This window comes from Theobroma cacao, chromosome 6 (genome assembly GCF_000208745.1).
Source record: "Theobroma cacao cultivar B97-61/B2 chromosome 6, Criollo_cocoa_genome_V2, whole genome shotgun sequence".
NCBI lineage: Eukaryota > Viridiplantae > Streptophyta > Magnoliopsida > Malvales > Malvaceae > Theobroma > Theobroma cacao.
This window is the reverse complement of record NC_030855.1, coordinates 23,378,244-23,503,749: the sequence shown is the minus strand read 5'-3', so window position 1 is coordinate 23,503,749 and position 125,506 is coordinate 23,378,244. Positions and strand designations below refer to the sequence as shown.

General features: G+C 36.4%; 23 protein-coding genes, 1 long non-coding RNA gene and 1 pseudogene across 32 annotated transcripts; 12 read left to right on the top strand and 13 right to left on the bottom strand.

Annotated features, from left to right (window-relative positions):
* Positions 10,532-14,544, top strand: LOC18596782 (receptor-like protein kinase HSL1). Its single transcript, XM_018123503.1, has 2 exons — positions 10,532-13,396; positions 13,833-14,544. The coding sequence occupies exons 1-2, from the start codon at positions 10,801-10,803 to the stop codon at positions 14,225-14,227; spliced, it is 2,991 nt and encodes a 996-aa protein (XP_017978992.1). The 5' UTR covers positions 10,532-10,800; the 3' UTR covers positions 14,228-14,544.
* Positions 17,097-18,984, top strand: LOC18596781 (serine/threonine-protein kinase-like protein ACR4). Its single transcript, XM_007025469.2, has one exon. It carries the CDS (start codon positions 17,667-17,669, stop codon positions 18,672-18,674), a length of 1,008 nt encoding a protein of 335 aa, XP_007025531.2. The 5' UTR covers positions 17,097-17,666; the 3' UTR covers positions 18,675-18,984.
* Positions 24,203-26,799, top strand: LOC18596780 (NAC domain-containing protein 73). Its single transcript, XM_007025468.2, has 4 exons — positions 24,203-24,383; positions 24,505-24,754; positions 24,850-25,039; positions 25,703-26,799. The coding sequence occupies exons 2-4, from the start codon at positions 24,596-24,598 to the stop codon at positions 26,293-26,295; spliced, it is 942 nt and encodes a 313-aa protein (XP_007025530.2). The 5' UTR covers positions 24,203-24,383; positions 24,505-24,595; the 3' UTR covers positions 26,296-26,799.
* Positions 28,191-34,555, bottom strand: LOC18596779 (guanylate-binding protein 7). The gene is made up of 14 exons (XM_007025466.2): positions 34,092-34,555; positions 33,206-33,367; positions 33,056-33,121; positions 32,797-32,940; positions 32,530-32,643; positions 32,176-32,277; positions 31,829-32,014; positions 31,588-31,677; positions 31,378-31,512; positions 31,154-31,276; positions 30,764-30,849; positions 30,040-30,652; positions 29,842-29,919; positions 28,191-29,613 (listed from the first exon to the last, which is right to left on the bottom strand). The coding sequence occupies exons 1-14, from the start codon at positions 34,353-34,355 to the stop codon at positions 28,570-28,572; spliced, it is 3,207 nt and encodes a 1,068-aa protein (XP_007025528.2). The 5' UTR covers positions 34,356-34,555; the 3' UTR covers positions 28,191-28,569.
* LOC18596778 (NAC transcription factor 56) lies at positions 35,368-36,756 on the bottom strand. The gene is made up of 3 exons (XM_018122853.1): positions 36,582-36,756; positions 36,187-36,473; positions 35,368-35,853 (listed from the first exon to the last, which is right to left on the bottom strand). The coding sequence occupies exons 1-3, from the start codon at positions 36,754-36,756 to the stop codon at positions 35,368-35,370; spliced, it is 948 nt and encodes a 315-aa protein (XP_017978342.1).
* LOC18596777 (glutaredoxin-C9) lies at positions 43,184-43,979 on the bottom strand. Its single transcript, XM_007025463.2, has one exon. The coding sequence runs from the start codon at positions 43,879-43,881 to the stop codon at positions 43,435-43,437; it is 447 nt and encodes a 148-aa protein (XP_007025525.2). The 5' UTR covers positions 43,882-43,979; the 3' UTR covers positions 43,184-43,434.
* Positions 48,263-53,514, bottom strand: LOC18596776 (MLO-like protein 6). Its single transcript, XM_018123401.1, has 14 exons — positions 53,288-53,514; positions 53,112-53,169; positions 52,871-53,022; positions 51,541-51,657; positions 51,153-51,213; positions 50,060-50,148; positions 49,884-49,958; positions 49,692-49,780; positions 49,543-49,592; positions 49,421-49,461; positions 49,154-49,327; positions 48,998-49,033; positions 48,796-48,924; positions 48,263-48,713 (listed from the first exon to the last, which is right to left on the bottom strand). The coding sequence occupies exons 1-14, from the start codon at positions 53,420-53,422 to the stop codon at positions 48,360-48,362; spliced, it is 1,560 nt and encodes a 519-aa protein (XP_017978890.1). The 5' UTR covers positions 53,423-53,514; the 3' UTR covers positions 48,263-48,359.
* Positions 54,246-56,196, top strand: LOC108662603. Its single transcript, XR_001928524.1, has 2 exons — positions 54,246-55,146; positions 55,289-56,196. It is a non-coding gene; the product is annotated as an uncharacterized LOC108662603 (long non-coding RNA).
* Positions 55,480-61,686, bottom strand: LOC18596775 (auxin response factor 3). Of its 4 annotated transcripts, XM_007025458.2 has the most exons (11): positions 61,046-61,363; positions 60,496-60,552; positions 59,994-60,176; positions 59,771-59,855; positions 59,539-59,629; positions 59,304-59,468; positions 58,452-58,574; positions 58,251-58,326; positions 57,392-57,551; positions 56,372-57,312; positions 55,480-55,813 (listed from the first exon to the last, which is right to left on the bottom strand). In XM_007025458.2, exons 1-11 carry the CDS (start codon positions 61,361-61,363, stop codon positions 55,775-55,777), a joined length of 2,238 nt encoding a protein of 745 aa, XP_007025520.2. In that variant the 3' UTR covers positions 55,480-55,774. The 4 variants fall into 4 exon arrangements, with proteins under 4 accessions (XP_007025520.2, XP_017978888.1, XP_007025521.2 ...); XM_018123399.1 differs by having other exon boundaries at positions 55,541-57,312; positions 61,046-61,685; XM_007025459.2 differs by having other exon boundaries at positions 55,541-57,312; positions 58,452-58,571.
* On the bottom strand, positions 68,604-69,816 carry LOC18596774. The gene is made up of 2 exons (XM_007025455.2): positions 69,383-69,816; positions 68,604-69,266 (listed from the first exon to the last, which is right to left on the bottom strand). The coding sequence occupies exons 1-2, from the start codon at positions 69,548-69,550 to the stop codon at positions 68,730-68,732; spliced, it is 705 nt and encodes a 234-aa protein (XP_007025517.2). The 5' UTR covers positions 69,551-69,816; the 3' UTR covers positions 68,604-68,729.
* LOC18596773 lies at positions 71,991-73,659 on the bottom strand (annotated as a pseudogene).
* On the bottom strand, positions 74,860-76,381 carry LOC18596772 (trans-resveratrol di-O-methyltransferase). Its single transcript, XM_018122993.1, has 2 exons — positions 75,500-76,381; positions 74,860-75,311 (listed from the first exon to the last, which is right to left on the bottom strand). Exons 1-2 carry the CDS (start codon positions 76,259-76,261, stop codon positions 75,009-75,011), a joined length of 1,065 nt encoding a protein of 354 aa, XP_017978482.1. The 5' UTR covers positions 76,262-76,381; the 3' UTR covers positions 74,860-75,008.
* LOC18596771 (trans-resveratrol di-O-methyltransferase) lies at positions 77,880-79,708 on the bottom strand. The gene is made up of 2 exons (XM_007025452.2): positions 78,756-79,708; positions 77,880-78,324 (listed from the first exon to the last, which is right to left on the bottom strand). Exons 1-2 carry the CDS (start codon positions 79,509-79,511, stop codon positions 78,022-78,024), a joined length of 1,059 nt encoding a protein of 352 aa, XP_007025514.2. The 5' UTR covers positions 79,512-79,708; the 3' UTR covers positions 77,880-78,021.
* Positions 80,419-82,933, top strand: LOC18596770 (syntaxin-61). The gene is given in 9 exon segments (XM_018122531.1): positions 80,419-80,646; positions 80,727-80,806; positions 80,953-81,000; positions 81,002-81,066; positions 81,216-81,333; positions 81,537-81,718; positions 81,850-81,940; positions 82,147-82,212; positions 82,387-82,933. Coding segments are annotated over 8 exon segments (735 nt in total). The 5' UTR covers positions 80,419-80,646; positions 80,727-80,752; the 3' UTR covers positions 82,498-82,933.
* LOC18596769 (OPA3-like protein) lies at positions 83,391-86,798 on the top strand. Its single transcript, XM_007025450.2, has 4 exons — positions 83,391-83,778; positions 84,667-84,801; positions 85,504-85,590; positions 86,402-86,798. The coding sequence occupies exons 1-4, from the start codon at positions 83,650-83,652 to the stop codon at positions 86,558-86,560; spliced, it is 510 nt and encodes a 169-aa protein (XP_007025512.1). The 5' UTR covers positions 83,391-83,649; the 3' UTR covers positions 86,561-86,798.
* LOC18596768 (transcription factor VOZ1) lies at positions 90,001-94,390 on the top strand. 3 transcript variants are annotated; one of them, XM_018123465.1, is made up of 6 exons: positions 90,001-90,060; positions 90,163-90,246; positions 90,681-90,945; positions 91,211-91,360; positions 92,754-93,264; positions 93,401-94,390. In XM_018123465.1, the coding sequence occupies exons 3-6, from the start codon at positions 90,718-90,720 to the stop codon at positions 93,952-93,954; spliced, it is 1,443 nt and encodes a 480-aa protein (XP_017978954.1). In that variant the 5' UTR covers positions 90,001-90,060; positions 90,163-90,246; positions 90,681-90,717; the 3' UTR covers positions 93,955-94,390. The 3 variants fall into 3 exon arrangements, with proteins under 3 accessions (XP_017978954.1, XP_007025509.1, XP_007025511.1); XM_007025447.2 differs by lacking the exon at positions 90,001-90,060 and having other exon boundaries at positions 90,068-90,246; XM_007025449.2 differs by lacking the exons at positions 90,001-90,060; positions 90,163-90,246 and adding an exon at positions 90,263-90,336.
* Positions 94,674-96,275, bottom strand: LOC18596767 (transcription elongation factor 1 homolog). 2 transcript variants are annotated; one of them, XM_018123466.1, is made up of 5 exons: positions 96,132-96,275; positions 95,616-95,738; positions 95,251-95,321; positions 95,105-95,126; positions 94,674-95,023 (listed from the first exon to the last, which is right to left on the bottom strand). In XM_018123466.1, exons 2-5 carry the CDS (start codon positions 95,726-95,728, stop codon positions 94,912-94,914), a joined length of 318 nt encoding a protein of 105 aa, XP_017978955.1. In that variant the 5' UTR covers positions 95,729-95,738; positions 96,132-96,275; the 3' UTR covers positions 94,674-94,911. The 2 variants fall into 2 exon arrangements, with proteins under 2 accessions (XP_017978955.1, XP_007025508.2); XM_007025446.2 differs by having other exon boundaries at positions 95,616-95,789; positions 96,132-96,270.
* Positions 96,439-100,102, top strand: LOC18596766. 3 transcript variants are annotated; one of them, XM_007025440.2, is made up of 8 exons: positions 96,439-96,915; positions 96,999-97,202; positions 97,358-97,849; positions 98,017-98,127; positions 98,670-98,858; positions 99,162-99,392; positions 99,489-99,609; positions 99,709-100,102. In XM_007025440.2, exons 1-8 carry the CDS (start codon positions 96,502-96,504, stop codon positions 99,819-99,821), a joined length of 1,875 nt encoding a protein of 624 aa, XP_007025502.2. In that variant the 5' UTR covers positions 96,439-96,501; the 3' UTR covers positions 99,822-100,102. The 3 variants fall into 3 exon arrangements, with proteins under 3 accessions (XP_007025502.2, XP_017978025.1, XP_017978026.1); XM_018122536.1 differs by having other exon boundaries at positions 97,355-97,849; XM_018122537.1 differs by lacking the exon at positions 96,999-97,202 and having other exon boundaries at positions 97,355-97,849.
* On the top strand, positions 100,392-101,762 carry LOC18596765 (UDP-glycosyltransferase 79B30). Its single transcript, XM_007025439.2, has one exon. It carries the CDS (start codon positions 100,392-100,394, stop codon positions 101,760-101,762), a length of 1,371 nt encoding a protein of 456 aa, XP_007025501.2.
* LOC18596764 (UDP-glycosyltransferase 79B30) lies at positions 102,159-103,635 on the top strand. The gene has a single exon (XM_007025438.2). The coding sequence runs from the start codon at positions 102,250-102,252 to the stop codon at positions 103,618-103,620; it is 1,371 nt and encodes a 456-aa protein (XP_007025500.2). The 5' UTR covers positions 102,159-102,249; the 3' UTR covers positions 103,621-103,635.
* Positions 103,912-106,461, top strand: LOC18596763 (28 kDa heat- and acid-stable phosphoprotein). The gene is made up of 8 exons (XM_007025437.2): positions 103,912-104,189; positions 104,658-104,695; positions 104,793-104,882; positions 105,004-105,090; positions 105,186-105,220; positions 105,388-105,473; positions 106,020-106,085; positions 106,179-106,461. The coding sequence occupies exons 1-8, from the start codon at positions 104,123-104,125 to the stop codon at positions 106,211-106,213; spliced, it is 504 nt and encodes a 167-aa protein (XP_007025499.2). The 5' UTR covers positions 103,912-104,122; the 3' UTR covers positions 106,214-106,461.
* LOC18596762 lies at positions 106,647-108,184 on the top strand. Its single transcript, XM_007025435.2, has 2 exons — positions 106,647-107,272; positions 107,782-108,184. The coding sequence occupies exon 1, from the start codon at positions 106,906-106,908 to the stop codon at positions 107,245-107,247; it is 342 nt and encodes a 113-aa protein (XP_007025497.2). The 5' UTR covers positions 106,647-106,905; the 3' UTR covers positions 107,248-107,272; positions 107,782-108,184.
* LOC18596761 (ras-related protein RABA1f) lies at positions 108,607-111,370 on the bottom strand. The gene is made up of 2 exons (XM_007025434.2): positions 110,915-111,370; positions 108,607-109,277 (listed from the first exon to the last, which is right to left on the bottom strand). The coding sequence occupies exons 1-2, from the start codon at positions 111,133-111,135 to the stop codon at positions 108,845-108,847; spliced, it is 654 nt and encodes a 217-aa protein (XP_007025496.1). The 5' UTR covers positions 111,136-111,370; the 3' UTR covers positions 108,607-108,844.
* LOC18596760 (WUSCHEL-related homeobox 9) lies at positions 115,062-117,546 on the bottom strand. Its single transcript, XM_018122721.1, has 4 exons — positions 117,259-117,546; positions 116,158-116,913; positions 115,585-115,834; positions 115,062-115,341 (listed from the first exon to the last, which is right to left on the bottom strand). The coding sequence occupies exons 1-3, from the start codon at positions 117,386-117,388 to the stop codon at positions 115,590-115,592; spliced, it is 1,131 nt and encodes a 376-aa protein (XP_017978210.1). The 5' UTR covers positions 117,389-117,546; the 3' UTR covers positions 115,062-115,341; positions 115,585-115,589.
* Positions 122,575-124,934, bottom strand: LOC18596759 (rac-like GTP-binding protein RAC13). Its single transcript, XM_018122571.1, has 7 exons — positions 124,486-124,934; positions 124,263-124,350; positions 124,044-124,153; positions 123,867-123,930; positions 123,547-123,611; positions 123,351-123,416; positions 122,575-123,048 (listed from the first exon to the last, which is right to left on the bottom strand). Exons 1-7 carry the CDS (start codon positions 124,582-124,584, stop codon positions 122,947-122,949), a joined length of 594 nt encoding a protein of 197 aa, XP_017978060.1. The 5' UTR covers positions 124,585-124,934; the 3' UTR covers positions 122,575-122,946.

The window sequence follows — 125,506 nt, the reverse complement described above, 5'->3', positions numbered from 1 at the left end:
ACTTGTTTAGTTAAAAAAATGTTGTCGAATTACTAGATGTTTTAATCTTGGATGTTGCACAATTAATCAATTCTTCTATTTTGTAGGTTTGAATGCTGTCGTAAATGGCAATTTTCTCGAATTTCGCTGCGCTCACACCATTCATTATTGGAGCTCATACTCCAAGGTCCACATCGCCATGCAACTAATTGTGCCATAAATGAGAGGATTGGCAAATAAAAGAGTTAGATCGAAACACATCAAGCCATGCTTCTTGCGTGCATTGGGTACCTTTCCATCAAATTTTGATGTTAATTAGTCTATGGTTTTCCTTCAATTATTACGCATATAAGCCCTATACATTAATTAAATTGCATGAACATGTAATAAGAAGAAAAGGGTTTGATCAACCAACTCAACCATATCACCGGACGTTACTTGCTTAGAATGAGAACATGCCAATAATTAAGTTTAATGTTTCAATTAATCAATTAATTTGTGACAGGAAAACTAGTATTAATCCATCTAGCTAGTAAAGCTCAAATTAGGTTAATTTGATTGTTCAATGCTTACAATATTTATATCGTTATGAGCTCAGCCCACAGGTGGCCCTTCCCATGAGGGATGATGAGAGCAGGATGCCAACTTGATCAGTTTTGTGACACCCCAAAAGTGTCATAACGCAAAAAATTTGGTAATGAAAGGGCAATTTGCGGCTTCAATATGAAGGGATCATACTAACCTCTCATCAGCAAAAGCAATTGGTTAGCTGGTGAAATTGGCAAATGAATTTTTTTTTTCCTTTGTTCTTAAAGAAATGTTGACCCAAAAGCTTAGTGACCACCATTTTGTTTTGCATTACATATATTTGTTTACTAATTGTTATAAATGTATCCATTTTTCTCAGAGTTCTTTTTAGCAGGAGAATCCTGGAGAGATTAGAATGCAGAATCTGGTCCAAAATGGTTAGGTAGCTGTCTACAAGATAGAGCTTGGAAATTGCCTATAATCTATTTTAATGGGGGGAATTCATGATTAATATACAAACCTATATCATAACGGCCATGATATCAAAGAAAAGCTTTTCTCATTTGGTGCGGGCCAGCAGGCAATCATTCTAAGGTTGAGTTCATTTTAAATTTGATCAAATATTTACCATTAAATTAGCCAAATTTCCACCCACCTCATTCAATCTTTGCTTATGATCATGTGAGAGGAAGCTGCCATGCATGCTACTTCCACATCCCAATGGCAAATTCCTTGATGTTTAACTTGGGTCAGAAGTATTAATAAGTATATATTTGCCAATCTACTATTCACATTTTGCTCTTGTATATATATTGCATTGACCAAAGTATTAGCTTCAAATTAAAGAGGGGGCAACATTAATCATCATGATTTCCAACCTTGGTTTTTACTTCTAATTATATTTTCAAGATGCACCAGTAATAACACTATCAAAATGGACCCTAAAATTAATTAAAACTTTGTTTCCTTCTAAACTTTAGGATTATGTGAGAAGTTGTCAGTGTCTAAGCACTGTTGTTTTGCTCTAATGTTTGATTATTGCTTTGGTACCAAAAATTAAAGGAAAAAAAAACACAAGACAAATTAGTGTTGATTAACTCATATATTCTGTCTAATTGTAACCCCTTAAATCTTTTTCTTGCTCAACCATGTTCTACAGCACCACAAGATTTTCCTTCTCAGTTACTCCAATCATGAGAGAGAGAGAGAGAGAGAGAGAGAGNCTTACTTACTACGTACTACGAACTAGACTAGAGAGAGAGAGAGAGAGAGAGAGAGAGAGAGGAGAAAGCTTAAAAGGTTGTAGGTTTGGTGATGATGGACTTTCTCAATTTGCAATAAGAATGAGCCACTCTTTTGCAAACAACTCATGAGGGGTAGCCCAGTTGCACAAACAAGTATGCTGATAGAGTGTGACCCTTCACAATTATGTGAAGGCATTTCTTTTTACATTGCACACCCCCTCCCTAATAATTGAAAGCAAGAACCTTTTCTTCAATGGGTTCCCATCCCCCTCCAGTTTCTGCTACCCAAGTGATTAGCTATCTGAACCTTTCCCCTCAAATTTAGGTGATTCTGCTTGGGAAAGTCTCAATGATGACCCAGCCATGACCTCACTTTTACAACAAAGGCTAAAAATACTCCTTATCAACCACAGAATTGCCTTTCTTTGATACTATGTTTCACTCCTTTACCTTTTTTTTTAAAAAAAATTTATCATAAAGATTTCAGAAATTGGTCACATGCTAATATATACTGATAAAAATATTTCCTCCTATAAGGAAATTTTGCAGTGATTGTTTTGCTGGTATTGCACTATGCACACACACCAGTACATCTATTGTCTTACATATTTTATTTTGTGTGCAATCTTAAACCAATTATTCCTATTTAATTCCTTCCTAGCTAGGTTAGGAATTTAGTCTATTTCCAACAGTGTGGTTAAATTCTTGCAACAACCTCAACCTGTTTCTAACCTATCATACGCAGGCAACACTCACATCAAAAACAATACAAAACTAGAAACAAAAAGAGGGGAAAAAAACTGTATATATTGATAATGTTCAGGAATGCTCGACATGAAATTTCGAAGTTCCACCTGTCTTCATATCCTTTTGTTGATGCGTCATCCCTTCTTTTCTGTCATGCTTTCTACTATAAAACGCCAAAACCTCGAGTTCGAGCGACCCAAATCTAGAACATGTCTTGTTTGTCAGCAGTATGATTCTGTCACAGGACATGGTTTGCCAGTTGTGTGTAGGAGAAGAGGCAGTCACAAGCAACAAAATTCATTCCATTGAGAGAGAGGAAAACAAAAAAATATATTTGCTATTGCGTCAGTCCATTTATAAAGCAAAGCTTTAGGCTCTTTTTTGACTCTTTTGCTTGTCATAAATTCTATCTTTTCGTATCAAAAGGAAGAAAAAAGAAGAACAAGAACAGGGATGGGGGCTCTTTTTCGTTGTTTTTATTAACTAGAAGGCCCTACCAGAACCCAAAATTAAGGTGAAATCGAATCAAACTCTTTCTGCGATTCAACTAAATTTCGGATTAACATCTGTTATTTAACTTGAATTGGGAAACATACTCTTGGGCGATAGTTGAGCATGTTTTTTAAATAATAAGCAAAACTACAGTGGTGATATGCATGTTCTTTCTGTTCATTTTCTTGGAGTTTTCTTCCAAATTCAATGACATTAGTTAAACAATGGGGTCCTCAGCCTCGAGTTCAGCAGTGTAAATTTCTTCCATTTTTCTAAAATCACGTGATAAACATGTGAGCTGCATTAGCATTTTTGAATGAAGCCTATAATTCATTACATTAGCCTTATATGTACTTTAAAATATATAGTTCCTCGAGATCAAGTCTCATCATTATACCATTCTTGAGATTGTATTGAAATGATGAACATCCCATATAGAGACTTGATCTATTAATGATTGTTGATTAGAAACCATGATCCTCTTTTAATTTATTCTTCTCGTGAATGACAGATTTTTGAACAAATTAATGTTAATCTTGCTTCAGCAATAAGCAATCCAAGCTGTAGTTTAGAAGTTTGCTCTTAGTCAACCTCTATATTTGATCACCAATTCCTTCAATTTTGCAAAAGAAATCATGTGTTTAGACGACTTTTTAATTTTATCTTATGACACATATGCAAGAGATTCATCATTAGCTTGAGAGAAACTGGTCATTTAATTACTTTTGGTTTCAGAGTAAACGTGTTTAGTGATGAATAAGAATTATAAGCAGTGGGAAAAAAGTGATATAGTCTTTTTCCATTGGAATCAAAAGTGGGTAGGCAGCAGTCTGCAGAAAAGTACTAGTGCTTATACTGTTTGATGCTTATTGCAATACAACATGTTCTTTCAAATCTTCTCTCTCTCCCCTACTGATCTGTAGAAATAGAAATAGAGCTTGCTTTTGAATAAACAGAATCAAGAAAAATCTTATACACTTGGTCCTCACTGATTAAACTAGTATGCCGCAACCACACCCTTATAATGAAATAAAAACCGAAAGAACAAAAAAAATCTTTTCTCTGATCTTTCCAAGTCGACCACCCACTAATCATTCACAAGATGCAAGAAAGGGGTTTGTACCAAAAGAAGAGAAAGTTACAATGAAGATGGCAAAAAATTTTGGCATAACAGGTGCAAAGCTTCTTTTTGGTGCAAAAAGGGGGTGAGGAAAAGTTGGGGCATGGTGGGAATGCAAGAAATGTAGAGTTGAAGAATATGAGGACAATTATGATTATGGTTAAGAACAGGCTCAAATGGGTTGGAGCCACCATTTCCCTTTTACCAAGTCTTTTGCATCTCTTTATCAACCTTATGATAATGAATCAAAGCATATACTTCCCTCAAAGTTTGTAAAAGGACTTGATTTTTGGTCCCACCCAAATCTTGGCCAAAGGGTCCACAGAAAATGGCTCCCAATCTTTTTAAAAAGAGTTGTGGGTTGTCATGGGGTTGGCTGGAACAGTTCTTGCACCATATGGGGTGTATTTTTTGTAATTTTTTTGTTAATAATTTTTAATTCCAAATACAGGTTCTTAGTTGGGGCTTTTGTGGTTGGACCACTAAGGTTTCCTTCTTTTAGACCAGGAATCTAGAAGCTCAAATTATCTCATTGACTTACAAGTATGCTTAATTTGTTTTTATTTGTTTCTAGTTACACCATTGCTTTTAAGATAGCTTCATGATCTTGCTGCTTTAGTTGTAAGGCATTCTAATTTGATAGGAAAATTGGGAAAAGTTCCTGCTTGTAATCTACATATATACACTAGTTTTGGTTCTTTTGAAATTGAGATCAGACACGCATTAGATTAGACATAACCTTGTTGAGAATTTACATTCTGGGGCATCTATATTTCCATTTGCTTTACTCAAGAAAATAATTGTATCCCATTAATCATTCAAAACCTTAGTTTTTTTCATTTGGGAAACATTGCCTGGTTTCTTATTCCTTTTCCCAATGGCTTCATTCATTTGCAGCACATCAACTTGACTAGAGAAACTGACTTTGTACTTTGGAAGTACTTTGCAAAGTGTAATCAGCCAAAGTCATTTCTCATTCGAGGGCTGCTGTCTCTCCTGTTTTTGGGTCTCCGTGACAACCATTCCTTTTCCTGAATCAAGGCAATCTGACATTGTTTTCCCAGCAATCCCATTCCACACATAATCAATGCAAAGCGCCTAATTTCCCCCCAACTTTATCAGGCTATATTGTCCACAGGAGTACCTGCTGATTATGTCTGATCTTACCTCTCTCTTATCTTCCAACACAGCATGAACAAGTTTTCTATTTTTCTACGAACCTGTCCAACTTTGCCACTTATCTAATTCTAGAAAGAAACATCTCAAACGTTCAACTCGTACTAATTACATTTGATTGTGAAATCTCACTGCTTTTGGTTAAACCAAACATAAAGGCCCTCTTCGTTCAATGGGCAAGGCGTACAGTGGTTGGTGAGTGGTGACAGCAAACGAAATTGGAGCTGCTCATTGTTAATTATCATGCACCCTCCCTGTGTAAGAAAGTAGGCACTTCATTATTGAATCAAAACCCACAAAAACTTAAATTTCCTTGACCAGTTCTGGTTGTAAGAGTATTTCAGATTTTATGAGCTTGAACTAGATTATCAGTGATCATTGAATGACATCGATGTTGTTCATAAATCTTCGAGCAAAACCAGACAAACAGTTTGGTCAAAGTTGCTTTTATTTCCATACTCACACCATTGACTCGTCTCATTAAAGTTCAGCAAACATTTCTCGTGCATATGTGTTTTGAATTCAATGTGCTCTTTACAAACAAAACCTGCAGCAAGCACGTATTCAAGTAAAATCATTACAACGAGAGCATCGAAATTAGTCCCTGTTTCAACTGATATGAAGACTTAATTGGGTGGAAATTTTGCATCAATCAAAAGTCAAAAACCTTTTCCTTTTTCTGTGTTTTATTCCCTTCCCCTCTTCACAAGCTACAAACCTACAATGATTCTGCAGGATCATCTTCAAACAACCAGAATGATCGCCTAGACTCAAAGGCAGACACATTTGATTTTACATTAAAGGGATAAAACTCATTGTAAAAAAATAAGAACATGCAAAGTTATCATGCTTTTCCCCAAAGGCTTTCCCCGCAACTCTCATGCCGCTTTTTCACGCGGGGTGACTTGTCATCATGGTTAATACCCCCACATAACCTGTTCTTTCCAATAGTTTCCAAGTTAATATCCTTCTCAATTTCTGAACCAATTTTTTGTATAGTGGCATTGCAAAATAATAATAAGGTGCATTATTATTGTAGAAATAATTCCAATGGGACCCAAAAGTGGAAGCGTTAGGCAAAAACATATACAGACTTGATATTATGATTGTGAATTACTGCTATATATCAATCATGGAACACAAGATAGATCTAAAATTATTTTGACTTTGATTGCATCAAAAAATCGGTGGGTGCATAGTGTGTTCATGTGTGGGCTAGCCCAGCGTCGGGACCCCTTGTTCTTGATGGGTGGTATAGCATCTTAACTATGGGACAACCACCCACATGGGACCCTGATCCCCTTGATGTTAATAGAAGATCCCATGCTTGACCCACTCTAAGGTGCCATGACTCAAAACATAGAGCAATCCTGCTCGTCCATGTGGTAGATCTCTTCTCTTTACTTTCTTAAAGAAAAGCTTGCTGCTTAGTAGTAAACTTGTTGTTGACACAGACATGTTTGTCATTTGTTGATATACGTAGTTTTCCATAATACAATGAATCAAAGTGTCTTTCGATGATTACATATAGATGTGATTTACAAGTGACAGGAAGTGGATCCCCACCCGAGACTTTCTAAATTAATCCTATATGATTATTCTAAAAATTGATTCAAACCCCCACAAAACCTAAAATATTTCTATTCGATAAAAATGTTTTATCGCTTAAATGTTAGCAAAAGTTTAAAACCTTAAGGCAACTGTCTTGGCCCACACTTTGATTGTCTAGAAGGTCATCAATGTATGTGTAGAAGGTTTTAATCTATTCTATTTTCTTTGACACTTTGATTTCCACAAGCATATGCACCCCATTGTTGCAGCATTTCTTAGCTTAGAATTCAACACGATTCTCCATTCCCAAAAATAAAAAAGAAGATATAAATTCGTATTTCATTATAAATTTGTTGAATTTTTTAGACACATATCTAATTTAAAATTAATTAACAATGAGTTTTCTTTCAACAAACTTATCACATAACATAAATTATAAAAAGATAAATAGAATGACTCTTATTATATTTAAAATTCCAATCAAAGGTCTTAATCTCATCTCAATGTCGTTAAGTTTGTTTATGTTAAGTTTTAGACTCTTTTTGGGAAAAAAGGTTCCAATTTTCCATATTGATTATCAAGAACAATTAGCATCCAAACAAGTAGGTCCAAAATGGTGGTGGGTAGACCCTAGGTACAGTGTGCTGAGTGCAGCTACATGGCCAAGATGAAACGAGCCGCCAACCTGGAAAAAAAATGCACCAAGTACTCCATCAGCAGTTTCTTTATTTTTTTGACGCTGTCTAACCCAATGTCTCGAAGCATGCGCTGTTGGGCCCTCCATGGGTTCCACTCCTCTTGCCAAGGCCAAAAATATCATTTTTGTAAGGCCATCCGATAACGCTCGCTCCAATTGCAGGCGAGTGAGGTGACTCAATTGGCCACTGTTGACTCAACATCCGCTTTTAAGTAAACGTTTCTTGATAACCATTTTAAAAGTAGAAAAGTTTGAAAATTCCTTTCAAACGAGTCAGTAACACACTTGATTTAGGAGAAATCATGCGTCATTTTCCTCTAGTAAACCTTTTTCTGGGTACAGTTATTCTAGCAGTAGTTGCTATGATATTTATGTTGTCTGCCCAAACTTTAATTTCCCTACCTTACATAATTCTAGCAATATATGCAACTCAGGAAGGGAGCTCGGAGATTAATTTCCACCCTTATTTTGCTTACCAAACTCTCCTTTACATCTTTACTTTGGTTCATAAATCCAGTTGTTGGAATTCATTTCAAATCCTAGCAACTAAACGAATTCACATTTAATATTTTACTGTAATGTCCTGCTGCTGCTGCTGCTGCTGCTGCATGGCTTTGATACAAGAACTGACACCAACCTCTTAACAACAAAATTAAGACACTGTATTGTGTAATTAGGAAGGAGGGGAAATGGAAGAAATACTGTTTCATGTGCAAAGGAAACTGTACAGAATGCAGATAGTTCACCATTGTCCATTTTTTTCCCTAAAGAATCTCAGACCAAAACAAGAACCTGATCCTGACCACATGGTTAAGGCAAGCGTCTTGACACAGGGCTTTGTGGTGTAAAACTCCCCTGTTTCGGGTAAAAAGTTATCCGAGAATCTGGAATCCTGTGGGAATTAGTGTACCCGAGAATTTTGTGAAGAAAAGGAAATTTTGTAACAAATCGGACAGCTTTCACTGTTGTCATTGACTTTTAGAGTGCGTTTGTTGATCTTTCCCTTCAATATCCAGCACTTTCTCCCAATTCCTCCGAATCCATTTTCCTTCTTTTGGGTTTTCCAGTTATTTTATATAAGATCATAACATCCATATTCTCAATGGACGATGAAACCTAATTTTTACCGTCAAATTTAATCTACCAAGATGGAAATTGGAACTGTTATGAATACTGCAAACCATTCAATGGAATCACGATTCTCATGTTGTATAACTCCTTTTTCTTTAATCTAAAAATAGAAGTCAAAGACTGGAAATAAAGTAAAACCAAATAAAGAGAGAAGAAATCACGTTGGGTCCACTACTGGTAAGCGTAGTAAATTTTTGAAGTTTCCTTCGGATCCAAGCCATGGTGTCTGGCTCTGAACTGTATTGACTGCGCTTGTTCCCATCTCCAAAGCCAAATGCTTCGACCAATTGCAGCCACTTGTTTCACGTCTTTCATGTTATCTATAGATCGCCATATCGCCTTTCCATTAATAAAATTGACGTATCTATGGGTAGCAGATGAGGGAAGATACTACCGACAAACACTGTTTCCTACTTTGCTTGCACCACTTGGAGGAATATTTATTTAACATTATACTTTTTTAAACTTCAAATTAATCCCCCATATGTTAAATGAATTATCAATGGGAGTTGATTCATTTCAATATAAGTGATTCTGGGTTTTTTATCGTATTTGTAATTTTTTATTTGTATTAATTTTGAACCTACGAGATACGAAATATTTTATTTTAATTTAAAAAACTGAACAATTCATTTATTTCAGATTTACTATTAGTATCAAGCTTCATTGACGGTTGTGTATTAAGATTGTATTACTCCCATTAGGTGGGAAAATGTGAAATATATTGCACATGCATGGAAATTGGTCAAGATTTCATTTACTTTTCTCATTCCTTAAGTACACTTCAAACTTGTAGTCAAATGTTTTTACTTGACGTTGGAGCAAAATTGATAGTTACTTGCTTAAATCAAAGCATTAAATGTTATTTGAGATTTATCCCATGAATCTCATTCTAGCAGGTCAAAGTTTCCATGAAAAGTACAAATACTTAAGAACTTTTTTCTCTCTTTTTTTTATTAATGAAACCCCCCCACTTTTCGTTCTTATGACCTCATCTTCCCAACTTAATACTATAAAGTTACACCCTACTATTAATATTGGAGGGCTATTTAGTAGTTACCTTCACCTCTTCAAAGAACACATTCCATTGTTTATTCTCATTGGTGGGTAGCTTTATTTCTTCTTAAATTTATCATTGAACTCATTCCTAGTTATTGAAACGACTAAATTAATTAATGAAGTTGTAGAAAAACGCTTGAAAACTTTGTGCCTCCATTGCTTATTTCATGCGAGCAAAGGACCAACCGTTGTTTCAAATCCGTCTCCATTTTGGCACAGTAAAAGGGCGTCAAAAGAGTCCAAGAAATGGTGCCAGTCTTGGTTCCTGAACCTTGGCTCTGCCTCTGATGCGACGTGGTATTTAGTTTGAGATTAGAAGAGCATTTACCTTTTTATTGCAAGACGAGAGGGAAGAGGTTTACTTTAGATCAGTCTGTTTCAGAGTTTAAAACCAGTCAGGGGCAACAGTATCCCAATTGCTCGTTAATACGGGGCTGCACGCGTGGCTCAAAAAGACTACTGCGAAACAATTGCTCTGTTTTTTTGTGTGTGTGTGCAATAAAACAGAGTTTAATTAGTCACTGTCCGATATTAAATTAGTACTAGTCTCTTTTCTCTCTCTCAAAATCTCCACCATCTGATTTTTATCATCCTCGAGATCATTGCCTCCCATCACCTTCCCGTGATGCGAGTGATGTGAAGCACTTCTTGGCTTCCTCTGCCCGTTTCTTGTCGCAAACCATTGATTCTCCGCTAAAGAAAAAAAAAAACAGGGACAAAAGAAACCCTTTTTACTTCAATTTCTTTGCTTTCAGTTATACAATTGAAAAAAAGAGAAAAAACTCTAACTTTTTGCATTATTCTTTTTTCTCTCCCTCCATTATTCTGTTTAAAACCCAGCATAGACAACAATGAAAATGCACACATCATAACATCCCCACTCTTCCTCTCTCTATCTCTCTCTCTTGCAGACATACACACACATTCATTCCTGTCTCTCCAATGGCAAAACACAATCCTGCTCATTCAAAAAGCTTACTCCAACTCTCTCTCTTTGGCTGACTTAAATAGATTCACGCACAAATCACTTCACTTCCTCATCCTTCCTCTTCTCCTCTCCCCTCGCCTTAGCAAAAATGCTTCTCCTTGTCCTCTCCTTTCTCTTCTTCACCTTACCCCCACCTTCACTCTCTCTCAACCAAGAAGGCCTCTACCTTCTCCAAGTGAAAGCCTCCCTCGCCGACCCTGACTCCGCCCTTTCCTCATGGAATCCTCGTGACCCAACCCCATGCAACTGGCGTGGCGTTTCGTGTGACTCAGCCACTGGCTCTGTCACTTCCCTCAACCTCTCCAGCACCAACCTCGCCGGCCCTTTCCCTTCCCTCCTTTGCCGTCTCCAAAACCTTACCTCCGTTTCCTTGTACTACAACAACATCAATTCCACCATCCCTTCCGACATCTCCACGTGTCAAAATCTCATTCACCTTGATCTCTCCCAGAACCTCCTCACTGGTGAACTCCCCCACACTTTGGCTGACCTCCCTAACCTTAAATACCTGGATTTAACTGGTAACAATCTATCGGGAGATATTCCGGAGTCTTTCGGTCGGTTCCAAAGGCTTGAAGTTTTGTCACTCGTTTACAACCTCCTAGACGGTACAATCCCCGCCTTTTTGGGAAACATTAGTACGCTAAAAATGCTTAATTTATCGTACAACCCGTTTAGTCTGGGTCGGATCCCACCGGAGCTTGGCAACTTAACTAACTTGGAGATTTTGTGGCTCACCGAGTGTAATTTAGTGGGCGAGATTCCTGACTCGGTGGGTCGACTCAAGAAACTCACCGATTTAGATCTCGCCATTAACCACTTAGTGGGCAAGATCCCGAGTTCTCTCACTGAGTTAACCAGCGTAGTCCAGATTGAACTCTACAACAACTCGTTGACCGGCGAACTACCTCGCAGGTTCTCGAATTTGACCAAGCTGAGACTCCTCGACGCGTCGATGAACGAGTTAACGGGAACGATTCCGGACGAGTTGACTCAGCTACCACTTGAAAGTCTCAACCTTTACCAGAACAACTTCGAAGGAGCATTACCACCGAGTATCGCCGACTCACCAGCTCTGTACGAACTCAGAATCTTTCAGAACCGACTCACCGGGGAGTTGCCCCAAAACCTCGGCAAAAACTCGCCGCTTAGATGGCTCGATGTCTCTAACAACCAATTTACCGGTCTCATACCGCCGAGTTTATGCGAGAAAGGGAACCTAGAAGAGATTCTAATGATATACAACTCGTTTTCGGGTCAACTACCGTCGAGTTTAGCCGAGTGTCGGAGCCTGAACCGGATCCGACTTGGTTACAACAAGTTATCCGGGGAAATACCCGCCGGGTTCTGGGGTCTCCCACACGTGTATTTGCTTGAGCTTGTTAATAACTCGTTCTCGGGGCAAATTGGGAAATCAATTGCAAATGCAGCGAACCTATCGCTTTTGGTTATCTCTAGGAACGAGTTTACGGGATCATTGCCCGAAGAAATTGGTTCAGTTGATAATTTAGTGCAAATTTCGGCCGGTGAAAATAAGTTTAGTGGGCCGTTGCCAAAAAGTATAGTGAACCTTGATGGATTAGGAATTCTTAATCTTCATGGGAATGAGTTGGAAGGGGAATTGCCTACTGGAATCGAGTCTTTGAAGAAGTTAAACGAGTTGAATTTAGCTAATAACAAGTTTTCAGGGAAAATTCCGAATGGAATAGGGAGTTTATCGGTGCTGAACTATCTTGATTTGTCGAATAATCAGTTAACGGGGAGAATTCCGCTCGGTTTGCAGAACTTGAAGCTTAATCAGCTTAATCTGTCCAATAATTTGTTATCTGGTGAGTTGCCGCCTTTGTTTGATAAGGAAATGTATAAGAATAGCTTTTTAGGGAATCCTGGTTTGTGTGGGAATTTTAGTGATTTGTGTGCTGGTAGGGATGGAGATAAGCACAAAGGTTATGTTTGGTTGCTTAGATCCATTTTTGTTTTAGCTGCTTTGGTGTTTGTTGTTGGTGTGGTTTGGTTTTACTTCAAGTATAGGAGTTATAAGAAAGCAAGGGCTATTGACAAGTCTAAGTGGACTTTGATGTCGTTTCATAAGTTGGGTTTTAGTGAATATGAGATTTTGGACTGTCTTGACGAGGATAATGTGATAGGGAGAGGATCTTCAGGGAAGGTTTACAAGGTCGTGCTTAGTAATGGGGAGGCTGTTGCCGTGAAGAAGCTTTGGGGAGGAGCGAAAAAGGGTTGTGAGAGTGTAGATCTTGAGAAAGGTCAGGCTCAGGTTCAGGATGATGGGTTCGAAGCTGAGGTTGAGACTTTGGGGAAGATTAGGCACAAGAATATTGTTAAGTTGTGGTGTTGTTGTACTACCAGGGATTGCAAGCTTTTGGTGTATGAGTACATGCAGAATGGTAGCTTGGGTGATTTATTGCATAGTAGTAAAGGTGGTTTGCTGGATTGGCCGACAAGGTACAAGATTATTGTGGATGCAGCTGAGGGGCTTTCTTATTTGCATCATGATTGTGTGCCTGCGATTGTGCATAGAGATGTTAAGTCCAATAATATCTTGTTGGATGGGGATTTTGGTGCTCGAGTGGCAGATTTCGGTGTTGCCAAGGTGGTTGATGCAGCTGGAAGGGGTGCTAAATCCATGTCTGTTATTGCAGGGTCCTGCGGTTACATTGCTCCAGGTTAGTTTTTGAAATCTTTACTGACAGTCTTCTGATTTACTGTTTTACTGTAATTCTTTTTCTCTGCCACTTTTAGTTTGTACCAAGATCTTTGAATGCCCATTCAGAAGTATCTAGATAATAACTATTTAAAGCAACCCTTAATGTGAAACTTTAACTGCAACGAACACCATAGATGTCCATTTATTAGTCGATATTCATCTCTAGGTTGTACTGAATAATAGAAGGATCCTTTATTAGAGTCCTTCCTTGATACTTCATTAATATGTCTTGCTGGTTTTGATTCTCGAATAAATTTGGATGTTAATGATCTTATAGACATTGCCTTATAAATCTCCTTCAATTGTCTCTGCAAATATTTTAACGTTTCTCATTCAGTGCATGTGTTATTTTTCCCTCAACAGTACTAATCTCTCTACAAAATATTTTGTTGCAGAGTATGCATATACACTTCGAGTGAATGAGAAGAGTGACATATACAGTTTTGGGGTTGTTATACTTGAGTTGGTCACAGGCAGACTCCCAATTGACCCGGAGTATGGGGAGAAGGACCTGGTAAAGTGGGTCTGCACCACTCTGGATCAGAAAGGAGTGGACCATGTTCTTGATTCCAAACTCGATCCTTGTTTCAAAGAAGAAATATGCAAGGTCCTCAACATCGGCCTCCTCTGTACCAGTCCGCTCCCAATCAACCGCCCGTCAATGAGAAGGGTGGTTAAGATGTTGCAAGAAGCAGGTGCTGAGAGCCATCCGAAGGCTGCTGCTAAAAAGGATGGGAAATTGACTCCTTATTATTATGAAGATGCCTCAGATCAAGGAAGTGTAGCTTGAGAAAAATTTATCCTCGTATAGCTTGTTGCAAAAACAAAGCCACAAGGGTGATACGCCCCTATTTTTTCTTGCTCTCGAGTTTTGCTTGTCAATCATTGTACCCACTTGATGTTTGCTTTACAGGTTGGTTTAAGTGGGGAGGAAAGTGAGTAGGAGTTGAAATTTACACAGTGAAAGAGAGAGAGAGAGAGAGAGAGAGGGAAAAAGAAAAGGAAGAGAGCCAGATTTATTAAGGAGTTAATGCACACTGTAAATTTATTAACAATGAAGGTTTTATTCCACGTCTACAAAATGGCTAGTTGCTGCCTGCATTATCATTTTAAGGCCTTGAAAATGTTGTGCACGCTGATGAAAGTGATGCTGCAGAGTTATGGCTAGCATCTAAGTCAGGTGACATTTGTTTCACCAACTACCTTAGTAAATACACCCTGTGAAACTTGAGAAGATCCCATTAAAGCGAAAACCATCCAACTTAAACCTGTGCCATTGCCAGTTAAAATTGGTTGGAGTTACTCTTCGCTGTGAGATTTTACAGTGACTTATCCCTTTGGTTTATAATCAAATCACCTACATACAATAATGGGGATAGCTATAAATCTGTCAATGAAGTGTTAGGTAAGGTTGGTCCTCCATGGACCCTAACCATTAATTCCAATGGCATTCTTGCCACTGCTGCTTATTATTGCTGTACTTATTGAGACTTGATCCATTCATCATTTTGGAAAGTGACTAAGGGCAAGACCCATGGTCCTGTATAGCGGCCTTAGGCTGTCTAACTTGTCATTTTGCGTTAGTTGGTTGTTTGTACCTCTATAAATTTACCAGCCTCTTAATATTTATTGCAACCATAAAGCATTTCCGAGGATTTGACAGTACAATTATGCACATTAAACCAACACCCAAATCTACTTTCACTGCTCTCATTTGCTCTGCCGTGATCCATAATGCTTCCGGGGAATTTCGAGTGCCTCGTGTACTTTTCTGCAAGAAACTTGAGATGCAAACAGGAGTCCCATATAAACCAAAATCCCAACATAATGGGCCATTGTTATACGCTGGTTTTTTTATTTCTTCCGAGAGTTAGGCGAGGCTTTGCTTTCAGTATATAATTCAGAAAGCTCTGCATGTTCCCCTATCTATTACAACTGCTTTAATACGATTGATTTTGGGGTCTTTTTCTTTGCATCTCATCCTCTTCTTCTCTTGCGTTACTTCCCTCTGATATTTTGTTACCAAAAGAAGGAACACCGATTGCTAAGGATAATTGATTTACTTAGTTTCACTGTCTCTTTCTAACAGAACATGATCTCAAGTGGAAACAAATCTTTACAACGTCAAAGTTTCCTGTACGTGGAATCCCGTTAGCAACGTTAGGATATAGGAATATCTCTGCAAATAATCCTTGTTGCGGGAAAGGCTATACATGGACCACGCTAAGCGAAAATAAAGAAATGGCGTAAAGTTTGGTTGCTACTCCTAAACTGCTGCTACTTCTGGTTGCAGTGTAGCTCACGTCTGTCGGTTCTCTCCTTTACTTTAATATTACCAAAAGACATATCTAAGTTCGAATTTTGACCCTTTGTGGATTGAGGATAAATCCGACCGAAACGTGGGTGGGCTTTACAAATCCTGAAAACCGTGAGCTGCTATCAGGGCACGAGTGGCTTCAAGGTCTGACAATGCCATCTCCCTAACACTTCTGAACGCATTGAATGCAGCTCCTTGGTAATTGGGGTAGGTCTATCCATCGTCGATGTGTCAAAATCCATGGAAAATTTGCTCCCACTTTTTCTTATGGTCCCATATCTAGTCTAGTAGTATGGAAAGATTCTTTTATTCAAATGATCTCTACATATTTGAACTCTTTTTTCTCAATCCGAATTTGAAGCTTCCTTCGGTCCAGGGAGAAAAGAAAAAAGTATTGGGAAAAATGAGTCAAAACACAAGGCAAGGCTCACTCATGAAGCCCATATGGGTGGACTAGGTCCTACAGAGAATAAAGCCCCAAATGCCTGAAAACAATCCCTGCCGAAGTTCGGCCACAGTGGGAAACTTAATTCTGGTCCAAAAGTATTTATGGGTCTCAACTAGGTCTGAGAGGGCCTGTTTCAGTAGACTTGCCCTTTAAGAGGGCCTTGAGTTGGGTGAAATCTGCTAAATCTACAAACCTTTTCCCTGATTTATTCCATTCATATTTGACATTACCTGTCCTTTTAATTCATGCTTAATCAGACCATTTAGCATATCCTTCTGAATAAAAGCATTTTTTAAGGTTCCATTATTTATTCTGACACCTGCTAATGTTAATTTCCTAAGTCCTGCAATAGCTGCTGCAAAATCCCAAGTACAGTGTTATACAAGGAAAAAGAATAATCTGAATTTAATAGTACTAAATTGTTGCCGGGTCTTGCATAAAAACCTTTGATCTAAGTCAGCAGAGAGAGTGCCAATATTTTACAAGTCTATAAATATTTGCTGACATGAAAGAGATGAAAAGCACTTAAATCCTGTGTTAGGTACATGCATTTGCTGGTTTAAAATTATATGCTTTCAAAATGCCCTAAAGCTACTTCCTTCTACCAAACTTCAGCCATACTTTATAAACTTTTAGGTACGAGCTTGACAGAATAGTACCTGCGTTTGTTGCAACTAAACTGTGATTCAAATGATTGGTAAATTATCGTTGTGTTTCGTTGAGATTATTGAGGCTGTAATTTTCAATTAATTAATGAAAGATGAAATGAAATTTGCGTTAGTACTGATGTTTATCCAATATGGATATGACAAATATAAACAAAAGAGGTGTGCCCTTGGATGGAAAGTTGAAGGTGCCAATCTTTCATTATCCATATCTCAATCGGCATGAGATATTTTTGACTTCACATTCTCAATTCTTGACAAGTTAGCAACTATTCTCTGCAGAATTAAAGAAAGCGCAAACCTATGAATTAAGAACTAGCTAGCCACCTAAGCAGGATGACAAAGCAAAGGACAGATAAGATTACTCATCAATTCTCTTCAGAATCTGTCCAAGAAACGTATGTTGTTTGTTGGGTCTCAGTAATTTTCTCCGAAGCTCGTCTGGTTACAATCTAATTTGCATTTGAAAAGGTACAACTGGAAGCGGCCAACCAGAAATCAATGTAAACAAGACTTGGGGGGCGGGGGGTTAGAACACCAACTCTTTTACCAAATGTAACCCAATTTTCAAAGTCTGTGCACTTACTCAAGGAGATACCCGTCCTTTTTCCCTTCACTTTTCTCTTTTAAAAACTCTTCAAAGTTCAAAGTCCATAGTCCAATCCGATATATAGGAGTGAGCCTTTTCAACACGTTAGTGTATGGACTATGGACTAGCCAGCCAAATTTCAAACCCCTTCTCTTCTTTTTTCATTGATCAAAAGTAGCCAAAGACCATAGTTTATTAGCACCAGAAAAGATGAGCCGAGGTGAGGAAATTGCTTATGATTTGGTTTTGGTTCTTCTTTCCATCTCTCTTTTCATTCTTGGTACCTTTCTCATCATCATCTGCAGAAAGAAACCAGTAAAATCTGATCAAAAACAAGAACTGCCTGTCAAGGTTTGTGCAAGCGCGTATCAATTAACAGATATAGATGCAGCTACAGATGGCTTTAACCATAGAAGAATCATCGGTAAAGGCCGTTTAGGTACGGTTTATGCAGCCATATCACCAAGAGCGGAGCTCGTTGCGGTAAAAAGGATACATCCGCGGCTGGTTTTGAGCAATGCTGGATTCGGGTTTGCTTCAATAATCAGAACACTTTCTTTAGCTCAACATCCTCACATAGTCCCCGTTATAGGGTTTTCACAAGCGCCAGGTGAGAGAATTATAGTAATGGAGTTTGTTGGTATGGTGAATTTGAATTTTTATTTGCATGAAAACTCCGACGGTGCATCATTATTAGATTGGAACAGGCGTTTAAGGGTTGCTGCCGGGGTAGCCAGAGGGCTTGAGTATTTGCATGAAGGGATGGCACCAAATATAATACACGGCTGCATTAAGGCATCAAATATATTATTAGATGTGAAATTTGTTGCTAAGTTATGTGGTTACGGGCTATCATTTTTGGCACCCCAAGAGAAGAGAGGGCTCGTGGGGTATGTAGATGATGAGTATTGGGTGGAAAGAGGAGGCGGTGCTTGCAAGGAAAGCGATGTTTATGGCTTTGGGGTGGTTTTGTTGGAGCTTTTGACTGGGAGGAGAAGCGAAGAAGGGTTGCTTGTTAGATGGGCATTGCCATTGATAAAGGAGAAAAAGCTTAGAGAACTTTTGGACCCTCGACTTGTAATTCCATCTGATATAAAACCTCTTGTTAGACTGGCCAAAGTTGCTTCGACTTGCGTTGGTAATTACAGGAAGGACAGGCCTTGTATATCCCAGGTGGCAACAATCTTGAACAATTTGGAAATTGAGGCCTGCCATTAGCGTATTTAGCCAAAAGTTCCAGTATATTCCACCATTCTTTCAACCCTATGGGAAGCAATTTTGATCTTTGAGGATATTGCTTCTTTCCGGAGGTTATTCTGTGAGAACAGCGTGAGTCTGAAATAGAGAAATGGGAAACATTGGGTTTGTTTTTTCCTTTGATCAGTTGATGAGATAAACAGCAAAATGAAGAGAGAGTACACACGTGGGGTGTCTACAAAATGGATGTAAGGTAAGAGTTGGCAAATGAGGACGAATTTTGTGGGAAATATTGAAAATGGAAATTATAAGATGAACAAAGGGAGGGGGGGGGGGGGGGGGGGCGCAAGGTGGCTTCAACTGCCTTGTCTTTGGGCGGTGATTATTAATCTTAATCTTGTGTTTCCGCGTGGAAATGGGGCATCTTTTCTTGGTGGTGAAAGGGGGACCCCGGGCCTTTTGTTTTTCTTAGATTTCTTTCAATCACTTCCTTATTCTGTCTACCGCCCTTTTTGGCTTGTCATGGCTCCATCATTTGACTATACTTTTCATGTAAATCATTAACGAATAATCACGTTTAATAGTTGTACAATTTTTTTTAATTATAACATTATTTTTTGGGATCCCATATCATTTTGATTGGACTTTGATTGAGACATTGGTGTGTCATTCGTGTGTGTGTGTGTCTGTCTCTCTCTCTCTCTCCAATTAATCTTTGTCCAAATTATCCAATTAGTTCCATTTGAATGTAAATTAAACCCTTAATTCTTCATTAGATTCTGTTTGCTTTGTCAATAATCTGTTTAGACAATCATGCAAGAAGTTTGTTCACAATTATTTATTAAGTCCTAATCTCTTACTATTTAAAGTTGAAAAATGCAGCAGTGGATGTAACTAATAGGATATGGGCCGTGGAATGTCGCCCAAAATACATCTATAAATAACTCAAACCTTAGAATTAAAGTATTAATAGTATTGAAGAAGAAATAATGGTGGTTTTAATTTCTTGGCATTGTTGTTACACTTGAAAAAAAGCTTGGTATGGGAAAAGTAGGATCGAAAAGTTCCTCTGAGAAATTGTTGTGAAAAGTGTGGTTTGGGATTTTTGAGTATATAGTGAAAAAGTATTGTCAAGGGTTAAAATTTAGTGTTTGGAAAGAACATTATGATAAAAAATAATAATATTTTTTTGAAAAGTATTTTTTTTATATATTTTCAAGTAATTATTGTTAAGATGTATTAGAAATAAATTATTTTTAGATCGTTTTCTAAATATTAAAATTGCTTTAGACTATAAATTAAATAGTTTTATTCTTGTTATTTTATTTTTTAAATGCACTAAATTTTTATTTTAAATAATTAAAATGATAAATTTGCGTTTTCAAAAAAGTATAAATGACATTTGGAAATTAAAAAAGCACCTCTTGCAATTCGCTTAAAAAATAGACTGACGTGACATTGTGACAGAATAGGAATTCCTTTTTGACTCTACAAATGTCATGTATCCCAATTAGGAAGAGATATATTGGATGTGATTTAGACATATAATTAAGGGTCTTTCTTCATTTTGATAGATAATTTTTTTCGAATTGGAAGTACGGACATGTGACAAATAATATGAGAGCATAATTTATTTTAAGTAAAATATATACTCTTACATTTTTTAAGTTCTAATCAAAATTTTAAACGAATTCATTAATTTTCGAAATAAATATTTTGTTTTAAAAATACAAATGTAGATTAGTCAAAAATTAAAATAACCTTTCTTTCTTTATTAATTTTAAAAATTATTATTATATTTAAAAAAAAACCCCTAAAAAAGGGAGCTCAATCAGGACTCTCAAGGGACCACCGATGCTCCCCATAAGGGGAGGTTTTTTTTTTAATTAATAAATAATAATAATAATATAATAAAAATTTTAAAAATAAATCAAAGATAAAATTGTCATTTTATCACATAATCAAATTGATAGAAATACTAATAGTTGACTAACGACTAGATGTAAGTGTTTAGTGAAAAATATTTTTTTGAGATTAAAAGTTTTCATTTAAAAAACTAATAAATATTCGTGTAATTTCGATCAAAATTTTAAAAAATAAAGATGTTTTACCTTTTAATTTTTTATTGATGTAGAACTCTCATGAGCGATATGTTAAGGTTGAGGTGGGTCTCTCTCCTATATGAATAAAAGAGTGGTAGAGTTGAATAACATATATCTCAGATTAATAAAAGGATGAAATGAGTGTTGAACTAAATATTTTTTTTATCTTATAAATATGTCTTTTGAATAAAACAAACAAACACGATATCATTGAGGGTGGTCGTTGGCCCTTGGGCTAAGAAACTGTTTTGGCTTGGATCATTTTTGGTCTTGGGAAAAAGGGAAAGGAAGAACAGACCCGGTACAGAGCAGACTTAGCCCAAGTAATAGGCCTGCTAGTTAAAGATTCTGGCCCATTTAAATGGTAAAAGTTATTTGTTTAATTGATTGAAGATTATTGCTAATTAAATGCAAGAATAGGATTTAGTAGGGATCTTTTTATGTTTTGGAGACCATTCAATGGCTTCTTAAATCAGCAATAGGATCGAAAGTAGCTTCCATGGATTCAGTTTCCTGCAAGGTTTATTTTGAGGAGATACTTCCACTTCTCTTTCCTCTCACCATTGAAGGGTTGGATTTATGAGAAAGTGAAAATGGAGTGATCCGCCCATTTTCCTCATTTCTTTCTATTTCTTTTCGACCAAAACAAAGAAAAATAGTTTTTCTCTTCATAGAAAATATAAGATGGTAACATTTTCTCTCAAGGTTGCTGGTAGTTTCATGGAACTTTATTACTGGCTCCTTTTGGTCAAGTCTTGATTCCAACATACCAGGTGTTTGGAGCAGTTGATGCTTTATGGTGTTGGGTGTTGACAATTACAGTCATAATTAATGAATCAAATCTTAATATAAACTATAACATAATTAAGTAATACATTCAAGAGAAAAGGAACAACAATCAAACAAATAAATTGGGTGTATAGTTAAAGAAAATTCAATACCTTAATGTTCTAAGGTCTTACATCAAGGTAAGATTGCATTGTCGTAGATTTAATATCAATCATTCACATATACATATAAACTACGTATAATTTAGATATGATGTAGTGCAATGTATTAGTTAAAAAGCATTGCTTACTTGCCTTTTATGATTAACATAAAATAAATCCACATAGGTAAATAGATGAAATTACTTGCTAGGTATAAGTAGTAATTAGCAAATAATACCAAAAGCTTGCTAGCTAAGTAGCAAATTAACACTTGTTAATCAAGAAACTTTACACGTAAATTGAAGGCTATTGGCTTGATCATCACTAATTTTTTTAACTAAAAATGCTTGAATGTCTTTAAAATCTAATGAAACAGATAAAAGAGAAGTTGTAATCCATCATATGAAATCATTAATTACTTCCATTTGCTGTCACTGAATTCGATTGCTTCAATTCCTAAATCATTCCGTCATCATAATGGAAATGCAAAACGCATTCCCATTTCAGAAAAAAAAAACAACCTCCCTTTTCAAGATACTTTCATCACAACCTTTTCAATATTAATATCGTTCATAGGCAAGACGCGTTGCCTTTGCAATATATAATGTAGTGATCATGACAGGACTGGAGGGCATCCTCATCACTTACCATGATTTTTACATTTAATTGGGATTTAATTCGCAGTACGTTGTGTTTTTCAATCATAATTAAATGAAGATAGCATAACATTAATTTTCAAAGCCTATTTCATTAAAAACTGATAACGTTCGTGTTAACTTTTAGGCCATGCAAATGCAAATGCAAATGCTTAAGCGCTAGGGTTAAAAAGGATTGTTTGGTGAAAAAAAGTTGGAAGATGCAGAGAAGTCGTTGATTCCCATTGAAAATAGATGGCATTGAAGAGTTTTTAAAATCACGACTTTTGAAATGGCCTTTCGCTTTCAGTGCTGAACGGAAAGTGTGAATCCCTTATCAAATGCTTGAAAATGATATTATGTTTGCCTGGACATTGCATGCCGTGTCTCCCCTATCCCCAAACTTGGGTTGCTCATTAAGCTTTGGTGAACAAAACCCATCATTCTCTTGTTGATTAAGTTCTTCTCCATGGAGCTTTCAAGTTCTTGGAAACAAAAAAAAAAAGGGTTTTTTATAAGGAAATTGTATGAACAAAGAGCAACCGATCAGACAGACGCAGCCAAACCCTGATAAAGAGGACAATTATTTGTATGGAGGTATCTGGGAAACAAAATCACCTTTTCAAACGGGGAACATAGCACATCTTGACAAAGTCCCCCTCAAAATAATAATAATAATAATAATAAAAAACCCTAAGCCATACGTTAAAGTTGAAAGCTTAACAAAGAAGTTTCTTCTTGTTGCGTGGCTTCTGAGGGAAGCTCTCGAAACACATGAAAGATGGAAACCCTTTAATATTATCCTCAACCTGTCAAATGTCGGCTATGATAAGTTAATTACGTGAAGGATTGTGATTTTCCACGGTCATGTTCTTTTTCCACCTCCTACAGTTGCTTGCCTGTCAGCCGTTTGATCCAAAAAAGCTACATTATCAGGTCATCTTTGGCGATGATGAGGGGGGTTTTAAGAGAGCAAATATACTTTCAGAAACGTGCAGGCTACTGATATGATTTCATTATCCAAAATTTTCTCCTAGCTGCTGATTGGGTATATTCGTATGCCTAAAGCAATCTTTGGCACTTGCAAAAAATTTTCAATATACTATAAATAATAATACTAATTATAAAGGAACTTACCACTGTAAATTGTATATATATATATATATAATTAACAATAAAATACAATACATTTATATAATTGTCACCAACTTGAAAGTTGGTGCAGGTCATGTTACACCAGAAAAATAGTAGAATATTACATCACATTAATCTCTTGTAATTACAGCTATAGGAGAACTTCAATTCAAGCCTAACATATGACTTACACATCTAAAGCTGAAGGAGAGAGAGAGGGGAAGGTGGTGATTCCTTGCTTAACATGAGAAGTCTACGTGAAGAAATGGGATTAATTTGTTGGTTCGTAGTTTCTATGTTGCAATAATATAATATTTGTATAATTTCAACAATTTTATTTTGTTTTTCCATAGCTTTAAGAACACTTCAGTTTGACACTGGAGCTAAAAGCTTTTTTTGTTCAGGAAATCGCCATATCTCCCTCTCAAAGGAGGTAAAACGTCCTGGAAAGAGTACCCTGGTTGCCCTATCTCCACTCAACTCTTTCTTCCATTTTTATTTTAATATTTTGATTAAGTCAGTTATTTACTGTTAACTTTTCCTTATTAAGCTTTTGAATTAAACCAGTGTATATTCCGTCTCATGTTTAGACCTACCCGTAAAGCAAGGTCCCCGATCGAAGACTTGCATTTATTCTGTCATACAAGCGTATATACATTAGCATAACCAAACTTGACGTCCAAGCAACATTTATTATAAATTTTTTTGGAATTAAAATGAATAAATCCCACTCTCTCCTTTCATTTATGCCGTCCTTTTAACCTTCTCTCTTTCTCTCTCCCTCTCTCTTTCTCTTTCTCTCTGTTTGCCAAGAACTAGGGAGTATATAGCAACAGCTAGCTATACCCTCAATCATACGGAGAAAATTAAAAAGAAGAATAAAAGAGCGTGGAAGAATTAAATTCCTTGCCAAACATCAAGAAAGAAAAAGTGGGTAACTGAAAACGTGCTCTAAAAGAGACAAGTTTTGCTTTACTTATTTTAATTTTTTTATTTTATTTATCTTTTGTTTTGGGTTTTGGTTTCTGTTTTATGTGTCAATCTTTTCTAGAATTTTTGCGTGCGAGTTGGAGAAAGTGGGGGAAGAAGCTAGAAGCAGAAGAAATCAGCTTTGTGATGGGAATAAGAGCAGAACAAGAGAGATGACATGGTGCAATAACTCAGACGATGATAGAGCTCTACAGTTAGTTACAGCAGCCGACAGTACTAAAGAACCCGCCTCCGTTTCCGACACCAAAACCGATGATATCCGAATCATTATTTGCCCTTCATGTGGCCATAACATACCCTTCCAAGATCAGGCACATATTCATAATCTCATTCTGTAGTTATTTATTCCATACAGTTTGATGCATATGTACTTTACTAATATTTTATTTTCATGTGTGGGGGTTAGGCGGGAATTCATGATTTGCCTGGGTTACCAGCGGGGGTGAAGTTTGATCCAACTGACCAAGAAATTTTAGAGCATTTAGAGGCAAAGGTAATATCTGATATGCGCAAGCTTCATCCTTTGATTGATGAGTTTATTCCAACGCTGGAGGGAGAAAATGGGATTTGCTACACTCATCCAGAGAGGCTGCCAGGTACTTTGACGCTTTTACCTTAATCAGCACTACGCCTGTCAATTTAGGTCCAAACTCACTAGCTTTCTGAGTTCTAGGGGTTTCCTCCAACTGCTTTTCACTTGGAATACATAGTTTTTCATTCTGGGTTTTGTTTTCTACTTTGCTTTTAGGGCAACATCAACGATCTGTGTGCTCTTGTTTCTTTTGGCCACTGTGTATCAATGATCCTTGTTGGTTGATGAATTTTAGATGAGAATGGATACTGTAAGTTACTTTACAGAATCCAGTTAAGTGTATTGTAAGAAAGCACCTAAGTTGGCTAATTCTAATTGCCAAGGATTGCTGGTATGTAGTGGTGTGGACTGGTCTAATTACGTGAGATCCTTAATTTGGTTCTACTCAAGCCATATATTTTCTTAGAGACATGTGACTTAGGCTCGGCAAATAAAGGTAGCATTATGCCCCTTGCTTAACCCTAGGATCTAGGCGTTGCCCTTCATCGTTACTAGCTAATTGGCTTAAAATGGCCTAACTGCTTGTCAAGATGGCAATGAGTATTCAGTAACCAAACAAAATACATCTTAATTTCCATTCTGACTCATACAATTAAGCTATTCACTCTGATTATAGTTTCATGCATAAAACTAAATCCTTTGATCTGTTTACATTTTAATGGTGAAGGAGTGAGCAAAGATGGGCAAATTCGACACTTCTTTCATCGGCCCTCCAAGGCATACACAACCGGGACTAGGAAGAGAAGAAAAGTTCACACGGATGAAGATGGAAGCGAAACAAGGTGGCATAAAACAGGCAAGACCAGACCAGTTTTGGTTGGTGGGGCAGTGAAGGGTTTCAAAAAGATTTTAGTACTCTACACCAATTACGGCAGACAAAGGAAGCCTGAGAAGACGAACTGGGTGATGCATCAATATCACCTTGGCAACAATGAAGAAGAGAAAGATGGAGAGCTAGTGGCTTCAAAAGTATTTTACCAAACTCAACCTAGACAATGCGGTCCAAGTAGTGTTAAGGATACACTTGATAGAAAGTTGAAAAATCGAAGCCGGCATGACAAAAGTCCTATAGCTAAGAGTAGCAGCACGGCTTTTGTTCATGAGTATTTCAATCCACCTTTTATCCCATTCGACCATGGGAGCCATAATAGAGAAAGCCCACCTCCGCTAATTCCAAATTTGGTTGTTCAAGGTGATGGATCTTCCTTCATTCGATTAGCCTCTGATACAAGCAAAGGGAGACTTGAAAGAAAATTATAGGAATGGAAGGATCGATCAGCATTTGGTGGAGCAGCTACGACAAGGACTTATTTGGTTGGTGCTGTTGCTGTTGCTCTGTAATGGTCAAATAAATTATTGGATTGTGATTTTGCATGAGGAAAGGAGGGAATGAAGAATAAGGTGGGAATGGCTTCTTTTTCTTAAAAAGATAAAAGAGTCAGATGCTTTGGAAGATTTGCCCATGACCACGCTAGCCCTTGAGCAAAGGACCAGGCAAGGGAGCAGCTGGTGCCCTATTTTTATACCCATTTCCGTAATATTTATATATATATATTTGACCATATTCTATCCATTTATAAGGTTTGATGACATTTATAAATTTATAGTAGGATTGTACAAAGATATGACTCCTATAAACTTCTGCTAGTAGTCCTATAGATCTTAGTTTTATCTATCCATTTATCATTTATATAGTCTGTTAGAAACTCATGATCACTGCAAAAATTCAACTGTTTCTAATTCTAAAAATCATGGATTCTTTTGTGCGATTGTAAATGTGAATCATTCATCTAGGGTTTTGTTCATTAACATCTCCCTTTTTCTCTAAGCATGCATATTTATATATTTTGTTTTTTCAATAAATTTTATTTTTTTAGTAAAATTAGAACTTGCATATTCCATATTACAGACGTAAAAATGTTTTAAAAATATTTCAATAGATTGTATAATGTATTTCATTGTATCTATAAATTTTATGTGAATTTTAAATTATTAATATAACTTAATTTTATAAATTCAGTTAATTTATAAAAATGAGTCAGACAAATGATTGATAATTAATCTTAAGATTGAATATCCAAATAAGAGCCTACATCCTTTTTTTTTTTTTTGGCTAACTTGTTTTGGCTAAGACCAAATAAATGAAGAATTCATGATTTATTCTGTTCCCGGAGAATTGGATCTTCCTTGTGTTTACATGGAATGATACAAGAAGAATATGTGAAGCATACTTGTGTGAGGTCTTTTGGTGGTCCAAATGAAATTACGAGCTGAGAGGGTGAATCTCTTGAAAAGACAAACAAAGACATGTAAATTCAACGAATATGATAGTTCCTTTAGGCTTAGAATGTTCTGGAAGTCGAGCATAATCACCGACTTGCATCTCAACATGTATATTTTTAAGTATTTAGAGATCACTTGGGAATACGGATCCTTGTGCAGGCAGTTCAGTCGTGGAGAATAAAAAAATGTCGAAAAGTCAGCCTTTGGCCGCCATGCTATGATAACACGCTTTCGACCGAGAAGCAATACAAATCCAAGAATGTTCCCGTAAACTTATCATGGAAGGCAAGTTTGTGATTTGGGTCAAAACAAAATTGATGGCCATTAGAATACCATTTTGCTAAGTAAACCTCTTCGAATCAACCTAACATCCCATGAAAGAGAGCAAAGATTGGAATGGCAGGTTTCGTTCCTCTTTTGTTGTTAAATACCCAAACGAAGGTCGTCGTCGCACTAGGCAGAAACTTAGTTGACAAGGTTTTTTCTCCTAACACTTCCCAGTCAACATTGGCTCTGATCCCACCCAACTGGTTTTACACTCTTGTTACGTACTCGTATCCTTTTGAGACTGTCAACACCATTATACTAAACAAGATTGGGGGATTGACAATCACGACGTTCCAATTCCTAGCAATCGAAACGAATGGACAACACGATAGTAAACCCTATGAGGTTCTTGGGAATCATAACAGAGGTGCGTCTGGCAGGTAGCTCGGTGACAGAATCTAATAACTATTCACTTTTATAAGATGTTGAATAGCCAATAAAGAAAACAAAAAGAACAAACAAGAATTTTCCTTTTGGAAAAACGAAATTAAAAAAGAAGCTCATTATGTTCTTGTCTTGCAGACAAAGCAATACCAAATCTTGAATATTTTAGGCTATAAGACTGGGTTAAAAATACAATCAAACTTGAATATTCTTTCGAATAGGTTTGGATACAATCTGAACTGCAAAAACCACACTGAGAAATAAATCAAGTCCTCTACCGAGCCCATGGACCACCACGATCAAATTCACATAAACATGCCTACATATGACAGACAAACCTTTATCCCTTGATGTCTCCATGTCAGTTTTAAATCAAAATAAAGAAAAAGACACGTACCTGCACTCTAAGTCAGAATTTCTAAGCTTTTCCAACCCAAAGAGAAATTAAAACTTCTCCTAGGCTCATATACTCATAACTATCAACTAATAGTAGATTACATACCCTGCCATATACAAGTCATTAGTCAACTGGAAAAACTGTTATGACTTCTGCAGAACACATTTCTCATACAGAGAGAGGATATCTTTCTTATTGGGATTCCTCAATGCAAGCAGCTCGCCACCAAAATTATGTTTTGTGAGTTCCTGCTTGAGTTTTTGTACGGTGAACTTTGTATAATCCTCCTGATTGTTTTGCTGATTCGGGTTGTCCTCGTCACCCTTGTATACAGACCCACCATCTTCTGATTGTGAATACCTGAGGGGGCTAGTTGTGCTCCTGGACTTCTTATTTGCTCTCAAAATTCTGTCACTCGTATCCATTTCTTGAACAGATCCCACCCCCATTTCAAAATCATCTCCCCTCAAACGTTTTCCACGGGAAGCAGTTTTGAGCTTACTATCCAATGCTGTTTCATTTAGACGAACAGAAGTCAACTCTTGCTGGAGTAAATCAAGTTTTGCCTGTGCAGCTTGTAGCTGGAGAGAAAGGGCTTCAGCCCTGTCATTTGCATCAGCATGTGCTGCACGCTCAGAGTCCAAAAGATCTTGAAGGACTTTAACTGTACTAGTCCTCTGTTCATTGTTTGTTTTCAATAGAGACTCTATCTCTTTCTCCCTCTCTTCAACTCTAGCCTCTAATAATACAACTTTAGAAACTGCATCCATCTCTGACACCTGTACTCTATGTAGTTCATCACCCAAGTCTGTTTTCTGTCTCTCCAAGTTCTCAATTTGCCTCTCAGCCCTCTCAATCTGAGCCAGTCTTTCCATTGCCATCCTCTGTATCTCGCTTTTCTCCTTTTGAGCAGCTACTGATTCTGCTCGTGCTTTATCAGCCAATTCAGTTGCTTTCTTCGCTTCTTTCTCAGCTAGTCTACACCGTTCCTCAACTTCTGCAAACCTCCTGAACTCAGATGAATACTTCTGCTCCAAATGGATCTTCTCCTGCTCCAAAATCCTAGCTTCTCTCTCAAATGACTGGGCCTTGGTATTAGCATTTTCTAGCTTCTCAGCTAACTCCCTGGTTTCAACCTTCAGTGATGATATCTCTGCATCATAACTCTTGATTTTTGACTCAGCAGCCTGCAAAGAATTTTCCATGTTCAAATACAGCAACCTCGCAAATGCACTTAGCCTTGTACAATTCAGTAAAAAATGTAAGCCTACTAAATAAGTTAGGGTTAATTATAAATTGCAGTGGCTGAGTTGATGATCTTTGTAAATCATAGTTTAACAATTTTTTAAAAATTCATATTCCAATGCATTATACATACATACATAATCATATATTTACATATATACGAAGCTAACCTTCAACTCCAACTTTATAGTTGTCAAGCACTGCTCAGCATGCTCAATCTTTGCTGACTTGTCCTTCAATTCCTCATCCTGCAAAGTTAATCACCAAATAAACAAATCAAATTTCCTTACTGCATCTTATATTTGCATAATCCACGATTGGGTGAACATGTATGAGTGTGTTAATGTGAAGGGAGAAAGAGACAGCACCTTCTCAGCCAAAGTATGTGAAAACTCTTCCCTCAGAGCATCTTCCCTAAGTTGAGTTTCCTTGCCTGTCCGCTCTTGCACATTAGCTGCCTTCTCCAGAGCAGCTTTTGCTTCTCTAACAGCAAAGTCATACTTCCTCTTCCACTCCTCTGCTTCCTCTTGAGCAGATTCAGCTCGCTCCCTAGCAGCAGCCAACCTTGCTTCCGCAGCAGTGCTCCGGGACTTGAGCACTTCCATTTCTGAGGTGGTCTGATCATCCTTGGCTTTCTGCTTTGATAACACCTGATCATGTTTTCTTCTCGAGTCTAATATTTCTTGCTTGGCAGAGTCCAGAGCTTTCATTAAACTAGAACATCTCTCCTTCAGTGAACTGTTATCACCTTGCAAATTATTCATCCGGCTAGCATATTCATCAGCAAGCTTCTTCTTGTCATTGATGGCATCATCATATCGCTTCAGATATTCAGATTTATACTTCTCACTATCTTCCAGTTGCTTGTTAAGTAACTTCATCTTATCCTCAATTGAACGGCATTTCAATGCCAGGGAACTTTTCTCTGATCCAATCTGATCTACAAGTCTCTTGGTGAAATCCAGCACAGGCCCCTCCATGCTGACAATTCATTAGGACAGACAGAGAAAGTTAATATCCAGAACTAAAGACTTAAACCCCAGCGCACTTAGTACAACCATCTTAAAGAAGAAATAAAACATTGATACAAACCTTTGCTGTAAAAATACAGCCAGTTTCTGCCATTTTCCAGGGCCATGACATGATGCTTCATACTCAGATAGAAGAGCATCAAGAACCTGCACATAACATTCTAATCAAACCCAGCCAAAGGCATCCCATTAAAAATGCCAATGAGAAGTGCTCCTTCTCATAGAATCCACAAACAGATAATAGAGAGTGAAGGGAAGTCAAAAACAGATAAATCCACTCAGGTTGGTTAAATTTTTTTTTTGGCCAGATGGTTGGTTGATTAACTAAACTTCAACCTTACAATTTAGAATATCATCTCAAAACAGCAGTTGACAAGTAATAAAGTTCTGTAATTATATTGAAGTCCTTTGCCTGCAGAATAAAAGCAAATAGACAATGACCACTACTTACTTTCACAACATTATCTATGCTTGCATCAGAAGCATGGCATGCTGCTCTCAACCTCTTTCCCATGCTCTGAATGGCATTTAAACATCGTGAATCTGCTTCCATATACGCATTCCGTTTATAATCCTGCATCAATAACCAATTCCATTAGTCAAGGCTACCCATGCATTTTGATAACCTACAATTAAAGACTTAACCATAGATGTAGCCATTGAGTAACTGCATACCTCAAATGCCTTTCTGAAAAATTTCTGTAGAAGCTCCTCATATTTCTTCCTCATTGATCCAACCCCTACAGCACTAGCATTATATATAGCCAGTGATTTTTGAACAGCTTCTTCATGAGCCTCCCTCAATGCCACCTAAACCATCAAGATTAGAAATGATAAAAATTATACCAACAACCACACAACTATTAGGATAAAAGCATCACTTACTTCCTCAGGTGGCTTTGTACGGTCGAAAGTTGACATATAAAACTCCGCAGCGGAATCATATGCCCTTCGGCACTCGGCTTCTTCAACACTCTGAATGAAAATAACACTGATAAGGATCCTTCTAAAAAATTTATTTAACTTTTTCAGGATCACGTTCTTCTTTTTTTTTTTTTCATTTTTGACCCTCTTTGGTTCTATTTAATGATATATTCTGTAGTATTTTTCGACAACAGTAACTAACCTGCCATGAGGAAGATATTGTGGGCACTGCACCATTATTCAAAGCATCCAGATAAGATTCAGTGATACCAATAAGAACAGGACCTGTCATTACAGTAGCCCCAACCTGCTTAGGCCTTGTTCTCTCAAAAACAAACTTTGTAAATGCGTCAAGCCCAGCTCGAAACTCAGGTCTCAGTCTGTCAAGCTGCATATGAGAGCTAAGGTCTTAGTATTTAAATGATGCATGATAAACAGAAAAGGCAGAGTCAGGACTTTGAAAGGGAGGGTGAGAGAGAGAGAGAGGAGACAAAAAGGATGATATAGAAAGAGCGAAAATAGCATATATAGAAACTGTTAGAAACTAACCGAAATTTGATGAAGTCTTTGGAGATCATTTTCATTGTTCAAAGGCCTCACAAGGGTAAAGCATTCTCTATCAGGAAATAGAGCTCGAATGGAGTCTCTGATCTATCAATAATTAACCATGCATAATCAGTTCCTCTAAAACAGAGAAGAATAATTCAAATACTTCAGTTCTTCACATCCTTCATGATAAACATTGGAGAAATGAACCTCTAATCTATAAAGAGAGGAATTGATATCTAACTTCAGAAAATAAAAATTATTCAAAAAGCATCACATTTTGCATATTACTGTGCCCCCACAGAATTGATATTACTTTCTTTTATTCCCCCAATTAAAATCTATGTAAAGAATTACCTCATTTTTGGCAGCTATATCTTTCCCACTACCTTGAACTGCCCGTAAAGCAAGCTCAAGGTAGTCACGGGGAGTGATTTTCCTATTATCCTCCACCAAATCCAGATAAAAATCCTGCAAGTGAGAATGAATATTTAACAAAAGATAACTGAAGAAAGTATTTTTACAACCAATAGCAAGCTGATGACATCCATTTTCAAGAACCAACCAGGTGACAACCAATACTAAGACAGAATGTATATGTGTCTGTGTCTAACCAAATATTACCCTAAGAAGCCAAACAAATATTGGTGAGAACTGCCCAAGTTCAGAAGCTGTTGTTATTCTTCCTCCAGCTTTGACTCGAATATGTTTTGTCATTTGAGTGACAAGAGAGAGACGATCCAGGGCAGCTTCATCTATACCTCCCATCTATACATCAGAAATATAAAGTTAAAACTTGGGAAGAATGGCTTAAAAAGCTTATTAACAAGCCACTCGAAAGAATGAACTTCTCGTTCAAAGTGGGGAAGAAAAAAGTACAAACCTGGTTGTAGATGAACATACTAGATAAGAGGACAGCTAGGGAAAATATCTGAGTGCTGTATGTTCCCTGTCAAGTTTGAAAAATATGAGCATAATTAACTCAAGCAATCAAAATAACCAATCCAGTCCCATAAAAAATAAGTGAACTAACCGTTTGATCGTAGGCATCTATTCCTTCAGTATCTAATAGCAAAAGATTGTACTCAGTTCCATCAAGAGCAGTTCTCTTTAATGGTGCACTCCACAACCAAAGCCCTTTTGTACACGGTCTATGAGTTGATGCTACTTGAAACCCACTACTCCTTCCAAGAAGCTGTAACACAAAAAAAAAGCAAAGCCCTCACTCATAGGTAAAAGAGACAATATACATCAAAAAACGTGATATAGAACAGATCTCCGTACAAGTTTTCAATAGGGGAAAATCACTTACAAGTACATAACAATTAACTTTGATACCACAGATAACTCACCAGTCGAAAGTTCTAAAAAGATCGATAATAAAAGGAGAGAAGAAAAAGTTAATCCAATTCAAATCTTGATGTCTCAAAAAGAAAATCCTTTAGCTGATCAGGTTCAGTTAATAACAATAAGTTTCAAAATAATATTCACATGCAACTACTATTCGTAGAGTGACTATGTTCATCTTAAACAATTATATAATTCTCAACACTCATACTTGCTTATAAGTCATAAACTCAAAAATATAATTATCTCTGCCAGTGTTCTTTCTTCTCCAAAGCATATAATTACTCAACCTCATTAGTCTTATCGCCACTAATATGCACTTGATGCAGATATTTCCCAATACAGATATAACAAATTATGGCTTATAGAAACAACAAATGTATACCAAAAAGCCCTCCAATTAATCACAATTTACAAACTTGGTCCCTCGAAAACCCTAAAGTTACAACATTTTCTACTCCAAAAGTCACAAACCCTAGACTTTTTCATTTCGCCTACCAATACACCAAAATAACATAATTTATTCCAAATTATCTTCAAAATAAGTAAAATGACAAAAGAAATGAAAGTACCTGATTCAAAATGAAACTCTTCCCCTGACGAGCCCGGCCACAGACCGAAACGACTCCAATTGGCCCCTTAACAAGCTGCAAAGCCGCGACGGCTTCCGGATCCATCCGGAACTTCCCTTTCTCGTCGCAGTACAACAACCGAATCGGTCTTGCGGGACCGGTCACCGGAGACTCCAAAGACGTAGACGGTGACGCCGAGTGTCCGAACGATTGCGGCGAGACATCAGGGGAGGACTCTTTCCCCCTACCAAAAAGTTTCATCATCTTTTGCTCAGATCCTCCGAGGCTCACTTGATTTTCCTCTAAATTCTTTGCTTTTCTTGGTTCGTTATCAGTTTTAGATTTTTTCTTTTTCGAAAGGGGCCTTTATTTTTGCACCGGTTTTGGTTTTTCCACTCCACTGAAAGAGAAGGTTTAAAATTGGGGAGGGAAAAGGCAGGGGAAGCGATGCAGACTTTTGGGCTCTAATAGAATACTGAGATGAAGCTGTGTAAAATTACGCTGATATACGCGATTCCTTTTGTTATTGTCGGTGTAGAGTAAGGGTTTTTTGGTCTTTTTGCATGGTTCTAGGCCCTTTGCCTGAACGACAGCGTGGTAAGAAAGCTACTTTCCGGATTTTCTTTTTCTTTTTTTTTCTTTTTATTTATTCATTTCTTGTCCACTTTGATCACAGACTATATTAAAAAATTGTAAATAAAACCTACTAGCAAGTGATATATATAGAGAAATAATTTTGTATTTAGCACATTATTGATTTTTTTTTAATTTGTTAAAAATAATATATTAAATAAAAAAATTAAAACACTATTTTAACTAATTTTAAAAGTGTCTATAAATACTCAAACTCATTAGAGGGTTCACTTTATTATGTTTAATGGCTTAAATATATATACACACATCATACTAAGTAGGATTTAGATACCCACATTATATAAGAGAATCATTTAATTATTTAGATATGAAAGCAACGTGGGATCATATAGTCTTCCAGCCATGTCCAGTTGTCATTTGAAACATGAAATTTCTTCATGCAACCGAAATCATACATGGTTTACCTCTTTGGAAGAATTGGAGAACTGTTTGGAACAACACAATCTCACTTGCCATTTTCTTCTTTCTCTTTTATTGCTTTTTAAATCGAAGTTTCTTTTACTCTTTATCTCTGTATGTTGAAGCAAATCAAACGTTATTATTATTAGTGTAAGAACATGAATAGTCCTTTGCTTGGTATGAAACCCTCAGCCGCCTCAGGGGAGGGGACTGCTGTAATGGATTAGAACTCTGAGAAATGCTGTTGGTATGATGCGGATGGGGCGGGGGAAGAAATTTGGAAAACGGATGCGTTGGCAGGACTGTTATCTGAAGCGGAAACCTTCAATCTTTTATCTGGTTGTGATGGCAACAGTTCATCCAAAGCTCCAACGGAGAGTTCCCTTTCAATGGATTTGAGCACGTCTCTGACATTAGAATCAATGATTTTTGGAGAGTTGGAAAGTGAGTACTCTGGAGAGCCTTCTTGGAGATCCATTATCTGTCCCTTTTCATCTAGTTCTTCACTTTCCAAGGGAGACATTTGATACTCTGCAGGTAACTGATGATGGCCATGCAGAATATTGGCGTTCTCTATTGTCATCTCTTGACCTTGTAAGTACCCACGGGAGAATGGAGGGGAACAGCTAGAACCGCTATAGTTTCTTCCTCCAAGTTGTTGGGGAACCTTGCTTTTCTGCCGGACTCGGCATAGAACCCAGTCATCCAACTGAAACAAGAAGACAGAAGAGATTGAAGTTAAGAGTGGCAGATGAAAGTTTGAAATGCTTTCTTTTCAAGCAAAATTCTGAGGAGGTTTTCGTAACTTTTTCAAAAGTTTCCTTGGATTATCATCTATCCAAGAATACATGAGGTTAAGCAAATTTAAAGCCACTTAAGTCTGTTGGCATGTCCTGGAAGAACACTCAGCCGAGCTTTACCCCTGGCCATTAAGCTTTTGTACATTAACCAAGTCATTTTAAGAAACTGATTTCGATTTCATGGCTAACCATAAATCTTCTTTGCATATCCGTCTTTCACTGAGGGATAGAAAGTAACTTACTCGCATGGATCCTTTTGGCCTTTGGGATGAAAAGTAATCATCAAGAAGCATGTACTCAGTCATCATCCAATCAGTTTTTACACCCTTCGGAGGATGTCCTTTGTAAAATACAAGAGCTTTTTTCATTCCAAGACATTGAGATCCAACAGAGCTGATGATTGGTTTATCGGTCCCAGTGGCTTTCCAGTAGCCAGATGCAGCTGCTCTATTCGGACGTGTTCCATTCGGATACTTTTTATCTCTTGGACTAAAGAAAAACCACTCATTCTCCCCAAAAAAAGCCTTATCTATTAAAAATAATCAAAAGAAACATGAAACAAAGTAAATGGCTTGAATGAACAAATATTTGATGACTGTGAAATAAGATATCAGATCAGATGACCAGAAAGGAGTACCGGGAAGTTCCCACGGATTGAACTTGTAGATATTGACATCAGCTATTATTAAGATTGGCGGATTTGATGAAGGCGAGGCCTTCTGCTTTAGATAATGGATGATGAGCTCTTCATCTGTAGGATGGAATCTGAACCCTGGTGGAAGGGAAGCACTAGGCCTGTTCATTCCATACATTTTGTGGGTCAGGGGGGGAAGATATTTTGAATCCATTTTGTTGGTATTTATACTAGAATTTGTACAAGGTGGTAAACAAGAAAATAAAAAAAATTGTGCAGCTCTTGGAGAGACCACCATATACAATAATCATAAATAAATTGTCGTCGCCATCTAGTAGTTGGATTCCGATTTGTTGCTTTGTATTTGGTTTACATGCATGGTAACTACTCTTTCATGCAGATGACAAGGATAAGGTTATTTTCTCTGCTTCAATTTCCTCTCCCGAAAAATGTTAATGCTACTTTTATCACAAAATGTGCTGCTTTCTTCGTTGCTTACCGTGCAATTTGTTTCTGCAGAGTGCTAAACATCAATATCAACCTAAAGATAATACAGGTTTAATCTCGTATACATTGGTTATGTTAAGCTTAGAGGCTTGCTGCACGAAATAATACATTATTTTAAGGTTAATGGATAAGGAAAGCTTTTGGAATTACCAATAATGTGGCATCTGCTAGATAGGTTGCGTTTTCAACCAAAACCCATGGGCAATTCTACATGGTAACATCCTCGTACTGATTGGTTGCAACTATTTAAATAATGATATTTTCAATCTTTCTTAGTTCTTATCATAACTTTCAACCAACATTTTACAGATTCTGAGACCAAAGTACTGTTGCATTGGCCTGTCATTAATGAGCAGAATAAATATAAGAAACCAGCAGTCTTGACTGCAGCAAGTCATTCATTTGGGGCTTTGAAGAAAACTAGGGAAGAATATTAGCGCTCCTTTGAAAGCAACCAATTGTTCTTAATGTAATTCTCCGCTTTTTTTGCCAATGCAGGGTTTTATTTGATAGACGATAATGCTGCAGCTTAATTGAAGGTAAGAGGTCTGAAAACGATTCTTACAAGGTTGACGGCCATGTTCAGTTTGATCTTCCTTGAAGTTGCAATGTATACTCCAGTAGATAATCAAAGAATTGGATTTTCTGCTAACAGAACTTTCAGTAATTTCCTTGTAATTCTCACAGTAATAAAATCTTAAATCTTAAAAGTAAAGCAACAGATACAGCAGATGCCAGCGACAATCCTCCACAATTACCAGCAATAAGAGCAATTCTCTCAGTGAAAGTGACCTGATATAATGGGAATATATATATATATATCTTTCAATCTGGTTTCGACAGTAAGAAGGAATTAATGTCCTTGCATATATACATTATTTTATGTGAAGTTATGCATGGCATTGCATGCATTCCAATATTATTTAAGTATTCCTGAGTCATTGGATGTCAGCATCAATGCATTCTGTTTACAAGTTGAAAAAGAAGCATATTTTCCTTAGCCGTATTGAAAGATCACATACAACTAGGAAAGACTCAGATGGCTTAGCTTTTATTGCCTTATGATACGTTGTTACATGAATTTTGGTGTTTAATTTAAGAGGTCCAGGAAAGAAAAGGGAAAAGGACTGACTGCTGATTCCTTTTATTTGATGGTCACTTGTTTACCACCATAGAAGCTTTTAACCACAACAAAATGCCGCAATTTCAAGATTAGTTTGAAGGCAGATCATTCTGGGAAAGTTATCAGCAAATTTATCAGATCGATGAAGGAAATAGAAATAACTTGGAGGACAGAACTTGGTACATGTCTGGAGTGGAAAAAGACAGAGAGGGCCATTGGAGTTGATTCCAAGATAAGATATTACATCAGAATTACTCCTCTTACAGGTTAAGAAACAGACTTTGTATTTATCAAATATGTCTAAAACCCTTTGAACCCTTTTGAGGGATCAATGGAATGACAGACTATGATATAAGTCCCTGCAATATCTTAAACGATCCTCTTTTAGCCATCAAAGCTGCCTTCATTGTATCTTTAATTCTAATTCTTCTGGTCTTACAGATTGTCTGCATTCTTGGGTAGGATCTAATCATATAAAAGTCAATGATGTTCATGTAACTTACAGGATCCACAAGTTTAGAAACATGTTGTCTCGTTGATTCAGCCAGATTATCTAAGCAAGCTGCTAAGAAACTTCATTGAAGAGTTTCTGGCAAAATATTGAAGTTTTATAAACCATATATTCAAGTCTTCATCTTTTGAACATATCAAAATTGTCTTCAACTTATTCCAAGAGTTGTCTTGCCCTGCTCCTAGTAATATTAAAAGGAGAAAAAAACACATTTGAGATTCAAAAGTTTTGCTTTCTTCTTATTTTTGTTTCTTCTTTGCGCTTTGCGCCTTTTGTTTGCAGAGACCAAGTAGTGTTTAGAGCCAAAAATCCGAATCCTCTTGGCCTGCACATTTGACATCATGTGCTCTTTTCCATTGGCTCCTTTTGCCTGCATAGAAATGAGCAATAACATAAACAGCCTTATCGAAAATTATGTTTGGGTGAATCTGAAATTTACTTCTCGCTGCTAAATCATTGATCAAAGAAAGTAAAACAAAAGACAAAAGCAATGCCATTTAATCAGACAATGACATCTTTGTGGAATGTCTTCAGTTTAAATAATCAAGCACTCAAGCACTTGAGAAATAAGCAAGCATGAGATATGGTTCTTCTTAAAGTTGATTTCAAACTTAATCAAGGATCAACCTGTCATTCGCATTTGTTTCCCCTCAAATGTTGCCAGTGATGGACGCTCTTGCTGTGAAAACTAAAGAACTATCAAAGGGATCATCGTATTTGACTCTTGAAAGCAACCCAACTTGCATCACATCAAGCCGGTTTTTGCAAGAATTATACACACCAAGTCATCAACAAGCCGCCATTTTGTTTTCCCTTTCCTGCGCCACGCATAAATTGTGTCATACATAGTACCATGGTTTAATATTTGGCAGAGATGCAAAATTTCTGATACATTTGTAAAGGAAAAAACTGGTGAAAGAGACAAAGGTTGAGTTGCGTAACCGATCAACAAGAAACATTTAGTTTTTGCCACTGAAGAAGCCAAACAATCAATTCCTAGGTGGCTCCGAATATTAATTGTTAGGGACCTGGTTCAATACACTTGCTTATTTTTAATACAATGCAAAGTCGTGTGGAATACTTACAGGTTAAGGCTATTCGTGAGAAATCCTTCCATATGTAGAACAGCAAGCCTCTTAACTCCCAAAGTCAAGATTCAAGAATAATTTTCTTGGAAGCAAATATGCGAATCAAGAAAGATACTACCAACAGCAAAACCCTGACTTATTTGTCCTGACACAGGCTAAATGACCCATGTATGCAAGCTAGGATTTGATACATTGATCACATTTCATTAAGCAAGCATTTGTATCTTTAGTTAAATCCCATTCCAACCTTCTTTTGAAGGGCTGTCAGTGTAAAACTTATCGAAAAGTGTTTGTTACCGTCATGTTATCAATTGTTCTCCAGCAGAGTGTGTTCTCAGTGAACTCTAGTAATCAGAATGCAAGAATTAGAAGTTTTTGTATCTGAAGCGGTTCAGGGAGCCCTGGTTAGACTATTTAAAGCAGAGCTGCAGAGGCGATGCCGGAAGTGCGTCAAATTAAAGAATAGAAATTCTCTACAGGCCATTTTCTTTGGAGGGAGGGGGAGGGGGAAGAGATTTGATTATACAATCCAAATAAAAGATTCCACGATAATATTTAGACATCAGAAAAGCGAAAGGAACACCCTGGAATTGGACCATAGCTTCAGTAACTCAACAGCAACTCACCCTGTAAAATGATTTGGCCCTCTTTTTATTGCACTTGAGCAAGCACCCTTACGATGCAAGAATGTAAAAATGGGTACTAAAACTGGACATTGATTCAGTGCCCAGAGCATCACGGGGACGCAAATGACTATTGGTAGGGGTGAGCAAATAGGTTGATTGAATGATTTGGTCTACTATATCTAAAAATTAAATGAATTAATTATTTTTAAAAAATTAATTAAAACGGATCAAATATAAAAAAAAATCAAACAAATCAAATATAAAATTAATTTAGTTGGTCAAGTTTTAAACCAATAGATCAAAAGTTTTTCACTTTTTCTTTTTTATATTATAATATTAAAACTTATAAACTTCATTCATAATATTATATATATATATGAAATTAATTATATAACTTATATGTTATAATATTTTAAATCAAAATTTATATAAATAATAATTAATTATAAACAATATATTATAAAAATCTAAGGTGATAGCTAATAAACTTATCAAGTGTAATCATATAAATAAAGCTTATTATAAGTTATAATAATGTTTATGTATAAATTAAATAAATATATATAACATTATTTTATTTTATGTATATATATAAAATTAATGANTTATATATATATATATATATATATATATATGAAATTAATGACATAACTTATATGTTATAATATTTTATATCAAAGTTTGTATAAATAACAACTAATTATAAACAATATGTTAAAAAATCAAAAGTGATAACCAACAAAGTTATTAAATACAATTATATAAATAAAGTTTATTATAAATTATAGTAATGTTTATGTATAAATTGAATATATGTATATATACTATATTTATTTAATTATATATATATATATATTTATAACATTTTATATTACGAAACATTACTAAAATATAATAATTATAACATATTAATATGTATGATATTTACTATCATATATTATAATATTAACATATAACTTATACCATTTAAAATATATAACTTATAATTTCATATTAATACAGATTTACAAATAAATGAATATATAATTAATATTAAATTATTGTAATTATAATTTATATAAGTATGTATAATACCTTAATATATGTTAAATACATTATTAATTAAATTTACTATCAATTCTTTTTAATATATAAAAAAAGTATTATGTATATTAATATATATATATATATAATTAATTTGATTTTTTAGATGAATTAATCTAAAAATTTTAAGAACAAGAATCAATTAAAAAATTAATTAAATCAAATATTTTAAATCAATTAATTCAATAAACCAATTAAATCAAACGGTTTGATTTAAATTATATTTAATTTAAATAAATAATTGATCTCAATTGATTTTGTTCATCTCTAATTATTGGAATATGGAGACTTTTCGGTAAAACAGTTAATAATTATTGGGAGTTTCTATAAAGTATCGTCATCATGACTGTCGGTTAATAGTTGACTTAAGGAGAGCTTGATTTTGCTTTCAAGTAGTGGCCAACTTAGTTTAATTAGATGGCTAAGAAATTAATATGATATGATTAGGTTTATCCTATATGGAATGCAGATAATATAACAAATTAAGGTAGCGTATAAAGGCATTAATTGGGAGGAAAGGCATGCCTATAAGACCTACCTAGATAACCCAATTTTGGGTGGTGGTCCTAAATCCTAAATCCTAAATCGGAACCACAAAAGGCTGCAGAGGCAACGTTTTAAGGTAACACGTGTAATTGATGTCGACCAAATTAATGGTGACGGTCCAATCACACTTAGTGGAGAAGAATGAGCTGTTTTCATTCTTATATATACGTAAGATGGCCCTGTACCCTTTAAAGAAAGAAATTTCTTACCTTTTTTATGAAAAAAATATATTTAATATACAAAAATCTTTGTCAATTTTGTGTGTAGGAGATAATTGATCGGAGAAAGGAAAAGATATTGGCCTACTGATTCTTACCATTGTGTCATTTATATGGAAGGAAAACGCCCACTGCTGCATCGTCAGCTTTGTTGTTTAGCATTTGATCATGACAACTAGTATATGACATGTGGCCTACTGGATAATTCCCATCAATTCACATGCACAACAATCCTCACACCATCCCATCCTTTTGTAACCATAATCAGCCAGCTGAGGAAAATCTACCCGTTGGGATTAAGTCTTGTCACTGTGAAAAATATTAATGCAGCCCTACTCTCGAATACACAAAATTGATTGCCCAAGAGAGAAATCAGATAGGGAGTAAAGGTGAAAAGAGACTACACAAAGTTGAATTTGTTATAAAAAAATCCTTGATTCCTTTTAAAAAAAAAAAAATCCCCCTCTTTGTCCAAAGGACATATGTTTAGCACTCATCAACATGATCATTTGTCAAATTAAGCCCCAAAAAATAGTTTATTCGAAAGAAATTCATTGATTGATTCAATGGAGATTTATAGGAATGTAACTTTTTCTCCCACTGGCATCCTTAAATTAAACAAATTCATCTTTGTGGTAAGTCTATTTAAGGCAACATGACTCGTATGTTTCTGCAGCAGTATATATTATACAAGGTCAATCCACAAAAAAATTAGGCAATAATTTTGCCCACTTTGACAAACGTCTGGTGGTTGAATTGTTTTTGGTTAATTTCTGGAAAGACTAAACAAGTTGCATTTGAAAGTTAAGACTACATAGCACGACTTCCTATTCCAGGATTAGCGTGTGGAATATATATATCCATATCCTGATGATTCAAAGCTTTTAACTTGAACAAAAGAGATGAAATTTGCATGAAATATTGGATTCAATTTCCGTTCATTGGCAAGACATTTATATGATCTACACTAAGCTGTAAAGTAAAACCAAGTATAATCTTCAAATCCTGAACCCCTTCTCTCTGTCTCGAGTTCCCAACATTCAATTAATATATGTTCCAATCCCTCAAGACATAATCAAAAGTTAGGCATTTCTCCAACTTAAGGAAAAGAAGAAGAAACAAGAAAGCGAACAGAAGAAAGACTAGAAACAGATTCATAACCATAAAGCCCCAGCATCTTTCAAAATAGGCACCAATTCACCTGAAATATGTGTAGACATAACCCTATCCAATCCACCAAACAACTTCCCTCCCACGAAAACAGCCGGGAACTGAACTCCGCCGCGCTCCCCGCCTCTCTCGCCGTTGATTCTCGACAATTCGGTAAGCACGGCCTCTTCTTTCTCTTCGTCGACTTCGCAAACCGCCGGATTCACCCCATGCCCTAGTAGCAACCTCTTCACAACGTGGCACATGCAGCAACCTTGCCTACCAAAAACTATCACTGCATTCTCCAAAACCAATTTCGTTACACTATTTTCCGTACCATTGGCAACAAGTCCCCCACTACTGTTGGAACCACCAAGAGAGTTGCGTAGCGGCGAGCTGCTGCCGTTGGCGGTGGCAGCCATGTGTGATTTATAAGAGATTGCTTCTTGCATGGAATATACGGTTACATATATGTGATTTAAAAGATTGCAAATTGTGAAGAGTGGTTTTGAATATGTTGAGGGAGATGGGGGGATTATAATATGCGTCATATAAATGGGGGAATGGGGCGAAGACTCTAACGTCAACGGCAGTTACGCACTCTAGTGCGTCAGGGGGACTGTGGGTGACATTGCTTGCGTCACCGCTTGGTAGACGGATTCCCATTGGTTGCTATAGGTCCCCAAATTGAACGTGACGCTTGCTTTATCCTCTACAGTGTCTAGCAAAAATCAAAAAGCAAGACCTCTTTTTCTAAGGGCATCACAGTTTATTGGCGCAAATTCTTTTACGTTTGTACAACTTTGTCTGAGCAAAACGACAATGTATTAGCCTACGAAGTTCCCAATCCGCAGCGTGGCAAGTACCGTGAACAAATTAGGAAAGTGCAGATATTGCGCATGCTATTTTACTGAGAACCATTCCAAGGAAAGATGAGGAAATTTTAATGCATCAGGCCCTGGACGGCTAGATCAATATTAAAGAAATTTGATGATTGCTTCAAGTTCAAGCTGTATTATATATTCATCAAAATTGAAAATTTAATGTAAGTCTCGAATCCAAAATAAACTCTTAAGTTTTAACTTAGATGAATATTTTTTCTGGTAAAAGCTCTTATATGTTTCATTAAAGTTTTATATTTTATTTTAAATTAAATGAATCATTATAATTAATTATTGATTAATTATTATTAATAAAAATTTTTTTATTATTTTATATCATATAATATTGACATAATATTAATGTGAAAAGTAAAAATTATTATATTATCTTATGTTATAATGTTATCATAATATATCATATTATTATTAATTATAATATATTATTATTTAATATAAAATAAAAATTAACTAATTATTATTTATAAATATTAATTTAATTTAAAATAAAATATAAAAATTATTAAATATAATAAAAAATATAAATTTTTAAAATAATTTAAAAAAGTTTTGCAAATATTAAACCTTTATTTTAGCACCAGTACTTTTATACCAGCAACAGTTTACCGCCTCAGTACAAGTCAGTAAGAATACAAAAATTTTATGATGACATCACGCAATAGATCACGCGCAGTGCGTCGTACGGCTCTAGTATCATGGGAGACGCCACGTGGTCTGGATAACGCTGGAAAATCCACCGTGGCTCTTTCTTTGCATTAATCAGAACCTGTCATTTGCACCCCACGTGTTATACCTTGTGTTTCTCTCTCCTCTCTGATGACGATTGATGACTTGAGATAACGAAGAGTGGGACCCAGACGCAGAGGGGTAGCCTGTCTGACGTGGACGTTTATTTATTCCCACGTTTTTGAAATCATCGATTTGAGTCGAAGAATTTTTATTTTTTGGTATGGTGACGCCCACCTCTTCTCCACGGTAAAGTCTAAAACTTGAAAATGGAAAACAATCAAGGATTTCTGTTTTCAGATTTATAGTGCTTAAATTGTTAATCACGTGGCTAGAACTAGAAATGGAAAAAAAATATATGACCGATCATTTTCAACCTGCTTGATTCATGAAATCACGATTTTTATGATTTATTCTATGATGTAAATCATTTAGAATTTGCAGAGATATTTTACGACTTCTCGATTTTAAACGAGTAAAATTATTGAATGAAAGATTTATTTTAATATATTTTTTTATTAATTATTAAAAAAATATAATATCTACAATTTTTTTATATTATTTAAAAAAATTCAATCAAATTTTTATATTTTTATTTCGTTCAATCAAATCGTTATATTTTTATTTTGAAAGAAATAAAATTTTTTATTTTTATTTTAAATTAAATAAACTCTTTTGAGTGATGATTGATTTAATCAAATACCATTTGACATATTAATAATAAATGATATATTGATATATTATAATTGATGATAACGTGACATAATAATTTGACATAAAAATATAATTATGTGATATTTTTTACTTTTCACATCAATCTTGTGTCAATACCATTTTGATATGCAATAACAATTAGTATTTTGATTAATAATAATTAATCAATCATTAATAATAAAAATTTATTTAACTTAAAATAAAAGTATACGGATTTGATTGAATGTAATAAAAGAATAAGAATTTATTGAAAATGTTTAAAATAATTTAAAGGCTTATTTGAGTATTAAGATAAAAAAATAAAAAATTTTAAGAAGTCATGATTCAAACATTCAGCTATTATTAGTGGGCAACTTTGGAAAGATTTTATGGCTACTACCTGCTTATTAATTTAATATTCCTCAAATTGCAAGCATAAATCTTTTACTATGTGCTTTTTATTTAATAATCTTGGTTGGTTGTTTTGTCTCTAAAGAAATCCTGTTTTTAGTCTTGCTAAAAGTACTATATGAATAGTTAAAATATAAAGTAGTTTTTAATAATTTTGTATTTCTGTGATGCTAGAACTATACAAAAAGTTGGGGTGTTTATACATAAAATTGTTCCCAACTTAGTTCTTAATTTGGGCTATTTACACTATGAACAAATAATGAAATTAAGTCAATAAAGAATCCCATTAAAGAAATCAAGGATAATCTAGGTGCTTCTTAAACTCAAGATGGTAGTGAAACAACCAACTTGAATTTGAAAACAGCATCATGAAAACTCTAAGAAGAAGTATTTTAGTAAAGACGTTTACGATTTGATTATTAGTGAAACAAATATAAATAAAATGAATTAAAATGTTGTCATACAAAATAACAATCACATAAAATTTTTGATATCCGAATATTTGATTTATTGATTGATACATGATTTTTTTATTTAAAGAGTAAAATTTGAATATCTTTTCTTTCAATTTAAAAAAAATCTTAAAAGTTTTGATTAACAAAAATAACCTAATTAATTAATATTATTATATTTAAAGTCTAACATAAAGGGAGACAGAAGAGAGAAATTCCAACATAGGGAAGGTGTTTACTTTGAAAAAAGAGGGGTAGGTCGGTCGGTCCACTCTTCATGGAACCCAGCGACGAACTGGTCATTTCTGACCAAATGAAAAAACATCACACATCAAGGTTAGAAGCTTCAGCACCTAAAATTTCAACAAAAGCAATATTGTCAAGCGTTCAAAGCAGACCACATGATTAATAAAGAGAAAAAAAACCCACGGCAGAGTGTGAAGAGCAGAGAAAAATGTTTTACCGAACCGCTGCTGCTTTCTTACGTTGTTGTCGTTGTTGTAGCATCGTGATTTGTTACGTGTTTGTTAGGTTCAAACTTGAAAGCTTCCGTTTTGACAAACCGGGAGTAGCGCAGACATTTCTACTGTTAATACGGTTGACATGTCGTGATTAGGGGCAATAAAGCACGTGCTTGGGCCTCCCTCGGCCGAAGAGCATGTCGTGATTAGGGGCAATAAAGCACGTGCTTGAACCCAAGATGTCTTCAATTCGGTTTGCAGCATCTAATCTTTGGTCGGAAGCTTTTCATACAAATGGCATTTCTTTTGTGCGGAGAAAGGAATGGTCCAGTGAATTCGGCCATGAACTGGCGCCATCACTGGGCTCGGCATGCCAGGCTTTAACAACAAAGAAGAAAAAGTTTTTGATATCCGAGCCCGGCTTGAAACATGATGCCTGTTGACAACCTTGTTTACCTAAGCTCACTTCCCATTAATTTTTAGTTGAAAATCAATATAAATGCAAAACATATGTTACATATAGCGGCGTGGCTTGAACCACAATTTGCTTTTAGGGGCTCATATCAAATCTCACGTCTTCTATCATTATGTTTTACATATTTCACGGATAAATACATACATATATATATATATATATATAATAAATATGATGTAATTTTCTGTTATTTAAAGAAAATTATAATGGTCAAATGTGCTTACATGGTTATATTTTAAAAACATTGTACATTGTAAACATAAACATCGCACGTATATTTTGGAGATATCAAGATAATTAAACAATCATAATAATTCCAAATTGGCTATTGTCTTTGGAAAAGTAACTATTTTGGTTGGATAATTATGTTCCAAAGTAGAACACTGTATATTCTCTTTTCTTCTATCTCTATGTTTTCAGAAAATTTAAGAAAAAAAAGAAAGAGATTCTAACTCTAAACTTTAAATCAGGTCAAATCTGCATTATTGCAGGCCTCTCTTTGCTAATAACCAAATAAACTCTCACTTATTTTGATAGATTTACACTTAGATGACACTCCAGAAGAATTTTTTTTTTAGAAAAAAATAAGAATATGTTTAATCAAATGAAGTGTTGATACATATGTAAATGTTTCCAAAACATGCATAGTTGCATGTCAAAAAAAGATTAAGCCTCAAAACCTCTTAATTAGGAAAAAAAATGAAATTGAACATTAATTAGAAGAAAACCCTCATACTGTTTCCTTGGCTCGTCCATCAAAATGATCATACTACAAAGAAATTACTCTAACAACAGTACATCAACAATGGCCGATTAATAATCATGCTTTTCATTATTTACATTTCTCACATCAAAACCACCGAAGGAAGCTCCCTTTTGATGCTCCTCTGTTTCTCTGCTTATGCTTTCCTTTCCTTCATCTTGTATCTCTTGTATCTCAACCGGAAGGTACTGATCAGAATTCGATATTGGCTGCTCATATTTTACAGAATAAGACGCGTCCGGGCTGAAAGAAAGTGAAGTCCCAAAGGAAGGCGAGGTCTCGAGTGAAGGCCACGGCGAGGTGTTATTTCTGACCGCAACGTTTTTCCTAGCATTGGCTCGCCATCTGTTTAGACCTTCCACGACAGTTTCTGGAAAGACAGCTTTCTTCATCGATGTCCCCATCTGTTAACAAAAACGAAACATTACAATGAGACTTTCTCCAGCGGATTTCCTTATAGCACGAGTGTTTCAACCTGAGTTTTACCTGTGTGACCAAAGCATACAGAGGCAGGGTTACATAGCCGCAAAGGATTTGAACCAAAACTCCCATTGCTACTCTTATGACAATGTCTTCAGTCTTTCTGTGGAAGCATGATCTGAACCCAAATTTGTACTGCACTTTTTGAATCAAGTTTAGAAACAATCTTCGATGGAAGAAACAAAGAGAGAATGAGCCGTATGCTTACCCAAGTCCAAGTGAAGAATGCTAGTTGAAAGGAGTTCTGCGAAAAGTCCAACATGTTCTTCGATTTAGATTTTGGCATATGGGAATTTAATTTTTATTAAATTTTGGAAACAATCAAAAGGGAAGAATGGAGGGAATTAAAGATTAAAGGGTTGACCTGAAACAGGATGAAGTGCATGATGTGGAGAAGCAATTTGGGCCAGCCAAACCAGAAGAAATGATCACTAGGCCTAACAAGAAAAGTTCCTCTCACAACCTGAGATTTCTCATGGCTATCCAGACACATCTTAGTTATGATGCCTTGCAGTTGTGTTCCCACCAGCAACAACATCTGTTAAACAAAGTTTGTTTAAGTAATTGTTCTTAGTCCCTTGGTATATAGCTATGTTCTTTCTTTGGGCTAGATGAATTCCTTTTTACTTACCAATAGTGGAATAAAAGGGAGCCAGAGATAATTATGAAAACCTGCAGATTACAATAAATGAAATGTTTTAGCATGACCAGGCTTAGCCATAAAATTACATAAATTTTCTTTGAGTTAATTACCATGTGCATTGAAGAATATGAAGAACATTGAGAAGATCCATATCCAGAGGCTGGAAACATGAAAGACCAGTGGTGAAATATTGTTATTAACTTTATTCTATTGGGTTTAATATGGAGGGAAACATCAAGATTTCATATCAAAAACCAACCTTATTCCCACAACCACTCCAAAGTCCTTTTCCAATGCTCTTTTTATGTATTTTTGGAAGTCAAAGTTGCTTCCCTCTGCAAAATGAGCCTGAAAATTCAGAAGGCAAACAGGAATTAGAAAAAAAATTTCATCCCAAGTGAAGTAATTAAGTGCTATTTAATTCGACAAGGGATGGGCTTATTAACATTACCGTGATGAACCCATGTCTAAGCGTGAAGTAGTCCACCTTGGAGACAGATGCATAGAACTGTCGAAGAAAACATGCCTGCAGAAGATGTCAAAACACAACATGTCTATCAGTCCAATACTCTAAATTCGTGGTAGGCTATTTGTTGGGGATGATAGTGTCATTGCACCAATACTGACCGGCCAACGAAGAAACCTGTGTTCACTCCAAAATCTCAGATGTCGCCTTGCAAATGATGTTTGATGGATAAGTTGGAACCTCCGTGGATCTATTTAATGGAGGAAAGTGAGATTGTGATCAGAAAAAGCAATTAGTTCACAGGATGTCCGGAATTGTTAGCACATTACTGGCTGCAGAGGTATTAAATTATTGCCATTGTCATGTAAGAAGAAAGTAGATGCACTAGCAAAAGGAGTTGATCGGCAGTCAGATTCTTTGCGTGTTTTCCTGTAAGTGCTTGGTGTTAAAGTCCTTGTTTCTGTTAGGGTTGGCTTTCTGGGTGGATGCTGGGTTGATGATGTGAGTTAGTGAGACAGGGCCCGCTGGATTGCTGTGTTTTTTAATTGCTGGGAAGAGGGTGTGAGTGGTTGTTTGGTGGGACGATATCTGTTGTTTAGTTCTAGAAGGATCCTTGATGTTTAGGGATAGTGTTGGTTTCAAGAAATAGGTCTCGGGTTTATGGTTGCTGTAAATGATAGGTTAAGTGCTTTTGGCTCATTGCAAATAGGTGTAGAGCTGAATGGTGGAAAAGAGTTTTTGTTTCTGAGTTTTTGGGTCCTTGATGGGTTTGGCACCTTGATTTTTGTGGTGCTTGATTTTTGGAATTGGCAATAGTGTCTTACTGATTTTCTGGGAAGGTCTGAGCTTTTTTTGTGTCTAAGGGCCATGTTTTTGTATCTAAGGGCTGTCCATGCCCTCTGATTTAATGAAACTTACTGCATTTAAAAAAAAAATAAAAAGAAGAAAGTAAATCAGACGCCATAAATGACCTAGCATGCACAGTCTTCCCTGTAGAATTAGCGGAATGGTACCGATGTGGTTTACCAGCATAATTTCCTATATATCACTTATCCAAAATGGGGAACCTATTCTGTACTTCTACCTGCTATTAACAGTGAAGTTGAATTATATGGAAAATTCAGAATTTGCCTGCGGGTGATTAGATGAATTGATTACTCCATACTGACATTCGGACAAGTTATTAGGTACTGGGCCTACAAAGACTTAATAATTCAGTGAGGAAAAGATATTCCCAGACCCCAAAATGCTTACCATTTGAGAATTGATACTCTAATGTTCTTGTTTCTGCCTCCCAAGATTCCCACCTCCTCATCTGCCAAAAAGAGAGAACCAATAATGTCAAACACAAGTAGCACTTTCCCACTCAGCTCTCTCTTGAACTGAGAGAAAGTTCACATTCCGTGCAACTTCCTCTTCAATTTCCCTTGCCATTTAGCGGCTGATCTGATGTAAAAGTTGATTAGTAGTGCTACAAAAGTCAAATTTGAACAGCTACACCCCCATTGCTGGCACAATATAATAGAGGTTGAAAGGCATCAAAAGATCAAACCAGAACTGAATTATTTTTTTTTCTTCAAACAGTGGGATTTGACATTTGTACATAAAAAATTGCTAGAGGATAACAGCAAAAAGAAATTACCTTGGCCATGCCAAGACTGAACGTGAGGACGGATGACAAACAATGGAAGAAAGCCAGCACAAAGATTAGGTATTGAAGTTCCCTCACACCTTGTCTTGACAACAATGAGACCTTTCCCTGGTCAAAAATAAGATTACTTGCAATTTAATTTAAGAATATTTTTAAAAATAATTCTTTTTATAATTTTAATTATTTTTAATCAAATTAGATAAAAAAATTTTTAATAAAATTATATATAAAAACATGTGATACGTTATAGTTAAGTTATTACACGTCATGTACAAAAATATGTAATATATCATGGTTAAATTATTACACGTCATGTTAAAAAAAAATATTATTATTACACGTCATGTACAAAAACATGTTACATACCATGATTAAGCTATTACATGTCATGTACAAAAACATGTAATACGTCATGATTAGGTTGTTACACGTCATGTTGAAAAAAAATACTGTTGTTACACGTCATATACAAAAACATGTTACACATCATGGTTAAATTATTACACGTCATATTAAAAAAAATATTATTGTTACATGCCATGTACAAAAACATGTTATACGTCATGTTAAAAAAAATATTGTTGTTACAAACTATATTTAAAAATAATTTGTTACACTTTAATACCTAAAATGTTATTGTTACTTACGAACCAAAACTTCAAATCCTCTCAACTCTCTTCATTTCTTTTTATTTTTTGGACAATTTGACACCGATTAAAGTGTTTCAACATATTTTTATAAATCAAAACATAAATTTTCTTATCTAAAATACCTATTTTGACTAAAAAAAAAATTCTTTTAAAAACCTAAGTTTATAAATTTCAAATTTTTAAATTTATTAGTGTCTAAGTCCTGAATTGATTCAATTAAAAACTATTTCAAACATCTAAAATCATTTCTATTGTTTTAGTTTTATCTAAAATACCTAAAAATCAAAATTTTCAAATAGTCACTCACTAAAGTACATCAAAACCATTGCATGTTTTGAAAGCACAAAAAAAAAAAAATACTAAAAACACAAGAGAGAGAAATAAAAAGCGTAGCAGACGAACGTTGAAGAAAGAAATCGATAAAATTTGAGAGTTAGAAAAAAATCAGAAGCACAAATAAAAAAAATTATGACGAATGATTTAATTTATTTAAAATAATTTTAAAAGTATTTTTATCAAATAATGACTAAATATAACTAAAATTAATTAAATTTATTTTATTAATTATTTTTAAAATATAAAAAAAATTATTTCTCATAATTTCCTCCCTATAAAAATTTACTCTAAAAGCATATATGAATGAGGAATGTGATTAACATTTGAACACATACCTGCTCTTCGCATTTGGCTTCTTCCTCGCTATCATTTGAATAATCACTGCAGGGGAGAAAACTTTCACCTACGTTCTTTGGGATGCAAATATTTGCAATTTGCTTTTCAGTCACAGTTAACAACAATGATATGAACCCCAGCAGCATCAGTTCTAGAGTAAGAATGTCAAGTTCATTAATTAGCAAATACTGGAAAGGAAGAAACATAAAGAGAAATGTTTCGTTTAGCTTGGATTCTAACCGGATTTGATCTTGTCAAGAGCCTGAATAAGAGATTTCCTCCTTTTCTTATTGAAATACTGAAAATTTATCAAAGAAGAGCTTGAAAATCAGAACAAAAGGAGAGGTAAATTTGACAACCATGATGGGAAAATGGTTCAGTTTTGCATGGTAAAAGCTGCCCTACTATCTGAATACCTTAGCCAGAAGATGGAGCATATGTTCAATAAAAATGGAGATCAAAATCAAGACGAAGACAACAGTAGCCACAGCCCACGTTGGAGTTCTTTCGAGTGTTGTTCCAGAGCTTGTTGTCGCCTCTTCTCCTGCCATCTCTCTTTTTCTTTTCCTTTTGCTCTCTGAACCACCAGGGTTTTGTTGCTATTTTCTGGAAATATTGCAAGTGGGGGGATAACTTCAGATACATATACAAGCAACAAGGCTGGCTGCTTATATAGTCAACATATTCTGCGGCCCAGGGCTCGACCCCCCACCGTGTTCTCTTACGGAATCCATTACGTTTTCGTGCACAAAAAGACACGACAGAGTAAAAGTTGAATCAATCCCAACTCTCAGCACACCACAGGATATTATTTGCCTATGTGGTGAATGAATTCTAGTTTTGGTTGCTTACGTTGACCTTTCAAGATTCTTCAGTCCTTTTTCCCCCTCCTTGACCATCTATTTCTATGTTGAAATAAAAAATTTAACAGGCGCCACTCACGAATCAACAAAGCCGGCCAAAATCATAGCTGGCAAATGGCTTGTGCTCGTTTGTTTTTCTATTTTCCTCCTCATTTTGGTTACCTCAATGATGAAAAGCCTCACAAATACTTATGATACCATTAAATTGATATGAAGTGAAACCATTTTTAATTATGGCATAACTTCCTCTTCGACATTTGCATTCTGCAGTTCATAGTCTAAGCCGAGGTCCCATAGCGTGGAAAAAGAGATTCTAAATTGAAGATTCTGTAAATCTATGGTTAGCCTTTCACGCGTGGAAAGCGACAGGCGGTACCGGTGTGCGGGAGCCTGTGGGGTCCAACCGTCCGCGTTCCCAGGCCTCTCACCCAAAATCCCAGAGATATCTTGATTTCACACGTTGTTCTCTGTTTTCGGGATGCTAAGCAACACGGTTCCATCCATTAAAATACTCTTGGTTTTAATGCATCAACAAGTATGAAACAAAGGGAACGATCTGACTGTCTACACCAAGTCTAAGCAAGCTGGTTCCTGTCGCTCTACAGCTTACCCTCCCCAATTCGAAACCTGTTCTCAGTGCGATTGTTAGCTGCCAGGAGGAGTTCCACAAAACGACCCTTCTAAAAAATATGTGTGTGATGATTGACGACAAAACAACATCAGTTGCTGTCTACGAGGTCAAAATTTTTCGTCCAGGAAACTGTCAGAATTTTTAATTACATCCCTATTATTCAATATGTTGGTTAAATTATTTTAGTCTAGAGTTATATCATGAGCCCCATTGTGTCCCAATCACGCAGGCCATAAACTTTGAGGTTACAATAGGATGAAACTTGGTGGAACCTTGTGGACAATTTCTAGCTAGGGGACCAGACAATTGCTCTACTCGGATGCTGTAATTTTCAACAGAATGTTCTGGTCCTGTTTTTGCATTAGATTGACAAAACAGTACCACTACATATACGTGTTTGCTTTAGACTACTAGAGGCTGTTATTCTTTAAATACGAAACTTAATGTTCAAGGTTCAACTTGTATTTTCCTCGACTTCAGCTAATAGGAAGATTGCCGCGAATAATTTCCACTGTCAAACTAATTAAAGAATTTAGCTGAGGGTCAGGGACCATCTCACAGAAGAACCCCACTGGCATAACCAGTTGTTTTTATAGCACAGTAAATCAGCAGTGGATGCGATGATACAAAGACTGCGGGAGCGCTCCTTGTGGACCTTTGCCTACTAAGCAGGCGGAGCGAACATCTTATAATTTAAACCAGGCCACGTTTATATTTCACTATTCTTCCAGAAGTGGGGGCAGTGCTAGAACCGGGACGGTGCTAGAGGATTTTGATCCAGGTAAACCGCAAGAGATCAACTTGTTCTGCATTTAATGTTTTGGGTATCCTTCTGTTTTATCTTCAAATACATGTTACTTAATAGATTTTTACATTCCTGTTTTGTTGATTCTGAGGTTCGTTCATTAATCATTCATGTCTAGGGGTAGAAGGATAAGGATCAAGTCAAATCAAGGTGGGTGAAAATTTCACAGAGTTTTTTACCATGTCCAACCCGATTCCACTTTAATTTTCACCCCTAAAAAGGGTCATTTGACAGGGTATTTGCAAGTTCCATTTTCAGCTAACTTGGAAAAAATGCTTGCTATTGAACAAACAGAAAAACCAAGATGAATTGTTTGAAAAGAACACCTGATAAATTGACCCGAAACATGACAACATTCAAAGTACCAGAGTGTTCATATCAGCCGACTGCATTAGGTTTGAATAGAAGACCATCACAAGGGTTAATACAAGGTGTTCTTATCATGGCCATGAGGCAATTACAATCAAGTCAATTCATTAAAGTAATTACAATTTTTCAATTTTTAGTCATAATGCTAAATTCTTGCCAATCAAAACACACATGCAACTAAAGCAACTGTAGGCATCTTCTTGCCCAATATCAGCTGCTTCTGTAAGCATCTTCATCAGTATATGTAATTTTTGAGACAACGTTGCAGAATTCCCTGTAAAGAACAATGTCAACAACTATTGATATCAGATTAATTTTAAAAGGTTGAAACTCGAAACATAGTCATTTTCAATAACAATCACACCCTGAATGTAGGCCATGATCATGGAAAACATTCCTTGGATGCACTGTGAAGCACTTCAAATCAGATTGCATACCACAAAATTGCGACATTTTCAAGCCAACTACTCTCCAAATTCTCCAGGCATCGTCAAGGCATTCTAGAATAAGTACTTCCAAGGTTGACTATAACGGTCCCAAAACAAAGTATCATTGTTCATAATAGAAAATTAAAACTTCAGTTGTTAATCTCCACAAACAACCATATGATGAATCACCCCTATCATTGTAAAAACTTTTCATCCTTTTTCCACCCAAGTAAGCAGCCCTAATAAAAGTTTCAACTTTCCAATCACAACATATTCATCAGGCTCTAGGGATCCAAAACCCTGTCTACAAAACTCCTTATTTGTGGAACTGCACTCTCTAGTTCATGACTACACTATAATGCAATATCAAAAAGCAAATCTCTGACAGCATAGAGGTTGCTTACTTTGGTACAATTGCTTCCCACTGTGTTTGTCACTGCTGGAGGCTTTGGGTGAAACTGCTCGCCAATACAAGGTAAAAAAGCTCCAGGACCCAATGATAAGGTCGCTTTCACCATGTTGTCCTCCTTATTAGCATCCTGACTTCCCTCAGTCAAGGAGAATCCAAAAAGTCTGCAGCTACTTTTACACGAGGAAGCTATATCTTGACTAGTCCTAAATGTTGGTTGAGCTGCAAGAGGTTGTGAGTCACCAAGTTGAACAGAATCATTTGAGTGGCCAAACGAGTCAAAGGTTCCATGATGCCTCCCACGGGAACTGCATTCACCAGTTGAAGATTGCAATAACTTTCCCCCATACATTTCAGGTGCACGAAAAGAACTCCGGTTGTCAACTCCCTGCTCCTTTTCCTGGTTATTGACGCTATAAATAGGATTGATGTTTGGAATTGGATTGCTTGCTTGCTGGAACATTAACACCGAAGATGGTGAAGACACTTGTGCAGATGGTGCAGATGGCCGTATATGACTATGAGTATTATAGCTCTGCATCAAGGAAGACCATCCACTTCTTGTTCCCGAAAACTGACCAGCATCTCGGACTCCAAGACCATCATTTTCTTGAGTATCATTTGTAGTTGGACCTCTAATATATGGAGGGCTTACATAAATTTCTTGACCTTGCAAGACCTTATGGAATCGGAAAGATTCCCCAAAGCCTACACCTCTATAGGAAATTTCGGAATTCCCCAGTGGGTCTCTACCAACATTTCCTATTGCAACAATACCAGAACCATTGGAACCAGGAAAGCACCGCCTTATTTCAGACCGATGCAGATTCTGACCATCAGCACCATCATAAAGAGTGTTAAAACCCAAGATTTCTTGACCTTGCAAGACCTTCTGGAACCGCAAAGGTTCCCCAAAGTCAGATGCTCCAATTCCATCTGTTAGAAGAATAAAGGACCAAAGTCAAATAATGTTGCATGAAACAGGAAAAAGATTAAGTCGTGCAGAAGAACCTACCAGGAACCATAAATTCTGGTTTTCCTGAAGGCAATCCAATCCTGTTCCTTTTCACACCAGGTGTAAGCAAGTTGTTAGAACTAGAAATTGTACCAGACAGCTCAATTTCCCAGGGAGAAACCCTGCTATGCCTATTAGCATCGATATCATCCCACCTTACCTGCAAAAATTATTCAGAGATCACTACTGTATAAACTCTAGTAACATTTTGATCAATATTATGTAATAATAAACGGGAGTTACAAGACATTGTCTGACTAGTCGACAATACTAAATGAAAGCATCGAAAACAATCACATGAAACTCCACAAGTTGAAGAACTCAACAGAATATATAAATTCAGAGAGCAAGAATCTTCCAGATATGCTAATAATTGGCATGTAAATAACAGAGATTACAGGAATTATTTCCTTAAAATTGTAAGGCGAACCAAACAAGAACCTTATTTATCACGTTTTTCTGCTTAATGCCTAAAGGTAGACTAATAAGAGGTAAGTATTGCTTACTGATCAGAAGTTCTATTTTGCGAGATAGCAAGCAGGATTCCTTGACAAAATATTCAAATCACTTCTAACACTAGTATACAATCAGTGTCTACTTAAAATTTCAAGCAAGAAGCCATATTCTATTCAAATAATTTAACAAACCAAGTTATTGCCAAGAACCAACAGTAATAATTATGAGAATTACCTTAGTTATTACTATTGTAAAGGGTAAACACACGCCATTTTCTAGTAATAACCTTCAGCCTAACCCTTGAAACTACGACAATATCACAAGTTGATAACTGAAAGACATACCTCAGTTATAAACTTGTAAAACAAAACTTATTATATATAAGCAAGCTCTGTGATCATACCAGCAGGCATCTCCATTTTGAACCAGGCCATCTAACAGGATCCATATCACTGATTCCAGTTACGAGTCCTGTGTATCTGCAAAAGAAAAAGAAAAATTCAATAAAGACCTTGATAGCATGGTACAGTAGGTCTTTCCACCCCTCTATAGACTAAAAATAATTTAGTTTAATGGACGAGTTGCAGGTTGAATCAGGTCACACCTTCGTTCTGCTGCATCTTCAGTTTCAAAACGCATTTTGAACCTCATTCCAACAGCAAAAGAATGATCAAGACTCTTCCAGAATTTATGCACTGGTATTATGAACTCTGATGAACTGGCTCTGCTACACATCAACCAAAAAATTTCGTTTTAGATCACATAAAGAAAGTGTCTAAAAAGCAATGCAAAGAAAACATTTGACTACTGGACAACAAGAAAGCACAAGAACAAGTAGAATATATGAAATATAATAAACACAAAGGTTAAAAGTAAGCACAAATGCATCATCAACAATTAACTATCCAATGATACATGGGGCACAGGATAAATCAACCTTTTTTCTGGGTAAGACAAGAAACACTAAACCCTTTGTTTGAAATCGATGATGATAGTAAGGACTAAAGGACAATCTTATGAAGATTTGTTAGTAATGGTTTGTACACGACTCCATATATCAAAACCTAAAGATAATTTTTACAAGCTTCTTTCGTTTTAAATTAATCTGGGATACTAAAGGATGTCTGAATAAGGCACAGTTGATACAGGCTTTAAGTGAACAGAAAATAGAGGAAACAAGCGAAAAATGCCAGCCCCACATTAATGACTTCAAACCTAGATTTTAGAAGCATATCAACATAGACATAACCAGATACAGTTGGAGCTGCACCATAAGGACTCAATTCACCACTACATGTATATTCTTTTCATTTAAATTTTTCAGCCCCCACACCCCAAAGCACAGCGTTCATAAAAAATCTATAAGTACACTCATAAAGCTCCAAATTGCATCCTCAGAAAACATAATACTGCATCACATTGTTTGTCAAATATTCTGAATGAAGAAGCAATATACCTTGGATTGTAGTAAATGCTAAAAACACTTTTCATAGATATAGCATGGACTACATCTGCAAAATTGCTGCGGTTCAACTGCTGGCTGCACAAAGATGGAAAAGATGTGCCATTTTTAATTTGAGCAGCTCTTCGAATACCCAGCCTTAGTTCTCCATCCTCACCCCTGCTATGGACACTAAATAAGATCCCTGCAAAATATTAATTAAAACTTCACAAACAGGGAAATTTATAACCTAAGAAAGAGCACAGCATCTCCAGAGACAAGCTTCTTCTTGTTTACAAAAGCACTCCATCCAGTAGTGAGCAAATGTCTCCGAGGTTGCCCTAGTCAAACCAAAAATATTTTAGCAGCAAGTAGAGAAATGCACAGTTAATCAAGGCTCCGATCCACAGGCCTTTGTTCCATGAGAGGAAATCCATCATTAGCAAAATGTTACAATAAAATACATCACTATTTAGTCATACCCCTATAAATGTGTCGAAACCTCCATTCCAAGCCATGAAGGTCTTTTGCAACAAGCTCTTGTGAGGGCCTCTGCTGATTATAATCCTACAATACCAATCTACTTAAGCTCAACAACTAAACAGAAGAGTGCTATACCAAAACATAATTAATTGTTGTAAAGATACATAGTAATGAACAAAAAAATTTTAAAATGATATAAGGAGAAAAGTGCAAGAGAATTACCAAGGGCGGGAAGCAGTCCTCAGCAGCTCGACGCGGAACAGAGAAGCCTCCATGTGTACTGGTATCAGAAGCCGTAAGGGTCTTGCAGAACATGTGGGGCGTCGTTGACTTGATATCTGCTTCGACATCCTCCTCTTCACCACCGGCTTCTATCTTCCCTTCCCGCAACTTCTGCTCAGTTTGCTGCACACAGCATAATTTAGGCAAGATCACGCTCAAAATTTTGGAGCTTACCAGGAGAAAGCACCATGAAAATGAGACGAAAAGAAACAAATACACTAACCAATAAAATGACACACCAAAATCAAGAATGAAGTTCAGTTTGTCATTGGACAGTGATTTCTAATTCAGAATGATGTCATTATCCTTTCTCTTTCCGTTTACAGAAAATGAAACACCTAGCTAAAGCAACTTTGTTCATACTGATTATATTTATGTTAAAGTTCCTATTTTTATAAGCAACCATTAACCAAACAAAACAAGAAACTAGAATAAAGCCCACCTCACTTTCAGGAACCAGTGAAACTTGAGCGTAAACCTCGTCTGTTGCAGCCTCTGCCTGCCAACAGAAACACACATTTCATAGCAAATTCACATTAGAAAAAAAAAAGAAACAGATTAAGCACTCTCCTTGAACCCCTAGGCCTTGTTGGGAAAACAAATACAGAAAAAATACGGCAACTTTCGAATACTTCAAACACCTAAATTCCCATGATAAAAAATTTAAAACTTTAAATCAACTTAAGACGGCCTGTCACATTTACCTCATAGAATTAGCTTTATATCAAACCCAATTCTCTTGAAAACTAAATCAAACCCAGATGCAAAACCCAAAAACCAAAGAAAATTGAAGAGTTCAAACCCATAAAACCAAAACCATAATTTCATTTTCTGCAGAAGATTCTCCAAACTTCAAAGCTCTTCCCTTTAACCAAAAAAATATCAAATTTTCCCATAACCCAAAACCTCAAGAAAACGCTCATTAGACAAAGACAATATATAGAAAACACAAGATAAAGCGACCGTTTATAAAACATGTATGGATTGCTTACATGTAGTTTGACATCAACAACCCGACAAAACACGTGGGGAGGGAGATCATAAGCTGCAGCAACGCCGGAAAAATCGGAAACTTGTTCCAAGTGGCCCTGAGGGAAGTACACCACTACACTTCCTCTCTTCGGCAAAGATATAAGTGGTCCAGCACAAGCATGCCAAAGCTCTAAACAAACTGAAGAACTAGAAGCGGAACCAGGTGCACTTATCCCAGAAGCACTTAACACCGAAGTTGAGGACGAAGATGGAGATAAAGAACCATATGACGGCGTTTCATCGTCTTCCGTTGTGTTCAGATCGATTAATCCCCCCATTGGGTAGTCGAAAAAAAAAAAGAAGCTTAGAGAGAAATGGATTTTTTGAGTAGCTGAGGAAAAGTTTTGGTCTTTTTGTCGAGAAGAGTTGAGATATGAAGAAGAGGGTATTTCATGACTGCATTTTTAGACGATGGTTTTTCAAGGAAAAGAGGAAGTGCAACTTTGGCATTGCCAAAAGGAGAAGTTTGAGTCAAGACCCTCGAAAAGAAACCCAAAAAAAAAAGCAAAACAATTTTTTTAAGAGGGTGATGGGGTTTTAGTCTTTATTTTAGATATCAAATCAAGCTTTTAAGAGCTTTAATTAATTGGAATTAAAATTACTATTAAAAAAAAAGTATAAATATATTTATGAATTAGTTTTTTTTTTGTGGGTGGGGTTGTGGGAATAACAAAGAATGTGTTTTGGATGGGTTTTTTTTTTATTGATTTTCTTGACTGCAAGCTGAGCAGCAGCAGTGCTGCTACTGCTGCTGCTGCTGCTGCAGTGCTGCGACTGCTGGGAGTGATGTGTGGCAGAATGAGAGAGAGAGAGAGAGATAGTAATGAGAACTAAGAGAGCTTTTATGTGGGGTTTCACTTTTTTATGAGGTGTTTGTTAGTTAAATTCTACTATTTTTATATAATAAAATAAAAAAATACCAACTGATTTGGAAAGCCCAAAAAAAAAGAGAAAAGAAAAGTGAAGCTGAGGGTTGCTGTACGGCTCCCTGTATTTCCGGGCGGATGTCTATTCTGTCCCCTTCTACTTACCCAAATCTCACTCATGTCCCTCCCCACTAAACTGCCCTTTTATCAGAATTATTATTAACATCATTTCTTGAATATTACAGCCTCAAACCTTCTGTTACTTTCATGCCATTTGACATTTTACCTTTTTAGGACCCAAAATAAAAACCAGGGATGGAATTACTCTAATTTAGCCAAACCCTGAAAGAGACCAGAGTAGGCAATCCTTTCTATTAGAGGGACAAACTTTTTCCCACTTCAAATCCAGCCTATATTCTGTCTGCAAAGCCCTGTACCCACCCCCCATAAAGCTTATTTGGTAGAGTTTGGTAATTTGCATTTGAACAAGTATGATCCCCAAGTTGCCAAGTTGTTAGCTCATATAAATATATATATACATAAACATTCATCTCTTTTCTTCCATGATTCTTGCCTGGCCAAAGTTTTGACTTTCATGAATCAGTCTTGTAGGCCATTATGGTTTTGTTTTCTTAGGTAAAAAGCAATAAGAAAATACAGGCCATTATACCTGACCAATCAGGGGAATAAATTAATCACGGAAGGAAATGACCCTTCTAATCCGTATGATTAGTGTGACATAAAAGCTAATCCCTATCGAATTTAAAAGCTTGTTAAGTTGTAAGTCTGGCTTTAGGCTGTACACTTAATTGCAACAGAAGACAACATCTTGTACTGCAGGCTTAACAGCTCCTCCGATCAGGGTTCTGTCAACTGGGAAAATATTTTTTGAACCTGTTTCTTGTTTCAACCAGTTCAGCAATAACTTAACCGCACGTGTCAATTTTTCAGTACATTCTGAAATGTGGGTTTTCCACTCCTCTGATGTAGTTTAAGTTGACAATTAAAAGAAAAAAGAAAACTTAAAGTACATTTAGTGTTGCACTTTGTTGAGTACTAGAGTCTAGTGCATTTATCAGACTAATTATTAAGATTAAACCAAAAGACAATATGTTGTAATGAGAATGAATCAATAAATGAAGGAAAATGCAGCAATCCTTTTAAGGTTTTCTTTTATCTCTAGTTGAAAAATAAATGAAAAAGAAATGTAGTCAGGGAGGAAAAGGGTATCCTTGAATAAAATTTAGAGGAGTATCTCTCACTTGAATGTTCCAAATGATCCTCCTAGAATTAAACAAGATATCCTCATTTTCTCCAAGGAGGCTTTAACCCATACTTTTATGCACGACAACTTTTGCTTAATGAATATTTTAACAATTGTAACCACATTTTCATAATGACAAGTGGTCTCTATGTTTAATTAGTGGGGATCGTCCCTTAATCAAACCAGTCCTAAAGTAGTAGAGTTGGGGAGGGGGGGGGATGTTAGCATCATAATTAGAAAGCAAAGGGATCCATTAAAATCAATCTTACTCAGTTTGTGGGGGAGGGGGGGGAAGAAAAGGGTAGAAATGGGAATTCGGGTAGTGTGGACAAATGTGTCACAGTAGTGAAAAGGAGCAGGTCTTTATCAGAGCCATCAATTGCAAAGAACCCAACCCAGGCCTAAAGCCTAGCTGAGCAGGCCTTAGGCAGATAACCCGGACAAAACGGGTTACAACTCAATGCCCAATTGGTCGTGACACCTTTTGCGCTTTTATCCTATAGAGGAAAGCTTCTGGTGTCCACTCGCCACCATGCAGCGTTCGCAGCTTGTTTGAATCCATTTGTTGGTTCTTTTGCTTAGAAATTTATGAATCAAGGACGTGGCGGAACGCGCGTTAAGAAAGCAGTGGGACTAACATTGTTTTATATCTTTCCCTTTTGCCTCACTTTAATCTTTTGCGTCAGTCCCACCCACCGCACTAAGATTGTTTCATTATTAGACTGGCTGTTGCTTTGAGCGCCCACCCTACCTTTTGATCAATGGGGCGTCTCTCATTAATTAAACAAACCGTCCCCAGTATTAATCAAAGAAAACAAATTGCCACACCCCTTACTAAGCGTAACCTGTAATCATGCATTAAAAGAAGAGAGAGAGAGGGAAAAAAAAGAGTGCCCCTATAAACACCCCTTTTTGTGGTGTTGGTATTTTGGCCTTTATATGGAGCGAAATGCAATGTTGGGCAGTTACCCTGCTAGGAAACCATAAACATTATTCATACCCTTTAACTACACCTGCATGCATGCCTAAGGACTTGGTTAGGCCTTGCCATTTTCTGGTCACACTTGGATTTTTAGGGCATTGGCTTCTCTTTGCAAGTACAAAAGATAAAAAGGTAAATAAATCTACAATATAATAAAATTAATTTTATTTTACGTGTAATACGACATGAAAGGAGTCCTGTTTCTATTTGAATTTTGACAGGTTTGTTAGGTAAAGGCAACGTGACATATGAAATTAAATTTGAAGTTTGCAAATGAAAATGAATGGAGAAAAGGGAAGAGACCAAATCCGAAAGCAAAAGCCTTTTCGCAGTCATATGAGTTAAAAGAAAAGAAATGATGGTGGTCAGTCTCACGTGCACCATCGGATAAAAAGGAATTAAGATGGAAACCGACAATGCTTGAGATATCATAGTGTTTCTTTGCTAATCATGATTTATTATTTATATTAAAAACAGTATTTATCTTATCTTAACCGATCTTATAATGCTGTCTTTTGACTGATGCTGTAAGACAACAATTGGTTAACTTTGTCGCGTCTAGGTTGGTATAGTTATTATTTTATGGCATTAACAAAATCAAAAATTATTGCTTGTGCACGGGTTCCCCAAACTAATAATTGCCCATTTGAAACAACAAGGGGAAGTACCATAAAGTTATTCTTAGATTCACATAGAGATTGATCAAACCAATGTACTTCTACTTTGTTGAAATTAGCCAAAAGAAGAAATGGGTTTGGGTCCTACACATTAGAGCATCTTTTTTTTCTTTTTTTTAATTTGATTTTATTTTTTGCTTTTGGGTTATTGATTCCAAGAACCCTCTGAGATGTTAATGATGCCATATTGAAAAAAAAAGAAAGAAAGAAAGAAAGAAAAAGGTGAGATTACCAAAAATTAAGGAGAAGTAAAAGCAAGATGGGTTTGTAGCTCATTTTGTCGTCTCATATAAAAATCATTTCCATGTTGAAAATTTTTCTTAAACAGATGTTGTCTTTATCTTGTGGCAAATTGCAATAATTGTGACTACATGATATGATATGATATGATTTCATTTCATTTCATTTCTAGTCCTATTTATTGACTCAATTTATCCATGGACAAAAGAAAGAAAAAGATGCGATCAATTGCTTTTTAAGGGGCATTTCTTATTATTTTGGTTAACTTAAAGGGTTTAACTATTTTTTTCAAAACAATCTTAACTTCTTCTCCCTAATCAGTTAGTTAAAATGGGTTTTCTGTTCTCAATGGGATTGATATATTAGGTTTATCTTATTACTATTCCTGCCATTAAAAATAAGAAAAAAGGAAATTGATTAATAGCCAGTATGATACAAAGAAACTAATATTACTCTTTTTGCAGCATAACTCAGTATTCGGACAAAGCTATATATATGTTTCATTTTTCTTTTGGTTTAACCAAAAACAAGCTGTCTATCATGGTTAACCAGGCAAATTAGAACATTCCAAACACAAAAAAAGCCATGTTTTCACATTACAGACAAAGTGTATCAAGCTTTTTGCGATCACTGGATTTCATTGCCTAGATTAATGCATACGCAACTCCTTTCACTACCATCCCAGAGAAAAAACAAAAGAGGCTCACGGTGGAAGACAATCATAATCTTACGTACGCCACTTTTCATCCCTCTAGATCAATTTGCTCATTAACTAGTATCAGTTATAAGTATGACAAAGCATTGCAATTAGCTTTCATTTTGCAACGTTGTATGGCATATATACAAGGAAATTCTAGAATTTCAGGTGCAGGTTTTGCTGTACGTGAAGGGTGTTTTTCTTGGACTAAACGAAAGCTTGGAGGAGGATGGGGTTGGATGGCTGTTGGTCGACCAAGACCATCATTTAAAAAGGAGAAAACCTAAAACAGAGTAAAAGCATCTCTGGCAATGGAGTGTGCACTTTTCAGCTGAACAATCTCCTCCCCCAATCTTAACATGACCCTACCTCAGTACATCGCTTTCTCTCTCGGCTGCCTTCAAATTACATCCCTTTTCTTCAAAACAAGATTCTCTGCTGTCCTACCCCACCTTTACTCCCATGAGCCTTATCACATAAAACCACCCCACGTTCCTCAAATATCTACTCCATATTTACTTGTTTCATTCATGACCTTGTACTGCAAGCTGCAGGCATGTTTCCTTTCTCATTTCATTTTGACGTGTGTTATTAATTTTTTCCTTTAATACAACAAATTTGAGCTCCTTTTACGTGGTACTAAAAACTTAGTCGTATATGATAAAAGGTTTCTTTGAAACCACACGCGAATTCACGTATGTTGGGTTTGGTTTCCTATACAATTTAGACTTCAAGCAATACCTGGTGATTATTTGGACAGGACTAGTTGAACCGAATGAGTTAAGAGGAGAGGGGCTAAACTTCTGTTCACAAAGTAAAGTTTCTTTGGCTTTTGAACTAAATTTCAATATCAAGTCTTGTTATTAAATCTTGAAAACTATGGAGTAAATATTGTCAAAAGTTATCTCAAAAGACAAAGATACTTTTGTCAAAAGAGAAAGAAAGAAAGACAAAGAAACTAGTTACCATGAGTGATTTTGAAATTGAGGCAGAGAGATATAATTATGTTTTGGGGTCGTGACGCTGAAGCAAAAACGACGTGGCGGGGGGGCGCGTGGGAGTTGGGGGGGTGGGGGAGGGTTGTTGTAGCGTTGCAGCAGAGAAAGGGAAAAAGGGGTCATAATCAAAAGGGATAGGGGCCCCGAATGACTAAAGTTAGGCCTTTTTTTTCTGCAGAGAGACCCCTCGACTTTTACGCGGGTTGCTGCTCCCTCTTCCTTCATGTCTCTGCTCTGCGTTTGTCTCAGCCTTTCATCGTACTTTAGTCATGTCAATCATCCTCGCACGCGCCCCTATGCTTCTTTTGTACCTACGCTCTGCCTCTTTCCTCACCGTTCACGTGTCCGGGCCCTCAACCCCTTCAACATCTGACGGAGGGTAGTCTCGCCATTTCAGCTTCCCCCCAGTGAGCTGCTTGGTCTTTTAACTGTGTCCGTGCTAGATATCCAACCTCTTTCTTTTCGCCCCTCGAGAATGCCCCAACTTTTTCTTTCCTTTTTTTTATTGTGTGTTTTTTTTTTGGATTTTCACTTACTCTTATCCCAAGATGTTGGATGGGACACGTGGCGTGAGATATGTGGTGATAGGACCCACATGAGACTTGCCAAAAGGAACTAGACCGGTCTTTGTCTGATCAGAGCCTGTCGGCTGCCCATTGAGGTTAACAACATTGATAACAATTTGATCGTACGGCTAAGGAACGGCCAAAACTGCATCTGCAGCGCCAGGGAGTGAAAAGCCAAGGGAGGAAGCGAGTGGAAAGGGAAACAGGGGAGGGTGGCCTGACGGGCTGTTGTCACACGGGACGGGACACACGAAGAGCGCCAGACCAGACTTAATCGCCCAAAACGGTGTCGCTCGCGTGGATTCCTTTTTTAAATCCAAGTACACTGCGCAAGTATTTCACGTTCCAGTACAAAATTTGTGATCTTATGATCCATGCCAAGGACAAACACCCTTTTCCTTTTTCTTCTTTTAAAATAAATGTTTGAAACTTGAAAGTCCAACTTGGGAATTAAATATGGGGTTGGATGTAATGGTGGTAGTATTTAGGAGGAAAAGCCTACTCCTTTCAATTTTAAAAAATTGTTAGGTTTGACATAAGTGCTGCTGCACTCGTAACTTTCTTGAATTTCCCAAGTTTTAAAGAAAAAGGTACAATGACGAACAGTGATGACGGCATGATTTTGTTTTCCTTGGTGGGTGAAAAGGAACTGCATACTTACTTATTTATATCACAATCAATGTCTTTTGTATGTCTTACGACGTTGATAATCAGGACATGTAATGATCTACGTGAATCAGTTTTAAGTAAATTAAAATCGTAACCCAAAGTTCGAATTTACCAGACAAGAATTGGGCTTTTATATATTGTTCATTCAGGCTAGCACTATGAACATGGCCCTGTTTCAACCCTACGATCCGGTCATGTTGGGCCTAAGCTTGATCCGGCCATGTACGAGATTTTAGAGGTCTAGAACAAGCCAGGTGGTCTCAATTTCAAATTGTACATATGAGAGCAAGTCAAAACAGAGTTTGGTCCGTTATAATTGCAAATAAATGCAGAGTTAATTGCTAAAACAGATTTTTTTGCTTACTGAGGAAGGTATCCTAGACATGATTGTGAGCAGCCTAGTTCCTTGATGCAGATATTGCAACTACTTGTTAACAAATCAAACACTGTTAACTGATGTGGGAGAGCTAACTTACAAGTTACGACAAGGAACAAAATTGTGAATGGGAACTCCCCACGCTTAGCCATCAGCAGTTTCAATCCTTTCAAACTTGCTTGATGTGCAATACAAGTAGTTGCTTCAGCTCTTGTGTTGGTTCACTTCAAACAATCAATGATTACATATGTGAAAAAAGAATGTTGGATGCTTTCTCCAAATTCCTGGAACTGAAAATTAAATCCTATACTAGACAACTGAACTTCTAGCAGTGACCTTCTTCTGAGTGGTTGGATTTCGATAACGGTGCATTGGTTTCGTGTTGGTATCAAGGTAATGGAGGATGAATACCATGACTATAGAAGAAACAAACATTGGAATCGGACCAAAAAACCAGAGAAGCAAATCAAGAGCGAAATACAGTGCTCTAAGCCCGAGCGACCAAAAATCACCTCCCCTGAGAACAGCTATTTTCACAGATTCGACTGGTACCTCACAGTTTGGTGTGGTTATTAGATAGTTTGCATGGACAAAGTTCCTGGCTGATTGAACGAAGCATGAAAAAGCAAGCAGAAAACAGGTCAGAAGGCAAATATACTTGATGGAAATGGTGGATGGCCTCGTGTCCCCATATATTAAATTACTTTGAAAGATATTATCTGAAGAACTTCCAAGCCAGGCTCCGATCAGGGAGCTGAGAGTCAAACAGACTGAGCACAAGAAAGTCGCAGCCGATGTGTTGGACCCGATCACAGTCAATGCATTACTGACATCTTTCTTGTCAGCCTGCAAACACCAACCCAAACATGCTAGAAATGTAAAACCTGGTTTGATCGATTTGATTACAACAACAACAGAAAAAAAAAAAATAAGGGAGAGGAGAAACTAGGAAAGAGCCTTGCCTCCATAATTCTTTCAACCCAAGCTTCTTTGTCATTGTTTTCAAAGCCAATAACGGTGGTGTGAGGGCGATGCAGGTATCTGTAGAAGAGGATTAGATGGTAAGCAAACATGATCAGCAGCCCACCAGGGACCAAAACCAAATCAAGATACTCCTTTCGGACAGACATTGTTTTTAATTTTTTTTCTCCTTTGCAAAGGAATTTACTTAATTGAAGTGGAAAGTTAAGGGATTATATCTTGAATTTAGCTTGTAAACCTCTTCTACAAGGGTGGGGATTCAATGGCGTCCTGGGAATCGTGTCTTGCTGAGGTGTCCTGATATTGTTTTACATGAAATCCTTGACTTTCATTTCATATATGGGGATGCAAAGAGTACTTGCAATCTTTTATTCCTAATTGTTCACATCATACGAAACCGTTGGAGAAATAAAAATTTTTTGGTTTATGTGACTGAACTGTACTCTTTTGGTAGGATTGGAGCAAGAGGATTTTCATTATGCAAATAAAGGGGCATTGGATATAATCAAGAATAGATATATTTAAATCTGATTAAATTTTTTGAATTGATGCCATTTTCAAATTATTTACATATCATTAAATTGTATTAATCAAATGGGGTTTAAATTTTATTCTTTCAATTGGAAATTTTGTGAACTTTACTTAGGAAATTACACCTAAGTCTTACCTCTATTAATAAATACATAAATACTATATTCTTCATTATACTGCAATTTGTGGAATAAGCCCAAGTTGACACTTGAGACTTTCTATTTAATTTATTGGGGAAAAAAAATCCACAAAGGAAGGTTAGGTATGTACTTCAATGTATTAATTGTTACGGTTAGCATTTGGCGGCATCCTCTAGAATGCTTCCAACATGACAGGTATAAAATATTTGGAAAATACTTTTCTTTTTAAGACTTTCAATCTCTACATATGGGACCGAAATTATCACTTTAGGTAACGTGTTACAATTAAATCAACAACACGAGGCTATAAAATAGTGATTTTAAGCAAGAATTTTGCCTCTTGAAGCTAGACAAATGAAAATGAGGACTTTTCCTGGCCAGTTTGATGATAAGAAGTCAACGTTTCTTGAAATGGCAACTGGATCTAATTAATTAACTTGGATTTCTAAACTTTATTGCAGTCCATTAATCCTTAAATACGATGGGATTAGATTAAGTTGCTTGTTGAGGGGTCCTCTTGGTTATGAACTTATGGCCTGTAATCCTATCATGTCAATTAGCAGAAATTACACTTGGATTTCAGCAATCGTTTCTGGCAAAAATCTGTGGCTTTGTGCCTTGTGGATTGGATTTAATCCTCATCAACAAGTCTTGACTCTCGGATCAGGATCAAACCCTTGTAGTTTTGGGCTCGATCTTGAATTATGAATGCACTTTTACCTATTAAGGGTTTACCAATAATTGCTTTGGGTTGGCTTGGAGAAACCGGAATGCACCAAAACTTGCATCCAGCGCTGCTGGCAACTTGTTTTTGCTGCGGGAATATGTAGTTTTGAAACTAACTCCGGTAGGGTAATTGATTGGTTATGCTTGTGGATTATGTCAGGTATGCCTACTTGAACTGCACATTTTAGTGACATGATATCTATATATTGACATACATATTTGTATATGGGACTTTGAGCTTGGAGCACCTCACTATCTCCTAGCATTTGATATGAATTAATTTTTGTTTCTGCAGTTCCCTAATTGACTTATTCATTTTTATAAATTAGCATTGCAGTATCAGCTAAAACAGGCTGAAGGATTGATCTGGAAATAATTTTTTAGGGCTGCAATTGTTAATATTAGGACAGGCCTTAATCACTAATTTCTGAAAACTAGGGATGATGAACAGATAAATCGAGAAAAGGTCTATCAGGAAACAAATACTTGTACTGCTTGCTACTACTAATTAATAAACAGAGTAGACAAAGGACGGTTGATTTCTCATATGTCAAGGACTTTTGGGCAATCCTAGAAATTAGATACAGACGAAAATTTGATGTATCCTAGCTGATTAAAATGATCCAAAACAGAACATAAACAAGTTCCATCTTGACTGCTCATACAATTCAATGCCTGGAATTTTACTTTACACGAGCCATCACATGCCTATTGTTGCTTTCGAGACTTGATGTCTCCGGGAAGACTTGAGCCTGGAAACTATATCTATAAGCATAGTAGAACTGAGATTTGATTTTCTTTTGTAAGAACATCAAGTGGAATTTGCTTACAATGAAAACAATTGACATGTCGACCTACTACTCGTAAAAAGGGTCAAGTTTATTATTGATTCCTTGATTAGAAAGGTTGTTAGAGGGTGTAGTTTTTTGGACTTAAACCGCGTGACTTCAAGTTGCCAAGATCTCACTAAAACAATGTGAAAACTCACATCGAACTGATGCAGACTCTAATACCATTATACAACCCAAGTCCAATCATTAGACCAGTAGCTTTTTGAGCTTAAACCACATTACCCTCAAAAGTTCAAGCTCAAATTATTAATAATGATGGACTTAGATTGTTATATAGATCTTAACAATAATATTCATATTTAATGTGGAATGTAGAATATCACAGTGCTACAACTGCTTTTTCTTGTACGTAGATTACATTCAAGTCTTACAACTGCTTTTTTGTTGCTACATTTATTTTGCTATCAAATTAATGCATTAAGCTTACAGGCCATATGCTTTATTTAAATTAAAGACTTATATAGGATTAAGCTTCAAGAGATATAGAAATAATTAATTATTTCCCTCTAAAGATAGACTTCATAATAGATTTCAAACCAAATATTGGCATGATGTTGTAGTCAGTGAAGCCAGCCTCCACAAATAGTTTTCCGAAATCCTTCTCATTTCTTTCTCTTCCATTAGCCATAACCATCATCAGCATGTCAATCAAGAGCTTTGCTTTGGTTAGTTCATGTTTGTCTTTCTTCTCGTTTATCACGACGTCTATGATTATCACTTTTCCTCTTGAACCGTTTCTTACAATAGCCTCTCTGCATTTCTTTAGAATCTTTATGCAATCCTCATCGCTCCAAGCATGTAAAATGTGCTGCCAATTATTAAATTTTGACTAAAATCAAAACATGCATATAGTATGAAAGTTCATATGTATATAATCATTCAACTTGTATTGCAATTATTTTCAATGTATAGGAACTTCCCTATCTGATAATTAAGAAGCACGAAGATAAATTACAATTGATCCTTTAGGGAGGAATTGAAAAGTTTTGCATACCTTTATTAGAATGGCATCTGTAGAAGGGATATACTGAAACATATCACCTCCGATGATATTCAAGTTCTCGCTCTCAGGCAGGTTAGCAACAACATGGGGGAGGTCAAGTATTGTGCATTTCAAGTGAGGGAATGCCTTTGATATTATCTGGCTGTACCCCCGCTACCACCTCCAACATCAACGAGTGAACTCAAGCCCTCAAAAATTGGCTTGTACTCTTTGATAACCAAATTCATCATTTGAGAATCACGTGCCATTGCTTCATGGAATAGGTCCTTGAATTCAAGGTTTTGATCAACATAGTCCCAAAAGGACAAGCCATGAGCAATCTCAAATGCGGTGTTCTTGTCCCCTTTGATCCAGTCTCCAAGGAAATGTAAGGGATTCATTGAAGCAGGATCAAGAACTTCCAGGACAAAGGGTGACAAGCAGTTGATCTTATCTGTGATAAGCAGCTTTGAAGAAGGTGTCAGAACATATGCCTCTTCTTCTTGATCATCTTCATGAACTTTGGTCGTACCAAAGAAACCTGAGTGCACCAGCAAGCGCATGAGGCGGTACACACAACTGGTTTTGTCAGGATGGATTTGAAGTGCTGAGACCAATTCAGAAAGAGTGATGGATTCTCCATGGTTATGGATTATATCCGGAATCCCTAACTGAACGGCACACTTGAGTGACATTGAACCAATGAAATTGAACATATGCTTGTATAAATGAACTTGAGCTTGGAAACTAGACTCAATTGCTCCCTGATCCATAACTCTACAAATCACTTTGTTCCAAGAGATCAGCCTTGCTTTGCCACTGGTGTGGTCCTGAACTTATTGATGGCATACATGCTGTTGGAAAAATATATTTTCCAAACGCATGCCACATCTTTGTTCCACAAAGGTCGGCAATTCGTGAATGGTAACGAAAACAACAATGACTCAAGTGGATTGAAATTCTATCAGTAGCTTGCTTGGAAGTAGATGTTAAAGACAAGTCAAGAGAAACTTGGAAATGAAGAAATTGTTAGGAAAAAAACTCTTGATCACGGAACTACGTTGGCTGCTAGCTTTTTCTTTCGTGCAGACTCTGGACTTTAAACTGTCTTTTTCCAGAAGCACTAAACAGTCAAGCACATGCACTAATGTCTTAATTATCCAATAAAAGGTTATATGGAATATAATTTGGCATATTTCCTTTTTTCCTTTTTCTGCTACGTACATATGTATTAATACTAATAAAGTACGTAGCACAATAAGGATTAAGCTCACAACACATTCTTTGTTGGCACACAAAAATGCATGATTTACCCAACAGTCATTCAAATTAAATCTTCAACTCCTAAGTTATTCTTCAGTATTATCCAAACATAAATGGCAAGAAGGTATGATTTCCTGCTAATGATAGACCTGAATAAGGGACTTCAAACCAAATAAGGGAGTTTCTTCATAGTGACTGAAACCACTACAGAAAGAATAAAAAATTGCACGAGGAAAGACAGAATAATAGGGCAGGTTGCTGGACATTAACATGGACGTGAGTTTGTATGAGGAAAAAATTGCTTGTTGGCCAAGTTTGCTTTGCATGCAAAGTGTGACCAACATACCAATTGTCAAGCATTATTATTGTATACACTTAAACTCTATGAACAAATTCAGATAATTGTTATATAAATATATATATATATATACACATTTAATAATTAATTAATTATTATTTTCATAAATATATCTTAATGAAACACTTGTTGTGCAAATGGCAGTCAACTCTAACTCTCACTTGTGGGGATCGGATGATTAACATGTGTCTCAACACGTATTCCATTAAGATATATTTATGAACATACTAACACTTATAAAATATTTTCTCTAATCTAATATAAATTAAATACATCATTTAAAATAAATTTACCAACATATTCTATCTTGCTAATCTCTCTCTCATTTATAATCACTTTTCGTCTTGCTCTTCACTCTATTATAATCTCTCTCCAAAAAACATACTATCGATCAATGCCATACTCTCTCCCCTTTCCCTCTGGAAAATTTGCAGACGGGCTTTCAGTAACAGGGGTCAAGTTTCGCTATTCAAAAAGGAAAAAAAAAAGGGTCAAGTTTATTGTCTGATTAGAGGGGTGTTACAATCAGGATCCTCACATACTTTGGCCCCACATTTATCATGGTTTCTTCACTTGATGAATCATTCGATCGTGCAATAAACACAAATTAATGAAGGTAGCTGTGATTCTTACATTCAGTTGCTACATTTATTTTATTATCAAATTAATGCATTAAGCTTACAGGCCATATGATTTATTTAAAGACTTATAGGATTAAGCTCCACAGATATATAAAAAACACTTAATTATTCCCCTCTAAGGGTAGACCTCCATGATAGATTTTAAACCAAATATTGGCATGATGTTGTATTGAGTGAAGCCAGCCTCCACAAATAGCTTTCCGAAATCTTTCTCATTTCTTTCTCTTCCATTAACCGTAACCATCATCAGCATGTCGATAAAGAGCTTTGCTTCGGTTAGTTCATGCTTGTCATTCTTCTCGTTTATCACGACGTCTATGATTATCACTTTTCCTCCTGCACCGTTTCTTACAATGGCCTCTCTGCATTTCTTTAGAATCTTTATGCAATCCTCATCGCTCCAATCATGTAAAATATGCTGCAAATTAATAAATTTTGACTAAAATCAAAGCATATATACAATATTGAAGTTTCTACATATATAGTCATTAATTCAACATGTATTGCAATTCTTTAATGTATAGGAACTTCCCTATCTGATAATTAAGAAGCAAGAAGATAAATAATTATTGATCCTTTAGCAAAGGAATGAAAAGTTTTGCATACCTTCATTAGAATGGCATCTGTAGAAGGGATATACTGAAACATATCACCTCCGATGAAATTCAAGTTCTCGCTCTCAGGCAGGTTTGCAACAACATGAGGGAGGTCAAGCACTGTGCATTTCAAGTGAGGGTATGCCTTTGATATTATCTTGGCTATACACCCTCTACCACCTCCAACATCAACGAGTGAACTCAAGCCCTCAAAAATAAGCTTGTAGTCTTTGATAACCAAATTCATCATTTGAGAATCACGTGCCATTGCTTCATGGAATAGGTCCTTGAATTCGAGGTTTTGATCAACGTAGTCCCAAAAGGACAAGCTATGCGCAATCTCAAATGCGGTGTTCTTGTCCCCTTTGATCCAGTCTCCAAGGAAATGAAAGGGATTCACTGAAACAGGATCAAGAACTTCCAGGACAAAGGGTGACAAGCAGTTCATCTTATCTGTGAGAAGTAGTTTTGAAGAAGGTGTCAGAACATATGCTTCCTCTTCTTGATCATGTTCGTGAACTTTGGTTGTACCAAAGAAACCTGAGTGCACCAGCATGCGCATGAGGCGGTATACACAATTAGTTTTGGCAGGATGGATCTGAAGTGCTGAGACCAATTCAGAAAGAGCGATGGATTCTCCATGGCTATGGACTATATCTGGTATCCCTAACTGAACAGCACACTTGAGTGACATTGAACCAATGTAATTGAACATATGCTTGTATAAATGAGCTTGAGCTTGGAAACTAGACTCAATTGCTCCCTGATCCATAACTCTACAAATCACTTTGTTACAAGGGATCAGACTTGCTTTGCCACTGGCGTGGTGCAGAATTTATTGATGGCGCATGCTGTTGGAAACATAGAATTTCCAAAGACATGCTACATTTTGTTCCAAATTCATCAATGATAACGAAAATAGAAATTCTATCATCAGTTGCCGATTTGGAAGTGGACGTAAAGACAAGTCAAGAGAAACTTGGAAATGAAGAAGTTGCTAGGAAAAAACTCTTTGTTAGGAAACAATGTCGGCTGGACAGTTATATGTATCCATAGATTTATCAGGTTTACCATGGATATTGAATTGTTAACCTTTGTGGATTAAAGCTGTAGCATGTCTTTGGAAAATTGTCATCCTAAGAGGAATAAAGATTTAGCATGTCTTCCTTTCAAAAAAAAAAAGAAAAAGATGCAGCATGTCTTTGGAAAATCTATATTTCCACTAGGTCCTGGCAATGGGCTGAAACTTCAAAGTAGAAATAGTCAATCACTATTTTTTGTGGCTTTAGGTTTCTACAACCTTCTAGAACTTCAGACTATTTTTTATGGATTTAGGTCCGAGAGCGAGTATTTTAACCTTTTTATTACAAAAATAATATATATATTGAAAATATCATATATATATATATATGTATATATATTCTTTTACTTTTACTTAATATATTATAATAAAAAATATGTCTTTTTATTAAAAATATATTATTAAAAAACAGGTTGAAAATTTAAATAAAAAAGTAATTGTCTTTTCAATTTTACACTATATATTTCTCAATTCTATTAATAAATATAATATTTTTAATTTTACATGAATATATGTTATTTAAAATTAATTTTAAAAAAATTTATATTATATCTTATGATAGGATACTTATACTTAAAAATAAAATTTCATTTCACAACGTTGATTTTTTTTTTCTTGCCAAATCTTTTGACTTTAAATTTTATTTTTTCCCCAATCACTAACAGTCAAGAACAGGCACTAATGTCTTATGGACTTTACTATGATTTTATCTCTACCAAAAATTGACGTGTCTGTTTAGATAATTTATATATATATAATATTTATTTAGTGATTAATTAATTTATTATTTTCATTAATGCCATCTTAATGAAACACATGTTAATCAACTCTAACTCTTATTTGTAAAGTTTAAAAATTAATAATTAATATGTGTCTAACCCGCGCTTTATTAAGATGGATTTACGAAAATATATCATTTATAATATATAATCTCTAATCTTGTATAAGTTACATACATCCATTGATATAAATTTACCTAACATATTCTATCTTCTAATCTCTCTCTCATTTATGATCACCTTTTGTCTCACTCTTCACTCTGTTATTATCTCTCTCAAAGCACCATACTATCAATCACTTGTAATCTCTCTCTGTTTTCCATTTTTCATAGTCTATCTCTCACTCAGCCTCACAGACTCTATCTAACCTACCAGATAAAATAGAATATGCCATACCAACCTAACAGTAGTATCTAGATGCAGAGCCATAATGTTATCTCAATGCCTACTTAGCTTCATAACCTTTAAACCAGTTCTTGGGTCTCAAACTCATTTTATTTTTTGGCAAAACTTAAATTTAGATCTTATGCTATCAGCAATTAACAATCTTTAGTTTAACTCAAAACACATGGTTTGTTCAAGAGCCAAATTGTATCAAGCTTTAACACATGATATATTCTGCAGTTATATTAAAACATAAGATGATAAATGTCTTATTTGATCTTTCTCCTACTAAGGATAGACCTCAATGAGGGACCTCAAACCAAATAAGGGACTTATTTTGTAGTCAGTGAAACCAGCTGCCATGAATAATTTCTGCCAATCTTGCTCAGTTCTCTCTCTTCCGGTCACCACAACCATCATCAACATGTCGAAGAACAGCTTTGCTTCAGTTAACTCGTGTTCATCTTTCTTCACATTTATCACAATATCTATGATAATCACCTTTCCCTTTGCACCCTGTGTTGGGATGGCTTCTCTGCATCTCTTGAGTATCTTTATGCAATCCTCGTCGCCGAAAGCATGTAAAACAAGCTGAAAAAACTCACTTATTTTCAACATGTGAATAAGGAAAACATAATTTGAAGTCGATATGCACTCGTTCAACATCGATTGTCACCAGTAGGTGTCATGAATAAGCTGCTACTGGCACTCCCCTGTCCATGTTACAGGGACAGTTGATGGAAGTTTCTTAGCAATCATTGGTAATGCATTGAAACTTATGGGATATGATTGATGTAAGAGGTAAATTGGAGAGCTACAAAGCACAGAAATCCGTGGATTGACACAATCTAGTTTGAACGAGCATTTGCAAATAATATGAATGGTATATATGCAGGATCTAGATAACTTTCAGTCAAAAGTTTTATGCTATGAGAATAAATTATGAGCTAAAAGTAGGACAGCACAAGAAGCATAAAAAGCTAGAATTACTGAGACATAAACGTATTGATCAATTTGCCTACCTTCAATAGAATGGCATCTGCAGGAGGGATATACTGAAGCAGATCACCTCCAATGAAATTCAAGTTCCCGCTAGCTGGCAAGTCAGCCACAACGTGTGGGAGGTCAAACACTGTGCATTTCAATTGGGGATATGCTTCTGATATAACCCTAGCTACTGTCCCCGTTCCACCCCCTACATCAATCAATGAACTCAGGCCCTCAAAAACTGGCTTGCAGTCCTTAACGACCAAATTCATCATTTGAGAATCACTTTCCATTGCATCATGGAAAAGATTCTTGAATTCTGGGTCCTGGTCCATATAGTCCCAAAATGCTTTCCCATTTGCACTCTCAAATGGCCTCTGCTTGGTTCCTTGTATCCAGTCTCCTAAGAATTGCCATGGAGTCATCATAGGAGGACCAAGCATTGACACAACGAAGGGTGACAAGCAATTGATCTTGTCTTTGAGAAGTATCTTAGAAAAAGGTGTGAGAACATATGCTTCCTCTTCTTGATCTCTATCAACTTTTGTTGTGGCAAAGAAGCCAGAGTGCACCAGCAAGCGCATGATCCGGTAAATGCAACTATCTTTGGCTGGATCAATGTGAAGAGCCGCGACCAATTCGGAAAGAGTGATAGGTCCGCCATGGTTGTGGATTATGTCTGGTATTCCAAGCTGAACAGCACACTTGAGTGACATTGAACCTATGTAGTTGAATATATGTTTATACAAATGAGCTTGAGCTCGGAAAGATTCACTTGCTTCCTGATCCATGACTCAAAAAAGAAAAAATTCAGTTTGCTTCTCAGAAAGATCAAGCCCTGTTTTGTGGGTTATATGATATGATGCAAAAGTTTTCCGACTTCCACAACTAGTTGAAAAGGAGAAGAGGAAAGCAAGAAGTCACGACAAGAGATTAAACAACTTTAAATAATTGCTATGGGGCGAGAGCCTAATGAAAGAAACAGAGAAAGTAAAAAAGTGGTTCATTCGGGAAACTCCTACCCACTTGTTTTTAAATAGATTAAACTACTGCACACTTGTTTATTAGGTGTATTTTCATTTTTTTTTAGATGGATCAGCATAGACATTTAGTATTTTATCTCTTGCTATATGAATGGAGCTATAAAAAACCAAGGAAATTAGCACAAACTCTTTTTCAAAAATTTATAGCGTATAATGCAGTTCACCACAGTCCAATTGGTAGCACAGCTATTAGCAAATCTAGTAGTCAAAATCTCCCCCTTCACGGTTTTGCTCACTCTTCAAGGACTATATTGCACATTCTGCAACGATAGAATCAGTTGGAAAAATTAGACTGGGGATAACAAGACTCCTAGGCTCTTTGCCATGAATCACATAATTCTTCCAGCTGACAGCTTTTAATTCATGACCCCATTCTGCAAACGTTAGCTGCATGTCTAGATAAGGGCATATCTAGTCTCTTTGACTTTTCGTATGTGCATATATCAATCTCGTTGCCTCATAACTCTTTACAGCTATGCATATTTATCGTTGTCTCGATACCCTTTTCAAGTTTGAAGCCGAAACTGTAATCGTAAACCATTTTAAGTCATTTGGGCCCAAGGGAAAGGAGGCAGAAATCAGAAACCAACAAAAGGAAATGACCTCTACAAGACAATAGGCCGTAAGCCTCAAAAGACCCAAAAGAGAAGATGGCCCGCAATTGTCAAACCACACAGCCCCAAGAGGAAAAGCCGACAAAAGCTCAGAGTCCAAAATCATGAATCCTCTCCTCTCCTCTGTTTTAGGGATTACAGAGAATTGAAATCTACCATTTTTTTTTTGGTTGTCCCTTCAATTCTACCTCTTTCGTCGTTATTACACCCTTCCAGACAGTGGAAACACCGATCTTCCTTACTGGGTTTTTTTCAGATCGGTGACCAAGGTAAGAAACTATGTAAAAATGTATGCTTTTTTTTTTTTACCTGAATTATGGCTGAAAAACTGTTCTTTGAATGTTTACAGGATAAGTTACTTCCATTTCTTATAAGATGTCTAAAGCTCAAGATCCATTTTACATCGTCAAAGAAGAGATTCAAGATTCTGTAAGCTGGGTCGTTTCTTTTTCTTTTTGCAACCCTGTTAGGGAAAAACTGATTGCTTGATCTCCTTGGTAGTTGTCATTTTTGTCTTCTTTGTTTTTGGGATTTTCAATTAGATGACATTTTGGGTGTTTTGATTGTTGGTTTAGATCGATAAATTGCAATTAAGTTTTCATCAATGGGAAAGGATTCCTCCTGACACTGGGGAGCAAGTACATCTCACAAAAGAGCTGCTTGCTAATTGTGAGAGCATTGAATGGCAGGTACTCAAATTAAGTTTTCCTTCTTTACCTGGATTCGATCCTTGTAATGGACAATTCTATGTTGGGAGATGTGTTTTGCATTATCATTTTGTGTTAATTGAACAATTTAATTCAATTTGCAACTGCTGAAAAGGCTCCTTTCTTGATAGGAAGGTAGATGAATTGGACAAAACAATTTCTGTGGCAGCTAGAGATCCTTCTTGGTACGGCATTGATGAAGTGGAACTTGAAAAGCGGAGGAGATGGACCAGCACTGCCCGTACTCAGGTATCATCTTTTTGGCTGTTAAATTTTACTAAGGAGTGTAGATATCCTTAGTAATGCTAATTTGCACTGCAGGCATTGTCCTGTTATTAAAATGATGGAATTTCTGATCCATGCAAAATTTGGATAGCATAACACGCGGTAGATCTTAGTCTTATTCTTTTTTCAGTTAGGTATCCCCTTTAAGGATTATTTTACTTGACCAGGTGGGCAATATAAAGAAAGCTGTAGTTGCTGGAAAAGAGAATGGTAATACTGCAATTGCTATGCGCCGAGAATTAATAAGACTGCCAAATTCTCATCAGCCAGATAGATCCAACCAGTATAGTGCGGAAGATAATGATGACTTTATAGCATCAGAATCAGATAGACAAATGCTTCTTATCAAGTACAGTTTTCTACTTTTCTTTGACTTCTCCTGCCTGTTTCTATTATTACTCTTCCATGCTTCTGTTTCATCAACATGCTTTTTTGTCCAATTTTACTAGTGTTTGATTATTTATCAATTGGCGATTGTAGGCAGCAAGATGAGGAATTGGATGAGCTCAGTGCAAGTGTTGAGAGAATAGGAGGTGTTGGGCTTACTATACATGAAGAACTTCTTGCGCAGGTGAGCACTTACTGGTGGTCTTCCCTATAATGCACCTATTATAATCTCTCTGGTTGACCTGATCGTGAAGCTTAAATCACACATATTTCTATCTTTACATATTCGTGAATCAATTGCTACTGTAGTCAATATGTTTCATTCAATTTCAGTTTAGGATCAATGTTGACTGTTTGATGTGCTAATATCGGAATCTTTTGGTGCTTCAGGAGAAGATAGTAGATGAGTTGGGTACTGAAATGGACAGCACGACAAACCGGCTGGATTTTGTTCAGGTGATTCTCTCAATGTTGGTTTGCAGATATATAACAATCCCAACCATGATCTGAAAATTAAATATTTGGGCTTTTCTGCTTATATGCCAGCTTGAGCTGAATTTGCTGCCCATTAATTATATAACTTGTCTTGAATTATTTGTTTGATGAAAATTTCCTCATTTTTCCTTGCAGAAAAAAGTGGCTATGGTTATGAAGAAGGCCAGTGCTAAGGGACAGATTATGATGATATTATTTTTGCTAGTTTTGTTCATTATTCTATTCATTCTGGTGTTCTTCACCTAGAATGGAGAGTAGGCCTAGTCTTATGATGTTCATACACAAGAGGAGGGACCTAAATATTTGGAATACAGAGGAATTGGTTGGTGTGATCGCCAGTGTTGAATAAAAGATGATCTGAAATGCTGAACAAAAGAAAAAAGAAAAATTCTCTTCTCTTGGTTTTCAAAATTGTCGAACTTGATTAGGACTATTACTCAAGACAGCCGTATATTATTCTTACTGTTTACTTCTTTGCAATGTGGTCTTTCTTCTGTAATTGTTGTTGTCAAGATACTAAAGGCTTGCAATACATGGTATGCATCGAGTTCTTTTTTTAGCATCTGTTCACAATGAGCTCACAATTCGTTAGGGCGCAATATTTTGTTATTCAAATTGTTGCCCTTTGTGGAATCAGCTGTAAGTACGTTGGTGTATTCATTAAAGAACTATCCTTAAAGTTTCTCGTGCGGAATGGTATAATTGAAGCATGGTTTTGCAATACTTGAGAAAGTTTACTTGTTGAATTGTTGTGGTTGCATTTGCCATGACTCTCCGAAGTACCAGAACCTACAGGGAATAATTCATTCAGGATTTGGAGTTTTGTAAGTCTTACTATTGCAAAAGAGATCGTCACTCACGATCAGGTATTACCATATTAGAATCATATATGACCTCATAATGAACTAATAGCTTCACATTATCTTACTAGAATCTTATGCTTAACGATACGTAAGTTAACCAATGACGAAGAGAGACTTGGCTGAGAGTTCCGACACCCAATCCGCTGCAGGAATAGGAAATCAGAATAACCCAACAGTGCAGCCAATCACCGCGAAAGTTCTCGCCTTTAGAACTGTACTTTTCAGCTATTAGACCCGTCCAGTTCCGTGGGAGTAGCCAAATTTTTTATTTTTTTTATTTTAAAAAAATGACAACCCATTTCAGTAATGGCTTCCCGTTCCTTTGACCTTCTTTCTTCCACAGCGATCGAATGAAACAAAAGAAAAAACTTTAATTATCTTCCTCATCAAGAAACTTAAGCCCTGACGAAGTCAAACCCAGCGGCCATCGCCCTTTTTCTCATTCTTGCTTATAAGTTTTTCCCTCCCTTTATCTAATTATTAGCTCATAGAGAATCGAAAAACAAAAAAGAAAAAGGAAAATCGGATCGTAACCATGATACTGCCACTGTTAAAACTAGGAACTTTGGCCTTAAAAACTCTGAGTAAACCGGTCGCTAATAGGCTCAAGCGACAGGCTGGGTACCACCCCAGGTTCCGCCAGTTCATCGTCAGCATTGCTCAGGTACAATATTACACACTCTTTGCCATTTTCTTCACAATTTGATATGAGAGGCTAAAGTTTCCTTTTTTATTTCAACCCCTTAATTTTGTTTGCTAAAAAGGGGCTTGCTGTTTCTAATTTCCGACAACATTTTAAGACCAGGCTTTCTTGTTTGCTCTGCCTAACGTGGTACAACGTTGAGATAGATTTCTGGAGTGTGGAATGTGAAAGTGAAATCTTAGAATACATGACGATACAACATTTACATTGATTTTTGCACTAGAAGTAATAGCATAACATTCATGCAAAGTCTGCTTATTCAAAAAATCGACAGATTTTTGCAGCCTTAGATTTTGAATATTCTGGTTTGCACAAATATAAAGAAAAGGAATTGCAATTAACATGCCTAAAGAAGGGGATGATAAGTATGAGTAGCATTCTTGGTCTTAATGTATCTTTTTTTAAGTTTCTCTGTCCAATTGAAAACTTGATTTTTAACATTTAGCCAGAGGTGTCATCTACATCAATGATTCGTTTGGTTAAAGACCAGAATCAATGATGTGTCACGATACTTTTTTTAGCAACTTGAATCACTATCTATAGTGTTGCATTTCTAACTTCTTGGTGCCAACAGTGCTCAAATATGCATTTCTATTATGTTGATAGATTTGATTCAGATGATTTAATCTGTCTCATGCTCCTTTGTTCCTTTTCTGATACTCTTTCAATGAACTATTTTTTCCTTCAATGTTCTACTTGTTTTTAACTTATACCATGAAGCTATGTTTCTTCTTTGAGCTAATATTTCACAACTTGTTGATCAAGATCATAGTATGATAGTGTTGTATAGTTTCCGCGTAAATTAATGGATTTCAATGGAGTAATCCTAATGCCAATTAATGGAACCAGGCAAATCATCGAATTTCGACAAGAATGCAAAGAAACATTTATAGTCATGCAACTGATGTTGAGATACGCCCCTTGGATGAGGAGAAAGCTGTTCAGGCTGCTGTAGATCTTATCGGGGAACTGTTTGTCTTCACGGTATTTTTTGTTCCCGAGCTATTCTTTTTGTTACTGTTTCTAGAAGTCTTAAAAAATACTTTCTTTTTTGCTTGTTATAAATTACTAGATTGATGATGCATTAGAAAAGCATTTTGTACTCTTCTTTCATGAAAGAACATGAATGAGAAAAGAAAAGAAAAGGACAATCAAGCTGGAAACAGTGCTAAAATTGTTTTAAACCGGTACATATTTATGTTTGCATGTATGTTGATACTTCTGTGTATCTACCTGAACAAAATGTGTTCTGCAAATAATACTACCAACCAATGCCTTGAACTATTCATATGCTCGGCCTGGTAGATATCTCACTTCTTCTTAGGAGCTGCCTTTTTGGAATGCAATAATCAATCACATGAGTCACATTGCACTCAAATTATAAGCATCATTAGTGAATTGGAAATCTACCTAGATTCTAGATATATCACTGGTTCCCTCGAGTAGAATATGTATGCTAGCATGAGGTTTAGCAACTAGTGAATCTTGGTTATCATTATTCATTTCTGCCCCTTTTGGTAGGTTTGAGGTGATAGCTAACTTCATTACTCTTGCACTCAATGCGTGTAAGAAGTGGTGACATCTATGTACTTGCATGAAATGCCAAACTTACCATACATGCTCTCCATGAAATATATACTATACATGAAGGTTTCTGATTTTGTACATGTCTAAGTCTGTATGTAGGTTGCAGGAGCTCTCTTGATCTTGGAGGTTCAAAGAAGTTCTAGATCAGAAGCCAAAAAGGAGGGAGTACGCAGGCAAGAAATGCAGGTATTCATTGAACAATCTCCTTTGTTTTGTTGTTGATTCTTTCTCAAGGTGATTATTTTATGATGCTTGAACTCTCATGGAACTAACTTGGAGCTTACTTCAATGACTTATTTGTGCGTGAAGATTTATTTATGAAAGAAGCAGAGTGATTGAGTGATTTTTTTTTAACCATTATGAATCTTGCTATGTTTGAATGGTAGCTGTCATTGTTTTGGTGAAAGTAAAAATCAGGAGCCCGTAGCTACTTTTCTGGCTCAATGGTATGAAATTGTGCTAGGGAGAGAGCTGCCTACAGTCATAGGTTTTCTTGCTATCTTTATTTTGGCTAAAAGGTGTTTTTTACTTTGTCTTTGTATATGCTCTGTGTATGACCTGATAGATTTACAAGTCTCTTTCTGGAGAAGTGCAGAGATAGCCCCCCTGCTAGATAAATGTGAATGAAATTTGACTGGACAAAATGAGGATATTTTGGTCATCATGGGCAGGAATTCTTTAGACTTAATAGTTTATTTAGTTCTTGCAACAAAATCAATTCTCATTCTTCCCTTTACTTTTTCCAAAACCAGTCCTCCTTCATTGCATTTACATTGAAAAGCTAGTTTCATTTACTAGGTGGTGCTTCCTTTATCTACTGCATGGAATTGTGTTTTCACTTGACATGTAATTCCAATTTCCAAATGTTGTGATTGCTTTTTGTGGTGATGGCAAAGTAAGGGTTAATCCAGTCTGCCTTGCATCTCCTGCTCCTCAGGGAATTATTGATTTCTAATGCCTCCTTATTCACAAGCACAATTCTTCGCTCTTATTTCAGGCAATGAAGCAAAAAGATGAGGACTTAGCAAAAGAAGTGGAACTTCTTAGGAATAAACTTGAAGAACTAGAACAACTTGCTAAGCGACAGGGACTTAGTGGTATTTTCAAATTTAAACATGCTAATACAGAGGGGGAAAAGTTGGCAAAACCAGCTTGATTTGGACAGGAGCTTAACAAATAAGTTAAGTATAATTTTTTAATTCCAATTCTGTTCTATTAAAGAATTCCCTGGTCAGCCTCTCAACTAGGGAATCATTCTTCTTTTTCATTCTTTTCAACACTGGGGCCATCTTTTTGGACGGATTCTGGTTTCACCAGGTCCAGTAGAACATAAGAATTTTTTTTGTTTATATTACTGAAAAATAAAACCAAAGATAGAGATTGTGTTGCCTTAATGAGTTTATGTTCAAGGGAAGTTGGTTGGTATGGTGTCCTATAGTGTTAAAGAAACACAATCTTTTTAAAATTTACCTTTATGAGTTGAAATGTTTGTAGCTTTGCCACCGCTTTGTTCCGAAGTAGCTTTGCCAGCTGTGAGTGTCAACCTATCTTTAGAACATCTTTGTTCTTTATAGAACGCTCTCATACCCACACAAAGAGTACATGCATGTAACCATGCATGTGCCGAGGTTGGAAAGGTTGGTATGGGTCCATCTATGCCTCAAAACTTTGCTGATAAGTAGTGGGTACTTTTAGAATTCAGGCAAATGAAAGCAGTTAATCTGCTTTGGAATTTTGAGGAGGCCAATATCTGGGGATTTTGAAACTTTGATGGTTTCTGCAGTGCTCCTTTTCTACATAATCCGGTGAGGTAGAAAATTTGTCATCCTATTTCTTTGGGGCAGAAAAGAAGCTAATCTTTCTATTAAACTGACAGCTTCCATTCAATCTTTTTTCTCAATTAAAAGGCCTATAACATCTAGGACCCGTATGAATTAAGATAAGTCTCCATGTATCAGCTCATTCCTTAAATGTAAGTGACTAGTTTAGACAATAGTGTACTTGTATCTTTTTCCATTATCCTGTAACCAAAGCAAACACAGAATATCTGACACCTTAATGTTGGAATAAGCAAAAAAATATTTGTTTAGATGATTAGATAACTGATTGACGCCCGATGGCTTAATTAGAATTAGGCTGAACAATAGTTTAGGATCAAAAATTTGATGCATTAAAAGTGGCTAAAGGCTTGGGTTGAGGAGAATGATGCTGCTTATCTTCAACAGTGATCATTCTCTTCTTAAACGCTGCTATCCTTAAAGTTTCATCTCAATGGAAAGAGGGCATCAACCAGCAAAGATTACAGGAATCTGGTGGGTGGTAGTGGGAGTTCTCTTTATGCCTTTCTTGCCCGACTTATCTTTCGCTTTCTCACCCCCACAAAAGCAGATCATCCTTTCATTTCTTTTGTGTGTGAGATGAAAAGAAAATAAAAAAGGGTATTTTCTTATGTGGCTAATCGTTTCTTTTAAAAGTGAATTTCATGAATGATTAGAGCAAAATTATAACTCATCCAATTCATGAGTCAATTGCAAACTCTGTTTTTTACCTTAACGATTAAGGAGTGTATATATATACAAATAAATGGGCGGAAAAAGATGGGAAATAAAGTAGTAGCATGGAGAAAACGTCAAAACAATAGGAGTGATCATCATTAAATGAGGAATAGGGAACAAAACCGACTATCATCAAAAGGACCAAGTGGTAGAGTCAGCATCTTTGTCTTTGTTTCGGGTCTAATTTGTCTTATCGCAATCCGCATCTTCCTTGCCCTGACATCCTTATCATGTAAGCTAAAACCAATAAAGCAAGAGGTGATAAAAAAAAAAAAAGGAAAGTTGGAGAGGAAAACTCCGCAAGAGAAATGCTCTTTTGGTAAGCACGCCTCCCACGATTTATTCTTTTTTGATAAAATGCTTAAATTGAGATTAGATTTATAGCCATTTTTTACATTAAATATCAAATGTTTCAATTGTAATAATTAAAGATCAAAATATTTTGGTTTTTTACAAATAAAGGTTAAATTTACAGGTAAATAAAACGTATATCACGCGTGATAAAAAATTATTTTAAACATGTAATTGTTACACGTTATCTAGTTATTATACGTTATGTTGAAAAATATAGTTGTTGCACATCATATTGAAAAATGTGATTATTACAGGTTATATCGAAAATTTAATTGTTACACGTTATGTAGAAAGATATAATTGTTATACGTCATGATAAAAAAGTTATTATATATCACGTCATAATTTGTAATTTTGTGAATATATTAAAAGATCATGTTAATTCATGCATTATTATTATTTTTTATTAGATATTACATGAAGAAATTATGTTTACACTTGAATAACTTTTAATATATATATATATAATATTATATCCATGAAAAAAAATAAATTTATAGATGATGAGAATCGAAACCTAAAGATCAAAAACCTCTCTTGTTGTTGAGATGAGACTTTGCTAACTTAACTCGTGCATTATTGAAAATTAAGACTTAACAAAAATTAAGAAAATAAAAAGGAATGTAAAAGATTTTTTTTTATTTAATCTATTATAGTTTCAAGTAATATAAAAAATAAGTGAAATTTTAATTAATGATATTTAATTAACCATTAATTATAAAAATGTATTTGAGTTAAAATATAAATATAAATATTTAATTAAATATAATAAAAAATTAATTTTTTAATTTTTTTAATATTATGTCTTCGTATTATTCAACTGTATGCTTAGATAAGAAAGTGTAAAACATGCGGCATAATGCTCTCATATCACAAACCGGCCCATATCTTGTTTAGCTCTTCTTTTTTCAGTGCCGTTCAAAGTGCTCTAAGGGGGGAAATAAAGAAATTGAGGGTTGACTTTGCCTTATGCACCAAAGTTTAATTAATCAAAAATATGAGATTTAAGAAATCTTAAACTCTATTTGTTTGCCTAATCAAGATAGGGGAAATATCAAATATATAAAAATAAATGAGCATTTTGTTGAAAATGTTACTTTTTTTTTCTCCATTTATCTATTTTATTTCGTCTTCCTTTCATCTCATTTATTATTTACCAAATGGTTTTATTTTTTATTTTAAAGAGTTTGAAGGCATAATTGTAATAATTCCTAAAAACAAAGGGCATATAGCAAACCAAATTATTTTTTATCCACCAATCCATGGTATAATCCTTTTCCAATTAATTTTTTTTTACCTTATTATGAGATCGTTATTTTTATTTAAAAAAACTTAATTTGATGAAGTATGTAATATTCATATTTAAAAGTTAAAGGTTCATTTTATTTATGCGACGTAAAATTTTGAAATAATTTTTCTTATTTGAATTTGCGACACACTTGATCTATTAAAATTGAGTTTGAATTGAATCTGATACTACTTTATCACAAATTTATTATTATTTTTTAAAAAAGTTAATTTAATTAAATGTAAAACATCTATTCTTATAAATCTAATGTTCTTATCTATCGTATGTATAATTCCGTAACGCTATACGTTGCTTTCATACTTTTCCTTTTTTTTTTTAATTTATATAAACGCAATTGCTTTCAATGTCCTTTAAAAAACAAAAATAAAATTAAAAGAACCTTCCTGTTTGGGATTTGGGAATAAAAATAAAATACAAAAAAGAAAAGAAAACATAGAGGTGAGGAGCATCTCTTCTTTTTAGTATTTTTCTTTGGTTGAATGAACAGTGGACTGTTTTGTTTCATCGAATATTTACTTTCTCTTTCTTGCAATTTCCCAGCACTTTCTTTCTCTCATTCTACTTTTGTCTGAGGGCTTGCTCCATACAAACTTGAGGAGCTCTGAAGCCTTTGATCACTCTCTGGTTAGCTTTCTAAGATAACAATTTCCATCTGTTTTGAATCTGTAATTTGCCTTTGATCTCATGCTGCCTTCTTTTAATCTCAGTTTTAAGGTATTTGGAAAGCTGAGTTGCTTTTTTTTTTTTTTTGCATATAATTCAGATTTTGGTGTATTTTTTTTTCGCTTATTTTCTAATTTATCTGTGTTTATGGGACTTTAGTTTATCTGGGTGTGATGTAAATTTTTGTTTGTCATGATTTCAATAATCTTTTCTAGCTTGGTTTCCTTTTAACTGGAATTGTATAACTGTGGGAATCTCAGTTACTTTTTGTTTTTCTTTTTCTTCCCCACTATTGTCAGTTGTAATTGAAATTTAGGAATAAGAATAGTGATTATTGGATTAAGTTTTCGTCTGGTTTGATCTTAAATTGTGCTTCACTGCGCTTTTGGTTGCAGGGTTTTTGGTGGGAGTTGTTGAGGGTTGGTTATTTTAATGGGGAAAGGTTCGAAAAGCAACTGCAAGTCAGCATCCCACAAACTCTTCAAGGACAGGGCAAAAAACCGAGTGGATGACCTGCAGGGAATGTTCTTGGATCTGCAGTTTGCCAGGAAGGAGAGCCGCAGTATTGATGTTGCAGTCCTTGAGGAGCAAGTCCATCAGATGCTCCGTGAATGGAAAGCTGAGCTCAATGAACCCTCTCCAGCGTCTTCATTGCAACAAGTTAGCACTACACATAAATTTCATTTGAATCACATGCATAAATATATATATATATATATATATATATATATATAANAGTAATACACATAGCATAATATATATATATATATATATATATATATATATCATTGTAAGTTTGTTTGAATGTGTGTTTTAGTAGGTTGTACGTTATTTAAAGGGTTTTGTGTGAGTTTTGATCTTGAGGGGTTGAAAATACTGTCTAAAATGTGTGGTTGAGAATTGTGATCTCCATGGTGATTTACAGGGTGGGAGTCTTGGTTCATTTTCGTCAGACATTTGTCGGCTGTTGCAGCTTTGTGAGGAGGAAGATGATGCAACTAGTGCACTAGCTGCACCAAAGCCTGAGCCTAACGATCAAAGCCTGCAAGTAGAGGATGCTGCTGCATTCCAAGAGGTGATTTCTTTTGTCCTTGGAGTCTTTGCTTTCATTTTCTTTTGGAATTTGCATGATGGTTGGACTGAAAACAGGTTAATTGAGCATGCTAGGTCAACATGAGTTTCAAGTTAAGTTGTCCATCCTAAGGGATGAGATTTCTATATTGTTGGAAGGCATTTAGTTTCATTCTTGTATGAATACAGTATTTGGAGCTGCATGTTTATATTTTATGTTCATATTGCTAAACATGTAGTATGGTACCTGTTTGTTTTCAATGATTGATTTTAGTTTGTAGAATGTAGTAAATGAGAGAAACATGGACAAATTATGTTGCTTGATGATCATTTCTAATTTGTTTTTTCCTAGAATGCTGTTGCAGATAAGGCTACAACAATATGTTTGCAATTCTTTACTAGTTGGGTTTTAATGAGGGTTGTGATAAATAATGTTTGGTTATCCTAAACCAGAATTTTGGTTTCCTTAATAGTAAAGTGGGTGTTGGTATGAAAATAGGATAGGATATATGGTATATCAAATTTTCATCAGCAGGATATATGTTATTTTTTATAAGAGGCCAGAGCACCAAATATGTTACATTGCACGCTCAGTGAATTGGATGACCAGTGTAGCTAGTTGATGACATTCTAAAATATCATCTCACAGCACCAATAATCTTGTCTTTCTTTCTTTTCAGTCTACCAAACACTTATCCCCTGTATTCTTCTTGTTAACATTTAGTTTGCAGATCATGTCACTGCAACTGAGGTAAATAATCATTCTTTAAAATTGCCATCTAGGATCTAACTTGAGCCAATTAAGATGTTTATAACTAAATTCATCTGCTATAGTATAATGTTATTATAGTTATAGTCTTATAGATCCCTATCTGATCAGTTGCTATACTGCCATCTTACTTTATCAGTCTTAGGTGATAAGTCTGAGCCAGGCCTATTAGTGATGTGGAGTGGGGTGTGCAGTATGGCATCATCATGTGTGCAGATAAGGGGGACCTAACTTCTACCTAAAAGGGCTTGAGTGACCTTAGAATGTGCTTCTGGGCTGCTTTCTTGTGTATAGATGACAAGTTTGAGCAGTTGATGAATTTTTCCTTCTTTTATTAGGAGGGATGATCAAAGCGTAAACTAATTACTAATGTGTTCATTTTCCTTTATGTTCAGCTTTATGCATACTTTTGCATCTAGATCTTGGATTGAGCTTACTAGGGCTTTTAATTTACCTTTGTTTTTGTGCTTTTGCATTAAACGATATCTTTCCTTAGAGCAGAAGTTCATATTCTTTGGGTTTCCTCTTAACTATATGTCTTGAATGTTTTGTAGTTTATAATTTCCATTTTCCTTTGGCATGTTATTTTGTTGAAAAAGGCATTCATTGGCAAGTTAAGTTTGTATAGGGTTATGGAGTGAATCAGAGGCATCATGAGCGTGGCTTTCCATTAGTTGATCGTTGCAGAGACTCACCTTCAGGAGTACGTGCCATGTCAATTAACAACTTGGAAGGGGCTACTCAATTGGAATACCGTCAGTTTGATTTGCTTCAGGATTTTGAGCACTTCTACACTGGTACAAGTTTCTGTGTGGAGGATGCCATGCCTCATACTTCTAGCTATTTGCCAAGTATATGCCCACCACCATCCGCGTTCTTAGGTCCAAAGTGTGCACTTTGGGATTGTCCCAGGCCTGCTCAAGGGTTGGACTGGTGTCAGGACTACTGTAGTAGCTTTCATGCTGCTTTAGCAATGAATGAAGGACCACCTGGAATGGGCCCGGTTCTACGACCTGGTGGTATAGGCCTGAAGGATGGCCTGCTCTTTGCTGCTCTCAGTGCTAAGGCGCAAGGGAAAGATGTGGGAATACCAGAATGTGAGGGAGCTGCAACTGCAAAGTCTCCATGGAATGCTCCTGGTTTGTCTTATCAATATTGCTTTCCTTTGGTTCTAGTGGCAACTTTTTATGAGCGGGAACAGAATATATTCTCCAATCAAACGCAATGTTCTTTGTGACTTCTGTGAATTTAATTAATTTTCGCTTGTGATTGCAGAGCTCTTTGATCTTTCAGTTCTTGATGGTGAAACAATTAGGGAGTGGCTCTTTTTTGATAAACCTCGAAGAGCATTTGAAAGTGGGAACAGAAAACAGAGGTCTTTGCCAGATTACAGTGGGCGTGGCTGGCATGAGTCAAGAAAGCAAATCATGAATGAATTTGGAGGACTGAAGAGATCATACTACATGGATCCACAGCCACTGAACCATTTTGAGTGGCACCTTTATGAATATGAGATCAATAAATGTGACGTTTGTGCCTTGTATAGGTTGGAATTAAAGCTTGTTGATGGTAAGAAAAGTGCGAAGGGGAAGTCGGCAAATGATACAGTTGCTGATCTGCAGAAGCAGATGGGAAGGCTCACTGCAGAATTCCCATCTGATAACAAGCGCTATGTCAAAGGAAGGGGTAAGATTAATGCAAAGGTTGGTGTTGGAAATCTTTATGCCACTCCAAATGTGGTGGCACCAACAAGTGAGAAGTTCGATTATGGGCTTGGTGTGCAGTACGACTATCTTGTTGACAATTTAACTGGTTATTATCTGACATAGTTGAAGAAATTTGGATAAAAGCTGTAGTAGCTGTATCCATTCGTCTAGTTATACCACCCAGAAGCATTTTAACTCATAGAAGGGGTGGAGATTATGCATTTTTACTAGTTCTTTATCAGAAAACCAAGTCAGCTCTTATTTTTGATGGCCATAAATTTGTACAGTTCATTTGCACACAGAAGTGCTGTATTAGTCTATAGACGAACCTCGGTGCTGGAGCCCATTCTGACTTCTGGAAGCCAGTTACAAGCAAGAGAAATGGCTGTTTCTCCCTCAGTCCATTTTTTATACCTATTAAGACATGGTCAACAATAGAAGCTAATCATTTTCTATGGTTCTGAAATTATATGCTAAATCTTTCTGCTACTCATTAAACATTTCTCAGTCTGTAACTGGGTATATAATCAAATGCATTTCTGGAGTCTTTATCACTTGATCTATGCTTGAGAACTTGTAAATGATCTTAGATTTAGCTAACCCCTACAAAATTTTTTGCTGTTTTCTTATGATAAGGTGTGATAAGGAGCAGAGGACAAAGGAAAAACAAGATATTCAAGTAAAGTAACTACAGTTTGAGTGAATACTGCTTGCCATGGAAAAATCCTTTCACCTGTCAGCATTCATGGATGATAATACTGTACAACTTTGCAGAAACATGTCCATGTTCTGCAGCACGTACACAATATCTTTCTCATTAGCACATGGCCTGTCCAATTAGGTCAGGAAAGCTTCATTCAAAATAGCAGTAAGTAATTGGATTCCATCAACATAAATTGTTCATACAACACGAAGTAACAGCTACTAGCCCTTCATCTAGAGTGGCTCCATTACCATACATTCGATCACTCAGGCTAATCATTATATGCTGTTAGATGTGCATACCTGCACACCAGCTATTTCCCACAGAAACTAACATAATTACAGGCTTAGCATAATCTATAACATTACTGGCTGTTGCTAATCCCATTCAGATGTTGATACCCGTTTTCTAGGCATCAAACCTTCATCCTGATCTCCATCATCTTCAAGGTTGTTAACCCGCTCACATTCATCAATCCATTCGCTATATCTGACAAGTCACAATAAGAATAAATACACAAGAGAGACCAAACAGAGAGAGACAGAGACAGAACACATTGATGGCACTTACATGTCTATTGGTTCACTCAAAGCTGCAAATACAGAAACAAAGGAAACATGGATCAGTTGAACAAATGACTTCCAACTTTGTTTTCATCACAACCACAAAATATTTCAGCTTCTTTACCACCTAAAAATTAGTGGCATCATGCTTACCTGTTATAACAGTGCTGAAACTCTCTTGACATATCCTGCAAGACGCTTCGCCAATCAAGTTCTTCATATCACTGGAAAAGATAAACACAAACAGTGAGTACATAGTAATCACAACCATAACATCTTAGATAACTTCTTGTGATACAAGAAAGCATTTTTCACATAATATATATGTTTTCTTTTTTCTCTTCTTCCAAAATAAAATAGATAAAATGGGTTACAAAGTGAGTACATAGTAATCACAACCATAACACTAATGCTTTCCTAGCCATCCAATTGAAAGAACTGTCTCCAAGTTATATCAGTTATTAGACCACACAAGGGTAAAATTTCCCATTAAACAAATGCAAAAAGTTTATACTTACAGGCGGCATTCAACACTGGTTCCATGGTTACAAAAGGGACAACTGAAAACAGTGTCAAGCTTATCCATTCGCTTCTTAGGAGCAGGCTTTGCTCTTGATTTCCTCTTTCCCATTCTTCAATTCCTTCAACATGTCAATTTACCACCATAATGAGCATACAAATTTTCCGATTTACTGCAAATTTAGAGAATTTCTTACCAAAAATCAGATCCTTTACTTCAAATTCTAACTTCTTAATTCAGGCTTTCTTTTTTGGAGGATAAATAATTAGGTTGAAGTTGCAATATCAAATCAATTCTCTTTTCCCTCAAATTTCTTACAAAAGTTTAAACCTTTCTTTAAATTTCTTTTCTTCTTAAGAACAAACAACAGAAAAAAAAAAGATTCAAGGCGAACGTCAAAGGCTAACAAAATTTATGCAAGAAAAACAAATAAAAAATTTCTTTTAAAATAAAGGATCACGACAATAACTCGAATTTCATAGACGAGGAAAACCAATTGAATAACTGAACTTACCGGAGGGGGATTCTGATTAGCGTGAAGAGCGGAACCCTAACTTTTTTTGATGCCTTTTCCAGGGAGAGGTAAAAGAAGGGGGCGAAGACGCAGAGGACTTTATTTATAAATGCAAGAACTTTGAATTTGTTATTTTCCCATCTCTGAGAAAGTGCGAAGTTGATATTTCCAGGGCAGTGTGCATGGTACAAGGACGATGACGTTTTGCGAAACATTTTTACATGGCCCACCTGATCCGAGGCCCACAACAAAATAACCCAACGAAGCCCAAAATAAGGCCGTGTTACACGTGTAATGTTGCTAACGTGCTCCTGGCCCTGGGCGTTCAAAATCAAAAACCCTCCCAAAATCCTCAACTCTCTCTCCATCAATGGCATTTGCTCACTCAGTCACTCTCCTTTCCCCTACATTTCCCACCCAATTTCCCTCTTGTTTCCCTCGAAAATTACCCTTTTTCCCCACACTACCCTTCTGCAACCCCACGGTTCCCCTCCTTATCCTCTCCCGCTCTTCTCCGAAGCCAGCTCCATCCACCGAACCGGAAGCCTTAAAATTCATAACGGATTCCGATGGAATCACGCTCCCTTGTGTTCGAACCTACGAGAACGACCTGGCTCGCCTCACCCTCGTCGGAGCCGTCGGCTTTGAACAGGCTTTAACGGCTGCGGCTGCTGATGGAGGTCGAGCCGCCACGGAGCATGTCGATTCCGGTATACCTGCTATGGTTATTGAAACTGTTTTCCCTAGTTCCATCGCCAAAAACGCCACGGTTTCGACCCGATTGGTATTGTTCATTTCCGTCCTTTATTGAAATTAGAAATTAGATTTTCAATATTTATCATTCAAAATTTAATTTTTGGTAAACAGTTTTTGCCAGCTAGGAAAGTTAAAGAAAAAGCTCAAAAGCTGAGAAAGTCACTCTCTGAAGATATTTTAACCGAAACATCATCGAAAAACATACTGGCAATGACATTTAGGCAAGTAGTTATACAAAAGTTTTGGAATTTCGAACTGGTTTTGTTTCGTCCTGGAACTGAAAGAGATATGGAGGATCTTGAAAATCCAAGAAAGGTTAGAAATAACCGTTATATCTTGTTTGTGGAATCTATTGCTTTTGTTATCTGTGTCAAATTTTTTTCGTGTAATGCCATATTTAATTTCTTTTCTGCAGGTGCCACTTGATACTGATAGGTTCAGTTCTATTGTTATGCATTTTGTATCAGCAGGTTATTGGCTCATTCACTCTCAGCTCATCGGAAGAAAGGGTTATTTCCAATCTTGGTGAAGTTGTTTGCATCTCGGCATTGCAAAGCACTGAAAGACATTTTCTGGATAATTTTTTGGGAAAAACTTCTTCTAACTTCTTTCAGTGGTTTCGGAAGTCAAAAGCAATTGAATCAAAAGACTTATCGGTTGTTATATATAAAATGTTTGAGGATGAGATAGTTGAAAATGCCAAGAGTCTTCTTGAAAGTTTTAATTCAAGTGAAGAGAGTGTCAAGACTATGGATTTGAGGCGAAAAGACTATTGGTGGACGCCATCTATGCACTCTAAGTTGGATAAGATTGGTGGTCTTGAGTTTAGTGCTTGGACAAGTGAGTTTATACCTGCCTATCGGCTAGAAATCGATGCAAATACACTTAAGGATCTAAAGTTTGAAGGATGGATAAAATCTGATGAGAATAGGTGGGAAGTTCTTTTGACACACTCCCAGATGGTACTTTATTCTTTCCTTTCAGTTTTAATCTCTTGATTTGTATGTCATCTGGATAATTCATTATGATAATTAAGGTGTAGTTTTCATGCTGTTTTAGTTTTATACTCTGCATTGTTTGCTGGAATATTTGCTTTCTCTTTTTGAAGCTAGCTAACAAAAATTTGTAGGTTGGATTGGCTGATATATTAGATATGTACTATGAAGATGTTTACTCACTGCCTAACAAACAGCTACGCTGTGGTGTGGTTGCCAATTACAACAGCTTGTCCAAGGCAAAGGTATTCAAATGCATATTGATTGCGTCTGTTTTACTTATTGGTAATTGTTAATAGTAGAAGCTCTGTTGTTGTTTAGTTTGATTATGCTAACCTTTTCCCCTCATCTGGGCTGCCTGGTACTAGATATTTAGACATTTCAAGATAGGTGGTTATGGGTAAAAACTTGCAAATGTATAAATCAGTTAAGAAAATGTTAAATAAGTTTCAAAGCTTTTAACCGTGGAAGTGTGTGGAAAAATCTTGTCAATTCCTTGAAAAAATGTTAAACCCGTTATAGGGTAGAGTTATGGATGTTTGAATTCATATCTCGGAGAATATTCAATATTAATACTTGGCATTTCATGAACAGTATGCTATAATTGACTGCTTAAACTAATTGTTCTCTTATTTTGTGGTCTTTTGTTTTCTAGGGGTTTAGGCTTTTATGATCTTGGAGGATCTTGCTGAGAAATGTTTCAAGTAGTGTTTGATGTCTTGAGTTTAGTTGGGATGAATTGAGTTAAGTTCATTGGCTTTGGTCTGATTATTTCTATTTCTTACAGAGGAGCTCCTCTTTCTTGAGAATGGTATCTGCCACCGTTGCAAGTGGAATTCTTCTCATTACCATCAGTACTCTCAGTCAATTTAGTTTTCCTCATCTACACAAAGGAGGAAAATACCCTGGAGGATCTAGGTCTCCACCGTCATCAATTATTGAGTCTACAACAATTCAATCCGTACACGCTGAAAAGGTGGGAATATATTGCTTAGTATGTATCTGTCTACTAACAACTAACAAGTGCTGACAGATGACGGTAATATTAAATTCAGCCATTCTTAGTGGCTGAAATTGTAAATAGTATGGCACAATTTCATGCAAGTGAATCTTATCTTTTAACATCACTGACAATATAGAGGTTAATGTTGGGAGGTCTTAAATCCATTATGGTTGCTGTCTAAATTTGAGTTCTCTTTATCATTTCATTTTTTCTACTTTATTAAATTTAAAAGTTACTTTAAATGTAAAAATTGATACATTGACTTCATATGAGTAGTTGGAAGCATTTTGTATCTTGGTTATCCAAAAGATTAAGGATGCTTTTGGCTGGCCTGGTGACATAGCCACCGAAACTGATCTTAGTGCCTGGATCGGTGAAATACCAAATTACTTGAAAGTACCTCATCAAGCTAATTCTAGTAATGAGGATGATTCAGCTAGTTCTGCTGATTTGGGGAAAATTGATGATGATATAAAATCATCTGTCCAGGATGTTGCTAGTTATCAGGTAAACTCATTGGTTTACTTTTTGATTTTGTATTCTTTGTCTTCTTTCTAGCCTATCGGTTATATTTGCTTGCTTGTCCTTGTGTTTGGTATGTAGGTGATTTTGTCAACCGAAGGGAAAATAGTTGGGTTCCAACCAACAAGTCGGGTGGGTGTCAATCATTGGGCTGTCAATCCCTTAGCAAAAGAGCTGTATGGTGGAAGAAAACTTTCCCCTGGTAAGAATTTGTTTCATTTGTTATCTATCAGTCCTAATATAACGTGTTGCTAGTGGGTTTGTGTTGATATCTTTCATGTTATCCATATGTCTCAAGCAGGTTTAATTGAACGTGGTCTCAAAATCCGCCTTCCAAACGAGATTGTTGTAATTGAGTTGTTGATGTCAGTTAATCCAGATTCCTGCTTTGCATTGGCAAGGCCAATCCAGTAATCATTGCTTGGAGGAGCTCATTTGTAACAAAGTTGGTGACATCAATAAATCCAGGCCTTTTTTTGTTATTAGAGAAGACTAATTTAAAGGGTAATTCTCCCAAGAGATTGAGTTGGGTGAATATCTCTCCCCTCGTACGCACAGCAATACGGCTCTAAGTTAAGGGAATGAAAATTCTATAGAAAATATCAGCGAAATTTGTTATTGTAATGGAACTATCAACTGTATGCATGCCGTTATTATTATCACATAAATCAAGCTAGTTAGCTCAGCTTCCAATATTGCTTTTATCATTTTGATTAAGAATCAAGAAAACAATTTGCCTGGTTTGGACTAAACATAGATTTTCAATATCAATCTTCTGGTCCCCATGACTTGATGTAAACATAAAATAGAAGACAGATAAGTTTCGTGTTTGTCAAAATTGAATGCATTAGTGAGTTTGGTTCAAGTTTGGTTCCTAAGTAGCTTTTATGCAAGCTAAATGCTTAACGTTTGAGGGCACTTCTAAGTTCAGTTTTGATCCCCATTTAGCTGATCACGTATTTCAGACCTATCAAAAAGGCAACTATGGGTGAAAAATTTCTTCACATGGCAATGTATCCATGGTTTGCAGTTGGCCATATTACCTCATTTCTCCATATCTCCAACAAATTAGCAGAAAGAGGGCACAAAATCTCCTTCTTCTTGCCAACCAAAACACAAAGCAAGTTTGAGCCTTTCAATCTCCACCCCGATGTCATAACATTCATTCCAATTAAGGTTCCTCATATTGATGGCCTCCCTCTCGGCACTGAAACAACAACCGATATTCCTTTCTCACTGCAGCCTCTTCTTATGGCTGCAATGGATCTCACAGAACCTGCCATTGAAGCTTCTCTCCGTGAACTCAAACCCCACTTCCTTTTCTTTGATTTTACTTTCTGGATGCCAGCGTTGTGTCACAGACTAGGCATCAAGTCCATGTATTACTGTACCATTAGCCCTGCAACTGTTGGCTATTTGATTAGTCCGACAAGAAAGATTCTTGAGAAAGGTTTGACAGGGTCGGACCTCATGGAGCCTCCGCTAGGTTTCCCTTCTTCGAGTATCAAGTTACGTGATCATGAAGCCCAAGGACTAGCAGCTGCAACAACAAGAGAATACGGCAGCGGTATTTCATTCGTTGTGCGCCAATTAACTGCTTTAAATGAATGTGATGCTATTGGTTTCAAGACATGCAGGGAGATTGAAGGGCCTTATTGTGATTACGTTGAAAAACAATTTGAAAAGCCAGTGATTTTGGCAGGACCGGTAGCGCCAGAGCCACCAAATAAGACATTAGAAGAACGATGGGAGAAGTTGCTGAGCAGCTTTCAAGCTCAGACTGTGATATTCTGTGCTTTCGGGAGTGAGTGTGTTCTCAACAAAGATCAGTTCCAGGAATTGGTTTTAGGTCTTGAGCTGACAGGTTTACCATTCTTAGTTGCCCTGAAAGCACCAATGGGAGCTGAAACAGCCGAGTCAGCATTGCCAGAAGGGTTTCAAGAGAGAGTAAAGGGAAGAGGGTTTGTCCATGGGAGTTGGGTGCCGCAACAGTTGATCTTGAGTCACCCTTCCGTGGGGTGTTTCGTGACCCACTGTGGTTCCGGCTCTTTATCAGAGGCTATGGTAAATGATTGTCAATTGGTGCTGTTGCCTCATGTCGGAGATCAGATAATTAACGCAAGACTGATGGCTGGAGATCTCAAAGTTGGAGTAGAGGTTGAGAAAGGTGAAGAAGATGGACTTTTCAGAAAAGACGATGTTTGCAAGGCAGTGATGGCCATGATGGACGATGATAGTGAGGTGGGGAAAGAGGCCAGGGCAAACCATGCTAAATGGAAGGACTTCCTTTTAGGCAAAGGGCTTGAAATTTCCTACATTGATAGTTTTGTTGAGAAGTTGCATGCGCTGATGTGATGATTTCATGAATCTTGATCAAGTATTTTATTTTTCAAGTTAATAATAATCGTGATAACAAAACCAATGATGTATTATTCGTTTATATTATAATTGAGATCCTTTCTAGTGGCTGTTCGATGCCTATTAAAAGCAAAAAGAAATCTACCGATGATAATATCAGTGAATCACAACCAATCTCCTGATTAGTACAATCCTTCCTGTTGAGAACGGGAAATATATTCTCTCCTCCAAATTTGGCATATTTTGGTTTTCGTTTTCTAAAAAGGCCTTCTAACATTACTCACCAAACATATTTTGAGTGCTAATTTTGTGCTCTCCAGGAAACTGAAAACAGAGAAACCAGGCATGCTTTTAAAAAAGGGAAACCAAATGATAAGGTTCCCGGCATTGTATTTAAGCAATGCAAGGATTGCATTTAAGGGACCCCAGTTTGTTTCCTGATTAACTGAGCACCGTATTTTGGATCTATCACACAACACCAACCATGGCTGACAAAACCTTTCACATTGCATTGTATCCATGGTTTGCCCTTGGCCATATTACTGCATTTGTCCATATTGCCAACAAGCTAGCAGAGAGAGGCCACAAGATTTCTTTCTTCTTGCCTGCCAAAACACAGCGCAAGGTTGAGGCTTTCAATCTCCACCCGGATCTCATAACCTTCATTCCGATCACCGTTCCACACGTTGAAGGTCTCCCCCATGGGGCTGAAACAACAAATGATGTTCCTTTCCCTTTGCATCCTCTCATTATGACCGCCATGGATCTCACGGAACCTGATATTGAAGCTTCCCTCCTTGAACTCAAACCCCATTTCGTTTTCTTTGATTTCACTTGCTGGTTGCCAGCCTTGTCTCGCAGGCTAGGCATCAAGTCCGTGCTTTATTGTATCGTTAGCTCTGCAACTATTGGATATCTTCTTAGTCCAGCAAGAAAGATTCTTGAGAAAGGTTTGACAGGGCATGATCTCCTGGAGCCTCCGAAAGGTTTCCCTTCTTCAAGTATCAAGCTACGCACCCATGAAGCTCGAGGGTTAGCTGCTGTAACAACAATGGATTATGGAAGTGGTATCTCATTTGTGCAGCGCCAGCTAAGGTCTTTAAGTGACTGTGATGCTATCAGTTTCAAGACATGCAGGGAGATTGAAGGGCCTTTTTGTGATTATATCGGACACCAGTTTGAAAAGCCAGTGATATTCGCAGGACCAGTAGTGCCAGAGCCACCAAAACTGGCGTTAGAAGAACGATGGGAAAAGTTATTGAGCAGCTTTCAAGCTAAGACCGTGATATTCTGTGCCTTTGGGAGTGAGTGTGTTCTCAAAAAAGATCAGTTCCAGGAATTGGTTTTAGGCCTTGAACAGACAGGTTTGCCATTCTTGGTTGCCCTGAAACCACCAATGGGAGCCGAAACAATAGAGTCAGCATTGCCAGAAGGGTTCCAGGAGAGAGTACAAGGAAGAGGACTCGTTCATGGAGGTTGGGTGCCGCAACAATTGATCTTGAGGCATCCTTCCGTGGGGTGTTTCGTCACTCACTGTGGCTCTGGCTCTTTGGCAGAGGCTATGGTGAATGATTGCCAATTGGCATTGCTGCCTAATGTTGGAGATCAGATCATTAATGCAAGACTGATGGCTGGAGATTTGAGAATTGGAGTCGAGGTTGAGAAAGGTGACGACGATGGACTTTTCAGAAAGGATGGCGTTTGCAAGGCCGTGAAGGCTGTAATGGATGATGATAGTGAAGTGGGGAAAGAGGCAAGGGTCAACCATGCTAAATGGAAGGAGTTCCTTCTAGGCCCAGGGCTTGAAAATTCTTACATGGATGCTTTTGTAGAGAAGCTGCATGCCCTGGTGTGAGACATGATCATTGAAGCAAAACCTCCTCTTTAGAAGATTTGTTATGTATTTAGCAAGAAAGTAGCACAAATGCTTAATTCTTTAATTAAAATTCACATTATTCAACAAATGAAGTGCTTTTTTTGGCCAAAAAACCAGTGAAAGCAAAGGAAAAGTTTTACTTTTTAATTAGGAAAATGAAAAGATTTATTTATTTTTTCAATAATACGGAGTGATATTGAGGGGCAATTGACCTGCGCCGTCAGATCATACTCTCTGCTATATGTACGCCTCAGATTCCTATAACCGAAAAAAGGAACAAGGGGTTCCGATACGAACACTCGCACATAAGAAAACTCCAGACGGGGGCTGTCTAGGGTTCTTCGAATCAGCGAGGAATAAAACGAAGAGCAATAAACCTCAAATTAGCAATCTTTACTTCCTTTTCGGAAAATTATCTTAAAGAGTAGAAAAGCAGCCGTTCGTGTTGTTCGTCGATTTTCTTTTGTCTCTGTTATTAACAATGGGAAGAGGGAAATTCAAGGCTAAGCCCACCGGTCAACGCCACTTCTCTACTCCAGAGGAGCTGCGTAAGAACTCTTCTTCTAAATTTTTTTTCAATTTTCTGTTTTTTTCGATGTATTTTCTCAAGAAAATTCGAGGAAAAGTAGAATTTTGGATTTTTTTATGGTTTTATCGGGAGTTATGGAGGTATATGCACCGTTAATTTTATGATCGACAAACATAGTTGAAATTGCATAATGTTATTTTAATTTGTGAAAGGTTGATCTGGTTGGGCTTTTTTCCCCGTAGGCTTTGAATATATATAATTCCACAATGGATGCTAGAAAAAAAGTTAGAACAGTTGTTTTTATGAAATTTTATGTTGTCTGCTAGAGTAAATTTTAGGTCAATTTTTGCTCGTAAAGATTGCCGATAATACTGAAACATCGTCTGAGTTAGGGTTAACTGATGCTCTTTCTTCTTCAATCAGTTTTGAGAGCACACTGCCTAATCAAACCGTGTTTTGTTTCATTTATGATTTTTTGTGTTTGCAGTTGCTGGTACCTCTTCTCGTCCTCGCACATTTAAGCGGGTACTCTCGGTTTTTAACAGACGCACTCATGCACAATTTTATAGGCATGTGTCTTGTCAAACTATAGAACTCACTCTTTACTCTTAAATGTTGTCAGCAAGAAGCTGAATACAAAGAAGAAGAAGAAGAAGAATCTGAGGAGGAATCTGGACAGGAGTCTGGAGAAGAATCTGATGATGAAACTGATGTAAGTACATACTATGATCGGGCTTTGTTAATTGTATGCCAATTTCTTCTGCATATGGTTTGGATTATTTTTGTGAATGACCAATGAAATCTGATGTTGTTTCCTATTTGCCAACCAATAGCAAAAGCGCAAGGGAACTCAAGGTGTTATTGAGATCAACAATCCTAATCTGGTGAAGCCAAAGAACTTGAAAGCTAGAGATGTTGATGTAAGTTTCACAAATCTCGTTATAAATTGTTTCAGTGATTGTATGTTATGTACATGCTTTATTCTTTATGTTTTGATTTGTTCTCTCATGTGCAGACTGGGAAAACGACTGAACTTTCAAGGCGTGAAAGGTTTGTAAACGCTCTTATTGTTTTTCCTTTTAATTCTGCTTTGGATACTTTTTAACTTATGGTTTGTTTTTTGGGTCTATTCTTCTGTCTTGAGCTACATCTTTGTATGTTTTTATATGTTCCTTGTGTGAATGTTTCCATCTTATATTTGTTCTATTTGTTTACAGGGAGGAATTAGAAAAGCAGAGAGCCCATGAACGATATATGAGGCTGCAGGAGCAAGGGAAAACAGAACAAGCGAGGAAAGATTTGGGTAAGCTAATCAGATATTGCTATACCTCATATCAAACTTACTTGTGTTACTTTCTCCACCTATCAGATTCAAAATATAGGTTAAGCTGCAGATACTAACCTCGGTTTATACTATTTTGGTCATTTGAGGCAATAAGCGCAGCTACACATACTTCAGATTACTTCAGCATATATAAAAAGAATTTAGTTACCATGCCAATTTTCAATTTGTCTTGCAGCATATGATTCCCCTGCCTCTATTTACTCCAGTTTAGGGCGTACATTAAACTGAGGAGACATATTTGCCTGTGTGAGAATGAACAAGCTTAATGCTTCTAAAAATCTCAAACCTGTCAGATTGCTTTGCATCCTAACTTACTACTACAAGGCCAATATATACCTAATCACCACTGTTCACTGGAAAAAAATCACTCAATCTAGTTAATTCTGCTTTGTTTGATGGTTACGGACAGTCTGCCCTTTGGGGCTTCAGTGTACTGCCATTTTTCCCTTCAAAGGAAAGACAAAAGAAATAAGAAGACTTATTTGGAGTTTAATTGTGATACAGAGCGCCTAGCCCTTATACGGCAACAGAGGGAAGAAGCTGCTAGGAAACGAGAAGAAGAGAAGGCTGGTAAGACTCTGGAGCCACGACGATTGTTTCTAAACTAGTTTTCCGGTAGTAGACGTTTTGAAATTAATGAACATTCATATTTGATTGTTTCAGCCAAGGAGCAGAAGAAGGCCGAAGCTCGAAAATGACTTTCTTACAAAGCATATACAACAAGTGTTTCCTTTAGTGGAAGAAATATGTGCTTTCTACAGTTTAGGCAAATAGATGGTTTATATTTAAAGATTTTTCCTTAAAAAAGTATTGTTCATTATACGACATATATAAATTATTTTTTTCCATTTGGTTTGAAGTGAATAGATTTCATTATGCTCTGAAAATTGTACTGGCTGTTATGGAATTATTGTTTGTTTAGTAGTATCAAGGATTCATTGTCAAAGTTGAATCTCGGGGATTGGGGTGAGGAGGGAGCACACTGCTCCCACCTTGAGCTGGGAAATGTTGCAGCAGCGAGTCAGACCTTGTTGGCTTTTGAATGTGACTTCATTTTCTAGTTTAAGAGGGGGAAATTACCTCATTCAAGGCGCGTTTAATTGAAAACAAACATGAAAATGAGGGACCGGCTTTAAGTCCATTGAAGAAGAGAAGATGATCATGCATGTCCTCCGGTCGAGCCAACAAGAAGGAAATTCACCAAAGTTACAGTACTGCTAATAATTTAAGGAAGAAAAAGAGAAAGGATAAAGGCGGATCATCTTCTTGTTGCCATGTGTTCTCATCTTTACAGCTGGCATTAAAAAGGTCGAAGCAATATATGAGTGTTCAGTCTCTCCAACAACTTCTTGCTTCAAACTAAGATTTGCTCTTCAAAGTTGAAGTAATCATGTCAGACCACCAAAAGCCCGAACACCCTCAAAACCTGCCTCCTTCTTCTGCTTCTACTTCTAAATCGATCCCAGAACTCGGCAACAACACGGCCGCTGATTCATCGGGCCGACCGAAGGTCCGCTATCCCAACCCACCCGACCTAACAAACCCGGACCCGGCAACACTGAGAGATCAATGGAGGTATGCCATCAGGCAGTACAGTAGATGGTACTCTCACGCCTGGGGCACTGCTATTCTCGCTGGGGTTTCGTTTTTTGCCCTCGGTTGGATCATCAAGGGCTCTAATCCTCTTCCCTCCTTCAAGTCTGATTCCGACAAAAACGATCATCCAAAGTGATCTTCGATGTTACATCAATTTTCTGGTCAGTTTAGTTAGTTTTTCTGATTTCTTCTTGTTGGGTGTTTGACTTGATAATTGCAGCATTTGAATTAGGTTTCTTTTCCATTTCTGGTTCTATATCAATATTGTTTTAGCTCTGAATTGGGATACTGGGTTTTTTTTTTTATAGTATTTGAATTGGAATTAGTAAACCATGTTAGAGAATCTTTTTTATTTAATTTATTGAATAAGAATTAGCATTCCAAACTTCCGAGGGTCCAGTGGTCAAGCTCACAAGCTTTCAAAAAAATTCAGCTTGCTTTCTGTATGATAGTAGTATATGCTCAAAGTCTTCTTCGCTTCCTGTTTTCCTGCAATGTTATTTCGTTTATTTCATAGATAATCCACATAAACGCAAAGGGCCAAAAATTTTGAGGGGGTGCAGCGAAACAAGACTATGTCTGCTCAATGGGCATGCATTTTACAACTGCTTTGTTGTCCGCTATATAATTGTTCACTGTTCTGAATTTCGCCTACTTTGTTTCTTTGTAGACAGTAGATAAGCTTCTTGGTTCGACTGTTGATCCAGAATGAACTTTACTGTTGGGGAGGCCATGACGACCAGGAAGAAAGGCTGCTGAAATTGGTGTTAGACAGCTGAGCTTGGAAGAGATTGTTGTGTATAATCCAATCATAGTTTTTGTTTCACTTTGCAAAGAGTGATCGGATCTTGATGAAAAATGAAGTCCTCATAATTTGGTGTTTCTTTTTAACCCACTTGTCTTGTTCACAGAAGCTCTATCGGCTTATTTGAGTATGATGTAAAGTTTCTTTCTTCAGGCAGTTTATCTGTTAAAGCCTGCCAATGTCCAACCTTGCAGTGAACTCTGTTGTGTGATTGCGGTTGACTCCTTTTTCTTTTCATTACTTTTTTAAGGAAGACATTAAAGTTCAACGATGCTGAGGAAAGGGTGCTTCATTCTTTTCCTAGCCCTCTCAACATGCCCTGTAATTGGGCCAAGCAATTTTCACTGTACACTGCTCTGCCATGTACGGCCAAACGAGGAGAGCAAACGAATTCATTTCTTGTGAACTAGGGCAAACAAGATGATCGGAATCATCATCATGAGCACCTCAACACTGTTAAAAGAGCCTAGCTTTAATTACGAAAATTAATGAGCATAACTGGCATCTGGAGAACAAACAAGATGCTATACGAGGAGCTTAGATTTTCTAACATAATCATACACCCCCTAACATCAAAGGCTCAAAGCATAGCAGAAGGACAAGCTTTATAAGCTAATGGTCAGACAATGATTCGAAACAAACTTAAGTAAAATTAAGATGATTTAGCACTTAGAGCAATAAACAAAAAAGGAATTAAAAGCAAAATGTTTGAAATTAACAAAGAAAAACAACATAAAACCATCAATCTTAAGTCCTAGAGTTTAAGCTAATTAACATAAATGAGTTGTGTTTAGCATCCAAAGCACAATGTCAACTGGTTAATACATTGTTGATGTTTTCTTCTTTGTGCTGTCAGGAAACTTCTATGTAGATATGAACAAAGGCATTAAATTTCAAAGATAAATATCTCTAGACTTATTCCCCATGCTTAAGCCGAGCAACATCCAACTTTCTTCACAGCTGATACATCATCTTTTGATCCTACATTGATCGTCTGGCCTTTGGGCAAAGCTGCTGGGTCATCCCCAATATCTAGAGCTTTCCTGCTTACAACACGATAAATCTGGGTCAGCACTTCTGTGAAGGCATTCTCAACATTCAGAGACTCCAGTGCAGAAGTTTCCATGAAGAAGGTGTTCTCTCGTTCAGCAAAAGATTTTGCATCTTCAGTGGCAACTGCTCGCAAGTGACGCAGGTCTGCCTTGTTCCCAACTAGCATAATCACAATGTTGGCATCAGTGTGATCGCGAAGTTCCTTCAGCCACCTTTCTACATTTTCAAATGTAACATGACGCGTGACGTCATAGACTAGTAAAGCACCAACAGCACCACGGTAGTATGCACTGGTTATTGCACGATATCTTTGGCAAAAGACAGTATACAGAGAAATTAGATAACATTCCTAGAACTTTATGAATCATGATTTGCACCAAATTCAGGAAAAAAAATGTCCAGATATTTGTAAAAGGTGATCCATAAACGAAAACCAGCCATAAAAATGCTCTATTTTCTGCCTACTTTTAAAGTCTTTCTTTGGTAAGCCAGGAATAATACTTTAAAAGTAACCCCCCAACAGTTATTAAGTATAGCTTCAAGAGCAAAGGCAGGTGAATAAAGCACAGTGAAGGAAAATTAGGAATCAAAGAAATTTATATTTATAGGTCAAAGCAAGGAACTCATGAAGAAACTATTCCCTTCACTGTGGAAAGGAGAAAAAGGAAAAAAGTCCTGATCCAATTAATGCTTACCCATAATGTACATTGCAGAAGCATGTCTGAGAAGTTAAACGAAGTAAAAAGATGTGATATCCCATTTGGAACCTATAACTAGCTAGAAGAAACAGAAGCAATCTTCTTAAGACTGCCTTCTTTAAAATTTTCTTCTCTTCTATGTTAATAAAAGGAAACCAAATGGGAAACAACTAGGTCTAAAATGACATTTTCTCCTTTATTCAACTAACTAGAATCATAATATTTTTAGCCAAAATAATGATCATAAAGCCATATGTTAGTCTATGGAACTCTATAACAATATTACCCTAGCCAACTCTGTAAATTTGAATAAGAATTCCCAGATCAACATCCATTCCAAAGAACAAAATGAAGTGCTAGGGGTATGTACTCCATTCCCAAGTAGTAGGTCCCAAGGGTTGGTCCATTGGTTGCCTGGCTTATTACCCTAGTCATAGATCAAATCTTTTACAAACTAAAATTTGATTTAACAACTTTATAAAGATATCACTACAATGTTTTTATGCCTAATTCCAATTGTCATCAACTAATTCCTGGTTTTATAACTTAATATCTCTTCTATCCTTCTTATCCTCATTAGCAGTAATAGTTAGTCCGATAATGAAAGAAATACTACGCTTTCTGAACTGGATAAACAACAAACAGTCAACAAAAGGAAAGAGAAAAAAAGAAGAAAAGAAAAGTTTCTTGGATGGTCATGTAAAGCAATAAGCATTATAGACAAGTACTAATATGAGAACAAAGGCCACATTAACATAAAATATAAATTCCAAATTCGCAATGTTTCACTCCAGCAATCAAACAAAGAATTGGCAATCAATACAAAAAAACAAAGCAGGCAACCGCATTACAACAGAAGGTCCAGTTTCCTATTGAGGATGACGTAGTTATTATAATCCACCAGCTCCAGCAAAAATAACAGGCTAGCCTTACTCTATTCCAGAGGAAAACAAAAGATCTAATATTCAATACAACGACAAAAATGAACATTAGCAAGTAATTTCCTTTAACAAGACAATCTGTTGTTTCCAATTGAATTACCATATGTATTGCATTACCCAAAAAAGTTATACAATTCATTCATTTGCAGAACGCAAATCTCAAAAATATCTCATTTTGCAAGATCCCAACTTTCAGATGACACCAACAAAGGATCCAAATCCACCAATTAAGCAAAAACGAACAGTAAATCAAGAAACCCAGATCAAGATCTGCACTCAAGAAAAAGAATGGCCAAACGCAAATACCTTTCTTGTCCGGCAGTATCCCAAATCTGAGCTTTAACAACCTTATCATCAACATGAATGCTACGGGTGGCAAACTCAACCCCAATAGTAGACTTAGATTCAAGGCTAAACTCGTTTCTTGTAAATCTAGACAAAAGGTTGGATTTTCCAACACCGGAGTCACCAATCAGGACAACCTTAAACAAGTAATCGTAGTCATCATCCGCCCTGTAAGCTCCCATTTCTCTCTTATGTTCGTTTTTGTTTTCCCTCTTCTTGTTGTTTTTCTTTGTCGTCCGATGTTGTTTTCGATTGGCGTCAAAATATTTAAAAAAGAATAAACAGAAAAAAGGAAAAAGAAACGCGTTTTTTTTTTTTCTTGTTATTGGGTACGTGTTAAGGTAACATTTCTCCTTTTTTTTTTTTAATTCTGGGATTTGGGAAAGTCTGGAGGAAAAAAGAAAAGAAAAGAACACAGCTGAAAGCTGGAAGTCTTTAGTTGGCAAATGGCTATGATTATGATGGCTGGTGGTGGGCTAACCAAAATTAACCTCTTTTCACGAGATTTTGGTGAAAAGTTTCTGGCCATGGCCTAATTTTGTTTTTTAACCCCAAATTTTTTTATTTTTTACAGTCCTTATCTGCTCGTTTTCACCTTTTTGTTTTCATCCAACAAATTAGATGGGTTACTTTTTAATATAATATTTAAAAATTTTAAAACTATTTAAAAATTTTAAATTAATTATTAGTTTTATACTACATTCAATTAAATGTTCGTATTTTTATTTTAAATTAAATAAATTTTTATAATTATAAATTAAAATATCACTTGTTATTTTATATTCATATCATGTTAACTTGATATTGATATAATACTCGAATATTTGACTCATTGATTGATGATAATGGCCTACCTAAAGAGTAGAGCTTGAATCTCCCTTCTCAAATTATAAAAAAAAAAAACTTGATATTGACATAGAGAGTGAAAATATGATGTGACAATATTATCATTATTAATTATGATATATCAATATAGCACGTGCACTATGTTATAAAAAATTACAAGTGATATTTTTACTAATGATAATTAATCAACTATTAATTATAAAAATTTATTTGATTCAAAATAGAAGTGTAAGAATTTAATCGAATGTAATAAAAAATAATAATTTATTTAAAATATATTAAATAAGTTTTAAGTATTATGTTTTTTTCTTTAACATGTGAAATTCGGAATTCATTTCTTTTAATATATTTTGAAAGATGTGGACACTATTAAACTACATGTAGATTCTTGTTTTTGTTTTTACACAGAGATGTATGAAATGTCAATCTAAGGACACAAAATTTGATTAGATCAAAGTGTATGATTTTGACCACTTAAATTTGAATTAAATTGGAACATTAATTCATGATCACAATTCATGTCTGTCTCTATCAAACAAGGAATACATTTCTTTATCAAATACTTATTCTTCATCTTATTTTGTGATGTAAAGCTTTGAAATTTCTGAAATAGAGAAATTAATTTTTGCTGTTCTTTTCTGGGTCGTTAAGGTTCATGTAGAATTGGTTAATTGTGGGACTAAGGGAACATTGTCGTATACCATTTCAAAGGATATAAAAAAATAAAAGAAATATTGTAAAACAAAATTATTGATTTTCTTACTATTTTGGTTTTGTTGTTACAACTAACAGCCTTTGTCTGAAATCATGAAAGAGTAAGGAATGGGCAAAAAGGGAAAAGAAACGAATGAAGATCCAACTTTAGTGGCTTGATAATCAATTAAATCATCAATTATAGTTAGGAAGCATATCTGAAGTGAATGATTTGCATCAACCAAATAGCTAATAATGTCATTGCAATGAATCATGCATAAGTTGTTTAATGTCTAATGAACAATTTAGATAAAAAATGGTAAAATAATTCAAGAGATAATGAAGCGTGGATCATGTAGATAAATCAATCTTAGATAACTGATTAGTAAGAATCAATAATAGGATGAGATGGACACATAAAAGCTAAAACAAAGACAATAACTAATTATGTAAAGAATGAGAGTTTATAGCGTAAAGCAAACAACATCATGATTATCTTGAAGAATTCAAGAAAGGGTTTGAATTTATGTAATTTCGCAGAAGAAACAGATAGAGGAAATACCGACAAAGAAGATGGGATTGGTCAGTAATGTGTTGCCCAAGGGAATCGTTCTTCAGCCCATTGGCCATCTGCTGGAGAAGTCCAACTAGACAAAAACAAGGAACCAGAGAATTAATGGACTCAGAGCCCAACAGAACGTTCGACAGGATGAGTTGGATGAAATTTTCTTCTTTAACTTATAAATCAAAGTAGATTAATAAATCCTTAAAAAAAGAGAGTATTTCTTTCTTTCTTTCTTTCTATCTTTGTACCAAAAACTTTTTGCATCATCTTGAAGAGTTGAACAGAGAAAAAGTTGTGTTGGTGATTGGAAAAATGCAATCTAATCTTTGTATTGTGATGCAAATGGATTATGCCCCAATGATACGAGCTTTTTCATGGCGGATGGAGCCTGCCGATCTTTTTGGTTTGCACTTTGCATTACACTTTGGACAGAAGTGCCTCTGCAACAAAAGAGCAGAACAATCCAATCAAAGACACTGTTGACACACCTAATCTCCCCACGTGTGGGCATGTATAGAAAAACCTGACCACTCTGCCTACGCCACGTGTTCTGTTAAATGTACAGGTCTCCCATTTCTCAGCCTCTGGACCCTGCCCAAGCTAGATAGATTAGCAAAAACCGAAAAGGGGCTTTGCACGGCCAGCCATTGCTTATTTCTCCATCCACTTTGGAATCCAAGTTTGATGTTTCTAAAGGGTCGGAGTAGTCATGATTATCACTGTTGATGGTTCATGCAAAAAGCACAGTAAATCTTTGCGAAATGTGACGTACTGGGGAAGCAGCTAGCAAAAGGCGAGGAATTTCTTTTCTTTTCTTTTCTTTTTCGACATATCCAACTCGCTTTGTCAAATCGAAAAGTGTGAGGCCTGAGGCCTGAGGCCTGAGAGAGGGTTAACACTGTTCTCACCAGAGTGCACGTAAAAAATCTGCACCACTCAACACCAAGGTGGATTCCCGCTCCTTTACCCCACTCAGCAGATCATATAGCTCAATGCTGCCAATACCAAAAACAACAGGCAAATATTTACAGACCGACCAAACCCCTTTTTGGGGGAGCGGTCAGGGTTTTCACATTCATGTTAGAAAATAGTTCGAAACATTAAGTACTTTGGTCTTCGGTCGCTCTAAGATACACAGATGGCCTTTGAATAGGTTGTTTGATGTTGGGTGAATCCTAAGTAAAACCCTATTTTTGAATTACAGACGGACAAAGTTCAAACTCTTTGCAATATTTATCGTGAACAACAAGTAAGACAAATTTAGAGTCCTACAGGAGATACATGATTAGTTTCCACGATTCTCCCTATCTATATATTGTCCCTTTAGAACATCTTTTTCAAATTAGAATTAAACTCGTCTTTGCCTAATTAATAAGCCTGCAAATGGGTAATTAATCATTTCAAATTTTCAAATAGTAATAACATAGAACCGATGAGTCTTGTATGCATGAAGAAGTACAGCTGCCTTGCAATGACATGCTTGTCAACAGTAGGTTCTCAAGTTTTTTACTGTTTTTTTTTCTTTTTTGCTCGCTGAACGTTACAGAAATTAAGGAAGTCACTTTGGCTTCCAAATTTGTTCATGAAGCAGGTAATTACCCTATGTTGATTGGATAGTTACACACTTTAATTGCTCAGAGATGAGATATAGCCTCCAAGACAAACAATTAAGAGGTTCACATCAAGAATTTGGTTGCTGTGACCTGACTATGATATGTATTAAATTTTTTGGTACACAATCTGACTCTTCAATTTCACAGTTGCACAGAAAAGGAAAAACCCAAATCGATTCATTTTAGCTTGGAACAATACTCTAAACCCTAAATATAGGAAAATCTGCAATTCCTTGAGCTACTAAATGGCTGCAATTTCTGAGTGGCAAATATATAACACTATGGAAAAATAAGTTTTAGTTTTACTTTCTTGAAGAAAAATGAGCAAGTAAAACAAAAAACTGCCTGAATTTTTGGGAGAATGAGTTCACCATAGTTGAACATGATCATGAAATTATAAGTTGTAGCGTAGGTAATAACTTGTATCGTTATTTCCATGCATGTTTAAAGCAAAATTACTAGCATATTTCATACATAAATTGCCTTATAGCAAGATATTAGAGAATACACTGGTGAACAACGCTTTCATACTATTCCAGATACAACCATAATATATAGAGCCCTAAGGACTATACCTAAAGCTACGTTTCAACCTTGAGAGAGAGAAACGAGGGAGAGAGAGAAGAAAAGGACAGTGTCAGCCTATGTCATCCATTTCCACATTTCTAAACCTGCAAATCAAGAAAAACACAGTAATCAACAAACTTAATTGGTGGAGCAGAAAGCTTCCAGCGTTTACACGAGAAAAAGGAACTTATCTTCAATTCTTAGAAATAACAAGCTGTCATGCACATTGTTATCATATGTTAGAAAAAAAATTAGACATAATGGCATTGCAGGGAGATGATGTATTACTACTTGTATATTTGATGACAGTAAACAAATTTAAGAAAGGGTTTTACAAAGCTTGTCACCTTCATTATACGGAGAAGGGGATTGATGAGCGCACCAAATAGTAAAATCCACCATGTTGAAGAGGCTGCAGGGTTACACCCCACTCGTTAGTGAGAACAGGTTGACCCGAGGAGTGGATCAAGACAGCATCATCACCGAAAGCCTCCCGCACGTTGAAGGGCCCCACGGCCACCTCAAAGGCTACATCATTGATAAACACCGCCGATCTAGCCGCACCGCCGGGGCCCACTACACCCGATTCCCCAACACCTGCCAACAGAGAATCACTCAACGTACATATATAAGACCAAGGCAGTAGTCAATTTCAGAGAGAACAAGCCATGCACACGTCCATCTAGAGACAATGATGATCACAAATCCCGGTTCTAAATGACCATTTTATCCTCATTCCTTACCACATATGACCAAAAAATATTCTCCCCTCGTGTGCAAAAGCTTTTGGTGCATCAATTAGTCCATGAAATATTGGTGTAAATTCTGGTAGACTGGTACTAACCTTTTCTACCAGTAACGACAAAACTTATATTAACATCCCTAATTGTGAAAGAACAAAGAAAATTGAAAATTTTTACCTTGAACGTGGTTGATATTAGATGGAACAGTAATAGTAGCAGTGGTGGAAGCAGTGAGAGGAGAAATTGTGTGAGTACTAGGAGCAGTGGAACCAGGGCAGTTAAGCTGGAGCTGCATCTTCATCTTTTCTTCATGTGCTTTCTTTGAAGCCCCATTGTTCAATATCTCACTCAACAAAAGACTTGTACAGGGTCCAACTGGTTGTTCAGGAACTTGAACCATATTATTTAGCTCAGAGAAAACAAACCCTTGCGTAAATCCGGTTCCTGCAGCAGCCTGTTGCACAGGAAAGAAAAAGGGTTCGTTCAAGAACTCGTTTTGGGGCTGATGAAAGTAGGCCTGGTTCACAGAAGCAGTTGGAGAGTTGGAAACATCGATGACATTTGGAGAACTCATGGAGAGAGTACTCTTGTTAGCTCCTTTTGGTGAAGATTTCTCGGAAGAGGATGAGGAAGAGGAAGGTGCAGTGATGGTGGTAATATTGGTCATTGGAGGAGTTTGCTGGGATTGTTGTTTAGAATTTTGGAGGTTGCGCTGCTTGTGTTTGCTTCTCGATTTTCTGTTCTGGAACCAGTAGAACACATTGGCATCGCCTACTTGGCCATACTCCTGCAATTGAGCTCTGATTTTCCTTATCTCATCCCTTGGTGGGTTAACCATTCCGGAGTTGAATATGGCTTCCAGTATGCGAATTTGTTCAGGTTTCGGGTTCCATCTTGGTTTAGGCTCAGGACTACGCTCTTCACATCCTGTAACTGTTGCAGTAGATGTTAGCATAAAATTGTAAACAATTCAAACAACAGATTATAATTATTCATCTCTCTCTTGGGTCACGTCATTCAACATAAATAATCAACTACTATAAAAGATTATCAGTTGAAAGAGCAAATTAATGAGATAACTGATGACTTATTTATGTAGGTCATGACAAATCCGAGATGCCTGAAGTAGGAAGGATTTCAGGTGAGCTAGAGGGCTTTAGCTGGCCCATTTTCATGCTTGAAAATGGTTGAAGCAACTAATTAAGTGTAAAAAGAGAACACGACCTGAATAAACCTTGGTTGAAGGTTCTCATTGCAGCTGCGAATTGTGTCAATTACCTGAGGTGTATGGGGCTCTGTGGCAACCACTTGACATGAGAGATGGGTTGATGTCAGGCTGCCATTGGTGGTGGGTGTTGCAGGGCTTGGATTTGAACATGCTAGGCCAGTGTCTGTTTGACGAAGCCATGATGATGATGATGATGATGAAGATGTTGATGTTAGTGGCCAAAATCTAAGCTAGATATCTAATCAAAAGTAGCCAGCCAAAAGAGAAACAAGAAATAGAATTGCCCTTTTGTTTCTCTAGATTTTGGTACTGCTTTGTTCTAGGCAAACATAACAACTCTTCTTATAGCCTCCTCACCTACCCTGTGATAATTTTTCTCTCAATTAAATAAACAGTCATTCCCATCTCCCAAAGAAAATATAAAAATCATTTTAATTTTTTTTTATAAAATAATTATATAACAGGCGAAACCCACAACAGGAATCCCCTGCTAAAAGATAAACAAGAAAGGAAATCAAAATAAATGAAAAGGGGAAGATTGAAAGTACTCTCCCATCCCTTCCTTACAATTTTACATTAAAACTGAAATACTTCTTTTCTACTCAAAGGACAAGCCAATTCCCCCGGACTAGAAGCAAAGGAAACATAGATAAGAATACATGTTGGTGTTTAATTTAGAATCTTCATCAGAGGTGACAGAGAAGCTCTTAATGCAAAAGAGAAGTGAGTAAGGTTTGAATCTCCAAAGAGTGGAGAGAGAAAAGAGGGCTTCTTTTTCTTTTTTTCTTTTGTTTTTTGCTTTGGAGAAATGGGCTGTTCTGATCAGCTTGTCTCTCTTTTCTTTTTCATAATACTATTTCTTTTTCCGGTTCTCTATGGAGAGAGGATTCTTTTGCTCTTGCAGTGTATTAATGGAAGGGTGTAGGGGCAGATATAAGTGTTGGATTATTCTAATGGAAAAGGTTGTTGCAAAGAATAAATAGGGGGTAGAAGGGGTGTTTGAAAGTCAAGAAGGGCATGTAGGGGTTGATACTTTGATTGGAATGAAGTGGTGGGATAGTAATTGCAACCTCACAAGCTGTGGTTTATTTTGGGCAAAGTAAGGGGGGGCTTTGGATTGACTCGAGGGCTTTATTTATTGTTCATTTGCACTAGATTTTTCTTTTCCTTTTGTTTCTTTCAAAATTAACCCTTCATTCTTCCTCTTCAAATATTCAATGTTGGATTTATAGGGAATTAAATTGAGTAGTTCCAAAATCAAACTGTAAACAGGGCAAAACAATCGTGTACTTTTGTAGAGGATATTGCAATTACAAGCCCATAGGCCATAGGGTATAGTGTTGGTATGAAGCTAGGTGATGGCGGTCATCCTCCAAATTCTATTGTTTTTCTTAATCAGAATATATATAACTGAGATGTTTGCACAACAACTGGCATAAGAAGTTGAAAGTCTTTCCGGAGAGTATTGGCATTTAGAATTATCCATTGTTACTTATTCCTTCAATGAAAAGGTTCAAATCAAATCTCTTCAGACTTCTCCCTCTCCCTCTCTCAAATTATTAAGGTGTACCCAACAAATTAAGATACCCAAGTGAATATACATTTACATTACCGGCGATCATATTATGCTGAAAATTAGACGACTATATCCAAGTGATTCATCAGCAGCACTTCTCATTCCAAGAAGAGCCATGTCGGAGAGTGCAGAGTACTGTTGGTCAAAATTTTCATGCTTGCAACCGAACGAAACTAGCCTCCGATTACGTGAAAGATACACAATTTTCGCTCATCTTGTGTAAAATTGATTAGTATGTGAAGAAAGTCATTAAACCAGTCGAGCTGATCATTTACAATTAAGTTATAGTTAACGCCAAAAACCAATATTACCATGGTTGTAAAGATATAAGATGGTAATTTTGATCTGTTTGTCAGATTCACATGCATGCATACCGCTGCTCAATTTGCAGTAGTGAGTTGTGACTCGTGAAAAGATGGCCAAAGCAAACAAAGAAAAGTTGAATAAACTCTCTCTCCCTCCTTCATCTCCCCATGCAAAGAATGAGAGGGCGTTAAAGATCTAGTGGAGGGGGGGTAGGATTAATTGTTTGGTGACTTCGGGGTCTACGTGGTGTCGGTCCCATTCCGACATGTAAAGTTTACACCAAGCTTTGGTGCGTGCCATCTCACCTCCTCACTCAATTTTTCAAATCCCCTTTGTCCACCTCTTCTCCTGCAACCTCCCTTTATTAAGTTCCCCTCTATGTTAAGTTTACACCAAGGGTACCTTTTGTTTTATTTTATTTCTGAAGAAGGAAAAAAACCACAGAGACACAGCTTGTCATCAGCATCCATAGCCACTTGACACAAGCACCTAATATTTGCTACATGTCCTAATTTGGGTCACTTCTCCCACGTTATTCAATCACGGCTTGCTAATATACTTTGAAAACAATCCCTAGTTTTTCTTTTCCCCTATATTGATCGCTTTTTCAAATTGAATTAGTCTTCTTTAGAACAAGCTGTCATAATTCTTAATGCTATAAACTATCAATCACAATACGAAGTTTGCAAAATTTGTGTTTCATACTACTACTAGGTATTGAATTATTCAGATCCATCAATTATTAGTATATTTAGGCCTGCACGCTTTAATAAAAAGTGAAGATAGTATACACACAGTCGAAGATAGTTCAATCCTCCACTCTTCCAAGCTCTGACACAAGGAACATATGGGACCATGGCCTCTTTGTAATAACTAAGTAGTAGTATAGTATAATAATGCTTAAGTCTTTTGTTTTTTCCTCTCTTTCTCTGTTTGGGGGAGACAGACAGGAAAGTTAGCAGAAAGTGCGAATGACGATCCCATCAAAAGTCTTTAGCAAACTGAAGTAGACCACTGTACTCGGAAAGTCTTAGCTTTGGCACTTTGGCTCTTATTATTTCGCTGCCTTTGCAAACGTGTGTTGCTGCTGTGGCTCTGTTAATTATGATGATGCTGATGAGAGTCTAGCAAAAGCGAACCATACCCCCATGACCATGACCCCTCCCTCCCTTTCCCTTCCCTTCCCTTTCTTCCCTACTCTTTAAATGATCTTTGCAGGGGTGTTGGGGGTGGGAGGGGGATCTCTGCTGCAATTCCGTACATTGCCACAACATTACTTATTTATTGGTGTTATTTCTATTTCTGTGTCATTTTCCCTTTCTGCTCATTTTTTCTTCTTTTCTGGTCCTACCAATTTGTCTATGAGAAAATCTGAAAATGAATTAACTCTCCCCTTTATGTTTGGGTTAACTTTGTGATTAACATATGTATATGTGTAATGATTAACTCATCAGCTTTGTTAGCACGAGTCTAATTCTTGTAATACACAGCAAAGTTGATACCCCATTTTTCCACCATGAATGCATCATGATACAGATGGGAAACTGTGAACAAATTTCAGTTAATTTTTTTGAAGCCTAGAAGGTGAATGCACATGATTACAATAAATGTTGTTTGGTATTTAATCAAAGTAAAAGGCAACATGAAAATGGGTATGTGTGTGTTAGCTAGAAATGCGCTACAAAGAACAGTCACTTAATGCAAACGTGCTTGTAGTAAATACTCAACATGCTAAGCTTAAATGCCTAAATTTGGGTGCACATGCAACCACCATATAATATTCCACTCACTGTTGAAGATTTTTAAGACTGAGATTCTGCCTTTTTTTATAAAGTTATCTATCCATGGCACAGAAAAACTTGGGAGAGGATTTGAGAGTAATGTCATTGTTTGGAAAATTTAGTGGCTCATCCATTGGTGGTTCATTCTTTAATCACTTTAAACAAAAAAGAAAAACATTATGCACTATCAACTTACTTTTTTTTTTTGTACTTCTTCCTCTATGAGATTCCTAGCTAGCTAGCCATGAATTGCAATGATTTGAATGCTGTTTGTAACAAAGATTTGGTATGTTTCTGCACTCTTTAGTTCACAATCAACAGTTTTGACACCACCAAGCATGCATACTATCTGCAATCAACCTTTTCTTCTGCTACATAACATCCATGGAGAGCTTGTAAATGACAGGCAATTTGATATTGGATTTTCCATTCCCAGTTTTGCTAATCATTGAGAAAGAAGGGAAGAAAAGTAAAGCTCTAGAACCGGCTATGGCTGGATTATAGTCTAATCCGGGAATCATGGACACATCCTCTTGGGAAGTACCCCCATACTTCCCTTCAAACAAGATTAGTTTTGCATTGACCCCTACTTAAATTATTAACTATATATGCATCAATATATAATATGTTCCAATCATAAACCAAACCAAAGCTCCAAGACTTCTTATTTTATGGCGATACAGACTAGGAATGTCAAATGCCGGTACCTACTTGGAAGAATAGATTGGAATATTGTATTTCTTATTAGGAGAAATGTTTTGTACTTAAAAATTATTATTAGTGCTTAACATACATTCTTAGTGAATAGAGAATCTTTTTTACTTGTCTCACAAAGGGGAACATCGTTTGAAGGATTTCAAAAAGAACTGTTAGTTTGACTGTAATTAAAGTAATTAAACCCACCTTTTCTAGAAGAGAGAAAAGGAAAGGAAACAGGAGCCTATGGTTTTCAATTCCTAGTTTGGTCGTGCACATGACCTTGGCACTTTAGTTCATGGCACCTCTGTACTGATCACATTCAAAGTATAACTCCTAGGGAAAAACGTGTAAAGGAAATGGAAAAGTCAATAGGAATGGCCTTTAAGAACTATGACTTTGATTAGGATCTGATGGCTGTATCTTAAACCTCTGGCCTTTCCCCTTTGACAATCTGGGAGAAGGGGAACTGGGTCTACAACTCGATCATCAATGAACAGGTTGAACTAATTAATTAAAAAGAATTAGTAATTAAACAGGGGTCAAATATTTTGGATTCTGAGAAGAAGAAATTAATAGGTTTAGACTTTAGACCAAGGGAAATATTTATTGGTGGATATGCACAATGCATCAACTCCTTATCACCCAATGAAACTTGACCATATACAAGTTCTGCATGGTTCAAGGGGCATGTTAGGCGGATCTCGAATTGCTTGGTCTTGCAGCAAAGAAGAATGACATATTAGGATCCATGTATGTTTTTTGTTGAGCACAAGAAGTTCAGTTTTCTCAATCAGATTGACTAAGGATTATTAAGCATCACTGTGATAACATATTTTCCGGGGACCATTGTCCATAGGAGCCGTGTCTTGGAAGAAAAACAAAGAATTTGTTGTCAAATGAAGTAAATTAACAAGCTTGACCATAGTGTTAGTTGAGCTTAAGTTGCAAAGTTTTCATGTATCATTGGAACCGAAAAACCAATGTTGAGGCAGACCGCCAACCGCTTGTAAAACAGTTGCTTCCTTATTAAATTGATGCTATCTTGAGAAGTACTCCATTGTGAAAGTAAGCAAATGTTCTCCAGTAGAATTGCAGCCTAACCTATAACTCAGAAAATTGTAAAGAGGCTCTGGCATGTGTAAAGCTAGCCATGGAAAAGAAGATTAAAATGAACTTATACAGCAAAAACTGAACCCGTTCCGTAATTGGTAGCATTATGGTTTGACTCATTATAGAGACTTCTAATCTCTTCTTAGAGATACTTCATAGCTTCATATGAAATTTATGCAAAAAAAAGGAGTAATAAAAAGTATAGCAGATGGTATTTATCTGCAGACAGTTTTTGGAAAGTATTTGACTGTAATGCTGATTGAGATTCAAAGGAAAACACATGATCTTCGCTTGCTGCGAGGGTTTCTCTTTGGCTTTGGTGGCCTTAAAGCTACCTTTATTGCAGCATCAAAAACAGTCTTCACATTCTGAAGAAACAGAACAAAGGAAAGTTAGCCCTTTAAACTTTTGCAGTTCTGCACAGTTCATGAATCTTGTTTACAATACATTAAAATCAAAGCAAATTGCTATTAATGTAGTGCATATCATTGAACAAAATTCGTAGAGGTAGACTAAATTCTTCATTCAAGTACAATCTATAAAATTTCTTTCATGATCGATATTCTAGCACAAAGAACTTTTCTGATAAACTTACTATAGCTAAAATGATTCAAAGGGTTTAGGAAAAATTGGTAAATTCTAGGATAAAGGGTGCACAGAAATAGGGTACCTGTTGGGTTTTGGAACTGCATTCAATGTAAGTAACTGCTCCTATCATTTTCTTTAGTTCCTCTCCCTGCTCACCAAGTTTTCATTGAATTAAACAATAAACTACCAGCATTAGTTGGAACAATAATTAAGTATATTTTTGTTATGAATAGTAACATAATTACTTAAATCTTAAATGCTTAAAATTGTAAATTTGCCTGAGAAGTTGTTGTTGCTGTTGCTCCTGGGTGATCACTCAAGTACTGCTTGTCATCTCGCAAATCTGCATTCAATTAGAGTCAAAGATAAAACAGGATTGTACAAAATTGAAAGACAGAATTGAATAATCCAGAGAGTGATCTGATATTCTAACTGTACATTCTAACCAAAATGAAATAAGATGTTTATGTGTAATCAAATATCCTGAAATGCAGAGTTAGATGCATAAAATACAAAAAATAGTAATTTTGTCTTGTTTCTGTAGCTTGGTATTGTCTCAATCATCTTCTACTGATTATAATGATGGGGAATAGCTTACCTAGTTTGGTTCCAACAAGCACAATTGGCACATTAGGAGCATAATGCCTAAGCTCAGCTATCCACTGCTAGCCATGAATTCAATGTTCATGTCAAAGTCTAAGAAGTTAAGGACATTAAATTAAAGAAAACATCATAGAAAACTGGAAACAAGAAGTTGGGATGCCGGTAAAATTGCCTTTTTGTAGATGTTTTCGTAACTGGCCTTGCTTATCAGAGAAAAGGCTAGCAAAAACACATCAGCTCCTCTATAACTCAAAGGTCTTAGCCTGTTGTAGTCTTCCTGTCCTGAAATTCACAAATTTACTGAGAGGTCACAGCATTGATTTGAATGATCAGTAATATCACAGAAATGCCGGAAGGCCAGGATTTTAAGGCTGCAGAATCATGAACTTACCGGCAGTGTCCCATAGGCCAAGGTTCACTGTGCTGCCATCCACCACCACATTGGCACTGAAGTTGTCAAATACTGTTGGAACATAATCCTATCCAAAAAGAAAAACCCAAAAGGAAACACAGAAAAAAAATTGCATTATTGCCACTTTTCTCCTGATGTCATAATAATCACCATGATCAAATCCCCCCAGGACCATGAAATATTCCATGATCCCCATCAGTACCGTTGGAAAGGTATTGCTAGTGTAGGAAATGAGCATGCAAGTCTTTCCCACCGCTCCATCCCCCACTGTGACGCACTTGATAAACCTTGCTGTGCTCATTCTTTCCGTGGCCTTGTTCTTCTCCCCTCCTTGCAGCTAAGACTAGCTTCTTTCACTGATCCTTAATTTGATTCCCTACAATTCTATAGTTATAAACAACTATGATCAACTATAAGAAGTAAAGGGGAGGAGACTGTGAAGTATGAAAAGAAATGGAAGTCCGAGGCCGGCTTTTAACAACCTGCTACAATCCCATCACCCAACTTTAGCTGTAGCTGATCCAATATAGAAATGATTGCAGGGTGGCTTTTCTTTTCTTTAAGTGCAAGGACATGGCTAGAAATGGGTGACTAAAGTAGGTTTGGTGCTGGTGTTAGTTGGTTTAAGTGTTGAGGAAGGGAAGGGCAAAAGAACTAATGATGATAATAACATTTGATAAGAAAGGAGTTGCTTAATTAGCCAATACACCATAATGGAATTAATAACAAGTCAAAAAGTTGTACTATCCTTCACAAGGTGTCATCTGAGTGTACACCATGATTATCATTTGGTGCTTTGTACTTGTTCGGGCTGACCTCAGCTTAGCTTGCCTCCGCCCCCACCAAGTTTTCGAGACTTCACAACAAAGAAGCCAAAAACAATGGAATTAGTTATATTTACGGCATTTACACTCATCTGCACAACGAGCTAACTTTAGTAATTTATACACAATAGAAAATGTCCGAATCAAGCTATCTATCTGGGGGTCAATAGTAAAGGACCCATCCAAATGGCAGAGCCCAATTATTTGAACTTGTTATGCGCCTCAGGCCTGAACTGAGAATGGTCTAAATTGTCATTATGAGGAAGCTCAAGCCTGGATCCAGCACTTGGGCTTAGATTAATGGAAGAAGAAGAAGACTAGCATCAACCTGGACCACAAATCAATTCACAACTCACCTCCTCCCCCAAAGAGATAAGGCGAGAAGAAAGACTCCAAAGC

Bases quoted from the DNA above. Each gene is read 5' to 3' on its own strand.
- LOC18596782 (XM_018123503.1), top strand. From the start codon at position 10,801: ATGCTTCTCCTTGTCCTCTCCTTTCTCTTCTTCACCTTACCCCCACCT. The intron at 13,397-13,832 runs GTTAGTTTTTGA...ATTTTGTTGCAG, and splicing joins CTGCGGTTACATTGCTCCAG to AGTATGCATATACACTTCGA.
- LOC18596781 (XM_007025469.2), top strand. From the start codon at position 17,667: ATGAGCCGAGGTGAGGAAATTGCTTATGATTTGGTTTTGGTTCTTCTT.
- LOC18596780 (XM_007025468.2), top strand. From the start codon at position 24,596: ATGACATGGTGCAATAACTCAGACGATGATAGAGCTCTACAGTTAGTT. The intron at 24,755-24,849 runs GCACATATTCAT...TGTGGGGGTTAG, and splicing joins ACATACCCTTCCAAGATCAG to GCGGGAATTCATGATTTGCC. The intron at 25,040-25,702 runs GTACTTTGACGC...TTAATGGTGAAG, and splicing joins TCATCCAGAGAGGCTGCCAG to GAGTGAGCAAAGATGGGCAA.
- LOC18596779 (XM_007025466.2), bottom strand. From the start codon at position 34,355: ATGATGAAACTTTTTGGTAGGGGGAAAGAGTCCTCCCCTGATGTCTCG. The intron at 32,278-32,529 runs GTAATTCTTTAC...AATTATTGATAG, and splicing joins ATATAGCTGCCAAAAATGAG to ATCAGAGACTCCATTCGAGC. The intron at 29,920-30,039 runs GTGCTGTCTCTT...TTAACTTTGCAG, and splicing joins CACATACTTTGGCTGAGAAG to GATGAGGAATTGAAGGACAA.
- LOC18596778 (XM_018122853.1), bottom strand. From the start codon at position 36,756: ATGTATGGAATGAACAGGCCTAGTGCTTCCCTTCCACCAGGGTTCAGA. The intron at 36,474-36,581 runs GTACTCCTTTCT...TATTTTTAATAG, and splicing joins CAATCCGTGGGAACTTCCCG to ATAAGGCTTTTTTTGGGGAG. The intron at 35,854-36,186 runs GTAAGTTACTTT...TTCTTGTTTCAG, and splicing joins GGCCAAAAGGATCCATGCGA to TTGGATGACTGGGTTCTATG.
- LOC18596777 (XM_007025463.2), bottom strand. From the start codon at position 43,881: ATGCAAGAAGCAATCTCTTATAAATCACACATGGCTGCCACCGCCAAC.
- LOC18596776 (XM_018123401.1), bottom strand. From the start codon at position 53,422: ATGGCAGGAGAAGAGGCGACAACAAGCTCTGGAACAACACTCGAAAGA. The intron at 53,170-53,287 runs GTATTCAGATAG...ATAAATTTTCAG, and splicing joins TGCTCCATCTTCTGGCTAAG to TATTTCAATAAGAAAAGGAG. The intron at 50,149-51,152 runs GTAAGCATTTTG...TCCATTAAATAG, and splicing joins AGAGTATCAATTCTCAAATG to ATCCACGGAGGTTCCAACTT.
- LOC18596775 (XM_018123399.1), bottom strand. From the start codon at position 61,363: ATGGGGGGATTAATCGATCTGAACACAACGGAAGACGATGAAACGCCG. The intron at 60,177-60,495 runs GTGGGCTTTATT...TGCTGTGTGCAG, and splicing joins CACTGGTTCCTGAAAGTGAG to CAAACTGAGCAGAAGTTGCG. The intron at 59,856-59,993 runs GTAATTCTCTTG...TTGGTATTGTAG, and splicing joins AGGACTGCTTCCCGCCCTTG to GATTATAATCAGCAGAGGCC.
- LOC18596774 (XM_007025455.2), bottom strand. From the start codon at position 69,550: ATGTCTGTCCGAAAGGAGTATCTTGATTTGGTTTTGGTCCCTGGTGGG. The intron at 69,267-69,382 runs GCAAGGCTCTTT...TGGTGTTTGCAG, and splicing joins GGGTTGAAAGAATTATGGAG to GCTGACAAGAAAGATGTCAG.
- LOC18596772 (XM_018122993.1), bottom strand. From the start codon at position 76,261: ATGGATCAGGGAGCAATTGAGTCTAGTTTCCAAGCTCAAGCTCATTTA. The intron at 75,312-75,499 runs GTATGCAAAACT...ATTAATTTGCAG, and splicing joins CAGATGCCATTCTAATGAAG to CATATTTTACATGATTGGAG.
- LOC18596771 (XM_007025452.2), bottom strand. From the start codon at position 79,511: ATGGATCAGGAAGCAAGTGAATCTTTCCGAGCTCAAGCTCATTTGTAT. The intron at 78,325-78,755 runs GTAGGCAAATTG...GAGTTTTTTCAG, and splicing joins CAGATGCCATTCTATTGAAG to CTTGTTTTACATGCTTTCGG.
- LOC18596769 (XM_007025450.2), top strand. From the start codon at position 83,650: ATGATACTGCCACTGTTAAAACTAGGAACTTTGGCCTTAAAAACTCTG. The intron at 83,779-84,666 runs GTACAATATTAC...TAATGGAACCAG, and splicing joins TCATCGTCAGCATTGCTCAG to GCAAATCATCGAATTTCGAC. The intron at 84,802-85,503 runs GTATTTTTTGTT...GTCTGTATGTAG, and splicing joins GGGAACTGTTTGTCTTCACG to GTTGCAGGAGCTCTCTTGAT.
- LOC18596768 (XM_018123465.1), top strand. From the start codon at position 90,718: ATGGGGAAAGGTTCGAAAAGCAACTGCAAGTCAGCATCCCACAAACTC. The intron at 90,946-91,210 runs GTTAGCACTACA...GGTGATTTACAG, and splicing joins CAGCGTCTTCATTGCAACAA to GGTGGGAGTCTTGGTTCATT. The intron at 93,265-93,400 runs GTTTGTCTTATC...TTGTGATTGCAG, and splicing joins GTCTCCATGGAATGCTCCTG to AGCTCTTTGATCTTTCAGTT.
- LOC18596767 (XM_018123466.1), bottom strand. From the start codon at position 95,728: ATGGGAAAGAGGAAATCAAGAGCAAAGCCTGCTCCTAAGAAGCGAATG. The intron at 95,322-95,615 runs GTAAGTATAAAC...TATCTTTTCCAG, and splicing joins ACCAGTGTTGAATGCCGCCT to TGATATGAAGAACTTGATTG. The intron at 95,127-95,250 runs GTAAGCATGATG...CTGTATTTGCAG, and splicing joins TTTCAGCACTGTTATAACAG to CTTTGAGTGAACCAATAGAC.
- LOC18596766 (XM_018122536.1), top strand. From the start codon at position 96,502: ATGGCATTTGCTCACTCAGTCACTCTCCTTTCCCCTACATTTCCCACC. The intron at 98,128-98,669 runs GTATTCAAATGC...TATTTCTTACAG, and splicing joins ACAGCTTGTCCAAGGCAAAG to AGGAGCTCCTCTTTCTTGAG. The intron at 99,393-99,488 runs GTAAACTCATTG...TTTGGTATGTAG, and splicing joins AGGATGTTGCTAGTTATCAG to GTGATTTTGTCAACCGAAGG.
- LOC18596765 (XM_007025439.2), top strand. From the start codon at position 100,392: ATGGGTGAAAAATTTCTTCACATGGCAATGTATCCATGGTTTGCAGTT.
- LOC18596764 (XM_007025438.2), top strand. From the start codon at position 102,250: ATGGCTGACAAAACCTTTCACATTGCATTGTATCCATGGTTTGCCCTT.
- LOC18596763 (XM_007025437.2), top strand. From the start codon at position 104,123: ATGGGAAGAGGGAAATTCAAGGCTAAGCCCACCGGTCAACGCCACTTC. The intron at 104,883-105,003 runs GTAAGTACATAC...GCCAACCAATAG, and splicing joins AATCTGATGATGAAACTGAT to CAAAAGCGCAAGGGAACTCA. The intron at 106,086-106,178 runs GTAAGACTCTGG...TGATTGTTTCAG, and splicing joins ACGAGAAGAAGAGAAGGCTG to CCAAGGAGCAGAAGAAGGCC.
- LOC18596762 (XM_007025435.2), top strand. From the start codon at position 106,906: ATGTCAGACCACCAAAAGCCCGAACACCCTCAAAACCTGCCTCCTTCT.
- LOC18596761 (XM_007025434.2), bottom strand. From the start codon at position 111,135: ATGGGAGCTTACAGGGCGGATGATGACTACGATTACTTGTTTAAGGTT. The intron at 109,278-110,914 runs GTATTTGCGTTT...CTTTTGCCAAAG, and splicing joins GATACTGCCGGACAAGAAAG to ATATCGTGCAATAACCAGTG.
- LOC18596760 (XM_018122721.1), bottom strand. From the start codon at position 117,388: ATGGCTTCGTCAAACAGACACTGGCCTAGCATGTTCAAATCCAAGCCC. The intron at 116,914-117,258 runs GTAATTGACACA...CTACTGCAACAG, and splicing joins CAGAGCCCCATACACCTCAG to TTACAGGATGTGAAGAGCGT. The intron at 115,835-116,157 runs GTAAAAATTTTC...CTCTGTTGGCAG, and splicing joins TAATATCAACCACGTTCAAG to GTGTTGGGGAATCGGGTGTA.
- LOC18596759 (XM_018122571.1), bottom strand. From the start codon at position 124,584: ATGAGCACAGCAAGGTTTATCAAGTGCGTCACAGTGGGGGATGGAGCG. The intron at 124,351-124,485 runs GTACTGATGGGG...CTTTTTGGATAG, and splicing joins CTAGCAATACCTTTCCAACG to GATTATGTTCCAACAGTATT. The intron at 123,931-124,043 runs GCAATTTTACCG...CATGGCTAGCAG, and splicing joins ACGAAAACATCTACAAAAAG to TGGATAGCTGAGCTTAGGCA.